Source organism: Pseudonaja textilis, chromosome 7, assembly GCF_049901715.1.
Source record: "Pseudonaja textilis isolate UNSWEBS1 chromosome 7, rPseTex1.2, whole genome shotgun sequence".
NCBI lineage: Eukaryota > Metazoa > Chordata > Lepidosauria > Squamata > Elapidae > Pseudonaja > Pseudonaja textilis.
Window position 1 is genome coordinate 19,646,798 of NC_141996.1, and position 144,179 is coordinate 19,790,976.

The 144,179-nt window shown below is 38.1% G+C and overlaps 1 long non-coding RNA gene across 1 annotated transcript; it reads right to left on the minus strand.

Annotated features, from left to right (window-relative positions):
• Positions 1-29,355: 29,355 nt before the first annotated feature.
• LOC148125255 (uncharacterized) lies at positions 29,356-75,459 on the minus strand. Its single transcript, XR_015744405.1, has 3 exons — positions 75,144-75,459; positions 54,062-54,198; positions 29,356-29,560 (listed from the first exon to the last, which is right to left on the minus strand). It is a non-coding gene; the product is annotated as an uncharacterized LOC148125255 (long non-coding RNA).
• Between the last annotated feature and the right edge of the window lie 68,720 nt (positions 75,460-144,179).

Below are 144,179 nucleotides of genomic sequence, written 5' to 3' on the forward strand. Positions count from 1 at the left end.
AAATATTGCTTTTCCATACCAAACTGACATTATTTAGTACTTTGGCAGTTGTTTTTTCTTTAAATTGCTTAGATGTTCTTCATCATCGATTATGGTTTTCTTTTCATATATGGTATTAAAGATTTACTTATTTTTGCATACATATTCCAGATGTAGCAACAGTGTCCAGATCTTTAGAAGGGAATGTGAAAAATAATTTCAAAGTTTTGGAACCATTACATTTTGCCAGAAGTAAAGAGCAATTGAGGCATCTGGAACCTATTCTGAGCCTATTGCCTCTTAGCCTATCTTTCATTCAGACTTGTTAATCTATTCTACTGCCATAAATTGCCCATGCATACATTGCATCTTATATATTTTCTCTTGGCAACCTAAGAGGCACTGAAGGCTGAACAAGACAAGATTCAACCAGTAATTCTTAGAAAGACTTGGATAGGTCCTGACCTTGTGACAGTATGTTAACATCTACTTTTAACATTTCAAAATAATGCTCAGTGGTAATGGTAAAACTTTTTGATGTGTCAAAGTTCTCTGGGTGTTCAAAATAGATCAAAGGTTATATTATATTATGTATCTACTTCTTCTAGAATTGCTTTGTCCTGAAAAGAAGTTCAAGCTCTACTTCTAATATGGGTCCATCCTTTAACTCTAGAATTAAATATAGCTTTCTTTTATGTATAAATCCTAGTCAATAATCTAAACAGAAAAGCACAATAATCACATAGTTTGAGAAAATTGAATTTAAGATAAAGTTCCTTTTCTGTCAAGTTTGGATTCTGGTGACAGAATACACTAGTACATTAGAAGACACTATTTAGGTCATGGCTGAACTGCAGAGTCCTTGGTGCCCTCTGAGTTTGGTTGTTTGTTTGCAGGTGTTCCATTATCCTACTAGATAACTAACATCATCAATGCAGAAGCTACCTAGTTGTATAATGAAATGTCTGCAAGCAAACAAGTAAGTTTAGTGAGTACCAAGTTCTTTACTGTATATTTGGTTTGTCTGTTACTGCCCAGAATCACTCTGTAAGTGAGTGAGATGGGTAATTTCTAAATGTAATGAATACGAATTAACTCCTGGGATTTTTTTTCAACTTCTAACCTACCATACTAGGATTTCCTTCTTTCCTCCAAATACTAAATAGGCTGGACCTTGTTTAGTTTTTTAAGATCATCCAAGGTTGGCTAGGTAATGCTATCTAATGTGACAAAAACTTAAATGTTCCTATGCCTAAGGTTGCATGGGTGATTATTGTAGGTTAATCAAATGGTTTCATCCATCAGGATTCTTATAATTGAAAATATATGATCAAAATATAAACTGACACTTCATTGTTTGAGCCTTCCTGAATTCCTTTCTCTTCTACATTGAGCAGTTCATATCTTAAATTCAGATCTGTAGAATGCATTGAAAAATTAAAATCTTTAGTCCATAGATTATTAAAGTGTTAAGAAGTTAGACTGGCAGGAATTGTGGAGCCTGGGAGAATTTATATGAATTTATTTAAAACATAGCTATAAATGTCAATATATAAGACCATCTTAAAATCAAATCCGAGTGGATGATTTAAACGGAATTTAAAATGATAAATAATCAAGGAACTGTCAATGAAACTTAATTTCCACTAAAACTGTCAGGGTAAGTACTATATACTGTATAAAAAGCAGCAAACTCCACCTGCACTTGCACTGATGAGGTTACCTAGCTAGGTCATGAAATGTATGCAAGCAAGATCTCCACAGATCAACCATGAGCTACATATTTTTTTCCTATTGGGATTTTAAATGAATATCTTCAAAACCCAGAGATTCAGGCAATCTCGTTTACTTTAGGCTCCATATCCTGTCAAAGGTATATAAATTCTTTAAGTGATAACCTGTCATGAGGGGAGCATTGTGGTGATACTCAGATGCTTTCTGCCTGATAAAATATGATTGAATTATTTGTCAGATGAGTTGCTCAGCAAGCATCCTCAGATTCTTGGTTTTAGATGTTCAGGCTACAGTAATTACACTGAGCATCTTGAGATCTGGAACTTGGTTGTCTTCTTCATCTCTTTTGTGCCATAAACTAGTTCCTTTTTGTACCGATGAATGCATTGTTGTTTATGGTGAAGCCATGACACCCAACTTTTATGAATTCCTCCATTTCTTTTAACACCATTACCCGTTGTGACATTAAACCAAATCTAACCTTCAAGATTTCAATGCAAAATCTACCCCTGCTAAAACATTAGTGAAGGCTCACCCCAATTCATCTAATGCAAATCTAACATGTGCTCATAAATAGATGCAATAAATATGAAAAATGGCTCCACTTTCAATGTGTGCTTCTGTATTACTACAGCAGGAATAGAAATATGTTTTATTATGTTACCATAGGTTATATCAACATAAAATTGTTAAAACAATTAACATAAAACAAATGTAGAAAATAATTTATATTAGAGAAAGAAACCAATATTAAATTTGTATGATGCCATAGATCAAAGCCATTTAATGTAACTCTTCAAAGACTGGGGGAAAATAGTGAACTTTCAATTTACTTTAAAATACAGGGAATTTATAAAATACAACCCCCCCCAAAGAAAATCAGTTAGAGAAAAAGGAGAAAGGGATAGAAAAAACAACCCCCCCATTTCCCTAACCCATTTTCTTTCCTTTTTTTGGTATTTTATACTTTTTTTGTAATGTTAAAAAATTTTGAAAAAAAAATCCTCAGGGAATTTATTAATAAAGACAAGGTAGGTACAGATTGTTCTTTTACAAAAACTAAAGTGAGGAATTCTAACATGGTGGGGAAAATGCCACCCCCAAATTGTTGAACTATCACTTGATGATAGCAAAATACATTGGACATTGTAGTTTGGAAACTTTGACAGTGGTGTTTCTCAATCTTAACAACTTTAAGATGTGTGGACTTCAACTCCCAGAATTTTCCAGCCACCAAGTTGGCTGGGAAATTCTGGGCATTCCACACTTCTTAAAATTTCCCAAGGTTGAGAAACACTGTTTTAGCGGATTCCCCTATTTCTGAGCTGCATATTATTTTCTTATGTGGATATGAATTCTCTATATGAATTCTGGGGACTCACAGCATCATTATTCAGTCTTGTTCCAAATGTAGCTGTTTGAGAGAAATATGGAGGGTGAGCTAGTTGTTAAAATATTTGTTAAAAGGTGACATTTTTGTCACTCCTGTTTTATTGGCATCTTCCTCTGCTTTCAGCACCTCCTCTCTTTCTCCCCCAGTATTGCTAAAATTAAAAAAAAAATCTAACTATGAGGTCATTAAGAGTAAAAAACAATTTGATAGCACCTAAATAATCAATTGCTAAAAAATAATCCTCTCACATGATCATGCTACAGGAATATGGTGTCATTGGCAGTGATCCTTGAATAACTTGGTAATACACGCTATGCCTAGAACAATGCTTGGCTCCCCTCAGTCCTCAGTTCCCTACTAAGTTCTGAATTTCTGTTGTCCATCTGGAATATGGGTTCTTTGAGAATAATAACTATCAGCTCTCAGGAAAATGCTATAGAGAGGAAGGGAAACCATGATGCACTGTAATTCAGATCTACAAAACAAAAAAAAAGAGAGAGAGAAAAGCTTGTTTAATGGGTTCTTGGTGTGATTACTTACACATAACTTTACTCACCGCTGCTCTCTAAAAATAGATAATTGCCATGGCAACTCTTGTATTTCAAGACTCTTCCATTTTTCAGGCTTTCAGCAGCCGGCCAATATTTATGGCCATTTACAGCATCCTGCAGTCCTGTGACTGCATTCTACAGCAGTTTTGTGAGAGATCAGCATTTTCGGCAATACTGGCCCATAGCAAACCATGGGTTTGCTCAATGATCATGGTTTTCACTTAACAGCCACCACAAAAAAAGTTGCCAAAAGGTTGTTATGGCTATCACAAGTTGCGACTGTTATGGGCAGGCTCCATTAAAGTTGTAACCCAAAGACTGTCTGTAGTATATACAAGATCTAAATCACCATTGGCTGTAGCCCTTCCAACTTGTTCTCTGGCATCACCAGAGTTCTCTGGTCAAAGAGGGCATTGCTAGCTTGCCCTATTATGATGCTCAAAACGAGGACATTTAGAGTGAATAAGTGTTGCAGGCTGCCTAATTTTTTACAAGAATATGCTTCTGTTATGTTATTTATATTCCAAGATGTACTGGATCTGATTGTTGAGGAATTTGCTGAAAATGATATTAGAAATGATTGCATTCCTTCTAATGATAGTAACTTGCATTAGCTTCAAATGTAGCTCCCCGTCTCTTTTTAGTGTCAAACTACAATGCATGCAGATGTTTGCGGATGTTACAACAAAGTTCATCACTGTAATTTAAATGCAGGATGCAGGAACTAAAGAAAAAATATCTCCCCCCACTCCACCTCTTTCTTCTAAACAGAGAATAGTTGGTTATACATGTCAGAAAATGAAGAGGAAAAATAAGGCAGACAAAAGAAATGGATTTGTGTCTTGGATAAAAAATGCTTATGTTTTCCTTCAGATTAGAGATTTTAATCTCTTTGTTTACAGTTCAGAAATCTTTCTCCAATTTATTCTTGCAGCTTCAGTGATATATTATCAAAGATCTGAGAACTTTTAAGGCAAGATGGCAGGGCAGAATTACTCAAGAATAAATATATCCCCTCTTATTAAGTTGAAATCTATGATCTATGAGGGTGATCCACGTGTTTCATATATTCTGTTTTAGTAATTAATACAGCACTTCCAAATTAATATAAGCAATATATTTTATTGAATTAAGATAGATTCTTTCAGAGCATATACAGACATTCCTTTCTTTGTCTCCCAAAATCCACACTGGCAGAGTTTATCACATAAAACTGGTTTGTTTAAATATAGCTTGTTGAACAAGCCATAGTGACCTCATTCACATTTCAAACTAAGCTGTAAACTACAGCTTACAAATTGCACTCCCACCATGACTTCAAGCATCTTGCTAAGACAAAATTGAAATCACATTATTGGTTAGCATGATATGATATGGAGAACCAGTAGCGGAAATTTTGAGTAGTTCGGAGAACCAGCAAATACCACCTCTGACTGGCCCCACCCCCATCTATTCTCTGTCTCCCAAGTCCCAGCTGATCGGCTGGATCTTCTTTTGTTGCCCTGCACAGGAGAACAGAGCTGGAAAGCAGGTTAGTGGGGTGTGGAGGGAATGGGATTTTGCAGTAACCTTGCCCTGCCACGCCCACCAAGCCATGCCCACAGAACCAGTAGTAAATTTTTTTGAATCCCACCACTGCAAAAGGCTGTGTGTGTCTGATTGGGTACAGACAAATTCAAACCTGCATCTTTTAGTTCCCACATAAAATTTTGGGACCATAAGGTCCAGTATTTTCCTGGACATTAGATGTTCTCAGCATATTACTTTCTAATTTATGGTAGCTAGCGCAGCTAGTATAAATTAATTTTGTCCATTTCTTTGGCTTTAGCATCTGAAAAATTGTCCATCCGTCCCCCCCAAATAAAATCAAAATGAAAACAAAGTAAGGCTAGGATGACATTACTTGATTATTTGGAGACTCCAAAGTTGTGGATTCCCATGGAAAGGAATGGGCTACTCTGCCCCTGTATCTTACAACACTGAAGGAGCGGATATCAGTGGGCAATTATTTGGACTTCTATAATTTGGAATGCTTCAGTTGCTACTTATCAGATATGATGCAAGACAACAACTAACTTTAGTTTCACCTCTAAATCCTGGATCCCATAAAGGTGAGTCAGTAAGACACGAGGTTTGGTTTGGGTGATATATTATAAGTAAGTTGCATGACGTGGGTCTAGCTATGAATATCCTTCTACATTAAGTCTCACTTAAGCCATTGTTCTACCACTTAGCACCTTGCCTTACTGCTTCTATATCCATCTGGATTAGCTCCTTAGTCCTCCTTCTCTCCAACCGAAACATCAGCGAAGGACTTGAAGCTATATTTTCTCTCATTTCGTCTCTAATTCTGTTTTTTATGACCCTCACCACTCCCTCCCTTGTTCCTTTATCTCCTCCACTGCTGAAATATTGATTGTAAATTCCTTGGGGAAAGGAATTCCTATCTTTCCTTATCGTGTTATTCTGTAAAGCAGGAGTGGACAATTGTTTTGAGATTGGAAGTCCATACTGAAAGCTGCATAAATGAATATGAATAATAATCATAACAAAGTTGAATAAATGAATGAGGTCACAAATTACTTGTTCCTAGTGTGAATTTTTGAACAGTGGAAAATATTAATATTGGTAGAACCAGGGATCCATTTTCCTAGAGTAAAAATGGCCAGAATTTCATTTGGCCTGCATCTTTTAAACAAATTGATGAAATAGAACTTTCTAAATGAACATGCAGACCAAACAATTTTCTTTCAGATTGTGTATGTCTCTAAATTGTTTTTGAAAGAGTTCTCTACCCCCCAATAATTACAAAATGTGTATGTTTTGAAGATGAACATGAAAATATAAAAGTAAATTTTCATATCTTTTCCTTTAATTTCCATATGAACTAAAAATGGGTTGGATAAGATTTAGGATTAATTGGAAATAGATCAGGAGTAAGCACAATTGAACACAATGGGGCATTTAATTGACCATGCAACAGTGGCATATGTAGTGAAATATTTTCACATGGCTAACTATCATATATTATGATTACTGCAATCAGCTTTCTGGAATCTGGATTGATCCATTTTTTCTTGAATAGTTTTGGTTTATTTTTATGTTAAATATGAATCACTTTATAGGGGAGGTAGGTGACATAAAAATTAAACAAACAAGCAAACAAATACTAGCAGTAGCACTTAGACTTATATACCACTTCATGGTGCTATTGCCTCCAACAATTTGATCCTCATTTTACCAACCTCGGAAGGATGGAAGGCTGAGTTAACTTTGAGTTGGTTAGGATCAAACTCCTCACAATGAGCAGAGTTAGCCTGCAATACTGCATTCTAATTGTTCTATTGCCAGAACAAAGTAGACTCGAGACCGGAGTTGAGTTCAGCTCTTTATTTAACTGTCAGTAACTTCAACTAAAGTCGAGCCGTGGCAGGCCCCTTTATAGCGGCTGCTCGCGGCTCGCAACCAATGGCATTTATTTAAAACTCCTGCCGCTTAGGTGGCCAATCAGAACTGTTGTTATCTACCAATTGCTAGGTGGCAGTATCTGTCCAATAGGAATGCAGTATTACGAGTATGCAAAACAAATATACAACACTAATCACTGCGGCACCACGGATCTTAAATAAAGATGTTTCCAAATCTATCTGAAGTACATCTATTAATCTATTAATCCTAAATAATGAGGAATCAGCTGAAAGAAGCAAAGAAATTTCCCGCCCCTATATGTATGCCTGGATTTTTTAAATCAGGTTTTAACTGGCTAGCACCAGCAAGATAATCTTCCTAGTGGTAGTTCCTAGTTTTGAAATGTTCTCTCCAGTGGGATTCACTTGTGTGCCATGTAATATGCTTTTGGTGCCAAAAGAAGACTTCCCTGCAGGCTGTTAGCCTTAGAAATATTTTTTTAATCATGTGCAAATCCTAATTTATTTATATTCTTTTCACCTTGGTTTATGCTGTTGTTAATATAGAGATTTTTATCATCTTGATTTTTATCGTAAGCTGTTCAGAGAGCTGAGGTTATTGCTCAGTATGAATGTTGCAAAACAAATACCATATGTTGTGTCACAAATGTACAGTTACAGTGCTTAGTCAGTTGCTCTCACAAATTCATGAGACATCTCTGTTTACCTTCTGTAGTTTTGGTTAGACAGAGGAAATTGCTAACGATAAACTGATGAAGCCATATTAACTTTCCAATTATTTAAATGTCTGCTATCTTTCCTCTGTATTCTCCTTTGGATCGGGAAATTCTATTTCACAAAACCTAGCAAATAATCTCTGGATTATTATTTTTCTTTTGTTTTTACAAGCAGAATTTCCCTTCCCCTGCAAGTACTAAAAAAAGATTTATCCATGCCTTTGACGGCTGGTACAGATTTATCCACTGGAAGCCACCCACAGTCATTATGTGAGATGTATGGCTAATTCACAATGAATCTATAAATACATTTCATGCTGTTAGTAGCCTGGGGAACCACTATATTTGGCCTGTATTTAAGCTCTCTTTCTGGACTTTACTGGCTTTTTAATTTTTCCTGATGGATGATATTGGACTTGGAAACTATCATTGCACCAGGTGGAGTTTTCTAATTCTGGATTTCCACAATTAGACCTTCTCCCTGATCAAAAAGGAAGAGATATGATGCCTCCTATGCAGCAGTGGGCTGCAACCGGTTTAGTAACTGGTTTTGTGAGTGCGTGCAGTGTTCAAAAACACCAATCTGAACCTTACTTACTTTCTAGGGAAGCCTTGGTAATAGAATAGCTGAGGCACGGAAATCCACTGTGCTGCACTGTGCCGAGCTGAAAAAGATGGAAATATAGTACAGAATAGGGTGGGGCCATCTGATTGGGTGGGCGGGGCCAGATGATTGTTGGAACTACCGGTTCATTAGAACTGGTCCGAGCTGGCAACAGCCCACTACTGCTGCTCCTATGGTTCTTGAGATACTTTCAAGAATTTCTGCTCCTATGGTTCTTGGGATACTTTCAAGAATTTCTGCTCCTATGGTTCTTGAGATACTTTCAAGAATTTCTGCTCCTATGGTTCTTGAGATACTTTCAAGAATTTCTGCTCCTATGGTTCTTGAGATACTTTCAAGAATTTCAGTTTAAGTCATCAAAAGGAAACTACTTTATCAATTTTGAAATACTGCATAATTTTATAAGAGATTTTATAGCCTTCTCTGAACATATCTTTATAATTTCCTCAGAACCTATTTTCTAGTTTTCTTTCAATGATACAATATCTACCTGCTTTTAGTTTTTTAGTTTACTTTATTGTCATTGCACCTCGTACAACGAAATCGAACACCATCTTCAGTGCACATCATGGCCATGAAAATAAACACAAACACACATCCTTCACCCTTCACACATTGAACCGGAAACCTCCGACACCACACCAACACTGCACTATACAGCAGAATTCAAAAGAGCTACTGCCCTGGGATAGAAGCTGTTTTTCAGCCTATTTGTCCTTGTTTTTATTATTCTCTACCGTCTGCCAGCTGGTAATAGTTCAAAAAAAGGGTGCCCAGGATGAAATGGATCTTTGAGAATGTTTTGAACTTTCTTAAGGCAGCGGGAGCTATAAAGTTCTTCCAAAGAGGGGAGAGGGCAACCCATGATCTTCTGGGCAATGATGTTAACCCTCTGGAGTGCTTTCCTATCTGCCACTGTGCAATTGGCAAACCATACACAGGTGCAGTATGTTAAAATGCTCTCTATGGTGCAGCGGTAGAAGATCACCAGCAGTTTCTCATTCAGTTGTTGTTTTCTGAGAAACCTCAGGTAGTATAATCTCTGCTGAGCCCTTTTGACCAGGGCTGCAATATGGGCACCCCAGGTCAGGTCCTCTTTTAGGGTAACACCCAGAAACTTAAAACTGGCCTTTTGTTCCACTCGGTCTTCATTGATAAGCAAGGGCTGGATGTCTGATCTGTTCCTTCTATAATCCACTATAAGCTCCTTGGTCTTATTGGTATTGAGGACCAAATTATTGTCTCCACACCACAAAAGCAACCGGTCCACCTCATCTTGGTAGGCAGACTCTTCCCATCCCAGAGATAAGTCCCACCACTGTTGTATCATCTGCAAATTTAGTAGTAGTATTACTAACATGAATGGGAATGCAGTCATGCACATAAAGAGTAAGGGACTCAACACGCAACCCTGTGGTGTACCAGTGTTAAGAATAAGGGTTGAAGAGGTATGATTACCTAATCTGACCCTCTGTGAGCGTCCAGACAGGAAATCCATAATCCAAAGGCAGATTTAATTAGAAAGCTCAAGGTCCAGAAGTTTAGACACTAGTCTATGTGGAAGAATTGTGTTAAACGCAAAACTAAAATCCACAAAAAACATCCTCACATAGCCCTCCCGCTGTTCTAGATGAGTCAGAGCAGTGTGAAGAGTGATGGCTATAACGTCCTCTGCAGATCTATTCTTTCTGTATGCAAACTGGTGTTTATCAAATGTATGTGGAAGACCAGAAATGATGTGCTGGCAGACCAATTTCTCAAAGCACTTCATGATGATAGGAGTGAGTGCCACTGGTCTGTAATCATTGAGGTTATTGATAGGAAACTTCTTTGGCAGCAGAACAATGGTGGAAGCCTTCAAACAAGATGGAATAGTGGGCTGGGATAAAGACCGATTGAAGACCCTGGTAAAGATTCCAGCCAACTGATCAGCACAGTCTTTAAGCACTTGGCCAGAGATACCATCAGGACCGGCAGCCTTTCTAGGGTCCACAGCCCTCAGAATGCTCCTCACCTCCTATTCCTCCACAATGAGGTTGGGGCTACAATTGGCTGGTGGTTGTATTTTATCTGCCTCTGATGTCTCCACTTCAAAGCGAGCAAAGAAATGATTCAGTTCCTCTGCAAATGAAGTATCCCTCTCAGCAGGGATGACATTGGTTGGTTGATGGTTTCTAATTTGTTGAATTCCTCACCACACCTGCCTCATGTTATTGCTATAAACATTATCCTCAATCTTCCTCTTATAACCAGTCTTGGCCTTCCAAATAGCTTTCTTCAGATTAGCTCTGGCAACACTGTATCTTGCCCCATCACCGGACCTAAAGGCCTTGGTCCTGTCATGCAAGAGGCGCTGGACTTCCTTGGTCATCTGGGGTTTCTGATTGGGATAGATCCTAATACATTTATCCACAGTGATAGTATCTGTGTAGTGTTTGATATAGCACAGAACAGTTGCAGTGTACAACTCTAGGTCAGGGTGGTAAAAGATGTCCCAGTTTGTGTTCTCAAAACAATCCTGAAGTTGTTGGGAAGCATCTTCTGGCCAAGATTTCACTGTCTTTATTATAGGCAGAGCCCATCTCCTAAGAGGGATGTAAGCTAGTGCTAAAAGCAGTGACATATGGTCTGATTGTCCCAACTGTGGTAATTGTATAACCTTATAGCCATGTATGTAACTCAGTTGTTTACTCGCATTGGAGTATACAATATGAATAATAGCTGAGACACATGCAGAGGCATCAAAACAGATTAGATGCTTATATGGAAGTTTCTATAGAAATATGTCATTAGGACAGAAATGGTACAATAGACTATTGGTATTTTGCTCCAACCAATTATTCTTTTTCATTGTGTATTGATTGAGTTATCAAGCTGTTTAGTGATATGTAGGAACTTTCTCCATTTTAGTATAGTCACAACTAACGTATCAACCTAAACTGAGAAAAGGAAGTTTGAGTTGTGAAGATCACATAAGCCTATTAAAGTGCTACTCATCCACCAGCATAGATAGATGGATAGAACAATGAAACTAAAAGCAAACTTTGTCAAAGTAGAATATCCCCATTTAGAGTTCTAGGCATCAATGAATGAAGTGCCCTTTCTATGTCACTTAAGTTTTAATTATTTGGTGAGAGATAGAGATGTAGTACACAAGAGACACTATTTTAATGTTTTGAAATTTAATTCAGTGATGGTCAACATGTAGCCCTACACTAAGTCGTCAGATAGTTCCGTAGTAGGAGAGACAATCCCTCAGATAGTCAGGCTGAAAGCTATTGGAGTCTTTAAAGATTGGTACCACAGCATTTGTAATTGGCAGTCACCATAGATTTTTCAGTGTAGATATATGAACTTCGTTCAAGCAATAGTCAATAGCTTAATTGCTACCCTTTCTGAATATTTTGGCTGGATGGTCTGGTTGCAATAACCATGAAGCCGAATGTGCAGGAAGGAAAGGGCTAGCAAGGAATTATCTTCATTCCCTTTAGGCAAGTGTCCCTGGCTTGGCATATCCTTGGTGTTGTATGATTCTAAGTCAGAGCACTTATATAGGAGTCAGACCATGTGAGGATATGTTTTCCATTCTTAGATCACTGTAGGCAGAATGCACAGTTCAGCTTCTGGCTATACAGAACTTACATTTTGTTGTATTTAGTAAAAATGCAAATTGGAATTTAAAGAATTAAAAGATTAAAAAGCCGTACCTGCCTGTATACTCATTTTCAAGAAATCTATGGCAGACTTTCTATTTTTAAAGTGGGTTATCTGAGAAACAAGCCATTCATTCAGGAAAATGCAGTTTTCCTAACCAAAGTAAATAGCAAGAAGCAAGGATGCAAGAGTAGATTCGCAACAGGTTTTGTTTTAAGCAAATCATGTTTGGAAAGTATGTTGAAGAGACGATAGAACTTTTTATAAGCTGTTTGTAAAACATAAGTGATAAAAGTAGGAGGAAGAAGCACCCACAGACAGGGCTCTTGCAATGTACCAGGTACTATATCTTTTGATACAGCAAAAAAGCATCTTTGCAGGCAGATGACTGGGGATGTGAACATAAGGTTAATGCTTCTGAACACGCAGCTGATAAGACTTCAAAACATTGCATGGATTTTCCTCTCCGATAGAAAACTATTCCAGAAATTTAGAAGATCAGGAGTAAGAGGTAACTTGTTTAAAGTGAGATTTGACAGCCTCTGTTATCATGACTGTTTCCTGAGAGACAGTTTATGGAAGGTGGTTTTATGATGCATTCCTGAAACACCTCCAGATTTCAAATATGCAATATAAACCGCCTTATGAAAACTTCAGAACCAGCCTTGATTTATAAATAGTTCCACACCTACTTTAGATGTAGGGGAATTTTTGAGATCAAGTGGCCACTTAAAGAAACAAATATACAGATTAACACAGAAGGACTTGTTTAAGGACTTGAAACTTCTAGACTCAAGAGACCACCTCAAAGATTAAAGCATGAGTTTTTGGTAAGAGCGTGTAGAACAATAATTGACTTGAAGCAAAAAATATCTCATATCCTTATGTGGTCTCTCTCTCTCTCTCTCTCTCTCTCTCTCTCTCTCTCTCTCCCTCCCTCCCTCCCTCCCTCCCTCTGCGTATACAAACAAATATTCCCCATGGCATGGCTGTCTATACTGAGTTGACCTTCTGCCAACTCTTCTAGTAGGCATGTGGTTCAACATCAATCCTTCTGTCAAATTCATTTCTTAATATTCTATTTTTAGTCTAAAGGAGATAGAAACTAAGATACAACATGGGCACAGAAGGCTTCAGTGTCAAAGATGTACAAAGTGTCAATGTAAGATGGTAAGGCTAGAATGCTCTTACAAAGACCTATCCTATTTATTTCTTACTCCTCAACTTTAAATATGGGAATATGGTTATGAAACAGGCCTCTGGAAAGGTCTGTGTTCTCACATAAAAAAGTAAACAAGTGTAATCTTCATAGCAGATTTTGTAGCCCTTTTCTATCCCTCATGAATGAAATAGGAAATGCATACAAAAGTGAAATGCATACATTTCACTCCTTAGTCTATTTATTCCAACATGGCTTTTTCCAATTGGCAACGGATATTCAGTAATATTGACCAGAAAGAGAGTTAGCTAATTTAGCATGATTTGGGTTTTTCCTGTGAAACAGAACTTCCTTGAAGTAGTTTGAAGTGAATAAGCCACAGGCTTATTTTGGAACACTGATAGCATTGGAATAAAAATGATTGCTCTATTAAAAATGGTTACACAACATGTCATTTAAAATAGGAAGAGGAGAGATCTAGCTTTTGACAAAGTACAGTAATGAATTTAACAGAGACTTGGAAAAGACAGTTGGTTGGGGTGAATTAAACCGACAAATTGAAATGGACAAAAATGCAGTGCAATTAAAACAAATCAGAATACAAGTTAGAAGTATTTTATTTGAACTCCGCAGCCTTAATCCTTTTCCTTCTGAAATGTTGTAGGTTATTTACAAAGGGGTATATTTACAATGCTTGTTATTTGTACAAACCTTTGGCTATTATACTATTGTTTGGCTATTAAGTTTTACAAGGTACTAGATCAAGAAATGATAGTGAAAATCAAAAATGTGTGACATGTTGTACCTTTGACAGATAGGAAAAATATGTATATATTTTTAATAATGTGTTTGGTATACATAATATATTGTTAAGAGCTCTAGTGGCAAAGTGGTTAGAATGTAGTATTGCACTGCAGCTAACTCAGCCCACAGTTTGAGATTTAATCCTCATGGACTTGAGGTTGACTCAGCATTCCATCCTTCTGAGATCGATAAAAAGAGGACCCAAATTGTTGAGGGCAATATGCTGACTTTGTAAACTGCTCAGAAAGTGCTGAAAAGCACTACGGAGTGGTATACAAGTCTAAGTGCTATAGCTATGTGGGAGAGAATAGATTTTGTATAGTACATTTCAATTCCAAAAGACAAAGATGAATGTTTATTTTTTTTCTTTCTATTTACTGCAGTTATTTCTCACGTTGTCTCTAAGAACTCAAGCAAGCAAGGTGGTCTCTCATAATTTAAATCCCATAATAACTGTTTAGGAAGTGTAGGACAGTATATTTAAATAAACCAATTGGCCCAAAGAAGATCTCTGATCACACGAGAATTTGAGTTTGGATCTTCTGGCCCAAGTCCAACGATGCTACACTACAGCATTCAGTATTCTTGTTAAATTCTTAGGTATTTAATCTTCAATTTTTTTAAAATTTTTATACATGAAAAATACATATACATGTACAAAAAGGGCATTTATAGCAGTATTGCTTGAAGTGATATTTCTCAACTTACTTGTCAAGTTTTGGTGTAAATGAGAGAGTGAAAATTTTTTCCAGGAGACTGAACTGCTTATGTTTTGAGGTGATTCATTTGTTATGAAAGTGATACCAAAGAAATTATTTTAACAAAAGTTCCTCCATTATGCAGTGTACTGTAAATGACCGTCTCTTACTATTAATAGTAATACTGAACTGTTTTAATCTTTCAAAGTAATAAAGAAGATCAAATAGAACAGGCGTGTCAAACTCAAGGCCATGGCCCGAATGCGGCCCGCTGAGAAATAGCAAAGGACCAGCCCCTGGTGCCTCTGCCAGTAAAAATGGAGCTCAGGAGGGCCACATGTGGTCCTCCCAGGCTCCATTTTCAGCTGCAACGGCCTCCTGAAGCTCTCTGCCAGTGAAAACTTGGCAGGGCCACGCACGACACAAGCTGGCCATGCCCACCCTGGCCACGCCTACCTTGGCCATGCCTACCCCAGCCACACCTATCCCAGCCCCCCCCATGTCAAACACAACCCTGATGTAGTCCTCAATGAAATTGAATTTGGCACCCCTGAATAGAACGATCTCCCAATCAATTTCATAGCAACGTGAACATATTTATCAATGTTCTCATTCATAATTCCTCTGAAGTATATGAAAAAAGTTTTATTTTTGTACTTACAAATGTATTTGATAGATATTCCAGATTTTGTTATGTCCATTTTTTATGATCTGGAAAGGCATCCTTATGTTGATATATATAAAAATGTTCACCTGTCTTCAATAAGCGTATGCAAGTGATGTATGCCAAATTTGACTTGTAAAGTATATGCAAAAAAGGCATAGGCAAGTTGCTGAAAAAATTAGCTACTTTTTTAAAAATACAAAGAATAAATTGTTTGTGAATGTTTCTGAAAAATGAAGTATGATCATCACTGTCATCATAAAACCCCTTTTCTAGTATTTTAAGGATTTTTTTAAAAAAATCGTGATTAAAAATAATTTTAAGCTGATTTCAACTGAGAAAGTGATATAACAGGCTTCATTCCACTGAAATTGCATTTGAAAAGGCTTTTTCAGCCCCAAGTTCAAAGACAACACAGTGAAATCAGCTTGACATCACTCATGTTGGAGGTACTTGTGGTGACTCAAGCGCTGTGCCAATAAAAATGAGCTCCCGATCTCCGTTTTTTGCTGCGTCGGCCTCCTACAACCCTCTACCAGCAAAAACAGAGCTTGGGAGGGCTGCTGGCAGAGGCACCATGAGCCAGTCCTTTGCTGTTTCCAGGACAGCCCTGTGGGCCAAATCTAAGCACCCTGTGGGACAAATCTGGCCTGCGGGCCTTGAACTTGATACCTCTGACCAGGGGTGAGATTCAAATTTTTTTACGACTGGTTCTGTGGGCGTGGGCTTGTTGGGCATGGCAGGGGAAGGATACTGTAAAATCTCTAGTCAGAGGTGGTATTTGACGATTCTTCAAACTACTCAAAATTTCTGCTACCGGTTCTCCAGAACTGGTCAGAACCTTCTGAATACCACCCCTACCTCTGACATATATCATATGGATAAAAGAAATGTTAAATTTCTTCCTCCTTTGCTGTCCCAACTGAGAAAATTCATATTGTAAATATGTGTGCATTACCCCAGTTAACCAACGTCAAAGTGATATGTGACTGAAACTGAAATTATGATGGGCTGCTATGACCGCCCCTCCAAGTAGCTTCAATTACTCAAATGATCTCTTCAGAAGGGAATGAGGGCAAATGTTGAAATTATTCCAAATTGCTAGTTGAACTTACGATCTGGCTCCATGTGGGTAGCGTGGGCAGCCCAACACATTTTCTTGCAGGTATACAAGGCCATTTTACTGATAGCTCTGACTAATTTTAGCTTGGGAAAACAAACAACTGTGGTTTTATTCAAAAAACTGCAGTCATAACTATGTCTTGAGTGACCTCTTAAGTAATTTTGATTCTGACCTCTTTCCCCCGATCACCTTCCACAGTACAAAAATGGACTGAAGTGCCCTTTCTCAATTCAAGTGGTGGGGAAGAAGTAAATATCTTATATAGACACTACAAGACTAAACAAGTAAATTTTGTTACAGATTATCCCTTAACATAAGAACGATTCAATTTATAATATTAATAAATCTTAATTATAGCAATAATTAATTTCATATCCATTTATGCTATTCTACAATATGTCTCATGCAATAATAATTTACAGGTTATCTGGATAATGGAGGAGAAAAAGAACCTTGGGCTAGAATTGTAATATGCAAATTAATAATTAAAATAGGTACATCACTTCTTGCATCTTCTAGCAACAAAAGTGTTCTTTCCAGGTAATATCTTTTCAAGCCTGTCTAAAACACATAGCACTGGAATCTCTTTAAAAATATTTATCAGATATCAGATTAAAAATATTTCATTCTTGCCTATTCTGACAAAGTGGATCTGTATCTGTGTTACAAAATAGAATGTGACTTTCATTTTTGAAAAAGGGGCCTGTTAACGGATGTTTTCAATGGGGTAAATAGAGGTTGTGGATAATCCCATAATAGTTCTTGCTACTCATTAGCCTTTGATCTGCGCCTCCACTTAACTCTCATGGTGAATTTTGATCCTGCCTATGTGAATTCTATAGTGGCTTTGGTGCAAAAAATGTGCAAAAATCTGCAAGGAATAAAACATTTTAGTAAGGAAAAAGGCATATAGTAGAGCAATCACATATATAATATTTACTGTCTATGTAGTGCACTTCATATAAGAATGATACAAATATAATCAACTCCTTATTTCAAATAAAATATTAATTTTGCTTGCAAAACTTGGTACATCCAATCTAACCTTTTTTTTTTAGATTGGCCAACTGCCAGAGTTAGAGGGAGTTGAATGCATATAATTTAATAATAATAGTCCCACAGTGAGGCACTACCTTGATGTGATTGTGGGACTTGCAATAAGCTCTGAGGAGGATGAGAGCTGTGGCAGAGGCTCAACCATACTGGACAGGTCACATCAGAGGAGCCAGAAAAAGAGTGCCTTTTTCATAAACAATATGGTGAGACATACAGAAACCCAGGGTTGTTGCTTAAGTCAGTAAGAGCTACCCTAGATGTTTTATGTTGGAATTCCTGGACATCTGGTGACAAATGGGCTACAGGATTCAGGACTGTTGGCTGAGCAACCAGGGCCAGCAGTTGAAGGACTATTGGAAGAAAAGTTGTTTACTCTTCATAAATATACAAAAACTGAAAAGGAAAAAAGTAATACTCTGCTATTACAAATCAAGTCCTGCAAGAATAGGCTATCTAAAAAGAACGCACAAATCTGGAAAGAACAGAATCAGAACTAACAAAACAGAGGATGGCAGTTTGGCATTGATTTATAATTCAAAATAGATATACCCTAATATCAAATATGAGCATCAGATCACTGAAAGAAAGAAATAAGTAATGCACAGCATGACTGCAGTTATACTTGAATACCTTGGCTGCAATCTCAACAAACATGAAAACAAGCAAACAGTGCACCACCAAGATCAACTTGGAAAATAAGATCAGCAAACTGAGAACAGATGCAAGCAATCTAGAACAGGTGGAAGAAGAGAAGCTGAAGAACAAGAAGACCAAAGAATACCTGATCACAAACAAGGGAGTTTGTGACATACAACAAACAAGGAAAATTAAAGAGGCACTGGAAATAATAAAGCAGCAAACAACAGCTACGGCTAAAGAGTTCAGCAGTTACAAAGTTTGAATTGCACAGCCTAACAGAATCTCCAATTTCAACTGAATCAGAAATGGTTCTATCAATCCCTTAACGGAGAGACTGCAACGAACCAGTCGACACCTGACAAAGTTCTGGGCAGGACCCAAAGAAATACAAGAATGCAGCTTGGATAAAGGAGATGGATAAGAATAAAAAAGAAGCTATAATGAAAGAGCCTGAATTATGGTGAAGTGTTTCTGTCTGGCCACACTCTGAAGATCATGAGCATGATTATTCAAGAAAGCTTCTCATAGCCTTCTGCCCACTTAGTTCAAAGAAATTACTGTTCAAGGTATGATTTAATATGCCCAGGAACATTTAATATGCTTTACCTAGTTGACACATTTCTCCTTAGAAATTACTCATCTGTTTACAACAGTTGGTTGTAATGTTTTATCTCTTCCACATACAGTTGGAAATGAAGTGGACCCATGACTCCAAAAAAGGTGAGATAGAAGTTAAATAGAAGTCTCCAGAAAGAGGGATATAACAGCAGAAGCTATTTATATAAAAGGTTACAGCTTTGATTGTCTGTTCAGATGCTTTTCCTGTTAAGCTTGGATGAAGGCCTTTCACTGTATTGACCTTGTCTCAAACCTAGAAAATGCCAAGTCATGTCCATGATAGAATCAAGTAATAGTAAAAATGAAGACATGGCTTTAGCTGTTTTGTAAACTTCTGGAGCCCAAACCTAATGCAAAAATGCTTGGCTTTTTAAAGAACTTCTTGGGTTTTTCCCCCCTATCACACTGAATCAGCACTATATATATATAACAGTGAGCAAACAAAAATGTTTTATTTGCATAAGCCTTAGCTGAGGCAGAAAGTTGCTTTCTTTTAAGAATTTACTGCTGGATATACTTATATATTGCATCTGCTTGTTTAGATAACCTAGTCCTAGTGAGGGGAACAAGAAAATAATAAAAAAAAGTATTTCTGAACTTGTTATCCTGACTTTCCATTGAGCATTTTTTTTAAAGGTAAGAAGGATTTTGAAGACTTTGAAAATGAGCAAAGGAGCATAAGATTGTTGATCTCCTTCTCTCTCAGTCCGAGCTCTGAAGAAACCCTGCACGCTACCTAAAATTCCTGCACTGATAATGCTACCCCACCCCTACCCTATAATGTGAAGCCCCTAAGGGAATTGCAGCCAAGTCTTATGTCCAGGTCTTTGAAGGAATGTATGTGACAGAAACAACTTTATTGACCATCGAGAGTGGAAAATAACTGTTCTACGTCATATCTCTATTGCTTTGCTTTACCCTGGATTATGAGGCTGCCTCTACAGCAACTAAAAACGAGGACGAAATTTGTCTAGCTTGCCTTTAAATTCAAAATTTCAAAATCTTTGCTCCCTAAGCCAATCTGCAAACTAAAACAGTGTCTCCTTGTGTGTATTTGTTTGTAAAGGTGGGGGAGTTGATAATGCAGTTGCAATCTTCCAGATTGTTTTTTTTTAATATCTACTTTCAGCAGATGCCCTGCCCATAGGCATAGGAAGAAGGCAAGAGAGTAGAGAAATGACAAACTCCACTATAACATACTGGTAAGTATTGTGGTGATACAAATATAAAAGAATATTGGCTTGCACCATACCACCACAATGTATATTTTGTTATCTGGGTGTCACTGTGATTAGCATCAGTTGGCTCTAGTAGAGACAATACTGCTATTTCATAATGGTATTGTTACATATCCCCAAAATGCTTGTTTTTCCTTGAATTCCTTGCAGTCATCTGATCATTGGCACTCTTTCAGAAATGGTGCAAACAGAAGACTGCTAATGATCAGAAGACTACAAGGAATATAAACCTTCCATCCTCCACCGTTCAGTCAGAACTGAAGAAGCTTCTTGGATGAGAAGCAAAACGTCTTCAAGGAAAACAAGTTCAGTTGCCTTTTGAAAAAGCATCTTTAGGACAACCATGATCTGGATGACTGAGAATCTCCATAAACATATTGTTACATAAATGTAATAATCCTAACGAGATAATGTGTTACCTGCTTTGCGTTGTCTAAATTACATTAATCCTGCAGACATTCTGGAGAGCACTGGGGAAATAGCTCCTACTGGTGAAAAACGGCATTGCTGTGAAGACTAGTGCTGTGCAATGCATTACCGAGCCGCAGTGGTGCAGTGGTTAGAATGCAGTACTGCAGGCTACTTCTGCTGACTGCCGGCTGCCTGCAATTTGGCTGTTCGAATCTCACCAAGGTCAAGGTGGACTCAGCCTTCCATCCTTCCGAGGTGGGTAAAATGAGGATCCAGATTATTGGGGACAATTTGCTGACTCTGTAAACTGCTTAGAGAGGGTTGTAAAGCACTGTAAAGCAGTATATAAGTCTAAGTGCCATTGCTATTAGAGGAAGTGTTTTGCAGAGCATGTCAGTCAGCCTAAGCATGCTCTGCAAAATACCTCCTCTGCTGCATTGCATACTACTGTATGAATATCAAAATTCAAGTACTATCCTGTTTCTTTAAAGTCCAACTTTCACTTCCATAGAGTGCCACCTGGAACTCATGGCTTGCATGATCCTGATCTTTGGAGGCTTAGACATATCATCCTAATCCAGGTAACAGAAATTGTTTGTCAAGGGAAAAAAATGTATGGAGAACAGGAAAACATGAGATGGGAAGCAAAAAAATCAAACGTAAGGAGAAAAAAAATAGAACAAGCAACCGTTTTTTTTTTTTTGCAAGCAAAGGTGATTTGAAGTTTTAATTATTAGCAAAGGGTGATTTTATTGGAGAGGACTGGAAAGAAATTAGCACAGTGATCAAAAAGTGTAACATGTTTTTTTATGACTAAAAGGCAGGTGTGGGCAAAGCAATCGTTTGCAAAGTTCATCTTCTGGTGGAGATAAGGGAAAGGGAAGGATAAGAGTGAAAAACAAAGTATTTCTTAATATGTAACTCTTTCCTGTGCTTCAGTGGCACACAAAAAAGAAAAAGGAGAGAGAGATTAATGCAGCCGTGTCTACTTCCTTCATTGGCTCCACCCATTTTTCACAGAGGGCTCCATCTACTGTGGACCTGCAGATTGTGACATCAGGCATAATATTAAAGATGGCTCTTGGCTGAAAAAAAAAAGAACATTCACTTATGCATTATTCTTATTATAAAAAGAAACAGTTCTCCCTTTTTTTGGCAAACTACTTTTGTATGTCTTAGTCAAATGTAATATCTGGTCTTCTCTCACTGAGGTTTCCATAATGCATATCAGGCTAATACTTTCATCTGAAATGCAGTACTTTGTTCTTTAGCCATCAAGTTATGCCCAATCCCCTGGACCAGGGATCCCCAACCACCGGTCCCCGGACCGGTACCGGTCCCTGGAACAATTTCTACCGGGCCGCCGGTTTGCTGGGCGCTGCCATCTTGTTTTGATGAAAAAGTGCTTCTGATGAGCTTTTCCGGGTAGAAAGCAGCATTTGGGTGCTGAAAGAATCCTTGCGCCTTAGTTTCATCGAGGGGGGGGGGCGGCTTCGAACAAAACTAAGGCGCGAGGATTCTTTCAGCACGCATGGCAAGGCGAGCCAAGCGACCGTCCTGAAGCCGTCACAAAGCCCATCGACACAGGTACAAAGGAGGAGTTGAAGGTGGCGGGGAGAAGCGGGGGACAGCTGGCTGGCCGGTCGCTCGGCTCGCCTTGCCATGCATGTTGATGCCGGTACCGGGCCGTGGATGATTTTGTGATGCCGGTACCGGGCCACGGCACAAAAAAGGTTGGGGACCACTGCCCTGGACCACAGTATGCCACTGAGCCCTGTCCTCTGCTGTCTCCCAGAGCCCGCCCAAACCTATATTCACTGCATTAATCATCTCATCCTCTGCTGTCCCTTTTTGCCTTCAATCTTTCTCTATATCAGAGTCTTTTCTAAGGAATGCAGAATATGTGCAGTTTAATCCTTATTAGGATTGATCAGACAAACATAGCCAGATATTTTCTATTGACTACAGATAGTCCTCAACTTTCCACCACAATGGAGCCCAACATTTCTGTTGTTAAGTGAAACATTTGTTAATTGAGTTTTGCCTCATTGTAAGACCTTTCTTGCCTCAGTTGTTAAGTGAATCATTGCAGTTGGTAAGTTAGTAACCCGGTTGTTAAGTGAAACTGGCTTCCCCGTTGACTTTGTTCATCAGAAGGTTGCAAAAGGGAATCACATGATCTTGGGACAGTGCAACTGTCATAAATATGAACCAGTTGCCAAACATCCAACTTTTGATCACGTGATCATGGGGATGCTGCAAAGGTTGTAACTGTGAAAAATGGTTATGTCATTTTTTTCAGTCCCATTGTATCTTTGAACAATCACTAAATGAACTGTTGTAAGTCGAGGACTACCTGTATTTGTAATCAAGGGATGCATATGGACATTTCAGTACCTTCATTATCAATTCTAGGGCTGTTCGCTTAATCTGGTTTCAGTACAGTGGTGGGATCAGGGGTGGGGTTTTACCAGGTCGCACCTATTCTCTAGAACTGGTTGTTAACATTCTAAGCAGTTCAGAGAACCGGTAGTTAGAAGAAATTACTGGCCTATTCCTGTAAGGAAGGCAGGAAGGAAACATTCTGATGTTGCTTATAGAAACTGCCTCTCCGTTAACCCTTGTTACATTCTTGGCAGGACTAGACTTCCTGCCTCTGGAACTTTTCTGGAGTTTTTTTCCCCTCCTTTGCTGGTACTTTGCTTGTGTGGAGTGACCATTCAAAGTTACAATGGCACTGAAAAAAGTGACTTATGACCATTTTTCATACTTACGACTGTTGCAGCATCCCCGCAGTCATGAGAGGCTAGGCGAGGAGATGCGTGCCTCGATGTGAATGATATTGAGTTGGCCACACCCACCCATTCACATGACCACCAAGCCACGCCCACCCATCCCCACACGCCCACCAAGCCACGCCCACCACCTAAGCCATGCCCACAGAACCTGGGTGGGATTCAAATATTTTTACCGCCAGTTCAGTGGGCATGGCGTGGTAGGCGTGCTTTGCACGCATGCACACACTTTGCATGCACATGTGCACCAAACACGCACTTTGCACAGGCGCAGAGGCATTCTAACTCGCCTCCTGCAAGCCTGCACGATCCCGGTCGCTTCAGCAGCTGCACTTCAAATTCAGTGGATAAAGGTGAGTATGGGAGCCTGGGTAGGCAGGTGGGCCCAAGAGCAGAGCAGTGGAGAGAACTGATTCAGTCTCTGCTACTTATCGCTGCTACCAGCTCGGCCAAACCGGGCCGAACTGGTAGAATACCACTGCTGTTTCAGTAGTTTGGTTGTCTTTATATTTCATTGCAATCCCATTTATTTTACTGCAGTTCTTGATTTTTATTATTAGATCTTGCAATTCAGTTATTAAAGTAGTATGATCAGCATAGCATAGATGACTGACATATAGAATACCAGAGTTGGAAGGGACCTTGGAGCTCTTCTAGTTCAACTCCTACTCAAGCAGGTGATCCTACAACATTCCAGACAAATGGCTATCCAATCTCTTCTTAAAACCCCCCATTGATGGAGCACCCACACTTCTGGAGGAAAGCTGTTCTACTGATTAATAGAAAATTTGTTCGTAGTTCTAGGTTGGGTCTCTTTTTGTTAAGCTTTTCCATCCACTATTTTTTGTCTTGCCGTCAGGTGTGTTGGAGAAGCCATACGCATCTTCCAATCCAAGCTCCTTCGATATATATTTAGAATATAGGTTGAATAAATAATGACCAAGTGTACAGCCTTGTCTCATTCCTTTGTTGACATGGCTCTATGCCGATTCTCACCTGTTTCTTCATTTGTCTAGATTGTGGTTCCTGACCTGTGTATAGATTTCACATGATGACTAGGAGATACTCTGGGATTTCCATTTTCCTATGAACATTCCACAACTTAAATTGTTGATACGTTCAAAGGCCTTTTCATAGTTAATGAAGTACGTACGTACTTTCTTTGAAGTTCTTTGGATTTCCTAATTATTCACTGCGCATTAGCAACAATATCTATTGTTCCTCAGCCTTTTTAATAACCAGATTGAACACCTGACCTCTTCTTTTGCAAATAGTCTGCATTGGACAATGACCTTACTATCATGTGAATTAAAGATACCATGCAATAGTCTGCATACTCTATTAAACTTCTTTTCTTTGATATTGGTATGTCAATTGATCTCTTCCAATTTCTTGGCCACTTAGACGTTCCCCATAAATTTGCTGTTATAGATTGATTAGAATTGTGACTGATTATCTTTCTGTTGCTTGCCAAGTTTCTGAGTTTATCAGTTCCTGTGGCTTTTCAATTTGGTAATTACTGAAGTGCTGATCTAACTTCATCCTTTAGTACCAGGGCTACTTGTAAATAGAGAACATCTTCTAAGGTGAAAATAATGAGATTCTTAAATTCTTTCTTGAGGTCCTTGCTTTTCTTGGCTTTGGCTTGTGTCTTCTTGGCAATTTCTATTGTCCTGACATTCAGTTTGCCTTCTTCTGTTTCTTGGTCTCTGAAAGACTTTCTTCACCATTCATCTTTTTAAATTTCCTTGATTGTATTCCACAGGTCTTCTGGTTTCCTATTAATGAGATTTAGTTTTTTAAAATGATTCCTGATGTTCCCCTTGAAAGTAGTGGATATATGCTGAAGACATTATCACGGAAACAGACTGACTGTTTCCTTCCATTTTAGCTTGCCTTGAAATTTGTACATGAACAGTATGTGATCTTTTCCATAGTCAGCTCCTGGGCATGTCTTTGCTATTATACCTGAGCTATCCTACTTTCTTATGCCAACAAGATAATCAATTCGATTTCTGTATGCTTTTTTGTTGTTGACATTCATGTATATAGGCATCATTAGCAATGAAGAAATTACTGGATTGGCAGAAACAGATTAAATTGTTCTCCTGTTCGTTTGTTTTTCTGTTTCTTAGGCTGGGCTGTCAACTACATTTTCCTTCTTACTAATTCCATCCTTGGCATTCTGCTTTTGTTTTCCTGAGTTTGTGCATTTTTGTGCACATTAAATAAAACACACTCCTTATAATTCTCGGTAATAAATGGAGACCAAGTGCAGTTAAAAGATTTAGACCAGTAACTCTGTGGTTCATTGTTCAGTCTCTTAGCTATTTTGTGGATTCTTATGGGTTGAGTCTTGGAAACAACTTAAAAAAAATCTGCATAGGACAAGAATATACTCCCCCCCCCCCCTTAAACAAAGCACGAGTACTTTTGCATATAATTGATATATTCTCTCACAGCACTCATGTTAGCAGCCATGGGAAGTTATCAATGTGTTAGGTGACTGTGGTAGCACTTTCTTTAACACAGAGCTAAAAATAAAACAAGTTTTCCCTTAGGGATCAACACTGTTTTTCCCCACTTTCCCTAGAAATATTTTACAATGCTAATGCTTTTCTTCCCTTCCTTTTTAAATACCATGCCTTTGTTCCTTATCCTGGTCTCTTGTCAGAAGAAAGACTCAGCTTTTGAATATACAATAATAACCTCTTGACTGGGTGAAATTTAGTTCAGATCTCTGTGCAGAGCTTTCTCCCTGCCCCCTCTGTTACACCTTGCAATTTATCATTTTCTTAGGATGGAATGACATTTTAACTCTGCCAATGCGCATTTCTGAAACTCTGTTTGCTGACTAAGTACTAGGGAGGGGGTAGGGGGGTAGGGATTGCAATTTGGTAGGACCAAGCTGGTAAAATGCTCTCCTCTTAATGCCTTTCCTCCCCTTTTCTCCAACTTGGACTTTTCTCCAGCCCAGACCTGTGAAAATATAACCAGTACAGCAGAGGTGGTATTCAGCAGAAATTTTGAGTAGTTTGGAGAACCAGCAAATACCACCTCTGAATAGCCTCACCCACATCTATTCTCTGCCTTCCAAGTCCCAGATGATCAGAGTTCCAGCTGATCGGCTGGGTCTTCTTTTGTTGCCCTGCACAGGAGAATGGAGCTGGAAAGCAGGTTAGTGGGGTGGGGAGGGAATGGAATTTTGCAGTAACCTTCCCTCAGGAGTGGGGAGGGAATGGAGATTTTACAGTATCCTTCTCCTGCCATGCCCATCAAGCTAAGCCCACCAAGCCATGCTCACAGAACCGATAGTAAAAAAATAATAATGAATCCCACCACTGCAGTACAGCTTCAATTTTCTCTGGGAAAAGAGAACACATCAAGGAATAATTTTAATGAATAATTAAATAAATTTGTATGCCACCTGACTCTCAGTGAGTGGCCCACAACAATAAAAGAAATACAGTAAAACATGAAAATATGAATCTCTTGCACCCAAGGCCTGTGTATAAATAAAGCCTTTATGGGTCTTCTAAAGAACAATAGACTTGGGGCTGTCCATCTACTCATCTTTCATCTCTATCCTGGCAATATATGCCTAAGTCGCCAAGCTCATTTAAGGGAAGTTTTATTCATTTTCAGGATAAAAGTACTGCAATAAATGAGTTACCAATTGTCTACTGTTGGACCTATTTGTGGCTCTGTTTTAATTATAGACTTTATAGATTATTCAGACCAGAGTTTTTCAAACTTGGCAACTTTAAGGTTGGGGATTTCAAACTCCTAGAAGAATCCTCCAGCCAGCATGCTGAAGGTTGAAAAACACTGATCTAGAATTTATGGCCTTTCCCACTTCTCCCTCTTCCTCCCATGCAGATACTTCTGCTCTGGGTAGCTTAGTTTTATCTGCCTTTAAGTAAGATTACTTAAAAAATAATATGCTGCATTTATTAACAGAAAATTAATATAACCAATAACTAATAAAATTATAGTTTATTAATCATCAGACTTGAAAAACAAAAAAGATCTTGCAATTCTTCTAAGCAGATTTCTATATTGTTCCTCAACTATAGCTAGAAATCTTGCCCAACTACTTGTACTATAAAACATATATTCTGGGATCTATTAGGGAGGAACTGTCTTCACCTTTATTCTCTCACCAACTATCTAAACTGGGTTGCCTCTTTCTCCTCTGGAATGCACTCCCACTCTTCTGGGAATTCAGAAGACATTCCATCACATCAACTCACATTAAAGACTAGTATATAAATATCGATTTCTGGCTGCTGACGTTCTTGAGTGAAAATTGTCTCCATCCCAGACACAGTAATACCATTGAAGCACTTCAAGTGCATGGGGGAATTTGGGCCAATGCTTTGGTGAGGGAATAGAGTTTTCATGGTTTCTGGAAAGGAAAGAACAGATTGTTCTGCTGTCACCTTTTGCTTGTGCTCTTTCTATCAATGGCAAGCTTCAATTCAATGTTGTAGGAAGATTAATAGCTTCTTCTTCCCATCTTCTCCTGCTGCTGTAACTTTATCATGTTGCTCTGTATTCTTCCTCACCTGATCCTGGCAAATAAATTTAATTCTTTCAAACAAAGGCAAATTAATAAAAGAGAGAAGGAGCTTATTGCACACAGCCTATTTTCCCCTCGGTTATGTTTCACAGATGGGCACAAGTTTTGTTTCAGTGTCAATTTAATCTGGTTTCTCAATGCTACTGAAGAGTTTCTGAGATGGAAAGAGTTTTAGACCATTTACTTAAAAAAGTGTTATTGTTCTGAATTTCTCTGTATGGGTGAGGAGAACAGAGATTTTACTTACTATTGCTTAATCAATTTATGTAATAAAGATAATTTAAGATGCAGTGCTTAACATCCAATGAGATAATAGTCCACTGGAAACTGGAAAGTCTTTCTTTTGAGTGAGCATGTTTAGGGTTAGGGACATTACTTCTCTCCAGAAATGTAGTATAGAGATTTCCCATTCAAACACTAAGAAGGCCAATCTGTATTCACAGGAATTGATACTTTTACTTTAAAATGAATAGGAAACCTAAAACTATACTAGCTCTTTGTTGTACTGAACAGAGTCTATGCGAGCATAAGATTCATTGCAGAGGTGGTATTCAGCAGATTCTGACCAGTTCTGGAGAACTGGTGGCAGAGATTTTGAGTACTTCGGAGAACTGGCAAATCCCACCTCTGACTGGCCCCGCCCCCATCTATTCTCTGCCTCCCAAGTCCCAGCTGATCAGCTGGGTCTTCTTTTGTTGCCCTGCACAGGAGAACGGAGCTGGAAAGCTGGTTAGTGGGATGGGATGGGGAATGGGATTTTGCAGTTACCTTCCCCCAGGAATGCGGAGGGAATGGAGATTTTACAGTATCCTTCCCCTGGAGTGGGATGGGAATGGAGATTTTACAGTATCCTTTCCCTACCACGCCCACCAAGCAACATCACACCCACCAAGCCACGCCCACAGAACCGGTAGTATTTTTTTTTTAATTCCACCACTGATTCATTGTATGTGATATGATTTCTGAATCATTGGTGCAACTCTAATAACTGTCAGTTTGGACATCAAACACGGCAGTAAATATTGGCCTCCAAGGAATTCAACCATCCATTCAGTAGATAGCTAGCAATGGAAGTTATATTGACTTGAAATAAATATTGCTTTATAGAAATAAGAAATAAATAAGGTGTGTGTGTAAAATCTACAGGTTAGTTAATGGGATTTTATAGTGTTAATTAAGCATCAAGAATGTGTGTATTCTGCTTAAATTTGGAATCTGTCAAGGTTTATATATTGGTAGAAGAATAAATACATTTAAACAAGAATTGCTTATATTTGTCAACATTTGAATTAAAGTTTTATTAATTAAGCACCAAGGAAAAGGGTTTTTCAACAATTCAGGCTTGACTTTTTCAAAAAGAAAAGTGATTGATTTCTAGCTCCTTTTTCTTTTAGTATTAATGCTGCATCACATTGTTAATAAAACAGAATGGATATCTGCAAATCCCTTTCCCTCAACTATTAAATACAATTTGCAGCACAATGAAAAATTGGACTAAGATTAAATACAAAGCATTTTTTTTAATTCTCACTGTGTACACCACCCAAATTCATTGTACAAAAAGGCAGCCTTAAACTTTAAAAATAAATATACATGAATAGGTTTTGTATGCGGCTCCTTAGCAGGGTTATAAATACAGGCAAGCTGTGGGATTTTGAGGCCGATGGAAAGGACCATAGTGGAGCAAACAAACCTAGAAAACAAAATGGAGGATGCACCCTTTTCCTCTTTTTCCTCTAGATATGATCAGAGTCAAACTCAGTTCATGTCTTCACTTAATTGTATCAGACCCAAACCCCCAGACAACAACCCCTGCAATCCCATCTAACCCCCCAAATAGAAGCCTCCTCACCAGCTCACAGTGCAGCCCAAAGGCATCTTTTACAAGCATTTTGCAACCCAGAGAAATCCTGACTTTCCATCCTCCATCAGCTGATGGCCTCAACATTCAATCTCCTTTAACAATGGACTTTGCTATGCTCCTGAAGGAGCCATCTTGCTTAAAAATAGACCTTATCCCAGGTACATAGATAAGGACCTGTTTAGCTTCCCCAAATTGTCCAACTGATTTTTCACCTTGTAGCCTTCAACTTCTATAAAGCAAACTGTTTTCCCATGATTCAGGGTCCTTCTTCTTATAAAACAGACACCTAATAGATGCTGTAATAATAACAGTTTTTTTTCCTCAGTGTTGTGTTCCTTCATCAGACTAAATATATAATAGAGGAAGTCTGAGTTATACAGTAATTAAGGGAACTGCACATATTGTTATGTATTTCTTGTTCTTGAATGCCTCATATCTCCACATGACTCATATGAGATTATACTTTATTTCACAAGCCAGCTACAAACAATGCCATGGGTTTTAGTAGAGTTGCTAGCCTTATTCGATCACGTTTCTCACTAACAATCAATAATAATATCATGACGTGAGCAGAATCACTGTTGTCTTTAGTTTTATGTATATGGTTGTGCTTATGGAAATTGGAAGTAGTTAGGCGCGAACGAAACAGTGCACACTGTTAGATTAGAATGTAAAATTCAACACACCTTTCACAACTGTTAATTTGACAATTCTGGGTTAATTCATATCGATTGTAGGACAGTTCTGTTGCCTCCATTAAGGCCACATACATTGTATCAACCTTCTTAAGGACTTCCAATCTGGCAGCTTTATATTGGAGCCTTTTTTGAAATGCCTTTGTTATCAAAGACCCATGTTAGAAAATAGTGACTGGTTTTGAAAATGATTTCTGCTGCTTGTGTATGTACCGTAAATAGGTTGGATATTAGGAAACGATTCTTCAAACACCTCTAATAAGGATCTGGAGAATTCTATGGGAGATTAGGGAAATCTAGAATCTGTAGTGCAAATCATACTACAGACAGAGATTCTAAACACCAAAATGGATATCTCCTGATACTTCTTTTTCAGCTTTCTGTTAAGCTCAAACTTTCTCTCTCATGCTTTCAAGACATCTGAAAATTGTCACAAGCCTATTACAGATTTTTTTCAAATCGTGTTGGCAAATTATGAACCTGACTCATTTTCTTTCAGTGGTTTTTGCAGCTGTTCTAACTATAATTACTGTCAAAATAGGGTAGCAGACCTTGTAATTTCTCTTTTTCAGTTGTTCACAGTTTTGCTGGAAAGAAAAAGGAATGAATGTGTTGAAGATATCGCTGATATTTTCAATAAATGCAAATTCACATGGTTAGCTTACACGGTAATCCCCACAAAGCAAGCTTTTTCCTTTGAACTTTCTTAAAACAACAACAAGTCATACCAAAGTGAAAACACAATTTTGCTAAAAGCTTATACCCAGACATGCATAATATTGAAACAACGATTGCAAAACGTGTTTATCTGTAAAGGGGACACACACACAATCAGAAACACATTGATGCTTTAAAGACCACTCACATCTGCCATGCTGGCAGGGAATTCCGGGGGTTTAGTTCAACAACACCAATAGGCTGCCAAACTGAGAAGGGCTGTTCTTACTTCTGAACTTATTCTCTATTCTGGACACAGTATAAGAAGCAGGTGATAAATCATGCAACTTTACAGAGCATGGTCCAAATATTCCAATAGGATCTCTGCAAACCACATTCTAAATCACAAATGGAAATTGATTTAACCTTTCAGTGGAGCTTGTTCTGCAGTCAGTGAGAGACAGTAATACAACATGCATGGAATTGCAAAATGGCCTTTTAGAGATGGGAGGTGGGCATCCTGGGGGCAGGGGCATGGAAAATTTTCAACATTTTTCTGGGTTTGGGGAGAGACAGTTTTTTTTTAAAAAAAAACTTTATGTTAAATCTTTCTTAACAGTTTTCTCTATTTTTCAAAAAAGATATGGCAGAAAATAAAGGTGTGATCCTGAGTTGCATTAACAGAGGGATACAATCAAGATCAAGTGAGGTACTAATACTATAAAGCCTTAGTAACACCACACCTAGAATACTGCATCCAGTTTTGGTCACCACACTATAAAAAGATGTTGAGACTCTAGAAAAAGTGCAGAGAAGAGCAACCAGGATGATTAGGGGATTGGTGGCTAAAATGTACGATGAACAATTGCAAGTACTCGGCGTGGCTAGTCTAGCGAAGAGAAGGACCAGGGAAGACATGATATCAGTGTTCCAATATTTGAGGGGCTGCCACAGAGAGGAAGGGGTCAAGCTATTTTCCAAAGCACCCAAAGGCCATACAAGAAATAATGGATGGAAATTGATCAAGGAAAGATTCAATGTAGAAATTTTGTGACAGTGAGATCAATCAACTAAAGGAACAGTTTGCCTTCAGAAGTTGTGGGAGCTTCATCACTGGAAGCTTTCAAGAAAAGATTGGACTGCCTTTTGTCAGAAATGGTGTAGGGTCTCCAGTTTGAGCCGGGGGTTGGACTAGATGACCTACAAGGTCCCTTCCAACTCTGTTAATCTGTTAAATGTCAAATGTGGCTTTTAGTTGGAGAAAATTCTAGGGGCCACAAAAAGAGGATTGAGATTTGGCACAAGTCCCTGGCTAAACTGGGTTATCCAATGGGGACCATGGGCACCAAGAGCAAACTGTAATTACAGCAAAATAATGACATTTATGCAGTGATATTCATGATGGAAATCCTGCCTTGTGTACAGGTGGTCTTCAACTTATGAAAGTTTGTTTAGTGACTGTTCAAAGTCACAACAGCACTGAAAAATATGACTTATGACTATTTTTCACTGTTAGGATCTTCAAAGCATCCCTATGATCATGTGATCAACATTGGCAACTGGTTCCTATTTATGACCGTTGCTATCTCCCAAGGTCACGTGGTCTCCTTTTGCGACCTTCTGAGAACAAAAGTCAATGGGGAAGCCAAATTTACTTAACAACTGGATTACTAATTTATCAGTTACATTGATTCACATAAAAGCTGTTGCAAGAAGGGTTGTAAAATGGGACAAAACTCATTTAACAGCTGTCTCACTTAACAACAGAAATTTGGACCTCAGTTGTGATTTAAAGTCGAGGACTGCCGTACTTGGGTCCTAATGTCTGATGCAAGGACAGATGTTTTAACATCACAATGTCTTGTTGATTGTTTTATCATTTGCTTCTTCTTGTAGATACTCATAATACGCACATTATACATAGTTGACAAAACTCTCATGGCTGTATAAAAATTTTTTAATCTCTTCCAAATTTCTAAGCTTTAAGTGTATTATATTGAGTATGGGCTTATGATTAATATGATTATTAAGAGTGGCCAGGATCTACAAAGACTATAATCCAGATATGACCTATTGTAAATGCTTTGTGGGTCAGGTTCAGTCAACATGGCAAGAACGAGGGCTATTTTAGTACATGCATCCCAATTGCTAGGATGTGATAGAACACCTTTCCACTTCAGGCTTACACACAATCTGAGCTGCTTTCAAAAGCATTGTAAGACTTGTTTGGGCTGGTCCTTAGGGAAGGGTGTGGAATTTTAATTGAGTGAGATGAATCTAATCTGCTTTGCTATTTATGCTCATAATATAGTCAGTATTTATCTATTGAAATTCCCACCAATGCATTCGACTTGAAAAAGTTCATAGAAGAGATAATTTAAGTATAATAGTGTTAAAAAAAAACCCTTATGAATATTTCAACAACTAAAACCTCTTTGCAGCTAGCGTACATATCAAAAAATAAAATGGATGGAAAACTACTGTACAGTACAATGAAAAATACCTAGGACCAATAAAATCAATGAGATACTCAAATATAACAATTTAGCCAATAATTCATTTTAATAAGTAGATGATATCCCAGCCACAGATAGCTGGCAGTAAGAGACGAAACAGGGAATTAATAAATTATATGTAACAGCAGTTTCCAGTCTGGAAACTTGGAATTGCAGTAATTTACTAGCTTCTCCAAGATCACGTTCTCCAAAGGAATAGGACTCTGACATTCACAATACCTTACCAACAGGCAGTTGAAATCCAATTTTCTGGAAGTCCTAAGAATTGGAGAAGTTGCCATGTGTCAATAGAACCCAGATACCTAAGTAAATTTTCACTTTAATTCATGCAAGAAAAGTCTGATAACCAGATAGTACTTCAACAGCCAAACAGGAGTTCTCTTCTTACCATGTTTCTGTATTTGAGCCAAAAAAGAGATTCCCCGTCTTCATGGGAGCTCCATCAATGGGACTTCTAGGCCAAAAGGTCAACCTACACAACCTAGCCACTTTTGAGTTGCTTTTGGACAAACAAGTATGTGAGTGAAATAAAGCAACCTGCTCTCTAAACATATCTCCTTATTAAAGGAGCCATGAGTATCATCAGTTTGCAGACCTCTTGTTTATGTCTTCCTGTACCTTCCTCTTCTAAACATTTTGTATCTTCCCCTTGACAAAATGATAAAACAGTACAACTGGCTCTTATTCTCTGTGGTCAGAGGGGGAAGATTTGGTTCAACATTTTTTTGTCCAAGATACAGGGTTTGTCCCAGTTGTTTGATAACAACTTGAGATACAACTAATGCTTCCCAGCTTTTAAAGAGAACTTTAAAAGATTCTTTGCTGCTGTTATATAAATAGTGCTACATAAAATGCGCAGGCAAACAAAACTCACCCCATGACTTGTGGCATTAATCCCAGGATCCCCGAAGGCAGAAGTCCAATCATATTTTTGGTATCCATTCCTTTTGAATAGGTTTAGGGCTGGAAGTGGATGGAAGGTATATTTAGCTTTTGCTCTGTCATTTGCTGAGCTTTCCAGAAGTGAGTGAGTCACATAAATCCATATACAAAACACATACAAAAGGAGTGGGGTTTTGATCACACAGCCACAAGCACCATTTTGCTTTTTTGACACATATCTCCCAGCAGACACAAGAGCAAAAACTCTTGTAGAATAACGGTTTCTGACAGAGCCTTCCAGCTAAGTTGCCTAGTGGATCATAAGCATCAAATATTTCTTTAAAAGAAACTACTATGCTAGAATTCACATATCACACTCAATTATATTTTGTTTGGAATTTAGTGTGATTCAGCCACCATGGCTTGTAAGCCATGGTTTATGCTTAATGTGTGTGAATCTGGCTAATTATGAAGTATTCAATGTGCCATAATTAAACAGTTTCTTATTGTGAAATGCAAAAACATCCACAGTAAAATTTCTAGTCTCTTAGTGATACATGGCTATCAGGCAATAGAAGGCTTATTCCTTGCCAGCTCCAGATTTTCATGGAAAAGATCCTTGTCTGAATGAAGCCATTTAAGCACCGATAATACTAAAGAAAACATATTTTTTAAAAAACTGATTTTCTATGTCCTTGTTGTTCTGTCCATGCAGAAGTCATCCCCACCATGTCCAGTGGTCCCAGATATATTGGGTTTAGCCTGCATTATTTATAGATTTAGAATTAGCAAAGAAATCACATGCTCCTCATAAGCTTGTATTCCAAGAATAATTCTGGAAAATGCTCCACTCCATTCTACTTTCTACTACTGAAGTATTTAATGAAAGAAACACAAGTCACAAAAGAACACAAAAAGAAATTTTTCACTTTGCTCAGGGTTAAGCCCAAAAACTTTGGAGCAACCAAAGCAGTTCAGGTAGTCCTCGACTTACAGCTGTAATTGACCACAGAATTGCAGTCATAAGTCATTGTATTCATTAAATGGGATGCCATTAGGTTTGTGTCAAGAAAGACCACAACTTAGGCTATGGAAGTAATTGTCACCCAACTGTTAAGTCTGCACATTGTGCTAAATCATGACATTTTGTGTTTGGTCTCAATTTAATGTGTGTTGTGAAGCCAACAGTTGTAATTTACAAATTCCATGGTTTATTTAACAAACCTTGGCTAAAATTGTGCTGTAGCATCATGTGCAAATTCAGCCGTGTATTTGTTCATACGACTAAATCAGAGTTAGATACATTCCTCCAGGTATCTGAGTTGGTGTTAATCTGCTTTCACAGGGAACCAATGATTACATGTGAAATAGGACATGTCACTTGAGTAAGAAAATCTCCTTGAATCTCTTCTGCTAGGATGAGTTGGTTGCTTGCTTCAGGAGGCAAAAAATCCTTTGCAAGGAGGAACTTATGCATTTTCATGATTATGCCCCAGGTGACTTCTCACTTCCCCCACCCCCTTTTTTTTGAAGGGAAAAGGTTGACATTTTACAAGGAAGTGGCATTTGCCTCTTGTGAAATCTGCTTTTTATTGCTATGGAAACAACAGGAAAGAAGTCCTGAAGATACCTTGGCCATCAAGATTTCTTTCTCTTGAGCTGGGCCAGAGGATTTAAAAATAAGTACAGGAAATGTAAAATGAATAATAATTAAAATATGAATAGAATAGAATAGAATAGAATAGAATAGAATAGAATAGAATAGAATTCTTTATTGGCCAACTGTGATTGGACACACAAGGAATTTGACTTGGTGCAAATGCTCTCAGTGTACATAAAAGAAAAGGTACATTCGTTAAGAATCAAGAATCATAACGTACAACACTTAATGATAGTCATAGGGTACAATCAGCAATCAAATCATACTAGGGAACAGTCAATATAAACCATAAGGATACAAGCGACAAAGTTACAGTCCTACAATCACAAATGAGAGGGGAGCGGTGATAAGGAGTGATGAGAAGATTAACAGTAATAGTAGTGCAGACTACGATTAAAATATTAAAATATTCTCACAATGTTCTCCACTCTGCTTACCATTGGCATGGCAAATGGCAGGACAAACCAATTTTTGGGTGGGACAGAGCTTGTTAAATGGTGGGATCACATCACGTGAGGGGAGAGTTTTGGAGAAAATTGGTTTTGTTTGGGGGTTGTTTCTCCCAGGTATTGCACTTATTCTTTTCAAATAGGCAGGAAGCAATTCCATCAAATTTTGAACATCTCACAAAGGGGACTCAAACAGTGGTGGGATTCAAATTTTTTTACTACCAGTTCTGTGGGCATGGCTTGGTGGGTATAGCAGGAAAAGGTTATTGCAAAATCCCATTCCCTCCTCACCCCACTAACCTGCTTTCCAGCTCTGTTCTCCTGTGCAGGGCAACAAAAGAAGATCCAGCCGATCAGCTGGGACTCGGGAGGCAGAGAATAGTTGGGGGCAGGGCCAGTCAGAGGTGGTATTTGCAAGTTCTCTGAACTACTCAAATTTTCCACTACCGTTTCTCCAGAACTGGTCAGAACCTGGTGAATAGCATCTCTGGTCTCAAAGCGCTTGGGATATGATTAGCCACACTGGCCCATGGCATAGTATTTGGAATTGGATTGCTGCCATTTTATTAGCCCAATCACCTTGGGTTCCTTAGAATAGAAATATCAGCAATGAAGCTAAACTTTTCATGGACAAATTTGCCCTAGAATACTGAGACATGCTTTAGCCAATGCTGAAGGCATCTTTACAGGTACATGTGGTCCTCATTTATGAACACAATTGACCCCAAAATTTCTGTTGCTAAGTGAGACAGTTATTAGGTGAGTTTTGCCCCATTTTACAACCTTTCTTTCCATAGCTGCTAAGTGAATCACTGCAGTTATTAATAACATGGTTGGGGTTATGTTTCTTCTAATGGAGATAGTGTGTGATGACCCGGAGTGTAACACAAATTTAACAAAATCCAAAACATAAATAAATGTCCTTTAATGCCTCCAACTTGGCCCCACTGTTCAATAATTCTCAGTTGGAGATTAAACTTATTCAAAAATAGTCTTCAAAAGAAAGCAATACAGTCCGAACATAATGAGCAGATAAAGGTGAAATAAAAAACCAAAACAAACTACAATGAAGGAATTTCCACAACGAACCAGGATAAGTAATTACCAACTTCAGGGAGATAACAAGGCACAGTCTGTTGGAAGGACACCAACCAAGATAACTTCAGCCCAAAAGAAAACATGCTTTGCTTCTAGCAATGCTCTATTTTAACCATCTTTCTTATATATTATTCTCCCCAGCTGCAACCATAGTGGGGGATCATGGCCGCTTCCTCTCATAAGCCAAGTTGTTTCCTTCTCCGTTCATCCCTGCATGTACTAGGATGCAAAGAGGATGGGCCTGGTTCTTCCACTGACTGCCCAGCTGGCCTCTGCCCTTCCCCAGCCTCCTCCACAACCTCTGGAGCCACACCTCCACTCCCTGTCAGCTATTCCCCTCTCCCTCAGAGTCCGACTCTAACAAAGCCATGACATAGTGTATTTTTTGGAGTCTATTACAAACATGATAGAAAATCCTTTGCACTGGGGCCTGAATCAATTGATTTTAGAGTGTTCGACATTTTTCTGATTAATGCTGCTTTTTTGCACAACCTTTAATTGCATTTTCTTTGGAGAGGAAAGTGTTGAAATTACTGTTAAACTTGTGGCTACACAAGCCACGCACATAAGGGTGGTAAGAAGCAGAGGTTTGAAAGCAATGACTGCCATTCACATCGCTGAAAGAGAATCCCATTAACGAAGACTCAATTACAACTGCATCGTCAGTTTTTCTCCCCACCAATGCTGCTGAGTGAAAAGCTGCAGTGCAGCCCATAATTCTAGACAATCACAGCTAAAAATAAACTTTCATCCCACTAGGCAAACCCTGGGATTTATGCTGCAAGGCAGTGCTTATACCACAACTGCTTTTCATGCATGGCAGAGGGACCTGTATGGAAAATAAGGACCCCCCACCCCCACCCCCCCAAAGTGGGTAAACATCGCTGCAAGATGAGACCCCACAAGATCTTGAACATGCAGCTTATTGTCATAAAGAGCATAGAGAATGGGATGATGCATATCATTGAAGAGACAGAGATTGATTCTAGGTAGCTAATAGAAACAGAATTTGGGTAAGAAAGGCATTACAGCAATGCAGTTAAGTAATGAGCAGGACTGAGGCTATCAGATCAATAAGGCAGGATAACAGGCAACAGCAGAGGTCTGAAGGCTTGTGTGTGTCTTGTGTGTCATGAATAATTAGGACTGCAGAAAAAACAATTACTACCAACCTGCCTTCAATTGAGGACCTGCATACTGCATGAGTCAAAAAGAGGGCTGTGAAAATATTTACAGACCCCCCTCCCCCACATCCTGGACATAAGCTGTTTCAACTCCAACCCTCAAAACGACGCCGTAGAGCACTGCACACCAGAACAACTACACACAAGAGCAGTTTTTCCCCAAACGCCATCACTCTGCTAAACAAATAATTCCCTCAACACTGTCCAACTATTTACAAAGTCTGCATTACTATTACTATTAACCTTCTCGTCATTCCTTATCACCCATCCCTTCCCACTTGTGACTATATGACTGTAACTTTGTCGCTTGTGTCCTTACAATTTATATTGACTGTTTCCTAGTATGACTTGATTGCTTATTGTACCCTATGACTATTACTAAGTGTTGTACCTGATAATTCTTTATTCTTGCTGAATGTATCTTTTCTTTTATGTACACTGAGAGCATATGCACCAAGACAAATTCCTTGTGTGTCCAATTGCACTTGGCCAATAAAGAATTCTATTCTATTATGTTCTGTTCTGTTCCGTTCCATTCTGTTCCATTCCATTCCATTCCATTCCATTCCATTCCATTCCATTCCATTCCATTCCATTCCATTCTATTCTATTCTATGTGTGTGGGAGTAAGCTAGTCAAGAAGACTTTGGGGAAGCTTAGAGTCTTCTGGATGGACAACTTCCACCTGGTGGAAGGGGTAATTTGCTTCTTTGGTCAGTGGTGCTAGAAATGTTGACATGAATAGGAATTGGCAAGCTTGGGTATCGTAAGCGGAATCCACTCATCTATGGCAGGAATTAGTTATATTAGGCTTGGAGCTTGCTGGTATTTAATTAGCAAGGGTGACCAAATCAGGCTGCACAGTGAAATACAATGCCAAATGGAGAGGCAAGCCTCAGAGAAAGAGGTGGGTGCAGAACCAGTGTTGAAGCCTTGCCAACCCCCTCTACTCTTAAAAGCAGCTAATATTTAATTCCATGTTTGTGAAGTATTAGCTTGGTACATGGTCACTTATTGTCAAGAGACTAAAAGCTGTCCCAGTTTTGGACAATTTCAAGTGAAGTTTTTCTCCAGGAGTAAGTACTAAAATGGTCGACCTGGATCAATCCGGTATGTTGAGAGCTGAGAGGAACTCCTCAGCGTGTTAGAAGAATCCAAACAAAAGTATAATATTCCACTAGTGCAAGCAAGAGCAGAAGTTAAGGCTTGTGGCTAGCCACATTCAAGAAGCCGGGAGCTGAGGAAGTGTGCTAACCTCAGAGCAAAAGCTGAGGTTAGTCCTGCCACCCAGAAAGTCTTCCAATAGGCTGAGGTTAATGAAGTGTTAAGAAGTCACAAGGAAAACTCATCTCCATTGAATTCTTGTAAGGGGAAAAAAGAAAGAATGAATGAATGAACTTATAACAGATTGAGTGGTTGATCCCCAAAAAATTAATTGTGCAGGAATTATTGAATTACAGATCCCAAAAGGATGTTGGAGCAATATGGACCAGTCAACTGTTCCATGTAGGATACAAGAGCATCCTTCTCATATGACCACCCAGATTTTGCTTAAATATTTTCCAGTACAGAAGCCATCTCTTTCGTTTCAATCTATTTTAAGAAGTTTCTTGTAATGTTTAGCTGAAAGTGGCTTACCTGAAATTCCCACACATTGGCCTTTGCGGACAACACTGTCTTCCATCTTCTGAATAAAAACCTTCTACAGATTCAAAAAATGCTCTCATTTTTTTTGAAAAAAATCTTTTCCCCAAGCTAACATACCTCTGTAGCTTTTGTTTTTCTCATCCCCTGTCACATCACAATATTTAAATATTGGTGATTATTCTCCAGAGGTTGATCTGGTGAACAGAGCCATCTTAATCTGCAACTTGTGTTGCATTTTGAGGGCTGAGAGAAGGGTGGTTTGCCTCAAGTTACCAAAGAATAAATAAGACATTTAAAGAAATTGCTGCTTGGTTTATGCAAGAAATCACTGCCTTGGTTCAGAAGATGTCATACTCTCACTTTCTAGATGCTTATTAATTAAAAATGAGATCTTAAAAGTTGCTGACAGTCCAGCTCACAAATCCTGCTATGGAGAAAAGAAATCAATTTATAAATGTAATAATCAACAGCATTTCTCGGGTATTCCTCCCCTATAGCTTTATCCTGTCCACCTTTCCTCCCAAAACACAGATTGAAATAATAGCATGGATGCTGTGCTGGGATTGTAGCTTGTTTTTTATTTATTTATTTGTTTTTACAGAAGGAGACAAGGTTTAGATCTGACAGACTCAGAATTTTGACCACATGATTGCAGCCACCATCTTGACTTTTCTTGACTCCTATAAAGATATTCAGGGACAAATTGATAAAGGCACTCCATTCAATTAAGAGGATTGTTTTCCAGACTAGTGAATTCAGAACAGATGGCACTTTCCTGTTTATTCCCTCCTATTTCCTTTGGCAAATTCCCAGTGAAAAATAACTGGAGCTTGACCAAAACCAAACAGAAACACAAACAAAAGCCAATGCTTTCACTTATTTATTATTTTTGGAAACAATGGCAATGATTGGTAAAGGAACATGACTGAGTGGTTCTGTCTCTATGGAGGAAGGGCATGAACTATTGCCCTAGACAGGAATGTGATATTTCTTTCTTATTCCTTTTCCTATACTTTATGAGGCTCATCACTTTCACAAAACCTTTTAAAGTTTGCAGAGGACGGTGTCTACATTCAGCAAGTGTACTTGGGAAAGGACATTCAAATACAAGCCTCATGCAATTGTTGGATGCTTTTGAGTCCTCTAGGCAAGATTTTGGAAGTGTTTTGCCATTGCCTGCTTCCTGGGGTCGACAGGGAGTGACTGGCTTAAGGTCACTTAACTGGCTTTCTACTTAAGGTGGGACTAGAACTTAGTTTTCAGTTCCTACCCTGATGCCTTAACTTCTACACTAGAGTGTCAAACTTGATTTCATTGAGAGCTGCATCAGGGTTGTGTTTGACCTTGGGGAGCTGGGGAGGGCGTGGTCAGGGTGCGCATGGCCAGCTTGATGTCACTTGTGTCGAGGGTGCCTGTGTTAGCCCGAGCGCTCTGCCAGCAAAAATGGGCTCCTTGAGTTTGACACCCCTGCTCTACACCAACTGGCTTTTTCATGCAAACTAAAAAAAGTGCAATCCAATTACAGTTACACTGCCTGATTTCCTCTGCCAGTGTGCTTTAGTTTCAAAATGCAACATCTCTATATTTCATGGATGAACACAGGAAGGTCTAAACTGCCATTTTTTAACAAGGAGGAAAGAGAGGAGTGCAGAGATTGTGGGCCTGATCTCTATTTATACAGTTTTGTGTTTTGTTTTGTTTTCTAAAATATGTCCCTGAGTGACTTGTCCAAGATCACACAAGAAGCATTTGGCAGAAAACTGAAATAAAATTGGTATTCTTTACCACTTAATCACTGACTTTCATGCTCTGCTTTACACATCATATTTGCAGCCATTGCAATAATGTACCCCATTTGGCTTCTATCTCTGTCTTTAATGTTTGGCTTTCCAAAGGTCTGGTATTTTTGTTTTATTGGGGGTAAAGAAATGGAATTTATGAAAAACGAAAAAGAAACACACGTACGCACATATACACATACACTCCGAGGCTGATGGAAGAGAAAGTTTTGGGTTGTGTCCCAAAAAATGAGAAATATTAAAAATTCTTTAGGAGTCACATGCTGAAAATGACTTAGACCTGGAGCACCATTTTCCAGATGAGGATTCTCAAGTTGACTTTGAAAGAATTTGGAATTGTGGAAAGACAGCAGCCTAGGGAAAACTTTTACGAGACAAGAAAGCTTTCCTCATTGACTTATTTCATGTCATATAAACTCTGTGTTGTGTGAATCTGTCACAGATAGAAACAAATGTGCCTTCACATTGATTTGTGTAGGATTCCTTCTTAATACTTTACTAATTTTAACACTGAGTATCTAGAATTAAAGAGAAATTTTCTGACAGGGAGAATCAGTACAACTTGCTTCTAGGTGCTTCGGTCATAGGTGCTTCAGCATTGGAAGTTTTTAAGAAGAAATTGGACAACTGTTTTTCTATAAGGCAGGGATCTGCAACCTGCAGCTCTGGAGCCACATGTGACTCTGTGGCTTCCAGTTGGCTGATCCCACCACTGGCTGGCCCCTCCCCTCCCCATCATTCCTTGCCTGGCCTGAGAAGGAACGGGGGATGGCAGGGGATGGAGACTCACTCTATAGCTGACTGGGTGGGACTGAGTGATGTCGAGTTGGCCACGCCCACCCAGTCACACCGGTTGTTAAATTATTGGTTCCCAGAGTTTTCTTTTCTGTGGGAAATGGATCCAAATGGCTCTTTGAGTGTTTAAGGTTGCAGACCCCTGGTATAAGGTCTCCTGCCTTGAGCAGGGACTAGAGCCCTATGATTGTATTTCTATTTCTAAATGGCTTCCTCAGTTTGAAGATGTTTTAGAAACATGAAGGGTATTCTGGCTGGGAACTCTGGAAATTGAAATTCTGATGCTTGTGGAAAACACAATTTTGGCAAAAACTCACAGTACATTTCTGGAAGTATATTAAGAGAAGACATGAAAAAATAAAATAATTTTATGTTTTATTTGTGTGCCATCAAAGCCTTCTCAACTTGTGTGCAGAGCCTTGTTTTTAGAGATAACAGAGAAATGTTGCTCAATGCCCAGAATGGATTTTGAAGTTTCTAATTCAATTACATTTCAGATGATTAACCTGAGAAACATTTAAGCGCCTTGGACTAAAATTAAGCATAAAAGTCATGTTGGCCTAGTGCAGGGGTCTTCAAACTTGACAACTTTAAGACTTGTGGACTTCAACTCCCAGAATTCCCCCTCCAGTCATGTTAGCTCAGGAATTCTGGGAGTTGAAGTCCATAAGTCTTAAACTTGCTAAGTTTGGATGCCCTTGGCCTAGTGCAATCTCCTCCTCAGCCAATTAACTCATCTCTGCTTTTAGGGATGATTTATGACAGTGAACTCTTGGGCATTTTTAATTCTTCCAGCAAGTGGGTTAAGGAGTGTTCATTCCCTACTTTTTAATATGGCCTGTAAAATCTTGGGATGACTGAGATCACCATCACAATGAGCAAATTGTGAGCATACCTGCCTTCTACCCATTTCACTTTCCTTTTTGCCTCCCATTTAGCCTGAGAACTGAAATGGTCCAAGGGATTGGTGGGCTGTCTAGGATGTCATTTCTGCTACAGACAGAAAAAGGATTAGTTAATTCCCTGGGTATAACTTGCAGTTACAATTTAACTCTGATTGGATCTGGGAATGTTTGAAGCTTAATCTAATCTCTGAAGAAGCTTCTTGGGTGAGAAACGAAACGTCTTCAAATTAAAACCAGAAAGTCCAGTTGCCTCTTAAAAAAGCACCTTTGGGACAACCATGAGCTGGAAGACTGAGAATCTCCATAGACACTAATCTGATGTAACAGAATAGAATAGAATTCTTTATTAGCCAAGCGTGATTAGACACAAAAGGAATTTGTTTCCAGTATGTAAACTCTCAATGTACATACAACAAATTGATAAGCAACAAAGTTATAGTCATAAGAAGATAAGGAGATAGGTAATAGGGAAGATGAGAATAATGATGGTAATACTGCCTTTTTAAATAGTTTAACAGTGTTGTGGGAATTAGTTGTTGAGCAGAGTGATGGCATGGGGAAAAACTATTCTTGTGCCTAGTTGTTTTGATGTGCATTGCTCTATATCATTGTTTTGAGGGTAGAAGTTGAAACAATTTATGTCCAGGATGTGAGGGGTCTGTAGATATTTTCACAGAATTCTTTTTGACTTGTGCAGTATGCAGGTCTTCAGTGGAAGGCAGGCTAGTAGCAATTGTTTTTTCTGCAGTTCTACTTATCCGTTGAAGTCTGTGTCTGTCTTGTTTGGTTGCAGAGCCAAATCAGATAGTTATAGAAGTGCAGATGATAGACCCAATAATTCCTCTGTAGAATGTGTCAGCAGCTCCTTGGGCATCCTGAGCTTTCTGAGTTGGCTCAGGAAGAACATTCTTTGTTGTGCTTTTTTGATGATATTAGGTGTCCATTTTAAGTCTTGAGACATAATAGAACCTAGAAACTTGAAGGTATCTACTGTTGCCACTGTGTTGTCTAATAGGGTTAATTTGTGGGGCTAGTGGACTCAATATTCTTGTTCATGTTATGCACTTACCCATTAGGGTGCTTTATATGAACAGAACTAAAGAAAACATGCTTACTGTACAAGCTATATTCTCTAATTCTGAACTGAAATGTAAATTCCACGTACATCCATGTTGCAGCAGATTCTTGACAGGCAACTTTCATATTATCCAAGTCCCACTGAAGTAAACTGACTGTGAAAGTAAATGTTTATTTATTTATTTACTTCTTAATCAGATTTGTATGGCTGCCCATCTACATTATGTATCTGATATTAACACAGTTGAGAAAGTCCAGAAATATTTCACAAGAAGAGTTCTCCACTCCTCTACTCGTTGCAGAATACCTTATGCCACCAGACTTGAAATTCTAGACCTAGACAACCTAGAAATATGATGCCTTTGGTCCAATCTAAGTATAGTACATAAAATTATACATTGCATTGTCCTACCTGTCAATGAATACTTCAGCTTCAGCCATAACAATACAAGAGCACACAATAGATACAAACTCAAACCGCACCAAACTTGATTGCAGGAAATACAACTTCAGCAACAGAGTGATCAATGTCTGGAATACTCTACTTGACCGTGTGGTTTCTTCCCCAAACCCCCAAAACTTTAACCTTAGACTGTCTACTATTGACCTCACCTCTTTCTTAAGAGGTCTGTAGGGGGCGTGCATAAGTGCACCAAGTACCTACCATTCCTGTCCTTTTGTTTCTTTTTATTTTTCTTATATGTATCCATTTCATGTATTCATAACTATGTTTATACTTATACCTATTATCTTCTAAGTGATTGGCAAATCAAATCAATCAATCAATCAATCAATCAATCAATCAATCAATCTAACAGAAAAGGGGGACATTGGCTAGCCAGACAAAATATTACTTTTGGTCTGAAAGGAAATGAAAAATACTTAACAAACAGCTAAATACACATCCTCAGTGCCTCCATCCTTGTCTTGCACTGATGAAAATAACTATCTGGGTGAGGGAACTGGGAGATAAATTACCGCAGGTTAAACATGAAATTAGTATGTTAATTGGAAGCAAATGTGCTACTGAAAAGAAAATAGATGAGGTGTGTATGCAGGTGTGCAGGTGAAGGCACAGGCAGTAAGTGAATTCTGCCTAAGAGGAATCGGAAGTACTTGTTTCAGAGAAGGAGAAAGAAATAGTTTAGTAAATGAAATCCTTATCTCTATATAGCTGCTAAAAGGTGGAGGAAACAAGAGTGTCATTGGTTTATCCAAGGTTCCTGCCCAGGTGGATACTACTGATGTCTATGCAATCTACACAGATACTGCTAAATTACTAGTTGATCATAGTAATATCTTCAGTTACTGATCATGGGAAAGATGCTGCTTGTATACACAAACTAAAGGACTGAGTTGAACTAAGGGACTATGAGCTTCTATTTTTTTCTCCTCAATCCCAGCCTAATTTACTGTATATTCTCAGTCATCTAGGTCATGGTTATCCCAAAGATTCTTTTTTTAAAGGCAACTGGACCTTGTTTTTTTTCCTTGAAGACATTTCATTTCTCATCCAAGAAGCTTCTTCAGTTCTGACTGAAGAACTGAAGAAACTTCTTGGATGAGAAGCAAAATGTCTTCCAGGAAAGACGAGGATGAGAAGCAAAATATCTTCAAGGAAACTGCAAAGTCCAGTTGCCTTTTGAAAAAGCACATTTGGGACAACCATGACCTGGATGACTGAGAAGCTCCATAGATAGTTATTCCAGCTCCCACAGCATCCTAGGTTGCTTGATTTTCTTTGATGGGGAAGACAGCAATAGACATTATACGCTCTGAACTGAATATGGCTTTATGAGATGACATCTTTCACACACAACCACACATTTAAAACAATAATCCATATAATGAATTAGTTAACACATCAGGTAAGATGTTTAACAGAAAAGACTTGTAAAGGTTGAAACCAATGAGAATATTGCTTTGGGGATTATTTATTTATAAAACTCCCATCATTCTGGCATGTGGAAGAAGGCCTCTTCTATCTTGCTTAAAGGGTTTCCTCAGGGATCGTAGTTACCCTCAGGGCTTAGAAAATCTATCAAAATATATCTTGTTAAATTATTTTAATTTATATTTCATTGTTGATTTTAATCTGTTTCATTTTTAAATTTTGTAAGCTGCCTTGAGTATTTGCTAGACTATAAAGGTGATCAAAAAAGGGAACTCTCATATATATGTACATCTGTGTTTGTGTAGGTGGTTATGCAGATTGCTCATGTACACATGTAAGCAATGTAGGCAACATACACCAATAACACTTCCTGCCTTATTTTAATAGTTCTTTTATCTTTCTCCCTTAAGACTATATTGTCATCTTTTGTGGCAATTGCCACTTTCTGGAGACACACACTAACCATTGGGGTTTAAAATAATAAATTGTTTTGAGAACCTTCCTTCCTGCCCACTCCAAAAGATCAGTTTCAGATCCTGGAGGTGTATCCCTCCTCCATATTTAAAAAAGACTGTTCCTGGCTCATAGGCCTTTATACCCAATTCAAAGGTTGTTCATATGATGAATCTCATAGTTTCCTATCTGAAATCTTCCAGATGTGTTAGACTTCAAATTCCAGGATTCCTAGCCAGCATGGAGAATTCTGGAAATTATAGTCTATCCTGAAATCGAGAGGTCAACACACACACACACATGACAATCCCCAAACACCTCCCCACCCACCAAAATTCGCCGCCTCCTAAAAACATACAAGCATCCACACAACAAAGTAATACTGTCCAACAGCTCATTGATGGTGTCTTTAAGTTCAAATCCCAGGATTCCCAGCCAGCATGGAGAATTCTGGGAGTTATAGTCTATCCTGAAATTGAGAGGCCCATGAAGTTGTCTTGGTCCATCTTTTAGAGATATTTTGAATGTCAGACCTTGAATAAACGAGTTATAATGCACACAAATGGAAAGCAAACTGTTTTCATCTGTCCCAAACATATCAGGGATATGTTTTTCTTGCTTAAGTTCTCTTCTGCAATACAAGACCAAGAAATAAAGAAATGTTTATTTTTCTCTCCCTTCTTTGCTTCTTTCTGACGTGCAACCAAAATATTATGAACTTACCCAAACAATGCTTTCCCTCCCTTCTAGTCAAACATACTTCTGCTATCTTTGAATAACACTACAAGTTTCTCATTTAGGGCTGTGTCTATTCATTCTCTTTATAAACATGCACTAAGGAGAAAACTATTTTCTGAACATATGGCTGTTGTCTCTGTTTTGGATGGAAAAATGTCTGGCATTTTGCTGACATCACTGCATTGTGAGTCATTAGGAAGCTCTGTATAAACAGCAGGATATTTTAATCAATCAGAAATATCTGAAATATTTTTTGTGCAGCCTATTATAATGGTAGAGTTATTTATTATTGTTATCATCCTTATTCTTTGTGGTCTTGGCATAATGTCCAAGTCTTGATATGTGGCCTGTGGAGCATGGTGGTAAGCCTGAGTCACTCCTATAGTTTGCAGAGTGAAATAATAATACCAGATGTTTTTCACATCTTAAGGGTATGGTGGAATCTACAAACCTGTCTAGATGTCCGTTTGTCATAGAATGCCACAGTTCTCTCACTCATTTGAACTGAATTGTTTATTGTCATTGTACATATATACACAGTATACATACAACGAAATTCATATAACACCCAGAGACCAGACTAAACATGCACACACACATGACAATCCCCAAATACCTCCCCAAAATTCCCCGCCTCCTAAAAACACACAAGCATCCACACAACAGACCAAGTAATACTGTCCAATAGCTCACTGATGGTGGTCCTTAAGTTCATTATTAAGTGCAATTATAGCTCTGGGATAAAAACTATTCAGAAAACGTGTGGTCCGAGTTTTAATTGTTCTGTATCTTCTGCCAGAAGGCAACAGGAATAAAGATTGTAAGCAGGATGGGAAGAGTCTCTGAGAATGTTGTGCAACTTCCTCAAACAGTGAGATGCGAAGATGTCATCCAGGGCTGGTAGCTGGAGCCCAATGATATTCTGGGCAGTTTTAATGATTCTCTGTAGAGCTTTTTGTTCTGCTACAGAGCTGATCCCATACCATAAAAGAATGCAGTATGACATTTTAATTTGTGTTAAAAACTATATATATGGGTTCACTGTTTTTGCTTGGAATGAATCCACTAAAGTTGTTCCAGAAATAAGATTGCACTATATTCAGAGGAACTATATATTCATTTATTTATTATTTATCTATTCATAGGCAAAAAATCCCTGCAGCAAGGTCTGAACAAAGGTAGGATTAGCTCTCAGCCACAATAGGAATTGCCCAACAATCCCCTTCATTGCATCAGCCAAACTCCAACCAAGCTTAGCTCAGACAAACTCCTAGGATTTGTACATGGCACCATGAGAGTCTGACAACAGCCAATAGAATATATGTTCTTGCATAGGAACAGGAAGCTCAAGTTCAAAGCCCAAGAGAAGGTATAAATACCCCTCATTCTCAACTCCATGTGGTCAGCTGCCCAGAACCCATGTGTTTGGTGGTTCTGCTTCACCATTAAACCATCTTTCCAATCAGCCTCCATGTTTCTAGTGTCTTTCTCCCGGCTTGGAACTGAATCAGATGCATATTTCTCCCAACAGCAGTAAATTTATATAGTACAATTTATTTATGAAATATTTAAATTCATAATCTGTTTTTCTACCCAGAGCTCTCCCTAGATATTTACCAGACTAAATCAAATACTAGGGGGGGAAATCCATTTTTTTATTAAATTAATTTGAAAGAGCTTGGTTTCCTATGAGGGCTCATTTAATTTTTTTTTCCTGCTGTACATGTTTAAAATGCCAGCAGAAAGAATAATAATCCATAATTAATTTTAAAAAATATTCATAGAGTAAACACAGATGAAAATAAATGAGTGACTGCATCAATGCTGGCAGTGTGTTTCACAATAGCAGTTTCTGGGTGGGTGGGGGACTTAAATGTTTTCTCCAAAAAAACCCCAAATTGTAGGATGCATTCTTTTTATGCTAATTGAGCATGACTTCACTCTCAGCACAATCAAGACTATTCACAGTCTCACAAAGACCCGTCAAAGGAGATGATGAGCAAAAAGCAATGTTGGTATTTGCTTTAAGAGCATCCTGGTTTGGTCCTCCACCCAACAATTTCATTTGATCCCTTGCATTGGCAGAAATGTTCTGTCATCATGAAAAGCATCTCAGTGATTACATTAAATACATTTGTTTTGGCTCAGTGTTTCTTGCTAAGTTGAAAAAGAACTAAAACATACACTTGCAAAGTTTTGTCTTAGAATTTTTTTTTTTTTAAAAGAAACATTACTATGGAAATATATTCTGGTGGAAAATGCAATGTAGATTCAGGATATGTTTTATTTGCAACAGATCATTTTGAGAATCAGGCACAATAACATACAATAACGTTAAGTTAGAAATAACCAAGATATTCACAGGTTTTAAACGATCAATCTGTATATATGTGGAGATCACACAAATATATACAGACCATACCAAACTAACATATAGCAATAGCAATACCACTTAGACTTATATACCGCTTCACAGTGCTTTACAGCTCTCTCTAAGCGGTTTACAGAGTCAGCATATTGCTCCCAAGAATCTGGGTCCTCATTTTACCAACATCAGAAGGATGGAAGGCCGAGTCAATCTTGAGTCGGTGAGGATTGAACCCCTGGCAATAGGCAGAGTCAGCCTGCAATACTACACCAACCATTGGGCCACCAAATATACATTTGAAATAAAAGGGATTTGGTTTAGCCTAGCTTGTACCAATGTATATGAAGGTTGGGACCTATTTGATAATATGGCCCATCAAATGATCTCCTTTAGGTTGAGCTACAATGACACTTCAGATGCTAAGACTGAAATCCAATAGGACAGAGGGTATATCAGTCAAACCCATGATCAGTGGTCAGGGATGATCAGAATTGTAAGCCAAAACATCTGGAGGGTACTATAATGTCTATTCTTGGCCAAATCAAAAAAGTACCCACTTGTACTACATACTATCAATCAATCAATCAACCAATCAATCAATCAGATGCAAGCTGGTCTTATTGCAAGGAGCATAGTACTTGATACTTTTTACTTTGTTCACTGATTAGTTTGAAACAAAACTTGACAAAAACCAGCATGCAGTTGTAACATATTGAAGTATAAATAAATAGAGTAGTTCCACTATTCTGTTAAGGCAATTAACTAAAACTAATACTTAATGTTAGAGAAGAAAAAAATGAACCAAAACATTAATTGTAAATGAATTCTGAAACTAAACAGTCTATATGCAATAAATTAATATAAAGGATAAATTATACAACAGAATCTAATAATATAAAATATTGAAATAAGATTACAATTACTAATTTATTCATATATGACAAAAGATTATTCATCTACACCAGAAGTCATTTATGTATGCACATTCTGCTGTACACAACTTTGCTACATTATGCATAATAATGTAATGCATTGAGCTGTGGTGGTGCAGTGGTTAGAATGCAATACTGCAGGCTACTTCTGCTGCCTGCTGGCTGCCTGCAATTTGGCAGTTCGAATCTCACTAGGCTCAAGATTGATGCAGCCTTCCATCTTTCCAAGGTCTGTAAAATGAGGACCCAGATTATTGGGGGCAATATGCTGATTGTGTAAATAATTTAGAAGGGTTGTAAAGCACTGTGAAGCGATATATAAATCTAAGTGCTATGCTACTGTTATTATTAGAATAAATGTAGACACAAAAATCAAAGGATATTCAAACCGCCATATCTTTAATGTTAATAAATTGTGCAAAATTAATAATGTTCCTGAAACACTGACTTAGATCCAAATGAAAATAGTCAGGCTTTAGTCTTAATGAAATCAAAAGGAATGAATGCAGTTATGTTGTCTCACTGTTGATTTGGATCCACCCTAATCTATATTTTCTTTTTAACCTGTTTGGTCAGTATTTGGGTATCATTTGATTACTTGTCAAGGCTGGGAACTTACAGCTCATGGTAGGAAATAGAAGCTCAAAATTGTTAATCCAGGACCTCAGATCTCCAGGAATGACCTTGGTATCCCTGGATAGTATAAACAAGCCCACAGTGGAGTTTGGCAAGACATCTGACAAAAAAGGTAGGACATGGAAAAACATGTTATTTCTGTAAAGTTCTTTTATATCCCCTTGATGCAGGCAGGCGATTGTGCTATTTAGCTCTGTCTGAAAGCAAAAATCTTAAACACTCCCAAGCAAGAATGCTAAAGAGCGTTTTGGGTTCCAGGAATAAGAAAAAACATGGTACTGAATTTGCTGCAAACTGTCGCTTCCCCAGAATCACTATGCATCAAGGTTTCAGTTTGTGCAGGACTGAGCTTGTAGTTCTTGTTGGAGGGTTTAGCAACATGTGCTCCTCAGAGAGAAGTTGATGCTGATTGCCACATATTTTATGAAGTGGATGTGACTTAGTGCAGAGGAAAATCTGATGTTTTAACTCTGGGAAAGGTAATGTTGGAAGAAATATCCATCTGGTTCAGTTCCAAGTGGGGAGAAAGACACTGGAAACATGGAGGTTGATTGGAAAAATGGTTTATTGATGAACAGTACCACATGGATTATGGGTCCACATGGTCCTGGGCACCTGACTACATGGAGTAGAGACTGAGGGTTATTTATACCCTCTCTTGGACCTTGCCTTTGATCTTTCTGTTCCTGTGCCAAGGGCATGTATTCTATTGGTTGCTGTCAGACTCCCATGGGGCTATGCAGGGGTCATAGCTGATTTTGTAGGTTATCTGAGTCAAACTTGGTTGAAGCTTGGGCTGATGCAATGAAGGGGCTTCGTTGTGCAGTTTCTATTGTGACTGAATGGCTTTGCCCTGAAGGGTAATCCCATCATCCTGAAGCTGAAGGTCTTTTGTTTTGTAGATAGGCTGGCCCAGTCCTTCTCAATGGGCACCAAATATCTGCTGGGGGAAGGGGGCCGAAGCTCTGAGTTTCTGTCTTTAGAAACTTGTTACTCCTTTAGGGAAAATATAATACTCTGCCTATTCAATATTTCCCAAAACATTCCATTCATCTAAGAGGGTGGGTGCTAACAAGGGGAACCCATATAAACAATTTCAGTTTTTTCAATATGATAATTTGCAGTGGTAAAGAGAATAATTTGCAGTGGTAAAGAGATCCTATTCAGCTCCAAATTATTAAGGAAGCAAAATATTAACACAGGCACACAATACTGGAAGCACAATTTTTGCCCCCTTTTGACTACTTATTGCCACCAGTGACCCAAAGCAGTTTTGTTGTGGTGATAGTTTTTGTATCGAGCACTTTAAAAATGTGCTTTTTTAAAATTGGGCGATCAGTTTGAACATGAGAGTATGAAATACTGTTGAAATTCTCAATAATGTGTTGAAAATTACAGCATTCAAATCATAAGTAGTCAAACGTTTCCATCCTGAGAACATCATGCATTCATTACTGGATCTCATAAGCACATACACCCAGGGGTGGGATTCTACCGGAGTCACGTCCCAACGGCATGCTGAAGCCGTGACACCAGCATCTGAGTGTTCTACCGCATTAGGAAATACCTGATAGCCAACCGATGTGGGGTTTGGATTGCCGATGACGATTGCCGATGAGTCCTGATGACGTCAGACACTGAACTGTCACAAGTTGTGGGCAACTATCAGCAGAGCGATTAACATGCTGGACGTTACATTAATGACTTCTGGAGGGATATTCACTAGGTGGACACAAGGGTGATGGTGGGATATGGGGATTAGGACGTTGCGAGGGTACGGTAATGGAGGGTGGACACTTAACGGGTGAATGCACGGTATCTGGGGTATCACATAGTAACCGGATATTTAGCGGTAGCTTCCACCAGATGGTGGGTAATCTCATACAGCTCTGGTTGCGGTGAGCGCCAGAGCTGACTTTAATATTATCTTGATCCTTGTTATTACCTGAATCTGGAGCAGTATATGGATGAATAAAGACTCATTTTGTAGAGCTTTGTCATGAGAGCTTTGTTTCCCTTTCTTCCTGGAATCTGGCTGAACAGCTGAGACCGGTTCTGTCCACTTCTGTAGAACCGGTTGCTCTGAAAAGCAGCAAACAGAGAGCATAGATAGAACTGTTTCTATGTCTGCTGCTGTTTTGGCTCACCCACCCACCCACCCGGCTCTTACCTGACCTTTATTTCCTGTGTTTTTAACTGCAATTGCTTTGCATGACACAGCTGCGGTTGAAAAAGCAGGAAAAAAGTGCTTTTTCAACTGCTGCGCACCCGCACACAGTACTGCTCAGCTGTCCAGGCAGCTAGATGATGACAATATACATGCGCACGCAGCAAAATGTAAAATCACTGAACTGGTAGTTACACCGGTTGGATCCCACCCCTGCATATACCCATATGCATATCTTTATACATCTTGTCCCCCTCTTTCCTTAGTCTTCCTTAATCCTTCCTTAGTCTTTTCCTTCTTCTTCCTTCTTCTCAGAAATACTGAACAATCATTGGGTTATTATCATCATTAAGAGAAGGAAATCATGATATCTTCTTCATCAGTTAGCTGATTAGGTGATAAGTTGTCTTATTTTGGCCAAGATTATCTGTTTTCTGCTATTAATAGAAGAGCACTGTGCTCTTCTACTAGCCAGGTGATTATGCTGACAACTGACAATGGTTGATGGGAAAATGATGTTATGCGCTGTTATTTGGTATGAATTAGAGAGACAGTTGATTTGATTTAGAATAAGGGAATATAATTGGCTTTGCTGAATTAGTAACAAGGTCTGATGTGTTAGGTCTTTTTCAGTGGAAATTAGTAACAGGTCAGGAAGACAATAGTATTATCAGCTTGCTCCAATATCATGAAACTAACTAGAAGTTATTTGTTTTTTTCAGAAAGTAAACTTGTATAAATTGTGATATTTTCCTTTTATTTATCTCATTAATTCATATGCTGCTCATCTCACTCTACAAAGGGATTCTGGATGGCTTTTCAGATACTCTTGGGCAAATTGTTAATTACTGTGGATAATTAATTGGATGTTCACATGAATATCTATGACATTCCCAATGGACTGCAATCCAGGAATATAATTTTGCCTCTTGATTTCAGCCAGAAAATTTCTTTCTTTATAAAAGGGCAGGAATTAAAATAGATTGCATGTTTAGTGACTATTTACAATTATTCAGGATACAGTGACATTCTCCATCCAATCTAGACAAGTTTTAAAAAATTCTTTAAGAGGCTGAATTTTTCTCATATGCGTCAACATGCATATCAGCCTAATCATAGACTTTTGTAGACATTGCAAAACATTCCTCATATTTTGGCAGACAAGTAGAACACAACAAACAGCTCAAACCATTTGTTCACAAGGTATGGGCTTTTAATGGACTTTTATAGCCAAAAAAGAAACATATACCTATTTTAGTAAATTAGTTTTTTTTCCTAGGACAGGAAAGTGCTTATTAGATGATACCTTATTGCCAACATCCTTCTTCCTTTCCTTCTTGTTTCTCCAATTAATTTAAGAGTGTAATTGGATTATTAAGGTTATATGCCGATATATACCTCTCTAGAAGTAAACTTCATAAACTGCTGTTATGATGAGTTCGCTGCAGTATTCACACAATCTAATTTGTCTGTTAGAGTTGCTTGATTAACCTCATGAAGTCTATTTGATAGGGCTACTAGATGACCATTTTGGAAACAAAATCTAGATGACCAACTAGACAGCAGCAAAGCCATACAGGAAACTTAGTTCAGTTGCCATTTAGCAGTCTGCATTAATTTTTTTGCAAATGGATATGGCAGCCCTCATTCATAACTTGTCTAGTGACATGATAGCAGCATTCCAATATTTCAGGGGTTGCCACAAAAAAGAGGGTGTCAAATTATTCTCCAAAGCGCCAGAGGGCAGGACAAGAAACAATGATTGGAAACTGATCAAAGAGAGAAGCAACTTGAAATTAAGGAGAAACTTCCTAACAGTGAGGACAATTAACCAGTGGAACAGCTTGCCACCAGAAGTTGTGGTTGCTTCATCACTGGAGGTTTTTAAGAAGAGACTGGACAGTCAGTTGTCTGAAATGGTATAGCTTCTCCTGCTTAAGCAGGAGGCTGGACTAGAAGACTTACAATGTCCTTTCCTGTTCTGTTCTGTTCTGTTCTGTTCTGTTCTGTTCTGTTCTGTTCTGTTCTGCTCTACTCTACTCTACTCTACTCTACTCTATTCTACTCTATTTATCCTGGACTAATTTGCAGATCAGAATTTACTGGTTCAAAATTCCATTTATATATATTTGGTAATGCAGGTTTTGCTAAAAACAGGCCAAAAACTACATAAATTAACCTACTTTAGGATTAATGGATTTGGATATGTATGTTTTGAAATATTCAGAAATATACCTTAGAAGCACTATATAAATACATAAGGAAATGGAACAGATTCAAAAATGTATATGTACAACTCAGAGTAGAAATAGATGAAATTATCTAGTAATCCTCCAAGATGAACCTGAATATTGTTAGTTTGGTGAAATAGTAATGATGATCCCAAGGTAGCAATGGTCCCACACACAATGCTTCTTTCTCTCTCTGATCTGCCTAACTATAACATTACAGCAAAGTGTAAGACAATAGAATGAGACAAGATTTCATTTTACTCATGCACCAAAATCTAGGCTCATCATTTAAGTAGATATTATCAGCTGCCAAGAAACCAAACTAACCCTTCAATTTTCTCCACTGCCAGGAAATCAACTGGAAGAGTCACACTTTATTAATACAAAAAAGAATGTATCAGCATTAATTATATTTATATAATGATATTTAATGTATAGAGGTTATTATATGCTGGCTCCTCTAATGGCACGCTTTCCCAGCCTGGCCACTCAAGATAATTATTTAATTGAAGTTGCAGGTTGAATATTGAAATTGTAGCCAGTGTGAATAGATCTAGCAGAACTAAACTCATAATGTGTTGAGAAAGGAGGGAATTATTTACTTAAAACCTGCAGTGTGCAAGTGATACTTAAATATGAATGTTTATTATATACGTTTGAGTTCATGTTTTTGCGTGAAAAAAATGACACTGGGGAATAATTTAAAACTAACAAAGAACAAGGATGACAACAGACTTAAAAAAAGCACTAAATGCCAAGAAAGGGCATGAAGGTAGATTGTGGTGTAGATGGAAACATTGAGTCACTAGATATAATTGTTTAATTATATATTGGTAGAATCAAAAGATCCCTATTATTGTCTTATTCTTTAATTGTGAAAGTAAACTTTTCCAGTAACTTTCAGGCCAGCATAGGCATGTGGTACAAGCCATGATGCATGTCATTATGTCATCATGCAAATGATGCAAACTATGGCATTTACATGACATCACTTGCTCCTCTGTCTGAACCCCTGTCTCCAGTGATGAATCCACACAAGATTCATAATGTTTTTGTGATGAAAATTATCTATATTTTTGTTATGATCAGATACCATTTCTTGCTACATCTAGAAACCTGAGAAACTCACAGTTCTGGAACAATAAGTGGATGGAACTGTGGGATGATCTTCACTGCATCAGGCCTAGCCTTTCTTTTGCTGGACAAAATGTTGACAGCTTAGTAGGAAAAAGCTGATAAGTGGGAAAGCCTCCAGTAATGTTGTTGATTGACCATCACAACATTAGGATTGATTGATTATGTGCCTTAAGTTGTTTTTGACTCCCAGCAACCATATAGGTAGATGTTCTGATGATGATCTATCTTTATATTTGTTCTTTCAAGTAGTGTACTCATTGCTATTATAACTGATTCCTCCATTTTGTTGCTCTTCTTTTCTTTCCTTCCACCTTTTCCAGTGTCAGCGTCTTTTCCAGAGAGTTGGGTTTTTGCATAATGTGTCTGGAATAAGATAATTTGAAACTAATCATTTGTGTTTTGAGGGAGAATCTTGGGTTGATTTGTTTGATGATCAATCAGTTTGTTTTCTTGGCTGTCTGTAGTATTCTCAGGACTCTTCTCCAATATCTGGTGATGAATGCCCTTTAAATAAAGCTCCTGATTTTTTTCCTTATTAACCAGGCAAACATATATTTTATTTATTTATTTAAGAAAATTTATATTGTTGCCCAACCCACTCTCAGTGACTTGGGGGACTTACAAAGATAAAAAACCAATATAAAACAATAAAAAAGCAATAACCCCTTTCCACTCCCAAAGTAATACAAAATGCCTGAATAGAACTGCATATTTAATTTGATAAACCCTTAAAATTATTTATTACCTAAATAAATCCCATTAATCTCAGATTTGCTATGAATTGTGAACTCATAATGATACATGAAGCCATCATGTGTGCATTTCCCAATAGAATCATGGTTATTAAAGAGGTTATTAAACCCTGCACTCTTCAGGGTTTACTACATCTTTTCTAATAGATGACTATCTAATAGATGGCTCTTTTCTAATAGATGACTCTGTTTGAAGACCTCGAAAAAAACACCATGTGGTAACCTATTCTATTGATGGAAAGATCTCATTGTCAAGATGTTTCTCCTAATGTCCAATCTGTATTGACATTTCACCCCATTAGTTCTAGTCTTATCCTGTGCATCAAGTGAGAATAAATCCAAACCGTCCACAATGTGACAACCCTCAATATTTGAAGACAGAAGGTGAATATATGTGTCCTAGGAGAATGTTGCCAGATCCAATCTGGGTCAGTCACCGCGACCAGAGGTTTTGTCTTCTGAGCTTTTGGACTTGTGCTGGAGCCCATCCTCAGGGAACTTCTCTCTAGAGAGAAGTTAGAGAGGCTAGAGAGAAGTTCCCTGAAGATAGGCTCAGATGAACCTGAAAGCTTGGAAGACAAATCTTTGGTCCCGGTGACCAGTCCAGATATATAGTCATTATATTATGGAAAAGGTTTTCCCCTTGGATGCCTAGTATGCCTTTGAATGCCTTCCCCAGTGGTATATTAACCATTAAGCAGACTAAGCATGCGCTTAGGGCACCAGGCCCCCAAAAATGAAAACTTTTTTGTAGCCTAAGCTTGGCTTCATTTGTACAGTATGTATAAAGGAGGAGGGCACCAAGATTTGTCAGTGTTTAGGGCACCAGTGAGCCTTAATCCTCCACTGATCTTCCCTTTGCTAACTGCAGATGGCCAAGGTCCCAGCTTTGTCTTCTTATGGCTCCTTGTTTTTAAAATGGCCCTGGTTTACACAGCTTTCAAATGGAATTCACTGTTACACAGTAGGGTGCAGCATGGGGAAATGGTTCTCTACCATGACAAGTTTAAGCATTTATAATAATTTATGCTAGCTGCAAAGGTAAAAACTAATATTGGATCTTCTGGAACATGAGAATTGTTAATATGTTTTGGGGGAACTGATGTAGTAGCAGCATACTGATGTAGTAGCAGTAATATGCAGGGTGGGATTCTACTGATTCTGTCCGGCTCTATAGAACCGGTAGCTCTGAAGAGCAGCAGACATAGAACCGGTTCTATGTCTGCTGCTGTTTTGGCCCAGCCGCCCACCTGGGCTCTTACCTGACCTTTATTTCCTACTTTTTCAACCTCAGCTGCTTTGTGTGGTACAGCTACGGTTGAAAAAGCAGGAAAAAAGTGCCTTTTCAAACGCTGCTTCCCTGCACACAGCGCTGCTCAGCCGTCCAAGCAGCAAGCTGATGAAGATTTACATGCACGCCCAGCGTGGAGGGAAGTACATCGTAAATCACCAAATCGGTAGTTAACCCTGTCGGATCCCACCTCTGTATGCATCCCTTTAACAGGATTTCAGAATCTAAGCAAGGTTCATCTTGGTTAAGATGGGACTAGAACTACCTGGGAGTTTCAGGAGTATTGGCTACACCGGAATTTTAGAAAACTCCTGGAAGAAGAGAGTAACAAATCAGTGCAATCACATTGCTAAAAACAGTTTGGTTTGAAAGCTGTTGAATAGGTTGTATCATAACATTTCTTGCTTTTCTTAACTTTAAATAATTCAAAGCCTTTCCCCACTTTGTGAAGTGTTGCCATGTTTCTAATTCACACCGACTTCTTTACAAATGTTCACACTATTCTTTTCTGTTATTCTGGCCTAATTAGCATTTTATCTCTGATTATTTCAAAGGCACTTGATTATCATTCTTTCCCTGCACAGCAAGAGCCTCCCTCTGTTCAAGAATTGTTCCTTTTAATATCCCAAAGGAGGGAGTGGCTGTCTACTGTATGCCGAAAGAAAGCCCTCTTTGTGGGAGGAAATCTCCATTATAACTGAAAATCTACCCCCACAATCTCATAAAAGCTGCCTGCTTTCTATGATATTATAATATTATTATGCATGTTCAGTATTTATGTTAAATTGGGAAACCTCTCATCAAACAGCATGAAATTTACCCAAGGCAAAGATTAGAAACACTGCCATTATTTCAGTAGAGTTTTGTCAAGAAGCCAGTGAAGGAAAAAAACACTTTATCCACATTTTATAATTATATTTTCTTCAGTGTTAGCTTGCTTTGTTTACTCAGGTGATACTTTTAATAGAAATGCAGCTACTGTGTTTGCTCTTCCTATCTTGCCTTTGTACTGAATCTGAAGACAGTTGCAGGGTGAAAAGAGGGAACATAAGTCCTTTAGAATCTGAAACGCTCCTAAAAGAGTTCCTGGAAGTTTCAGTTGGCTCAAAATGCAGTGGCCAACATATTAAAGATTTGTGTATGTATTACCTTCCTTTGTAGGAGTTGCATCGGTTACTGATTTGCTCCTGTGTCCAATTCAGGATGCTGGTTATCACTTTTAAAGCCCCGCATGGTTTGTGATCAGGTGATTTGAAGGACTGCTTCTCCCCAGTAACATCCACACAATCCATTGGCGTGGGAATGCAAGGTGTATTGTGAATCCCAAATATTAAGGAAGTATACCTAGTGGCACCAACGAAAAGGGCTTTCTTTGTGGTGGCTTCCTTCCTTTTGGAATATTATTCTCCTGGAGGTAAGATTGGCTCCACCCCAGTGGTGGTATTCAATTTTTTTTACTACCAGTTCTGTAGGCGTGGCTTGGTGGGTGGCATGGCTTGGTAGGCATGGCTTGGTGGGCATGGCAGGGGAAGGATACTGTAAAATCTCCATTCCCATCCCACTCCAGGGGAAGGATACTGTAAAATCTCCATTCCCTCCGCATTCCTGGGGGAAGGTAACTGCAAAATCCCATTCCCCATCCCATCCCACTAACCTACTTTCCAGCTCCGTTCTCCTGTGCAGGGCAACAAAAGAAGATCCAGCCGATCAGCTGGGACTCGGGAGGCAGAGAATAGATGGGGGCGGGGCCAGTCAGAGGTGGGATTTGCCAGTTCTCTGAACCACTCAAAATATCCACTACTGGTTCTCCAGAACTGGTCAGAACCTGCTGAATACCACCTCTGCTCCACCCTTATATTTTTCCAGAATTCCCTGAAGACATGGCTCCACCAGAAGGCCAGGAGGCACCAGGTTGATCTGGAGCTGCTGATCAAGTGGCTGTTTTGACTGTGCAGTTCCCACTCCATTAGGGTGGGTGGGGTTCTTTCATTGTGAAATTTTAATGTTGTACATTGCTCAGGGCCACAATGTGTGAGTTTGGGCAGCCATGTAAATTTGTGTCATTAAATAAAACAACTAAATGTACTTCCCAACTAGGGGTTTAATAAAAGCAGAAGTTTCAGAAAGGTCAGATTAAGCCAATAAGGATGTACTGGACTCTAATGTCCAATCTTGACATAGATCATCCATAAAAAGGAACAATTCTCATTCTGTGACTATACAGTGTATAAACAGATCAAAATGGATTTAGATAAACTGCTCATTCAAAAATGTCTGCAATGAAAATGTTTCTAGGCATTTGAACAACTTCCTAAGAATCAAGTAAAAATCATGGTTAGACCAGTGGTGGTATTCTACCGGTTTGGCCCCGTATGGCCAAACGGATAGCTCTGAGGATCATCTGTGAGCAAACCAATTCGCTCCGATGATCAGCTGCTGGGCCCTCCCAACCACCCTGGCTCTATATATCTCCGGCTTTGTTTCCTGCTTTTCAACCTCAGTTGCTTCGCGCGACACAACCAATTGCCACGCATCAGCTGTTTTACACACAGGGTTTGCAGCAGAAGGTGAGTTGCAAATGCTGCGTGCACGCAAAGCATGTGCTCACACCGAACCGGTAGGAAAACTTTTTGAAACCCACCACTGGGTTAGACATTATCAGTATAACTGGCCTTAAGTTCTTCTAAACAGATTTTTCATTATTATTATTTCTGGGCACAGTGGCATCTTTATTTCTTTGTCATCCATTTTTCCCACTGGTTTTACTTTCTGCATCTCTCTGCTCTTGGAGAGACTTTATCTTGTTACCTTGTAAAGATAAGCATGCAACTAGAATTTCTTGGGAACCACAAACCCAAGAATATACAAACTCAAGAACAAATCCAACAAACCCCCAAACACAAAATCAGTCTCCCCGCCCCCCAGACACTCACTTTTCCCAATCTTGAATTTTCTTATCCAAATTTACTTGTCATACACTGCTAGTTTCTTATAATCTTTAGTCTCCAGATAAAAGCTAAAGATTGATCACGCTTAATTCCCTTTTAGGTCCATTGCCTAGCTAATAAAACTCAATGCAGCATATCTTTGGTTTTTTTGACTGAACTTCATCCTTAAACCATGGTGCATACTGTGTTTCAAAACGCAACAATATGCCCTGTAACCAGTTGCCATATGATAAGCCTGAAACTACAGCTTTGTGAATTCTTGACATTTGTTTCCCGAATTTGGCTAGTTTCCGAAAATTAGAAATATTTGTCTTGTAAGAATTTTGTCACGTTCATGATGGTTAGTTCTGCACTGCATTTCAAAATGTTTTTGCTTCGCATACCACTGACACTAAGCCGTCTTTAATGATGATAAACAGGAAAGTGAAGACAAGAAGAAACATATTTAGTTTTACCCTTTCACTAGTTTTTGTAACGTAGCATGTTTTTAGCAGAACATTCCATCACATTAATGAGGCTTGCCTGGTATCCTAATCATCTGAAAGAGGCTTTCTATTTTTTCATTTTGAGGAAAGTTTGAAATACAATAGTTATTTTTCATGTTTGTAATTTTTTATATTTTTAACTGTTCCATTACAATTCTTGGATACTCTCATTACCAGAAATATGAGCTTTTATGTGACATCATTTCTTATTGGGTCGGTATATTGTTGGAAATAATATACTGACCCAATATTTACAAAATTAGAAAAAAATTCAACTTTTGTAATTCCCATTTGTGAATTTAATGTGAATTGTAGTTCCTTATACATTTGGAGGATGTCACATTGGGAAAGACTATGTTGGATCATCTGGGCCTATTTAACTTAAAGAAGATTGGTGTGCACAACTTTGTTTTACAAAATAATGTAAGCTTTCAATATAATTGACCAAGGGCTGCAGGTCATAGAGCAGCTGATAAAACACAACACTACAATTAATTCAGATAAAAAGGAAAATATAATAGTTCTAAAATATTTAAGAAGGATTAGAGTAAATGCTAAGGAATACTGTATATAAGCTATAGGAAAATACTTGGTTATAATCAAGGAAATAAAATCACATTGATCCAATTTTATTTATTAAAAAAACCCCCACTAGACATTCAGCTAAACTCCCAAAACTTTTTGAACTTTGCATGCTTGCCATGGGCCTTCTAAAAAAAAAAGACTTCTACAGAGGGATAGACTATGGAGTCAGCACAGAACAAATTGCTGGTCTTAAATGCAAGCTACTCAATGCAAGAAGCCTTGCGAAAAAAATACCTGAATTTCTCCTCTTACTAAATATGGCTAAATTCGACATCATATTTGTCTGTGAAACATGGCTCAACGCATCTCTCCCTAACCCCATTACCACAGTAAGAGACTATCATGTTTACTGATCAGATCGTGAAATTCGAAGAGGAGGTGGTGTTGCTATCTTCTATAAAAAGTCCTTACATCTAAAAAACATCCAAATTACCCAGGAGCTTGCTCTTCCTGAGACCATCACCTGTGAACTATCCTTAAATATCACATTTCGATTCTTACAGAGCACTTGATTATGACATCGAACATCTAAACAAACTAAATACACTACTAACATGGGCAGCATCCTGCCCACATGCTTTTATCTTTCTTGGTGATTTCAATTTACCTCATATTGACTGGACCCTAAATGAATGTACAACTGAACCCATACACACAACCTTCTACAATGCTGTTACAAAACTGGGACTGGAACAACTAGTAACCAACAACACTAGACTAAACAACTGCCTCGATCTCATCTTCTGCAATAGTTTGAATTTAATTTATGAAATACAAACTAAAGAACCCTTTTCCAGCAGTGACCACAATATGATTGACTTTTGTCTCAACATACGCCCACACAAAAATCATCACAATGACATAATCCCCAATTATAACTTCAAAAAAAGGCAACTATGATCTTATAGACAACGATTTCTCATCCCTTGATTGGCAATCTCTATTCACTGGATGCAATACTGTTGAAGACCATTACAACATATTTTTACTTGAAGTCAAAAGAGTCATCAAACTACTCCTAAAACTTAAATCTTATGGTATCTCTGGACAACTGCATAACTGGATAGAAGCATTCCTGTCAAACAGACAACAAATGGTCAAAATTGGGAGTGTCCTATCAAATTCTGTACCTGTCAATAGTAGTGTCCCCCAAGGCAGTGTTCTAGGACCAACTCTCTTCATACTCTACATAAATGACCTCTGTGATCATATTAAGAGCAACTGCATTCTTTTCGCTGATGTTGTAAAGCTGTTCAATACCACAGACAATACTGCTACCCTTCAAAAAGATCTTGACTATGTATCAGAATGGTCAAACAAATGGCAACAAATAAATGTTCTGTCTTACATATTGCCAAAAAAAATCAGAAAATAAAATACAAGCTGAATAGTCAAGATCTTATTGATGATCCAAGCTCTGTAAAGGACCTTGGAATACTCATCTCTAATGATCTGAGTGCTAGAGCCCACTTATAACTACATAACTGCCACCAGACTTGAAATTCTCGACCTAGAAAACCTTGCATTACGCTGTCTTTGGTCTGATCTAAGTATGGTATATAAAATCATACATTGGGATGACTTACCTATCAATGAATTCTTCAGCTTCGACCATAACAACATAAGAGCACACAATAGATACAAACTCAAGGTTAACCGCACCAAACTTGATTGCAGGAAATACTACTTCAGCAACAGAGTGGTCAGTGTCTGGAATACTCTACCTGACTCTGTAATTTCTTCCCCAAACCCCAAAAACTTTAACCTTAGACTGTCTACTATTGACCTCACCCCTTTCCTAAGAGGTCTGTAGGGGGCATGCATAAGCGCACCAACGTGCCTACTGTCCCTGTCCTATTGTTTCTTTTATTTTCTTATATGTACCCATTTCATGGATTCATAACTATGTATATATTTATACCTATTATCTTGTAAGCAATTGACAAATCAAATAAATAAATAAATAAATTGCTCTTCTCCTTGTTTTTGTCCTGGAGAAATGGGCACATTTGCAATGAAAGAATCTGCAGTCGCTTACACTTTTATTTTCCAAGCATATTAATGATGCCCATGAAAAGTCAGAGACCTTCTTAGGCAAGGGTCTTCAAACTTGGCAAGTTTAAGACTTGTGGACTTCAACTCCCAGAATTCCTGAGCTAACATGACTGGAGGAGGAATTCAGGGAGTTGAAGTCCACAAGTCTTAAAGCTGTTTAGTTTGAAGATCCCTGTTCTTAGAGAACTCCAGATAACATAGCAAGCTAAGCTCTGCAATAAGCCAGCTTTTCAATTTTGTTTTTTAAAAGCAGAACATTTTTTCTCCATTAGAAGAGTCGTGATGAGTACCATGAGAAGTGTCAGTGTCAGATATTGGCTCTTATTGGGACACCATACAGAGAACCTCCAAATTAAGGCCTGTTTTTAGTTGCCTGTTTTAAAATATTTAGACTCAAACAGCTCTTAGTTGGCCTTTTGCTCTACTTCCTAACTTTTGCTCTTTTAATTTATTTTCATAATCGTACTGCACGAGTCAAAGAGAGGGCTGTGAAAATATTTACAGACCCCTCACATCCTGGACATAAACTTTTTCAATTCCTACCCTCAAAACGACTTTATAGAGCGCTGCACACCTGAACATCTAGACACAAGGACAGTTTTTTCCGAAACGCCATCACTCTGCTAAACAAATAATTCCCTCAACCCTGTTGAACTATTTACAAAGTTTGCACTACAATTATTGTTAATCTTCTCATCACCCCTTATCACCCATCCTCTCTCACTTGTGACTGTAACTTTGTCGCTTGTATCCTTACGATTTATATTGACTGTTTCCTAGTATGATTTGATTGCTTATTGTACCCTGTGACTATTATTAAGTGTTGTACCTTATGATTCTTGTCTCTTGATGAATGTATCTTTTCCTTTATGTATACTGAGAGTATTTACACCAAGACAAATTCCTTGTGTGTCCAACCACACTTGGCCAATAAAGAATTCTATTCTATTCTATTCTATTCTATTCTATTCTATTCTATTCTATTCTATTCTATTCTATTCTATTCTATTCTATTATCTCAATCTCCCATTTTAAATTTGATTATTTTCCCCTTACATCAAATACAATCTAGGCAGATATGACCTTGTTGACAATCCTCACTCTGTCAAGGACCTTGGAGTACTCATATCAAATGACCTAAACACCAGAGCTCACTGTAACAGCATTGCCAAAAAGGCATTAAGAGTTGTAAATCTAATCTTATGAAGCTTCTCCTCCAGAAATATTGAATTGCTAACTAGAGCATACAAAACTTTTGTTAGACCAATACTTGAATACAGCTCATCAGTCTGGAATCTGCACTGTATATTGGACATTAATACAATTGAGTGAGTCCAGAAGTATTTCACAAGAAGAATACTACACTCCTCTGCTCGCAACAGAATACCTTGTATCACCAGGTTTGAGATTTTGGGCTTACGGTTGGACTTAAGCATAGCACATAAAATTATCTGCTACAATGTCCTACCAGTCAGTGACTACTTCAGCTTCAACCACAACAATACAAGAGCACACAACAGATACAAACTCAATGTAAACCGCTCCAAACCTGATTGCAGAAGTATGACTTCAGCAACAGAGTGATCAATGCCTGGAATGCACTACCTGACTTTGTTGTTACATCCTTTAACCCCCACTCCTTTAACCTCAAAGTATCCACTCTTGACCTCAACCCATTCCTAAGAGGGCATGCATAAGTGCACAATCATGCCTACTGTCCCTGTCCTATTGTCCCCATGTATTCGTACCTATTTCCTGTATTCTTACTCAAGTTTATACTTATACCTACTATCTTGTAAGCGATTGACAAATCAAATAAATAAATAAATAAAATAAAATATTTAGACTCAATCAGCTCTTAGTTGGCCTTTTGTTCTACTTCCTAACTTTGCTCTTTTAATTTATTTTCATAATCATACAGCTATCTCAATCTCCCATTTTAAATTTGATTTTTTCCCTTAAACATTTTTCCTTAAAAAAAAAATCTGTTTTCCTGATCCTGCGTTTCCCACATGCACTGAAGAAACTATTGTTCAAAAGAGTAATATTGTTTGATTTGTCCTTCTCAGGCAATCAGAAATTATAACCAACAGATTTCAATGTCACCAGGAAGCTAGGGGATCAAACTGAAGGCCATTACTCTGGGATTAAAGTCCCACTCATTTTAATGCATGTCGCAACATTCCAGATTGCCATTGTATCTAATCAGGAATTATGAAGTCAAAGGTCTGGTTTCTATATTTCTTTTTTTATAGGAAGCACTGACAAAACCTTGAAAAGTAAAGATGTTCGTGGAAAAAATGCTTAAGGAAAGTCTTTGAATTAGATTTAGAGTGCTTTTAGTTTGAAGCTATATTCAGTGGGAATTATCTGTAGATGAAGGGCAGTTATGGTTGATTATGAAATGTAATTTTATAATGTAACACAAATGCCATTATTAGGTGAAAAAAGGAGAACTTATATAGCATTGGCACATTTTATGTCTAGGATGAATATAAACAACTGATTTACTAACCCGCATGCAAAAACAAGGGATGACTCATAGATTTTCAGTACCTAACTACCTAGTCCAAATTACAGATTCATAAAATCCTCTTCATAACATGGTCTTGTAAAACCATCTATAATGCATTGGAGGAAATGTAGGACCATTGAATTATACCTTTGTTTTTAATAAGCAGTTTAGAATTCTCTTTGTTCTTGAACATATTTTTCCCCAGGCACTCAGGAGAAATACACAACACACACACATACACACATACTTTCTTAAAGGCAGAATATTGAACCCACTCACTTGATCAATCTTTTTTTGTGAATTACAAGATTTTTATAATTTCAAGAGGCCTTTTTTTCCAAGAGCAATTAGACTTTGGCTATCAAAAGGTCATTAGTGGCATCCTTCATAAACACAGCACAATGAAACACATTATAGAATATTTCTAGAAGACAATCTCTGTAGTATTTTTAAAAATTGCTATTAATTAGATTTGCTCAAGTAGGTGGCATATGAAAGCTGACAACAAATCAATCTTCAATCAATCAATCAATCAATCAATCAACTTCAACTCCTCTTAATCTTTAAAGTATTTTTTCCCAGACTGATAATTTTACTACAAGGCCTAGAATTTATAACTATCGGGAAAACTGAATAATTTGTCAATTTGTCCTTCTTTTACCTAGGCATTCATATCTAAAGCCAGTTTTCTGCTGCTTGTTCTTGCTTCTGTTGAAAATTTGGTTGATTCTATTGGCTCCTAAACAAGGAGAATATATAATATTCCAGGAGACTTCAATGATTTTGTTTAGGAAAACTAGCTAGCCAGAGTTTTTATTTTTTATTTATTTATCTATTTTGTCATGGTTATGAATACATGAAATGGATACGATAAGAAATGGATAAGAATAAGAAAAAAAAAGAAACAACAGGGCATGTAGGCACATTAGTGTGCTTATGCACAACCCCTACAGACCGCTTAGGAAAGGGGTGAGGTCAATAGTAGACAGTCTAAGGTTAAAGTTTTGTGGGTTTGGGGAAGAAACCACAGAGTCAAATAGAGTATTCCGGACATTGATCACTCTGTTGCTGAAGTCATATTTCCTGCAATCAAGTTTGCTGTGGTTTACCTTGAGGTTGTATCTATTGTTTGCTCTTGTATTGTTATGGTTGAAGCTGAAGTATTCATTGACAGGTAGGACATTGCAATGTATAATTTTATGTACTATACTTAGATCAGACTGAAGATGGCGTAATGCAAGGTTTTCTAGGTATAGAATTTCAAGTCTGGTGGCATAAGGTATTCTGCAACAAGTAGAAGAGTGGAGAACTCTTCTTGTGAAATATTTCTGGACTTTCTCAACTGTGTTAATATCAGAGACATAATGCAGGTTCCAGACTGTTGAGCTGTATTCAAGTATTGTTCTAGCAAATGTTTTGTATGCTCTAGTTAGTAGTGTGATATTACCAGAGAAAAAGCTACGCAGGATTAGGTTTACAACTCTTAATGCCTTTTTGGCTATGTAGTTACAGTGGGCTCTAGCACTTAGATCATTAGAGATGAGTACTCCAAGATCCTTTACAGAGTTTGGATCTTCAACAAGGACTTGACTATTCAGATTGTATTTTATTTTCTTATTTTTTTGCCAATATGTAAGAGTTCACCTTGATGGGGAGATTTGCAGCATAAAAATTAATTAATAAATAAAATGTATAAGTCTATCTGCAACAGTCATTGCTCACCAGTAAGATTTAGTAATCTTACTAAGAGGAGGCTTGATAGTAGTCTTTCAGTACTTAAGGAGCTACCACAGAGGAGAGAGTGTGAATTTGCTCAACATGGCTTCTGAAGATAAGATGGATCCAATAAGTGGAAATTGTTCAAAGATTTATCCACATTTGAAATAAGGAATTTTCCAATGATAAGAGCTATCAAAGCAGCAGAACATAGACCTCCTGAATTGCAGGTGGTTTATCCTGAGGTTTTCAAAGAAAGGTTGGACAACCATTTGTTTGGGATGGCCTGACAATTCCTGCCAAAATAGTTCTAGCCCGAGGAGAGCATCTTAAAATGGCATCTGACATTCTATAGTAAGCTCCCTAAAGCTTACTAATGCCTTCTATAGTAAGATTTAGGGAGATCCAGTAAGTAGAAACTAACTAATAAACAAAAGCATTTAATAACTTAGCAAATATTCCATAAAAACAATTCGCCAATCCATCAACCCAGTGTGGGTTTTCTTACAAGGAACAACACTACAGTTCATATCTCTATTCAAAGAATCAATAAATATGGGTAGAATCTGATAAGTGTTTATCAAAGAACAGTCAGCAAAACAATGGATTCCTGGTAGCATCCAGTTTTTAAAATCTCATCCTGAAAGAAATTGTGTTTTTAAGAGATAAAAATGACTGCACGATAAGGCCATAAATCATTAGAGAAAACATAAAAGCAGAACTTAATCGTCAAAAATAAAAGAAAAAGAATGGAATGTTCCATGGAAGAATGTAGTGAAAACTTTTAAAATGCCAAAATTGAAAAATTGATTCTGCTTCCTACATACTTACGTGCCAGTAGTAAAAGGGCATGTTTATATTATTGTTACCAATTGCATATACAGTCATAATAAGAATCACAGTACATGAGCCAATGAATAAATTGATACCCTATGTTCTTTATTCCTGATTTTGATTCCACGCCCCACTTTGTACATCAGCAAAAAGTAATGCTGTGTATTGACAATATAGCAGATCTTTTCACCTAATAAGGTCTAACTGGAGAATTCTGATTCCCTGATGTGTGGGAATAACTGAAAGTCTTGCAAGTAGCCCATGTTACTTTGGTGGAGCACTTCCAGCTTCAAAATTCAGAGTATTATGGTGCAGCTCCAGGTTGGATGAAATAGCAGTATCTGCCTGATTCCACCTCTTCCTTGCATTATTAAATGACTGATGGAGAGCTTGGTGTCTTGGACACCAGAAATAATCTACAGCCATCAAGATTCCTAGTCTTGATCTTAAAGTTGATGACCTTACACTACTAAACTTTCTAACCTCAACATAGAAATAGTTACATGCTGTATCCTACTCCAAGTGTGCATTTTCCCCATGTCCAATTTTTGAACAATTTGGCTAAGTTTTAAAGAATACAGCTAATAATGTTGCAAAACACTGCTCTTCCATCTGAAATGACACTATTTTATTTATTTAGCAGACAACTAATAAGATGCTGTTGTGACTTGCCACCCCTACTTCAATCATCTACACCTGAAGAGCCACATCGGCATGTCTTGGGACTAAATACACTGTATTTTCTCTAGTTTAATTATTTGGCTTTCTGAAAAAAAAAATCAGGGGTTGGAACAACCAAGTGCTGTCAAAAGAGTGCATGAGATTTAAACATACCTCCCTCTTTTCCTATCCCTCCCGAAGTTGAAAGATAATCAGTATAGTCACAGAAAGAAACAAAATGATTTTTTTATGGATGTGAAAAATGGAGAGAAGGATCTGAGAAGGAAGATCACACTTTATTGGAACGACACTCATTGGTTCTAGTTTACAAAGGAAGAGAAACAGAGAACAATACAAATCAGATCTTTTGGATTTTGAATTATGGGGTAAGAAATTATAGGATTCTGATTTGCTCTTAGGGTCTTGGGACAATACAGATAGCCTTCAACTTACAATAGTTCATTTAGTGACCAAACTTACAACAGTACTGAGAAAAAGTGACTTATAACAATTGTTCACACTTAATGACTGATATAATGTCCCCATGGTCATGTGATCAAAATTCAGATGCTTGGCAATTGACCCATATTTACGACATTTGCAGTGTCCTTGGGGTCGTGTGATCCCGTTTTGTGAACTTCTGTCAAACCAAGTCAGTGGGGAAGCCAGATTTACTTAATAACCATATTACTAACCTAACAACTGCATTGATTCACTTAACAACTGTGGCAGGAAAGGTCATAAAATGGGGCAAAACTCACTTAACAGCTGTCTTAATTAGCAACAGAAATTTTGAGCTCAATTTTTGTGGTCGTAAGTGAAAGACTAGCTGTACAGGGAAAATTGGTTCAACTTGATTGTGTAAAGAGAGCCATTTTCTTGTTAAGAAACACATAACCAGCTGGAAGTAACTATTGTTTCTTGTTAGCAAGAGAAGAAACATTGGTAGGACTAGACACCTATCATTCAATTACTTACTGCAATTTCCTTACTAGGTCTGCCTTAGTTGATTACATAGAGGGGAATCTTAGTTGCTTCTAGTCAATTTTAACTTGCCTTTGTTAATTTACAGGTGGTTCTCAACTTATGATCACAATTGAACTCAACATTTCTGTTGTTAAGTGAGCCATATGTTAAGTGAGTTTTGCCCCATATTATGACCTTTCTTGCCACAGTCCTTAAGTGACTCAATGCAGTTGATAAGTTAGTGTTAAATGAATCTGGTTTCCCCGTTGACTTTGCATGTCAGAAGGTCAAAAAAAGTTATCATATGACCTTGGGACACTGCAACGGTCATAAGCATAAATCAGTTGCCAAGCATCTGAATTTTGATCACATGATCATGGGGATGTCACAAAAGATCGTAACTGTGAAAACCAGTCATAAGACTTTTTTTTTTTCAGTAACTTTGAATAATCACTAAACGAACTGTTGTAAGTCAAGGACTACATGTACTTTAATTTTTTCAGCAAGGATGGGATTAGGGGCTTTGTATATAGACAGTAGTAGTTAATTTTTGGTCTGACAGATTATGCAAAGAGGACCCTGCCATTTGCCAGGTCAGGGAGAAGTGTTCTGAAAATAAGTTCTCATCTCATTTTAGCCACAATAACTGATTTCTGCCAAGAGTAGATTTGAGTCTGTAAACTCTCCGCAGATCAGAGGTGATATTCAGCAGGTTCTGACCAGTTCTGGAGAACCAGTAGCAGAAATGTTGAGTAGTTTGGGGAACTGGCAAATACCACCTCTGACTAGAGATTTTACAGTATCCTTCCCCTGCCACGCCCACCAAGCCACACCCACAGAAGCAGTAGTAAAAAAAAATGAATCCCACCACTGTCGCAGATCCATTATCAAGAAGGAAGTCCCAGTCATTCTATGTGTGTGTATGTGTGTGTGTGTGTAAATGTCACATTTTTGAAAGTGTCAAGAATTCTTGGCTTTCCCCCTCCTTCTTTTCTAGCAAAAGTGTTCCATATACATTTAGCAATATGGGCTTCTCTTCACCTTAGACTACCTAGATTGAGGAGGTTTCTGTTGGACCACTGACGCCTGCGTAAGGAGGCCTAGGCAGTTCCAGCTAGGACATTTGAGGTGAGAGGTTTAACATTATAAAGCGGTGAATGGTGAGAAAGAGGAGCCAAGAAAAACTTTTTACTCTCCCAGATAATATTGGAACTTGAGAGCCACCCAACAAATTGTCTAGACATTGCCTTAGGACTGACATACAGAAGAATTCCTTCAGATTCGAAATCGTGTTAAATGCCACTTGATGGGGAACTGCTATTAGAAAAATAGCAGCTTTGGGACCATTCTTTCTTTCCCCCTGTAATTTTAGGCAGCCTTATGTATTTTTAGGCATTTTAATGGTAAAAACTTTAGATGATCTAGACTGTTCAGTAAAAAATCATGGACAAGAACAACATGTTTGTCTCCCAGCCTGCCTGCCTGCCTTTTTACATTTGCAGTATTCAGTGCCTTAAAAGTACTAACATTATTTTTAAAATTAAATTTATTTTTAAAATTTTATTAAAAATTACTCATACAGCAATAAAAGACTAACAGAAACATAATAAAAATGGAAGGTACAGGAAAAGGAAATAGAAAAACTGGTAAAAAAAGAAAAGAAAATACATGAATATAGGAAAGGAAAGGAAAATAATATAAGGCAATTATTTTCCCTTTTATCACAACAAACATTATTAAACAATTTTAATAATTTATTGCCTTCTTTTAAAATACAAGAAATGATTATTTCTTCTCATATACTATCTTTTATCTATAAACAAAACCTTGTCATCCCTGATCAACAAAAATCCGTTAAGGATTACTGGAGATAACAATATATTTATTTTAATTTTCATCCAACAAGCCAATATTATTTTAACAATCTTTAAAATATCTTTAATTCCTCAGATAATATCATAAAACTTTATTTATTTTTATTTTTTCTTTGTTCATTGTCACAAAATTCTTCAAGGCTTTATCATGCCTCTTCTGTAAATCTAATATATAATTAATATAATTATCCTCATCACTCTAAAAATCCTTTTTAATTGTTAAGACATCAGCCAGGTTTTTTTGTATGTCCATTGTAGGATATTTTTCCATATCATTCTTAAAACCAATTTCAGATCAGTGTCAGTCTTGTCTAGTAAAATAGATTCCTATTCCATAATTTCTTTAAAACACAGTCTACCTATAGAGGCAAACAGTTTTAAAATTAACTTCTCAGTCAAAAGTATCTTTCAATATGTCCAGTATTAAAATATTTTGCTCCATTCTGTATTAATCTTTAGCTCCTTCTAGTTCCCTCTAGTGTCCAACCTTTAAAGCCCCATCACGTCATGTTTTTTAAGAAATCAAAACAAAAACATTTTTCCACAGGAAAGGGTTCTTAAAATTAATTCCATTGAATCTGGATCTTTACTCTATTTGTAAGTTTTTAGAATCATAGTTCTGTTTATTACTTTTTTGATCCTTAAACTTGTATTTAAAATTTATTTCGCTAATGATTGACAGAAACTCGCCCGGTGTTTTCAGATTTGTCAGTCTAAAAGTTCCCAACAGCTGAAAAACAATTAACAAGCAATTTCCAAAGTAATTAGAAATGGAAGCATGCAAAACTATTATTCCATTAAAGGCACAGACCTTGGTTTGAGCAAGATGGCTATTCCTTCTAAACCTGCCACACACTACTAACTTGTGGTCTCCTCAAAAGAATCAAACTGTCTGGAGTACTTGTGGGCAATCTCAAGTCCTTATCCAGAGAAGAATTCCAAAGAATCACTCTACCTGCCAACTCTTCATTCCACAGTAGTCATCTTCAGTTTAGCATTTCTTTCCTTGAAGTCTCTGCAACAAGTTTTAACATTAATTAAATGCAAAAAAGTAACAATTGAAAACAAAGAAATAATGACCCAACAAGAAGAGGATATTTTACAAAATACAAAGACATGCAAATAGAAATAGAGCAAACTTGGCAAAAGAAAGCAAGGGTAGTACCAATAGTAATAGGCACCTTGGATGCACTCTTAAAACAATTGGAGCACCATTAACTACTATTGGAAATGGCACTGACAAATTCGTTACCAGTCAATTAACTGCAAAAAGCAACTTGGAACAGCTTACTTACATCCTATATCTGTAACACCATCATTCACATCTGTCTATCACAGGAAAGGACTCAATAGGCAAACAAAAATGCCAAATCCAGCGTGAAAAAACCATAATAATAGGATAACAAGTAAAAATTAAAAAAAAAAACAGCAGCAGGCAATGCCAAGACTTGTGTGTATACCATACAGAAATTTCTCAATGTCCAGGCTGAACTGCTATGGGCAATTCTGATCACAATTCTAATCCTTTGTAGTGACTTTTGTTATTTATGCAATGACTTTCATGTAAATGGATTCAAGTGCTTCCTGCTGTAAGAATTTTACCTATGAGGCACAATGGCCCATGTTTTGACAATATGAGCTAAAACCAAGCAGAATCCAATGATGCATAATCGAGGATTACATTTATTACATGAGAAGAACATCTGCATTGATTTTACCATTTCAATGGTAATCATAAAATATTTATGCAGTATTATGTTCTGTGCTGCTTTTAGCAGAACCATCCGTGGGAGCCCTGTCATGCAAAGAGAATGCATTCTGGGTTTCAGATGACATTTATTCTGTATATGCAATGTATGCTAAAGCCATCTGTTGGTTAAATATACATACTTAGGAATCTCACAGGTCTATCTTTGTCCTGTAGGTAATGCAATGGAAAAGCAACAATGAAAGCAGCCCCAAGACAAATGTAGCATAATTGTAATAATAATTTTAGGTGGAATTTTTAATATTTGGTTAAATTTATTTCAAGTTAAGTCAAAATACATACATTATTATATTTTCTAAATCATCTTAAGTCAATTGCTGCAATTTTTAATGAAAAATAAAACAAAACACCAGATACTTGCATCAAAGTGGTAATAGAGATTTTGACATCACATGAGAACAGCTTTCCGGATGTCCAAAGGAACATATTGGAATTACTTTTAATGAAAAAATGAACCAATATTTAAATAAACAAATGAATAAGTGTTTTTAGAGAGACTTTGGCTGAGATACAGCTGAGTTAGATCCATACAGTACCTTATCACAAAATAGTAGTTTTTTTTCCTGATGCTAAGGGAAAAAAACTAGATGTAGCAGAAAACATGCATGCATGAAAATTAGTTTTAGTAATACATGGTGGGATACCCCCCCCCCGGAACTGTGTTGGCCCTTAGTGGCCATGGCGCTTCCTGCCCCACATGATTTAATTACACAAAATGAAAACTGGTTTGCTTCCAGCATCATCTTTATTTCCAAGAATGATTCTGGGCTGTAGACATATTTTCAGATATAGAGGCATAGCCCCTTACAAATTCAAAAATTGGGCAAGTCTGCCATGTCATCTGTTGTTCAGCAGAAGCAGAAACAATATCCCAGAACTGAGTCACTTCTTCCCCACAGGCTTGAATTTCAGAAGAGAATCTAGAGCAGGGGTGTCCAACTCGAGGCCTGCGGACTTCCACCCATGGGGTGCTTAGTTCTGGCCTGCAGGATCACCCTGGAAACAGTAAAACATCGGCCTGCCTCTGCCAGTGAAAACAGAGCTCGGGAGAGCTGTGGGTAGCCCTCCCGAGCTCTGTTTTCACTGGCAGAGGGTTGCAAGATGCTGCTGCAGCCAAAAATGGAACTCGGGAGTCCATTTACATTGGCAGAGTGCTTGGGCGGCCACAGGCACCCCCGCATGAGTGACATCGAGCTGGCCGTGCCCCTCTCCAGGTCAAACACAACCCTGATGTGGCCCTCAATGAAATTGAATTTGACACCCTGATCACCTTGCTTTTAGAGAAGATTGCCATAACTAAGTTACCATAGAAGATTGCCATAACTAAGTTACCATTGGAATTGCTTGCTCAAGGAATGCCCAAGTTCTTTTGAGAATTCACTGCCTTTCACAATCTATGGTTACAATAATAACATTAAATAAATCCATACATCTCAGATGAAGCTTGGTGTTTGCGTTCACACAAACCACCTTGAATAAATACTTTTAATGGTTCTATATGATCCTGATTGCAACCCATAAATCATATAAACCAGTAAGCCAACATGTAAGCTAATGAGAAGAAAAATAATTCATTGTCCTTATCAAATGATAGAAAGTTTGCAACAGTAAGTGTAACAGCAGCTCCCATCACCAGTGATTACAATATTTTTTGGGCTTCTGAGAATATATGTTGACCAAGTGTCAGAGTTTAACTAATTAAAAAGGGCATTTAGAAGTTCTTTTACAGGGTCAAAAGGAGTCAGAGATCAAACCAAGAGTGTTTCTGGTTCCATGCCAAAAATTAACTATACTGCATGGGGTTCCTATTCACACAGGGAAAATCATAGAGAACCTCATTTCGCATTGAAGAGTAGACAAATATTTTTTCTCCAAACCTAACTCAAACACTTGACATGTGTTCCGATAAGGTTCAGATGTTATTCAAATAGGAAAAACAAGGAAATGAAAGTTTTTAAGTGATGTGACTAGCTTCTTTAATTCCAAGAGGAAGTGGACAAAGAAGGCGAAAAGGGAGAGTGTATTTTTTTTTGGCAAGTGAAATGATCTTAATACTATTCTGACTAATGATAGGTTAATTCTACCTAGGAAATGGAACTATTGTTTCAAAGGTGTACCATGCTCCTTATTTCATAATTAAATGCACAAGTGCAGGACGGAGGACTGCTGACTTGATAAAAGTACTTGTGGCAGGGGAAGGTTACTGCAAAATCCCATTCCCTCCCTACCCCACTAACCTGCTTTCCAGCTCTGTTCTCCTGTGCAGGGCAACAAAAGAAGACCCAGCCGATCACAGTCAGAGGTAGTCAGGGGTAGCATTTGCCGGTTCTCCAAACTACTCAAAATTTCTGCTACCGGTTCTCCAGAACTGGTCAAAACCTGCTGAATACCACCTCTGTATCAAATGTATATAGAAGGGATTAGGCATTTTGTAACTGCTGAATTTATTCATCTAAGATGTTTAACAGTACATTTTAAAGGAAGGAATTATTGGTTCTTAAACCCTCTGAGGAAAAATGATTTTAAAAATAAGTGCGTTGGAGACAGAGATTGTATATCGGGAAATAGTGGCTGTGTTGGAGAGTCATGATTTATGTATGACACCACCAGGCTGATGAAAGATGCTTGACGGTCCCGTGGGGTCCTCTCCATGTCCTGGTTCTGAGACTGAGATGCATAGAGTGGCCTGATGCATCTGCTGCTGAACATGGGGAAAGAGAAGGGGGTGGAGGAAGCTAAGTAATAAAAGCAAAAGCTTATCCTTGGTTCATTGATCAATTTTCCTTGTTGCTCCACCCTTCACTGCCATCCATATTCACCAGAGAGGCTTTTTCTGATATCCAGAGAAATGTATATACCCTTATAGTATTCACTTTACTTCCCTGGACCAGCTGTCCTTTTTGTTGTCTCATTTGCTCTTTCACATGGTCTCTTTCATATTTTTCTCCATTTGTCTTCAGTCCACAATTCACTTAGCTCCTCAAAATTTCTCCTACAGCAAACAAGGTGTGAGTTTAAAAGGAGAAGGATACAGAAATTATTTGAAAATACTGATTCTGATACAGTTCTACAGAGGAATTATTGAGTCTATCATCTGTACCTCTACAACTGTCTGGTTTGGTGCTGCAATCCAACAGGACAGACACAGGCGTCAGAGAGTAATTAGGACTGCAGAAAAAATTACTACCAACCTGCCTTCAATTGAGGACCTGTATACTGCACGAGTCAAAAAGAGGGCTGTGAAAATATTTACAGACCCCTCACATCCTGGACACAAACTGTTTCAACTCTAACCCTCAAAACGATGCCATAGAGCACTGCACACTAAAACAACTAGACACAAGGACAGTTTTTTTTTCCAAACTCCATCACTCTGCTAAACAAATAATTCCCTCAACACTGTCCAAATATTTACAAAGTCTGCACTACTATTACTATTAATCTTCTCACTGCTCCTTATTACGCATGCCCTCCCACTTGTGACTGTATGACTGTAACTTTGTTGCTTGCATCCTTGACTGTTTCCTAGTACGATTTGATTGCTTATTGTAGCTATGACTATTATTAAGCATTGTACCTTATGATTCTTGACTCTTGATGAATGTATCTTTTCTTTTATGTACACTGACAGCATTTGCACAAAGACAAAAAACCTTGTGTGTCCAATCACACTTGGCCAATAAAGAATGCTCTTCTCTTCTCTTCTCTTCTCTTCTCTTCTCTTCTCTTCTATTCTATTCTATTTTATTCTATTCTATTCTCCTGGGATAATAATTTATGACAATCCTAGGCCATTTATGTGCTAAAAGAATGTAGAACTATTTATAGCTATAATCAGTTAAATCACAGCTTTACCCTAATTGTTAATAAACTATGAGAAATTATCAAACAACACAAAAATCAAAACACCTTCATCCATTTTGGAGCAATGATCAGAGTTTCTAATTCTGTTCAATAATAGAAATCAGAGAAATTAAAATTATCTTTGTTGTGACATAAAAGCAGTGGTCTGAAATTATTTGGGGAGTAAGCACTCCAGGATGAATGTGGAGCTACCGAAAGGAGGATAGTATTCTAGAATATAATGAACATAATGTTGTGAAAACTATTGCTCTCGGATTCCCTCATTAGATCTATTATCAACCTTAAATACTGAAAGAAAATGCTGAATTATGGTGTTTTCATTTCTTTGTTATCTCCTAAGACCAACAAACCATGATGGCTAAGGTCCATCGGAGTGATACCTGGGTAAGAAACACTGTTCTATTGAACCTATTAGAATTTCATCCTGCAAGACAATGCATCATCATCAATGCATCCAATATGCCTCCTTTTGCTAATTTGGAATGTCTCATATAAGTCTACTTAATGCATGCAAAATAATGTTTAGTCCAATGCTTTTCCTCAAGTAGAATAATATTCTTTTCTCCCTTTAAGATTATAGAGTCACTATCAACTGCAGGACCTGTGTGTCAAACCATGCAGTAAATAGACAAGTACATTTCTCTGTCAATCAATGCCAACTCATTGCCCAGGAGGACTTAGGCTTTAAGAAAAGTGTTGTGGCTCATCTCATCTCTTATTCTTTATTTGACAAGCAGAATAATTTTATCTTGTTCATGATTTTCAGAATGTCAGAATCTGAATATTGGCTTTATTTTCTAACATGAAACACTTCATTGTTTTAATGTTTTTTAAAACAATTTTTAATAGTAACTAATTGTAATCCAATTGTACAATTGTAAGTATTCAATTACAATACTTAATTGTAATTAAGTAATTCAAATTGTAGATAATTGATAAAAATGACTAAGTAAAAAATGAATCATCTTCAACATCATTGAACTTCTTATACAATAGATTTCTCCACAATCCACCATTTTGATAAGGATACTTTTTTAAAATTTCAGTTCTAAATGGGAAGCAGTGAAATCTTTGTTCTTCTACAAAAGTTAAATGAAGTGGTACAGTCCAACAGTAGCTAGTTGCACAAATATGCTGAGTATGTAGCTTGGCTGAAAAACTAAATAAGGAGTGCTTTATTTTATGTATTTAAAAGTGGAACACTATGCATAGCTGCTCAAAAATAAATTAGTAATTACAGGACAGTAACATAAATACTTTATATGCTTTCTTCTTGCCCCATATGGTGAGTAATAAGCAAAATGTTATGTCAATGAGAGTAATAAATACAATGTTAATTATTATTTATGGTAAACACATCAGGGAAAAAAAATAATATTGAGGAGAGACTGAAACGTCAGCGCTTTCTATCCTTGGCAATTTAAAGTTATGTGGAATTTCAGTTCCCAGAATTCCCCAGCCAGCCATGTTGGCTGGGGAATTCTGGGAGGAAGCCCACACACCTTAAAGTTGCCATAGTTAAAAACTATTGACAATGAGGACATGAAGGTACACAATATACAGAGGGCACCATGACTGAAAAGGCCCTATCCTTTCTATTCACCATCTTCAGGAATGTTCGCTATTTTAATATATGTTAAGTATGTTACTAGGTGGGGAAATTTAGATCCCTGGAAAAAGGGACTACAGGACACTAGTGATCTGATCAAAGGAATGCTTTTCTTGGGATAATCTCAATATTGCAAGGGCGACAAAGTCAGACCCAAATTTACAGATACTGTATCCCCTCACTTTGATCAGAAGTGAAAACACGAGTTGTGTGCTTCCCTAATGTCCTTTTTCAGTGGACTTGGGCAACAAAGAATCTTTGGTACCTGACAATTTCTTCTAAAGCTGCGAACGGCAGATGTTCATTCCTGAAAAAGCTTTGAAGCTAAAAATAAAATAGAAGAAAATTAAAATTAAAGGATATTTCCAGGTACATTGTAATCATCTTAATACTTACATTTCAGGTGGGGGGGGGAACTGTGTGCGAGTGTGTGTCTGAAATGCTGACAAAACTCCCAGCTCAAAAGGAATGCAGACAGAGAGGTAGAGTAAGCTTTGTAAGTTACTTGAGATCAATCAGCGAAGAATACCTTCGTCTCAGCCATGTCATTATCAGATTAATAGCTGAGTTCCAATTCAAACTGGAATTATTTGGATAATGAAATCAAAAGGGACGTTTTCACAAACAATTTGCCTTGGAGCAAAATTTTAAAAATGCTGGAGATAGAATTTTCCTGTCTCCCCCCCCCTTTGACCACCACACCCCTTCAGATTCCTTCCAGACTGGGTTGCTTTACACATAAGCCACATGGCCCTTCCCTTTGAATTCTTCATGGTTCCCCCTCCCCTTGCCTGGCACTTTAATGTAAGCTGAGACATCTGATCTTCTCTAAACATCCATTGGACAGTCCTTTATTCTGTAAGCAGATTACCTTGGGAAGCATCTATTTGATTAATCGAAATGGGATATTTGTATTACAGCAGAGTTGACTAAGGCTTCACCCCAGAGCATCAGAAGCATGAAGATATTATAGAGATGGCTAATATTTACTAAGAACATAAAAGTAAAAAATTGAGCCCATAATTCTATTTGTATTTTACTCTGCTGAAAAAATATGGAAGTCAATACTTCCTTTTCGTTTTTCCTCTTATCTCACACCTTTCTATTCCCTTTCTTTTCACTCCCCACTTCCTTAATTTCTTTATTTCCATTTGTATTTTATATTATGATAATCTCAATGAAATGGATATACACATTAAAAAGGAGGTGAATATGTATATTTAGTGGCATCTGCTAAGGTTTTTTTTCTCCCAAAACACACTTTGATGCTTTCTCATCCTATGACTTTATTTGTTGTTTATTCATTTACATTTCTATCTCATTTTTACCCCAAAGGGAGTCTACAGTTGCCATACATGGCATACTCAAGCAGCCCCTATTTATATAATCACTGCATTTATGTCTTTAGTTACAGTATTTAGTCCCCTAAAATGCTTTATATGTAGAACTTGGATCAAGTGGAGTTTATTGGGGCTTAAATTTACATAATATCACATTCAAAATATTAAAAAATAATTTTAATATACTGTATTTTTATTTGCAATGATGGATAAGTTGCTTACTATCCATTGGTGAAAATTTTCTTTATGTCTTTTGCAGAAATATGTTCAGGAGTTGGTCCATTTTTCAGCTATGTCTTTCTCTCTCTCCCTCTCGATATGGGGACTGCCTTACAAACCAGCAGTGAAATAAATTTCAATTATTGCAATATTTCTATTAGAGTATTGGGCAATATTCTTTCTGCTGTGGTTTTGGTAACATATAGATTCTTTAAAAATAGTGTAACAAAGGGGTACTTTCATCTGGATTAATAAATCAGAATAAATCTGATCCTCTTTCTTTCTCTCTCTTTCTTTCTCTCTCTTTCTTTCTCTCTCTCTCTCTCTCTCTCTCTTTTCCCCCGTCCTTCCTTCCTTTCTCCCAGTTTTATACTGTTGTTCATCCTATTTAAAATTATAAGTTTGAGAAGACTATATAAATTAGGTGGCATACTAATTTTAGAAGACAGGAAAGAGTCTAAATGATTGTGGTATTTAAGAATAACAAAATAAAATTTAATCTAGATCAATGCACTATTTTTCACTTGAGACAACAAAATGTATATACGGTGGAGAATAGTTGGCTTGGTATATAAGAAATTGATCTTATTATTTCAGTGGATTAAAAGATGAATATTAGCCAGCACTGCAGTGTGGCCACCTGCTGTTTAGGCTTAATGAATGGAATTATTGTTTCCAAATGTAATTATTTCATTCTGTTTTGCATAGCTGTGCAGGATTGGATCTGATGAGGACAAAAGTGCTTTGGAGGTGGCTTGGGCATCATTGCTGCAACTGATAGCATTCCCTTAGCCCCACATTGTTTCCCAGTCCTAAACATTAGTCACATGGGCTTAGGAAAGTTTATGTTTGAGGAAAGGGTCATTAAGGAAGTGGCAACAGGGGGTGACCACATTTTGCTACTTTGTCTGTAATGTATCCTGAATACACACAATATTTACCTGAGCTGTGGTCATCTAACAGGACAACTCAGATAATTTCAAATCAAGCTATATATTGCACTCTTCCTTACCAGTTGACATTATGCTAGGCTGTCAAACTCCTGGCCTACAGGCTGGATGCATCAGGTGCTGAGCACATCCATGCCAGGTTTAGCGAAGGGGAAAAAGTCCCGATACATCACATGACGCTGCCATGATGACATGGGTTTGACACCCCTGCTTTATGAGTATATCTCTTTATTTACACAGTTTTTTTTTCAGGAGTCTAGATTCCCAGTGCCCGATGATTCTGTTAACTAGGAATTATGAGAATTGTATAGTAATATAATTGTAAGGCACCAAATTGGAGAGGTACAGTTTTTCTTAATTCTTTGCACAAATTGAAATGTAATGTTCTCTGTTGTGATGAACAATATTAGAAGCCTAACCTCCTTTCTGAATCTGATGGAGAGCTATTCAAGGCAAAAACAAGGTTTTGGAAAATACTATTTGAATGAATAGGCTAAGATAGATGGGAGGAGAAATAAAACCAGCCACTTCAAAGATGATCCTGTAAGTAGAACACAGCAAAGACAAACCTACCATTAGCTATTTCTCATACCAGGAACCTCTGTGTAAAAGCAAAATTGTGTTTGCTTTTATACAGCCTGTGGATTGAAGCCATGGAGAACATCAAGGCTGAAATAGGCTCAGCTTCACATAAGAGTGTTAAAATGAGATTAAATAGCAATCCCTTCTTTCTGTGAAAAAAACCGCAATCCAATCTCTTCCACTAAAATAATTGGGGCTTGGTTGCATTGTGTCAACCCTTCCAAGTATACTGAACAGGAAACATGACTAGATGAGCTAATTCTACTTTATTGTAAGGCTACATTAACAGAATCCCGAGAGTCTGAAGGTGCCACTACTTTTAACCTAGGGTGGGTCCCATCTAAATTTTGTTCTCCGACTGTTAAGCCACTGGAAGCTCCTCCCTCTTGTTAAGTTCTGAGTGAGGAATGAAAGCGAAGCCAGAGTGATCTTCAACAGGACTTGTTTATTAGATTCCTACAGCTAAACTCCCTGGCTGACAGTGCTCCTTTTATAGAAAGCCGTCAGCCGGTCAACCAATCAGAATGAATTATTTTCCTGCTTCAACAGGGGACCTGAGTGAGAACTTCAACAACTCATTTCAATACATAATACCTTTCTTATTTGATTGTTTCCTGAACAGCATCTCTTCCCTCTTCCTCAAGGTCATTACAGATAGCAACTCTTTATAAGTGCAAAAGTTATCATCTCTTTAATTATATAAATAATTTATCTTCAGTGAGCAATAGGAGTATGCACTTCATAATTTCTTAGAAATTTAACATCTTAACATCAAGTTTCATCTATACCAACAATCCTTGCATGGTTATCAGGATTGGGCAGACATGTTGCGTTCTTTTCTCTAGTAAACTGCATTCTTGCTAAATACTAGGTATGGCCTAACCTGAGATCACCAAGGATTTTCTTTGGGAAGTTGGCTCCCAAAGCAATCATCAGAAATATGTAGCTGAGGGGAGCAAGACATACATTAAAAAAAAATGATAATCATCTTAAGGGTGTGCAAGCCTTTTATTAGTATGCAGTTAGTGTTACTCAACCTTAAAGCTGTACATTACGAGCCAGTCTTTTAAGCTGCTTAATTTCATTTTCTCGATACTTAGTAAGTGGAATCTGAGAGGTGGAATGGCACTTTACCAGCTGGATGCAGCTCCTGTTTAGGCAAGGTTTTTAGACTTGTAATATGAAGATGGAACTGGTGGAAACAGGCCAGGGGGAAACAGATGGAATTCCCATTGAGACATCACTTTTGAAAGAAACCATTCTTCAAGACTTTTCCCACACCTTTGATGACTTTCAAAAATAGCTGGGGCACTGAAAAAAATACATGGTCTCTGGCCATTCTTGACTTGGAAAGAATGGGAGGAAAGAAAGAGAGGGAAGGTGGACTATATTAAAAAAACACACCCTAGACCTTTGCCTACCTATACCACACTAGCACAATGAAGTTGGTCAGATAAAGGCAGTCCAAGGTAGTGATTGATGGGTTCTCTGCTATCCTTTCCCTCCCTTTTATTTCCACCTATCAATGTCAAGGCTCTGACTAATGAACTCAAGCAAATCAGAACCCAAGACTTGGTTCATTAGTCCAAGTTGACACTTGACAGAAAACCCAACCACTGATCACTCTCCTAGAGAACAGGGTTGCAATGCAGTTTCTTCTGTATCCTTCTTTTGCTCTATCAGCCACTCCAGCTGAAGAATTTCCTTCCTTCCTTCCTCCCTCCCTCCCTCCCAACCTTTCTTGAACAGCTGATGTACCCATCACCAAAATAGCTTGTATTTCCAAAGCTCTTGCACTGGAATCCCCTGCCAAGCTGTCATGACATCTTTCTTGTTCCTTCTAACTTGCTATAGACTTTAGCTCTTCCTACTCTGCACCAGCTATCTGCTCTATCATTGCTCAGTTTCTTCTTTATCACCCTTGTGATCTCCCACCAGACTCTCATCCAGAGCATTGATGTTGATAGTTTCTCACCACTAAATGGCAGCAAAGAGTTGCAAACTTTTCTCCACAACACCTCCACAAGGTAGGTTGAGTTGAAAAAGTGCCTTTTCCTCCCATTCTGTCTCTCCAGGCACCAGATCAAGACTCTACAAGCCAGGGTATGGAATTGCAATCTATATATGAGTATTATCACCATGTTAATAAAATCTCAATCTCAACTTCTTCATGACCTCTCCTAGTGGTTTCAACTTGATGTTTAAAAGCATAAATTAGAGAAATCAACCTTATTGTGTGAAACTTCCTTTATACACAACTGAAAGCAATCACTTAGGAAAAAACAGAATAATTGAAGATTGATGTCCCCAATTTCACCCGCAGTCCATATTGTTACCATGGTCAATAACAGCAAAGGTCACCGAAAGGCATAGAAGAACTAGTTCAGGCAAACACTTCCTATCCAGGAGTGAATGAAGAAAATAAATCAGAGTAGTCAATATTGTTTCCATCTCATGGCCAGGTCTGAACTTGAACAGAAAGGGAGAAGGGTAATTCATTTCAAGAAGTGTACTCCTAATTGGGGCCACACCTTTTCAAAGGGAAATTTAGAAGCTTTATAGTTGTAGTCAAAATACATCTCTAAGGAGGGCTTTTCAAGACACAGCTTGCTTTACCTCTCCTTCAGCACAATATTGATAGTTTCCCAGGTTAAGTCAGATTGGACAGGAATTAAGCCCACAAGAGGTAGTCCAAAGAGCAACATGTCCATTTCCTGAGGCAGTTCCAAAGATCACCTTATCCTCTTCCTCAAAACCCATAGGGAAAAGCCAAGAAGAGCATAAAACAGGTCCACATGTTTCTGGGGACATACTATCACCTACCCATTTTAGGATGGAAGGAATTAACATAGCAAGATATTCCCATTAATGAGTTTTGCTGACTAACAGTCAAGTCTTTGGTGAGTTTCAGCAATTTTGTTCGGAAAATGTTTTGCGAACAATCAGAGCTGCCAGATCTGAGGACAAATCTCTACTCCACAGGGAGTCTGTCATCCTGGACAAGACAGCCAACTGACAGCCTGCTGACAGTAAGGTAGGAGAAGCCCCCAACCCCCTCTCTTGCTATTATTTAGAAAGCCATACTTTAAGTCACATAGGATTTTCAGTCAAAAATTCTCTTTGATATAAGAACTTCAGTTACACTGAGAAAAAAAAGGGTTTTTAATTTAAATTTTTCTTCAAACATTCTTAGTTTATGTTAGTCTAAAGAAGACCAAACTCTAAAACAGAATAATATCAAAATATGAAAGATAGCAAGTGAAAGGTAATGAAACAGCAATGAGTGCTAAAAACAGCTAAGTTGCAACTTGTACATAATTTCAATTTCATACTTCCTTGAGTTTTCCTTGTTCTCTATCATTTTCTCATTTAGACATCATATCCTGAAGAGGTAGAAGAATTTTCTCCTAGATTTCACCAATAATTGAAGCTAAATAGTGCCAGGATCAGACTTAACACATAAAGGTGTGCTGTGTGTCAGATCCAAAGTAGGAAAAGTACCTCAGATCTACAACAAACATGCTTTTGGTGTCTCCTGGTGGGCAATTAAAGAGCCAAGTGGTCTCAGGAAAATATAATTAAGGAAGGTGAGACTATATTTTATACTGAATTTCTTCTAAGAAGGCCAGGCAATATGTGTGATACAAACCTGAGCTAAGAGTGGTCTTGTGTAGGAAGAAAGGCATTTCAAGCCTCTGAAGTTATGTAGCAACTTGCTGCTCTCCAGATGTAAAAATGTGATTTTCATTTTCATTTGTTAACGATTTCACAAATGATTACAAACCAAGGGTATGCTAAACTAAAACCAGAGTTTAGAGTCCCTCTTTTACACTACAGAGGAGGGCAGGCCCTATATTGGAGCAAGATGAAACAGGCTGCTTCAATCAAGAGACGTTATGATTGAATACTGGCAATAGAATTCTTCAGTGCTGCTTGTCTGGTATCGGATTGGCTCTGCTATGGATTCTTGCATCTTATACTGTGGGCCTCCCTATATAGTGTAGGGCAGCTTTAACTCACTTGTAAAAACACACCGTGATGCTCACCTTATGTGAGAGCAAGTTCTCAGCCCAATACCAGTTCCCCCCCGAAAAACAACTTTCTAGTCCAATTTGCTGGGAGAAGTTTGTTGTGTATGATGTCATTCAGAGCATATCTCAAGCTGTTGTTGTTGTTAAAGAAGTTTCATAAAGTTTTTTTGCCACATTTTATGAGATGCACCCTTTTGCTATGTTTGATGCAAATTACTGAGAAGTAACAAAGGGAACTATGGGAATATTCAAGCAGCTTTGCTTTTTACTCTTCAGTTGTGAGTTCTGGCATTCTTTATGCAGTTCATACTTAGTTGCAAGCTTTTGTGTTTTTAGAGGACACAGTAATAAATAACTTTACAGCATAAGAAATATTCTTGGATTCAGTGACCTATGGTTTTCTTATTTGTTTAAAAGACAAGTGTCTGTGCACTTGTGTGGCCTTGTGTATATGTGGATGCATATATGCATGAGTTTGCAAAGAATTGTATAAAGCTGAAGGACTGAAGAATTAATACTTAAAGTTTTGGAAGCTGAATACATGAATTTAAATTATATAATTTAAGGAGAAAATCTAAAAAATTGAAAAAAAGAGGAAAAAATAACTATAGTATTCCCATCTTTAATATATGGTTCCTCTAAGAATTAGCATTTCATAAAGTGCTATTTGTAAAGCATTAGATAGCAGGCAACCATGATCATCAAACAAATTGAAGAATAAATATTTCGGTTTATAAAATGTTAAGCCAGAATTTACTCCATTGTAGAGGCATTGGAAAAGCAGCCATTGCACCAATGTTGCAAAAGCAACTTCACAACCTTGAACCTTCACAACCTCCACAACAATCACACCCATGTCATCATCTCTAGCCGTCTTTTCTGAGCTCAGAAAAGGCCTGAGGTTTGGGGACCTAAATTTTATATCTTGAAGAAACTAAACAGATATTTTGCAACTGTGATTTCTTGCCACTCGAGTGTCATTTATTGCTTCAGCAACCTTTATTCCTGTATATTTTTAGAAGAATCACCTGCAAATATAAGCAAGTGAAAACTTTTCATATCCAAGCAGTGAGAAATTATATGTTCAAGTTTAAAAATCTAGGGGCTGTTTTTCCCCCCGAACAGTTGGTAACCCCCTGTAGGAACCCCACCCCCCAGATTAAAATATTAGTTATTCTTAATATTAAAAAGAGGCAGGATATAATATTTCCTCTAAAGGAGAGATGAAGAAAAATCTTAACAAAGATAGAAAGAAGTCCAGTCTTCCTGTCACAGGAAAATAGCCTGAAGCAGAAGCTTGAAGAGGGTTTAGGAACAGAGAATTTTTACCCATTCAGAAAGACTGGGCCAATCTACTCATAAGCAAAGAGACTCCAAAAAAGCAACGTAATAGGCAAGCCAAAGCTGACCAGATTAGCTCAGACAAACACCTGCGATTTGCATTTGCCCTTTTGCCTATAGAGCCAGCCATGACCCCATAGGAAGGGGTCAGCCATTAAAATATTGAAGGACATATTCTTGCACAGGAACAGGCATCTCAATCACAAAGCCCTAAAGAATATATAAAAGTCCATTCTCAACCCCTTTTTGTCAGCCACCACAGAAACATGCTGCTATTGCTACCGGTAGTTTCTGGTTGCCAATTTTTATTTATTTATTTATTGGAACTTATCAAACAAAAATGAGAACAAGAATAAGAAAATTAAAATACAATGACAGGGACAATAGGCATGTTAGTGCACTTATGCATGCTGCTTCTACTGACCACTTCAGTATGAAGTAAGGTCCACGGAAATCAATTTGTGACTGAAACTGTGAAAATTTGTATCTGAGACAACTGAATCAGGTAGGGCATTCCAGACATTGACAATTCTATTACAGAAATCATATTGTTTACAGTCAAGTTTAGAACAATTTACATTGAGTTTAAAGCGGTTGTTCGTGCACATATTATTGCGATTAAAACAGAAAAAGTCATTTACAGGTAAAACGTTACTAGGTATAATTTTGTATGCAATACCTAGGTCTGACTGCCTAGGCATTGGAGATCTTCTTTCCTGCAGCCTGCCTTCATTTTATTTCCAGTGGCTTTCTCCCTGTTTGAAATCAGACTGGATTTTTTTTCCCAACACCCCTTTCTCAGAGTTCAGAAATGTTAGTAAAAATTCATTTTTTAGCTTTTTAAAATTCTATTTCTCAGCTTTGTTGACCTGCAGTAAATATGCAGTGAGTGTGAGCAATTTTTCATTTTCCTCAAGAAATAAATGAACAAGTCACTTTGGAAATAATAATATTATTCTATTTATATTATTTAAATAATGTTTAAAAAATATTTGATTCATTTATTCATTCAGGTTCTTGTTATCTAGGTTTAGTGTCTGTGTGGAGAACAGACATTTACATCATACAATATTTATGCAGAATACTGTAAATTGAAAAGGGTTCACAAATCTTTAAGCAATGCTGTATCCATTTACAAGGGTTTACTATTTGCTTTTGATCTAGTTCCACCTCATGGATTGAAATTAGGTCCTTAGTTTTCAACAGTCATGGTTATAAGAGCCACAGAGAGCCTCGGAAATGGAATTTGTGGCCATAGATTGACTACCTCAGAAGTTGTGAAAGCACCATCACTTGAGACTTTCAAGAAGAGATTGGACTGCCATCTGTCAGAAATGGTGTAGGATCTCCCGCTTGGGTGGGGGGTTGGACTAGATGACCTACAAAGTCCCTTCCAACTCTGATTATCTGTTATCTGTTACCTCATTCTACAAGTCTTCTTATATAATATAACCAATTACAATAATCAATTTAAATGATAGTAAGGAATAGTTCAAATTGGCAAATCAAAAGACAAAATAAATGTACTAAGGAAAACAGCTAAACAACAAAGAACAGATATTAATTTACTAATTCTAAGTAATCCACATGACACATAATTTAGTACATATTCTAATAAAAATACTTGCCTTCAAAGGATATATTTCTAGATGCATTTTATTCTAAGCATACAATCTATTATGTTATTTTAAACTGAAAACTGGATTGCAAAATCCAAAATAAAGTGGTATTCTGGATTTGCAGACAGAAGGCTAACTAGCAGATAACAATTCTTTACATTAAGATCTGACCTGAACAACATTTAATCACACATTACTATTCTTTATGAATTCTAATTTTCACTTTCTGGTAAAGTTCTGGAGGTAGGCTTCATAACCTCATAATTCTGAAGAGTAGCTGTATTTGATGTACACTTATTTCAATTTAGGGAATTTATTGTTCTACCAATGAAAGATGCAAAAGGGAGTCACATAATGGAACTAGAGACAATCCTTCTACAAACCTCTGGAAAACTTCACTAAGGAATTTTCATAGATTAAAAATACAGGTAGTCCTTGATTTACAGCCATTCATTTAGTCACCATTCAAAGTTGCAACAGCACTGAAAAAAGTGACTTATGACCATTGCAGTATCCCCATGGTTACGTGACCAAAATTCAAATGCTCATCAATTGAGCTATATTTATGTTGTTTACCGTGTCCTGAGATTATGTGATCCCCTTTTGCAGCCTTCTAGTCAACGGGGAAGCCAGATTCACTTAGCAACGATGTTATTAACGTAACAATTTCAAATGATTCACTTAACAACTGTGGCAAGAAAGGTTGTAAAACTCATGTAACAAATGTTTCACTTAGCAACAGAAATTTTGGGCTCAATTGTGGTCGTAAGCAGGGGTGGGATTCTACCAGTTCTCACCTATTCTCTAGAACCGGTTGTTAACTTTCTAAGCAGTTTGGAGAACCGGTTGTTGGAAGAAATGTCCTTTTGTTTTTTTCCACCCTTCTTACATTCTTGGCAGTATGCCTAGATTTACTGTCTCCAAAGGAGTTTTTATTTTTTTTCTTTCCTGGTACTTTCTTAAAGGGGAAGGTTTGTTTTAAGCTTTTTACACTGCTGTTGGGAAGAAATACTCCCCTGTTGGAGTTAGCACTTTGAAGAAATAATTGGATAACGAAGCAGAGCTGCCAGAAAGAAACTTTTAATGACAAGGAACCAAGATGAGTGACATTCAGCAAGGCTTCTTGGCTAGCTAGAAAGATTGACATTCAAACATGAGTTTACATACCCTTTTTGAGTTTTGGTCTAAAACTGGTGACCATTTGAACTTACAACGGCACTGAAAAAAGTGACTTATGACCGTTTTTCACACTTACGACTGTTGCAGCATCCCCGCTGTCATGAGAGGCCAGGCGAGGAGAAGCACCCCTTGACATGAGTGATGTCAAGTTGACCACACCCACCCAGTCACATGACCACCAAGCTACGCCCACCAACTAAACCACACCCACAGAACTGGTTGTTAAAAAAAAATTGAATCCCACCACTGGTCGTAAGTCCGTAAATTCTTGGTTCTTGATGAAGGAATCACTATGGAAGTTTATTTGAACAGAAATCTTGTCATGCTACTGCCAAATAGCATCAACAATTTTGAAAGAGATGGTATGGTACGCTGATTCAGCAAACTCACTTGTTTATTAGAGGATGGATCCAAACTAGAACTTCTGATTACAGGATGTAGTTTAATCAAGTTAAGTAGTATTGATTTTACAGGATATTCTCTAACTACAATAAAGTAAGTGTCTGCCCTAAACATTTTAGCACAGTACCTTATTTCAAGGGACAGAGCAAATAAAGACCTTGTATTTCAGCAATAAGTTGATATATACTTATTACACATTTCATTAAGAATGATAATGTCAGTGTAATGTGAATCACAGAAATAGTAGATGTGGTCTTTTATCACAAAAGCAGAGAAAAATAACATATCAAAAGGCTGCTTGAGCAGTTCAGACCAGAAAACGTATTAATTCGTGGTGCTCTATCTCAAGAAACAGATGTGTCTTATTCCCAGCTGAAACCTGAGAGACCTCAGTCTGTGAGCCATCACTGAGTTGGAAGTCAATACAAATTCTTAGACAGTCTCTTAAAAGTCTCACAGTGTTCACATCTTACAAAGGTTCACGTCTTACAAAGTTCTTTTCCAGGATTACAAAAGATGAATAGTTTTACCCTTTCATTTTTTTTAAAAAAAAATTGCAATGCTTGGGTGGTGGTGGTAAACTGCATACAAATTTTGCAAAGAGCAAAGGGGGAAAATAAAGGCTTTGTGACATTAGTTCAATTTGCCTTAATTTACCCTTTTTTTTAAAAAAAAAAGATGATATTGCTGAAGAGATTGGATAGGTTCTCCAAATGGAAAACTTAGCTGGGCAGTGATTTAAAAGTTATTATTCATCGCATTTGGAGAATTTGAGGGGAAACTGCACTATAAGCTCACCTTGATGTCGATATTTCTGAATAAACATGACTGTGTTGTACACATATTTGAATTTCATCAATAGTCAGAGATGTTCTCTCCCTTTCATAACTTACATGAAGAATATAGGGACAATACTGTGCTGCTCGTTGTATGTTTAATATGTTTGAAAATGACTCTTTTTGAGGTGTCCCTGGGATGTTAGCAAACGAACATCTTTGTTGTAATCTAATTTAAGAATTAGAATAGGTGCATGGGGAATTAAATTTTTCAATTAACTGAAATTAAACTCATTGTCATGGACCTGCCTCCAGATTCATCTCTGGGTGTGAGTTCAGAGGAGGAGGAGGAGGGCGATGAGCTGAGTCCTGCTACTCCTGTTACCTCTAGAGAAGAGCATATGGGAGACCAGGGAGCAGAGGGCTCTGGCTCAACAGAACAGCCACAACTGGAACAACCAGACAGGCGGCAGGGTTGTTGGAAAAACTTGGGCATGCTTTGAAGGTACAGTTATTTAGCCTATTCAATAGAGACAAACATGCATCCTTCCTCTCTCCCACAATTAAGCCATCTCTACAGAATATATTTCCCATAGAATGCAATGTTTAAATATGGTTCAACGTAGGCCAAAAGACCAAAATCATATTTTCAGTCATCAGATTTGCTCACCCCTCTCACCCTCATTTTATGACACCCTACTCCAGGCTAACATAACATGATTGAAGAAAAAAATGATGTCAAAGATAACTTGATCCATTGAGGTTGTTACATAACCCTTGAGAAGTGGCCATCTCTGTTATTGAAAACTTCTAGCAAAGGAAAAGACTCTAATTTCTGGGATATTCCACTGCAAGTTTGATTGCGAAAATCCCTTTTATTTTAATTGAAATTTATTGCTATAAGTTCATCAGATACTAGATGCTTTCAAGTAGTGGGGATATTGTTAGGAGAACATATGCATTCTTAAGGTAGGCTATTGGTTTAAAATAGCAATAGCTATACCAGTGGTGGGATTCAAAAAATTTTACTACCAGTTTTGTGGGTGTGGCTTGGTGGGTGGGCAGGGGAAGGATGCTTTAAAATCTCCAGTCAGGGGTGATATTTGCCGATTCTCTGGACTACTCAAAATTTCTGCTACCGGTTCTCCAGAACTGGTCAGAACCTGCTGAATCCTACCTCTGGCTATAGCTATTCCACTTAGACTTATATACTGCACTATAGTGCATTATTGCACTTTCTGGGTAATGTAGAATGGCAGCATATTGCTCCCAGGTCCTCATTTTACTGATCTTGGAAGGATGGAAAGCTGAGTCAACCTTGAGCCTCATCAGGATCAAACTCCAAGCTATGTGCAGAGTTTGCCTGCAATAATACATTCTAACTACTGCACCACCATGGCTCCTTATTCCAATATGGAATGTGGAATTAAGCTCCACTTTTAGCAATTATAGAACAAATCCAAACCAAGTGAATTAAAAGAACCAAAATGATGGCAAACACCCTTTATAAAACATTCTTAAAGGTATCTGTTACCAGGGCTATCTGATTTGGGCTTTAAAAATCTGGTCAATCACCAAGTAGCTGAAAAAAAAAAAGATTTTTCTTTTTATTTCTTTTTTCCCATCTAACTGTCATCCAGCTTTTCGCAGTCCAGATCCAGTTGCCCTTTCCATATGGAGAAAATGAAAAATTCTGTTGTATCAAATTTTAAAAATAATCTTCTACTGATATACAATAATAGGTCATTCAAGCTAGTTATTCTAAAGGTTGAATAAATAAATATCAATTTCATTTTCCCCAACTCCTTAAAAAAATGGATTACTGGGTTGGAAGCCTCATGGATCTTCATGAGGCAATAGTATCAATAGTATCAATATCAAACAACCCAAACCATCCAAATAGCCCAAATTAAATAAACTTCTAAGAATCAACTGTGGTCAATCAACACCAATTCCAGTTCTACCAAACTATTAAAAACTTTTCAGCTGGTCAAATTCAAATTTTGTTATTCAGATCAAAGATCACAATTAGTATTTGAATTTCAATTGGTTAAAAATAGTATGACAGACTACTATGCATCCATGCTCGCGCACGCACACACACCCCAACTGTTTGGTGGTGTAGTGGTTAGAATGCAATATTGCAGGCTAACTCTGCCGCCTGCCAGGAGTTCGATCCTGATATTGACTCAGCCTTCCATACTTCCGAGGTTAGTAAAATAAGGACCCCAATTGTTGGGGGCAATATGCTGACTCTGTAAACTGCTTAGAGAGGACTGTAAAAGCATTGTGAAGCAGTATATAAGTCTAAGTGCTATTGCTATTTACCTTTGTTTTAAAACTTGGATGAGCCCATAATGTGAATTTTTCACTGGTAAAAAGTCAAAAGAATATTTAAGTACACTATTTATACTTATATAAAGTACAAATATTTTATATTGGCATTTAGTAGCAGCTATTCATCCCTGAACTAACAAAAATTGCAATATTTCCAAAGGTTTTTACAGACTCAAATAAAAAATTTAAGCTGGAACGCCACAGAATATAACTTCTGAAAATACTTATTCCAATCAATGAGCAAAGTTAAAATAAATGCCCAAGAATAAAACTGAAATTCTGGAAAGCTATTTCCACCTTTATCAGCAGGCAATTATATTGTACTTTATGTATTGAAAATCTTCAAGGATATCCCTGTTGGAGAAAAATTTTTTTTTACATAACACATATATTCTCTTAAAATAATGTGAATGAATGAAATAAGAAAAATGATTCAAATGTAAAAATGATTCAAATATAAATCAGCCTCAGGATAAAGTATAGGTTTAAGTCAAATATTAAAATACTTGCTCTCATTTAGCTTAACCTTCAGCATGTAGACTCCCTGAGAAGCATTAACGTTTCCCAGACAGAGGGATATTCTTTCTATGCAGACCATCCTAAATTTAATTCCTGAATTCTCTAAATAGGTCAATGAAGGAAGTGAAAATCTTGAGATGGTCACCAGCCAAACACTAACTGTCTGGAGGGAGGAATGCTAATCAACATGGCTTGCTATATTTCCATTTAGTGAGCTGCTTGTATTGTACTATTTGCTAATTGTGCAGCAACCTTCTTTCTTTGATTTCTTTTAAAGGACTTTTATTATTGTAGCAGAAGTATTCATAAAGTTGTTCTTTAACTGCCACTGCAGTAACCAAAAGATCTGTATCTCTTCAATTTCTGCTTACTGTGTGAAATCTCTACCTTTTTGAAAAAGAAGGAAGCTGAAATGATTGCTTTTATTGGCAATTTCTGCTTAAGTGTGATAGATTTAATAAAGAAAACAGGTTAGCAAAATCACTTGTTGACTTTTCACATCAGCTATTGCAACTCTTGTTTTTGCTGGTTTGTTATCCAAATTCAGCATCTTATTTTCATTTGCTGTAAACATCTGGACTTAGTTTTCTTGTGCCTTCTTAGCCTCCCACGTGTGGCTTTAAACACTAGGTCCAAGCTGAACTGTAGGTTACAGACGTACTATTTGGGGGCTTTCTTGGTGCTAGGTGTATGGCTTTCCAAGATCTCTATTTCTTTTGTGATATTTGAGATGGTGTGGCATGCATATAAATACCAGTTTCCTTCCTACATATTCAGTTCAAAATTCAGTTCTTTTCAGGTTTTGGATATATTTGTTTTAGGTATATCTGTTGTGGGAGAAGAGAAAAATAAAAGGCCCAGACAGGGTGTTAATTCTGGAGAGAGTGCTCAGAAAAAGGTGACAGGAAGTCAAAAAAGAGAGTTGAAGGAGTTTCCTTATATACAGGCCAACATAAGAAATCTATGACTACAGACTCAGACTGAAGACAGCTAGATTTCTTGTTTAAGACATCAGCCTTTCATGACATGCTGTTCTCTTGACATGTTGAAGTAATTCTCAGAAGTTTATAGCATATATACAAACACTGTAGTTGATTAGTCATTATGTAGAAAGAACTGAGGTTTTGTAACCTTTGGAGGGGACAAAGTTATGATGGAACAGCCCTAGAAGCCCTTGTCTAGAGATGACAAAGAGCTTCCAATCATCCTACTGGAAGCCCAGTGTAGCAGAATTTGGTGGGAAACAGAAGGGCAAGTGTGATTTGAACTGGCCTTAGCATAGCCAGGCAATAATCTTATGCAAGAAACATTCAAAAGTAATAGAATCTTGGTAACATTCACAACAAAGAGCTTTGGGAAACTTTAAAGAATTAAGAGATTTCTTGTGATGTAGATTTTCATGATCTAGAAATAGAAGGATGTTTATGCAACAATAAATCTATTAGCCTCTTTAAGGTATTTGTTACTTTTATGGCAAAGAAGTAACACATAAGACTTTTGGATCTGAAGCCCAATTCTCTTTATTTTGATCATAACATCTCTGATTTATTCATTACATAAATAGTTAGGAATGTTATATTTAAAAAATCTGTTAGATCACTCAAATGCCATTGGATTACACTATGGGATTTAAATGTGCTTTGATGCAGCTGTGTTATTTCCAGGCCTTGTTCTGGTACCGGTATTTAAAATTATATCAAAACAATTTGGCAAGCTCATATGAAACAGTATTTGATATATGTGATAAACTAGGCTTTGTAGATTGAGATTTTCAGTGATTGGAGATAAATTGTAATTACCTCTTAATTAAAATAGGTGGACCACTTTTAAATCTTATTTCTATGGAAAAATATTTCCCTGATGTCAAGAAAATCTAAGAACAGATTGGGTCAATGCTACACTATCTCATCTTTTCTTAATCTGGTGTCATCTATAGCAGTGGTGGTTAACTTTTATGGCACTGAGTGCCAAAACGGGAGTGTGTGCGTGCCGAAAAGGTACAGAGTGCCAAAACACATGCGCTGGAAACTGGAAGAGCAGTTCCCAGTGCGCACAGGTGTGCTGGCCACCCGTTCTTCTGGTTTCTAACACACATGTGTGTGAGAAGACCAGCTGGCCAGTGCACGCATGTGTGCTGGGGAGCTGCTCTTCCGATTTCCGGTGCTTCCGTGCACGCAAAGACCAGCATGTGCGTCAAGACCCAGAAGAGCAATGGGTGATGGCGTGCCCAGAGAGATGGGTCTGCATGCCACCTCTGGCATGTGTGCCATAGATTCGCTATCACAGATCTATGGATCTGTGGAGAGCACAATTTGAATAACTTTGACAGGAAATTAAAGGTAGGAAATTAAAGTAAAGGCTTACTGTACACATAATTGATACAATCTTCCTGGTCAGAAAGGAATAGTTCAGAGGTGTTAAGAAAATTCCCTTGTTACCTGATATCCTTTAAATTAACATTGTCATCCTGGAACCATCTTCTTGCAAAATAAATACATGTTCAAACACAAAGTCAGTTCTGCTATTTTTTTTTTTCCTGAGAAAAAAATATTGATGTAATCTGAGAAACTGTTCAGATCTGTAAATATCTTCCATCTGTGGGGGTGTTTAGCTATAAAAATAAAACATTAGGCTTTTTAAAAATCATTGGACCTTTAAATCAGGGGAAAAAAAATCTCAGGTAACAAGTTCTTGAAAGTTGTCTGTATGAGACCTTATGAAAGATTTTCATTGCAGAGTTGCCAGTGTTAAGTTCTACTCAGAATAAATACATTTCTAATGTTGTCTCATAGAGCCCAAATTCAGATTTCCTTGTTTTTGTATCTTGCCTCATCTTTCTTTCAAATCATATTCCAGTTTAATTTTATACCGAGCTACCTGGTTTTCTTAGAAGTGAGAAAAGCTAGATAAATTTTACCCTCGTTACCATAGCCTGGTATCCAAAGACACATCACTAGAATATAACAGGCCTTTAACACTTCTTAATTGATTTCAAGCATCACCTCAGAGCAACTCATATAGACAATTACTGTGTATACCAATGTGCCTTTGACTTAATCTTAACTCTTGGTGACAGCTTACGCAAGTCCCTGCTGTTTTCTTGGCAGCATTTTCATAAGTGTTTTGCCACTGCCTTCTTCCTTGGACTGTGAGGAAAACATCCAGCTGGCTTTGTGCCTAAGGCAAGACTCATTGTTTCCTGGTTTCCAGCTTGAACCACTAGACCTGGGTGTCAAACTGGCGGCCTGAGGGCCAGATGTTTCCCATGCAGACCACATCCACCCCAGCTCCATGAATGGGAAAAACATTGTGAAACATCACGTGATGGTAATGTGATGCCTTGAGTTTGACACCCATGCGCCAGATCAAACTAACTCTCATGAACAGATTTGTTTGCAGAAATTTAGCAGGAAATTCATACGGATATATATATATATATATGTTAAGGGTAAAGGTTTCCCCTGTACAGTCATGTCTGAGTCTAAGGGGCAGTACTCATCTCTGTTTCCTAGCCAAAGGAACTAGCATTCTCCAAAGACAATGGGTATATGCTAAGGTGCATGGAAGGGTGTTACCTTCCCACCAAAGTGTTACTTGCATTTACATGCTTTCGAACTGCTAGGTTAGCAGGAGTTGGGATAAGAACTAGAGCTCACCCCATCATGCACAGTGTTGGGGCTCAAAGTGCCAGCCTTCTAGTCGATAGCACAGCATCTTAATTGTTATACCATCCCCCCTATATGGATAGTTAGTTGATTTGAATTTGGTATGGTTGGTTATGTCATTTAATTTGCCAGCATTTCCATGCAAGTCTCTTGAAATGGAATTGATCTGTTGTCTTAACTCTTTCTTGTAAAATGCTTGTATGTCAGAAGAGAAAATAGGCAAGAATAATTTCTACTTTGCTGATGGAATGAACAGCTTGAAAGGGTCGCAAATCTCTAATTTGGCCTGAGAAACAAGCCAACTCTATATGCAATTATTTTGTTGACTAACTGTAGGGTTAGGGGATTGTGAACTTCTAGTGATATACCAATAACTCTGAAAAATCAAAGATCATGAGTAAGCACTTCATCAAGTAATTTATATAATGAATTCCAGACAACTCATTCTGGGCTTTTAGAATGCAAGTTCAAAAGCTGCAGACAGAAAGTTTCTTCAATGAATATTTTTAATCAGGCTGATTTTCTTAATAACACAGGTTTGATAGATAATATGGTAAGTGAAGCAATATATTTGTTCCTTTTTACCTTTGCCTTGTCTTCAAAAACATATTATTAGAATTTAATAAAACATTAACACTTCTTAATTAAGTTCCGACATCACCCCAGAGCAACTCTTATAGACTGTCTTCATGTGTGCCCACCCCCCTTTAATCTCACTTTGATCCCATATATTGCCCACCCCCCTTTAATCTCACTTTGGATAATGAGATGGACAGCATAGATATTTAGTAAATAAATACATAATAAAGATATTGCATGCTAGGTTTCCAATATATATATATATTGGAAACCTAGCATGCAATATCTTTATTATATGGAACAATGATTTTGATCAGATGAGAAAACAAATAGCAGGGGCAAAAAGCTAGAGTATATATATAATGGCACCTTTGCTTAATTATTCAACTTCAATAGTTCTATTTATTCATTTCACTGAAGTTCGTGCTTATGACTGATGCAGGTGATCACTTTAAACATATCATCTTTGCATTCTCATTACTACTGAGACAAGCTAGGAAGAGGGGTCATAGCAGATAAATTCTCACACCAGTTGTCAATTATTGGTGCTAGCTGAGACAAAAGTAGGTATGTTGTGCTCATAGGGTAGTACAAGTATACAATGTACAATGTAAGATAGTTTGCAGAAAATAGCTGGTACATTGAAGAATATTATTTGATCACATAATTCCTTAGATTGAATGAGTGTCAGATTAACACAAGACCAACGGGAACTACAAGTTTCCATTGAAAAGAATTGTGTATGAGTTGATACTGGGTGACCAAAAAAAATGCATTCTACATTTAAGAGTCTCTGACTTTTCCATTCTAGCAAATGATTTCATACATATTGATGAAGAATGTGAATCAACTTTAATGTCATAAAATGTAAATTTCATATTTTCAGGTTTGCGTTGTATAATATTTAGGAGAAGTATTTCTTTCTATGTTCAATCTTTGAGTATTGTTGCCAGCTACAATAAGATTCTATTGTTGTTAGTTCCCCAATTTATGAGAAATGTTATTAGATTGATGTTTTTACCCCCTTCTTTCCTGGCTTCATTATTACCTTTATGAGGGGGGAATCTCAGAATGTCAAATAACAACAGAAGAGTAGTTGTCAATATATAAAACTATATTTTTAAAACATATTTTAAAATATGACTTTAAACATACATTTTATATATGTTAAAGTGGTATTTTAAAGTAAGCTATTCTAAAAAATATGAATAATTTAATCAATCTAGCATGATGTCTCCCAAAGACATTTCTATCAAGAAGGATATTATTGTTACTGTTGTAATTGTTGTTCTTATTATTTAATTCTACAGTGTATATATATATGTGTGTGTGTGTGTGTATGTATGTGTATAATGGTGTATGATAGCAAAAACTTCTGATTCAGTTGAACTAATATCATGGTACTGATAAACTCCTAGGGCAACAAAGGGCTTTTTCATTTTGAAAAAATATTCAGACTCATGGAATCCAAATAGTTAACAGCTGAAAACAAACTGGATTTGAACTTTAGCACCAACAGTTGTATAAATAATGTGTGTTTAGATGTAAAAATCATTTCCATTATGACCACACTTTTAGTACCCATTCAAAGTTACCGTGGTGCTGAACAAGGAAACTTACAATTCTCCTCATGGATCCCCCACAGTCACATCAGAGATGATATTCAGCAGTTCTGACCAGTTCTGTAGAACTGGTAGCGGAAATTTTGAGTGGTTTAGAGAACCGGCAAATACTACCTCTTGCTGGAGATTTTACAGTATCCTTCCCCTGCAATGCCCATCAAGCCACACCCACAGAATCATAGCAAATTTTTTTGAATCCCACCACTGAGTCACATTTTTTATCTTCATGGCTAACTCATGACAAACAAAGTCAGTGAAGAATCCGGAAGTAGGTCACAAATGGCATTTATGTGACATTGTGCCTAAAAACACCACAAGAGTCACTTAATGTTTACAAGCACCATCACAACTGTGTGTCGCCAGTCTCAAGGTTGACTAAGCCTTCCATCCTTCTGAAGTCGGTAAAATGAGGACCCAGATTATTGGGGACAACATGCTCACACTGTTTACAAAGGGCTGAAAAGCACTATGAAGTGGTATATAAGTCTAAATGTCAACTCATAAAACATTTTGTACGCACGTTTTATAGTTGACAACAGAAAGATGGGGGGGGGAGTTTCAAAGAGCAGGCAACAGTGTGAAATCGAAAGTACATTCCATTCATTTTCTTCAAAGACTGATTAGATGGCTGAAGCTTCTGCCATGAAAAAATCTAATTGGAGAGCATGATTGAAGACTCTTGGCTATGGAAGTTTTTCATTGGATCATACACCCAGAGGGGTGGGGTGGAAGCAGGATCAAGGGTAACAGTGAATTACGTATCTCAGAGTTGGCTACGCTCAGGTTAGTGCCCGCGTAGAATATTACCTTCAAATAAATCCTCTTTAGTTTTGGGAGTGTGGCTTGAGGCTCATGATTTAATTGGAGTAACTGCCGGAACCCTGACACTAAGTCTATCATAATTTGACATGGTAACCTGGCATCGTGCTTTACAACATGTCATTTCATGACAGCATTGTTAATCCCAATGATATTTGTTAACTGAGGACTGCCTGTATGATGGTTCTGGAATCAGCAGAAACAAGCTGATCTTCAGAAGGAGTCTTCTTCCCCTTCCCTTTGAGAATTACATCCCAGGGGGATCATGAGACAATTATGTAGCATCCACATTTCCCTTAAAAAGGCCCATGGAAGTGTTGCATACGGTTTTTTTATTGTACAAAATGGTAAAGAAACGATTTGGCTGAAAGGGTGTAGGGTTTCCTGCTTGATCAGGGGTTTGGACTAGAAGACCTCCAACGTCCCTTCCAACTTGTCATTCTGTTATTCTGAAATACTTCTTTACTAGTTAAGGAGGTGTTGGAAGAAATACCCATCTGGTTCAGTTCCAAATGGAGAGAAAAACATTAGAAACATGGAGGCTGATTGGAAAGATGGTTTATTGATGAACAGGACCACATCGGTTTTAGGTCCTCGGCAGCTGACCACATGGAGTGGAGAGTGAGGGTTATTTATACCCTCTCTCGGGCCTTGCCATTGAGCTTCCTGTTTCTTTGGAAGGGCATGTATTCTACTGGTTGCTCTCAGACTTCCATGGGGCCATGTTGGGTCATGTTTGTCTGAATCAAGTTTGGTTGGAGCCTGGGCTGATGTAATGCCCTTAGGAGGTTTTGCAATGCAGTGAGCCCTGCTGCTAGATTAATCCCATTATATCCAGGATATAATCCCATCACTCTGGAGCTGAAGATCTTTTGTTTTGTAGATAGGCTGGCCCAGTCCTTCTCAATGGGCACCAAATATCTACTGGCTACAGGGAGCTGAAGATCTGAATTTCTGTCTTTAGAAACATGTTTCTCCTTTGGGAAGATATAATATTATGCCTTTTTAATATTTCCTAAAATATTTCATTCTTCTAAGAGGGGTGGGTGCTAACTTTCCACAGAGGTAAAGTTCTTTCTTTTCTCCAGAGAGGCATCTTCCGGGCTTAGTACCGGCCATACGATCCAGAAAGCATCTGGCTGTTAATGGCTCAGTAAATGAAAACTCACATCACTCAGTCTCATTTCATGGCTAAGTTCATGGGCAATATTTTCACTTGACTGTGCTTCTTGCCACCCAGAGATCACAAGGACTGTTAAATGGTTGAGGTTTGTCATACAAACGCAACCTTTAAGCTTCTTGTAAATTCCAATTTAAAAAAAGCTGTCTCTAGACTATAGGAATGCAGCCTTTTAATCCCCTTTCTCTAGATCTATCTTTCTCAAGGATTGCACGTAGATGCAAAATACATTAGTGCTAATGTCAGAACTCATACAATCCACCTGGCTTTAAAAAGCTGTAAAATGCTGCCATGTGGACTTTCTGGACAATATCATTTTAGAAGCAGCATGTGCTATGGAATTAATTAACCAGGATAAGATGTATAAAGTATGGCTATTTATTGTTTCTTATGCACTATAAAATTTGTAAGAAACATTAACCTGGGAAAGCCATGCAGTCTTGCAAGGCATTGTATTCAAAAGGACAGCAGAAAAGCAGATGGAAAGTCTTGACAATAAAAAAAAGAGAGGAACAGATGGGAAAGTGCCTGGTGAAATTCAAACAAGGGTGATTTGGGATTTATATTGTGGACTGCAGAAGTTCTGAAAATGAAATAGAATACAACCAACTACTATACCCCTACTATCAAATAATCATCCCCACCCCCCCACCCCAGCTAAGCGGGAATAAAAATTATTTGGGAGGAGGAAACTTTTATAAGCACAGCAAAGATTTTGATCTACATCAAGAGCTGGCCACTTTTTAAGACAAAGATAAATTGCCTCTCCATCAGAAAAAAGTGCCAAAAACTAACAAGTTTTTCACCATTGTGATTTTTTGTTTGATATACCCTGTTTTCCCATCCTCAATGAAATGGGAGGCAAGGTTAAAATGCGAAGGTTGCAGTGAATGATTCTCTTGAGATTGTAATATGGGTGTGTTTCTTTTTTTTAAGTTTATTTTCTTTTTAACATGCTCCTGCACCTGCTGGCAGTATCACAAGGACATTCCTTTTTGATCTTCCTCATTTGAAATGAAGCTGTAAACTTGCATGGTCAGGTGCTTGGTGTGACAAGAAAGTACCCGGAGGAGGAAAGATGCAATAGACTTTAAAAATAGATTCCTCCATTGATAAGGTGACCTTCCCTTCCCCTCACTCTCCAAATCTTTATATAAGAATTTACAAGAAAAAAAAGAGGAAGTAGGGAAAACAATGATTCAACTGAAAATGCCTTTTTCAACCTCAGGCATGTATCTTAGTACCCGAAGGACAGAATCATTATTCACCTTCAATAATATATAAATAATTATAATGTTACTAGTGCAGTGAAAGAGGTACCTTACAGAGCAGGTTAGTGAAAAGTTAGTACATGAAAAAAACACAAAGTTAGTGCAAGCAAGGAATCTCTCCTGAAAGCATTATAGCAGCCATGTCCTTTACAAAGTTCATTGGGCTGCTTGAAGACTTTGCTGTTTCTGTATGTTCACACCCCAACAATAGTTCTATTGTGAAGGGAATAAGATATTTCAACTGAATTGAGCTGATTCTGTTTTTTATGCTGCTCAATTCCATTAATTCTAAATAGCCCACAAAGTGGTAAAACATGGGGTTAAAAACATCAGTCACATAAAATATATCTAACCATGTATTACAACAATACAAACAAGGGTAGGCCAAATTCTGCTCTCCAAATAAAGGGCCAAGTTTCAAGGTATTTCAGGAAGTCCAGGTTGGTGGGTTAACATTTCCTGATAAGATTTTTGTCCTGGGATTCCTGCAAAGGCAACATCATAAATAAGGGATCTCAGCAAATCCCATCTTCCTGGTCTTGGTAGCTAAGCAGGTGCTGTCCAGAGAAGGCCATTGCCAGGTCCTGAATCAGATTCTACTTTCTCTTAGTTGCTTTGCTTTCTGCCTGGCTATCCATGACTTCTAACCTTTTACCCCCTCATTCTTATCAAATCTCAAAACAAGAAACAAATTATAGACTCAAATGGTTGGAAGAGACATTAGGGCTTTCCAGTTCAAGTTGATGCCCATGGTAGAAATCTTCAAATATTTCTGTTTGAAAACCTCCAATAATGGAGCACCCATGACTCCAAGAGGAGTCCATTTTTAAAGTATGGTCAGAAATTCCTTCTTATTTTGAATATGGACCTCTCTTTGTAAAATTTCAACCCACTGCTTCTTGTCCTACCCTCAGGTGCCCTGGAAAATAAATCTACACTCTCTGCCATGCTCTTCAGATATCAAGATCCTTCAGCTATCAAAACCCTTTAGCTTTCTCTTTCTTCAGCTAAATCTGAATCATTCCTTCTAAATGCATAAGAAAACATTTGCTAATATGATATAGCCAGACCTCAGGGGTACTTGTCCCATGTGGCCTTCCTCTGGAAAAGGACCTTCCAATATGGAGACTTGGGCCTGTTGTGTGCTCTGGAAAGTTCTAATGTCTGTTTTCCTTCAGTAAGAAAGTGACCATCTATCAGAAGTTTTCAAGTCTTCACTCTACCAGAAGTGTCCCTTTGGAGAGTTACACCAGCAATGAGAATGTGGCCCCTGAAGTCCTCTGAGCTTTGAGAAAACCTCCAAAACTGGGTCTTCTGAGAACTGAAGCCATATTCTAACAACACCATTCACCTCAACAGGGCACCCAGAATCTTAATACCCAAGTTTCTTCCAAGACATTTTGTTGCAAGAAGAAAATTGTCCGATCTAAGTATAGTATATAAAATCATACATTGCAATGTCCTACCTGTCAATGAATACTTCAGCTTCAACCATAACAACACAAGAGCAAACAATAGATACAAACTCAAGGTTAATTTCACCAAACCTGATTGCAGGAAATACAACTTCAGCAACGGAGTGGTCAATGTCTGGAATACTCCGCCTGACTCTGTGCTTTCTTCCCCAAGGCCCAAAAACTTTAACCTTTCGACTGTCTACTATTGACCTCACCCCTTTCCTAAGAGGTCTGTAGGGGGCATGCATAAGCGCACCAACGTGCCTACCGTCCCTGTCCTATTGTTTCTTTTATTTTTTATTTTTCTATATATATCCATGTATTCATAACAATGTTTTTACTTACACCTATTATCTTGGAAGCAATTGACAAAAATAAATAAAAAATAAATTAAGATGCATACTACCTAAGGTTTGACCAGTTATAAGGCAGAAAATTCTGCAATCATTCTTCCTTGGAAATACTAGTAATAATGACATTAAGTAATGAATTCTTAGCTGCTGATGAATCAGTCACCTCAATTCATGACGTGGTTAAAATTTTATGGACTATTTAGTCAACCTTTTCCTTGATGTAGGAAAACACAGGTTCAATGTGCACCATGCCTATTTCCCAAGCTGCTGATGGAAAAGTCACACGGCTGTTTCTTCTGCACTGGGTCAGTCAAATCTGCACAAAAGAATGATGCAACCAGAATACTAAAGTGGTGTAAAGATCGCTTTAGAAAGGATGCAGAGTCATTCCTATCAGAAATAGATTCCTTTTCACACTTTGGCTTTGATCCAGCAAACCTGATAAAAAAGTAAAGCAAACACGGGGGAAACTGCAGTTCAGGCTTGTAATTATCCTCAGCACTTGAACAGAATCCTATACAGCATACAGGCTTTCTCTTCCTTTCTATAATGAAGAATTTATGGCAATATAAAGATGCAAAGGTAACTTTATAACATGTTTAGTATCACAGTGGGCCAAGAAGGACAAAGAATTTGACTGCCTTCAATAAAACCTATGGCAGCAGACATGAATAGTTCTTTTCTTTCATTTTGGAGAAATGTAATAAGGCTGAGATTTGTTAAAAAGAAAAAGAAAAGAAAAAGAAAAGCTAAGTTAATAGCATTGTGGTGACGACAGATGGCAGCTGGTAGGGTTCCCTGGAAGAAAAGTAATGCACCCTGACACAGATCTGATGCAGCCCCAGAAGAATTTATCCCAGAAATATTGGGACCACACATATGCTATGATTACACTGAAGTTAAATTCCTTTCTCTGTCTGCCTGTTTCAAATGCCGTTGTGTTTCCATTTCATTCCCTCTAAGACATTCTTTCCCTTTTTATACCTGTCTGATCTCCCTAGAATTGCCAGTTATTGAAGGCAGTAAATCTATACTCTCACGAGATTGGTCTGAAGTTGGACACAGCTTAGGGATTTGCAAGACACTTTTCAAGGCTCACAAAGATTCAGCAGCCACCACCTCTTGGATGAGATTGACTCTAAGATCGGATGCCGTATGGCTTTGGATTGACTGAGTTCTAGCCAAAAAAACCTGAACTTTCAGGTAACACTCTTGAGAACTCAGACAATCCAAAGCTACACCAAACAAATCCACCCAATAGGTTGAAAATATAAGAATGAGCTATGTCCCCAGAATGTTTCTGAGCCTTGAAAAGTGTCCAGTAAATCCTTGAACTGTAATTCTTATATAGCAGACATCCTCCCTTGATGGAAGGGAGATAACCCCAGTATAGAATAGAATTATTTATTGGCCGAGTGTGATTGGACACACAAGGTGTTTGTCTTGGTGCTAATGCTCTCAGTGTACATAAAAAAAAGATACATTCATCAAGAGTCAAGAATCATAAGGTACAATGCTTAATAATAGTCATAGGGTACAATAAGCAATCAAATCATACTAGGAAACAGTCAATATAAATCGTAAGGATATAAGTGTCAAAGTTACAGTCATACAGTCACAAGTGGGAGGGGATGGGTGATAGGAGTGATGAGAAGATTAATAATAATAGTAATGCAGACTTAGTAAATAGTTGGACAGTGTTGAGTGAATTATTTGTTTAGCAGAGTGATGGCGTTCAGGGAAAAACTGACCTTGTGTCTAGTTGTTCTGGTGTGCAGTGCTCTATAGCATCATTTTGAGGGTAGGAGTTGAAACAGTTTATGTCTGGGATGTGAGGGGTCTGTAAATATTTTCACAGCCCTCTTTTTTACTTGTGCAGTATACAGGTCCTCAATGGAAGGCAGGTTGTAGTAATCGTTTTTTTCTGCAGTCCCAATTACTGTCTGAAGTCTGTGCCTGTCTTGTTGGGTTGCAGAACCAAACCAGAGTTATAGAGGTGTAGATGACAGACTCAATAATTCCTCTGTAGAACTGGATCTGCAGCTCCTGTATCAATACAAACAAGATAAAGCAGTATTGCCAGTAGGAGTTCCATGATATAGGTGAGATGGTTTTACGAGGGAATTTACTGTAGAAGAGGCAAGCAGAAAATATTTTCTATACTTTTTTCCATGTCTGTTATTATGCATTCTGGGGAAGGAGAACTCGCCTCATTTCTTCAAAGAGAAAAAGTTATGTTTTATATCAGGGGTCCCTAACCCCTGGACCGTGACCCACTACTGGGCTGGCCACTCAACTTGTGTGAGGGTCTGGCCAGTGGGCACTCATGTGCATGTGCTGCTCACACAAGGGCTACATATGCAGCCCGGTTCCCTTCTCTCCCCCAACTCCAGCCAGGTCGCCAAGCTGTAAAGGTTGGGGACTGCTGTCCTATATAGGTAATCCTCAATTTACAACAGTTCATTTAGTGACCATTTGAAGTTACAATGGCAATGAAAAAGTGACATGACCATTTTTCACACTTATGACCATCACAGTATCCCCAAGGCCACAGGATCAGAATTTGGATGCTTGGCAATTGACTCATATTTAGGACTGTTGCAGTTTCCTGGGGGTCATGTGATCATCTTTTGTGACCTTCTGACAAGCAAAGTCAATGGGAAAGGCAGATTCACTTAACAACCGTGTTACTAATTTAACACCTTAACAACTGTGGGAAGAGTGTAATATGGGACAAAACTCACTTAACAAATGTCTCAGTTAACAACAGAAATTTTGGTCTTAATTGTGGTCATAAGTCAAGGACTACCTGTAATTCTTTGTTCAATCCTGCCTTGGTCATGTGCAGACTCCTTGACTTCCCACACTTCAGTTCAATCAAGAAATAGCACCATGAAAGAAATCTCATGATTTCAGTTGATATTTTCAATAGCATTCTGTCTTTGAAACTTCCAAACATTGTTGGAGAATTTCTCCTTCAGAGAACATGGCCACCCAACTTCACAGTCTCATAAATATCACAGAGAAGCTCACAGGGTTTTGGGTCTTCTTGAAGACGATTCCAGAAACTTGTTGGTCCAGAGCTACAGATTTCTCACTGCTGGTGAAGAAGAAAAGATTTTCAAAGTAGAGATGTGGAGGCATTTGCCTTTTACACAGCTGTTTCTGATGGGGGAGTCATGTCCTCTTTTACATCTGATCATAGGAGACAGTATGAATAATTCAGTGGTTTTTTAAAAAAAACGATGATTGCTATTGGAATGTTGTCACAAGGGATGTTCAGATACAAATCTAGGCTTTTCCAAGTTGGTACCCTCAAGCTCTGACCAGCCCTGGCTTTCCTCCATCTCTTGTAAAGTCTGCAGTGGTTTTTCAAACTAGGCCATTATTGCTAGTGAAACATGATCCTAGTTCCTAGGATATGTGCAAGCTGCTGATCTGAATGTGTGAACTTGAGGGAAAGGACTTGGCCTCTCCTAACCCCAAAGTAACCTTGGATGGTACTCATTCCACCACCACATTAACTAGAACTGAGGTTTTATATTGTCATATGTTAGATTGAAAAAAATTTGGTGTGTATGTGGGGGGAACACCAACACACAGTATGATTTATAAGCCAGACACAAATATTTGGAAAGCTTTTAGCACAAGCATCTGTTTTGCTTCATAAGAGAAGTATATTGGAGCTGACAGAGGGGGGGAAGCACATTCTTTAATAATTTGTATTCTCATGCACTATCTAGCTTTAATACAACCTTGAAATGTATCTCCAGCTTGTGGAACGTTAGATTTGTGAGAGCAGTTTTTTGGCTGAACTGGAACAGGTGTGAGCAAACTTTTCTCTCTCTCTTTTCCTTTTCTGCATCGTTGGCAACGTACAGAATGTGAGTGCCAATAACTCAAATGCGTCTTTCAGTACCTTTGACTCACAGTTTTCCATACGGAGGAGTAATATCTCATTGGAGACGTTCATTCTGTATAGCAGAATTGGGCATTGAGTGTCTATCAGCAGAACCTGCTACTATGGCTCATGTTGGGGGATGATGGGAAGTATAATTCAGAAATATCTGGAGGACCAGTCTAGTTTTCTTCTTAGTGGTACCTTACAGATGCATTTGGACTACAATCTCAACATTGCCAGCCATCTCACCTTTGCTAGATACTTTTTCATATATTGCACTGTTAGTCTCTCAAGGATTGCTACTTTTGAAACATTTTCAGAAAGTCCGTCTCCTTTGGAATGTAGTAATCCATGAAAACTTGATAGAATTTTGTGGGAGACTAAGGACAATATTAAAGCATATAAAGAAACTAAGTTCACTTTAGCCTCTTTTCTACCATTAGAACTTTATCTCTTGATCAAAAATTCTGGGACTTAAAAAAAACTAATTTGTTCCATGGCCTGAAAAAGATTAAAAACACTTAGTCTAGGATATTTGATGGTAGACTATCTTAAAACAAGAAAGCTCTTTTCTCTGTCCTATCCCTTGGAGAAACCCAACTCGAAATGATAGGAGCTGGTACAATCCTTTGCTGCATTGCTTCCAACCAGTCCTAAAAGGTTATAAATATTTTATCTCAACAGTATGAACAGTATTTATTTTGCTAAAATATCAGCAGGATTTATGCCCATATTCAATTGCTCATATAAGGACAAATCCATAAAGCAATACCTTTTCAGTCCTGATGTCAGCAGAAAGTCCATAAAAGATTGCCAGAAGTAGCAACGTATTTTGTTTTAACCTTGATTAAATGAGCCAACTTTATATTCCTTCCTCTTACTTCTAATTGTTTAAATATTTTTTGCCAGATTTGATTTCTCTTCATTTCTTCTTTGTCCCATCACACAGTGTTCTTCAAGAGCTTAGCGAGCTCTTTTGTAAACCCAATGAGGAAAAAAAAATATCCTGGTCATTCTCTTGGTTTATTATTTCTGTTTCCCTTTTGAACTTTAAAGATTCAGCCAATTTCTTTGGTAGATCCAGTGAAACAATCCCTTTCCAAGTCATTTTTTCTTGGCCTGTTAGTTGTGAATCTACTCTGTCTGGACAATAAAATGTGTCCTACATCTATCATTTCTTCAATAATATCATTTGGAAGCAGACATCATTACTGATATTGTATCTACTAATTTCTGGCTTTGTCATGTGGCAAATAAGCATGAAGATGTATTGATTTCAAAATACAGAAGAGCTTCATTATTTCTACCCATACAGAAGAATGTAATCAACTAACAATCAAAACTGGCTCTAGAAAAGTGTCAATGGAATTCACATGAATTTGGGTCTCTTGTGGCCATTCAGTAATTCCAAATTGATGAGATGTTTAACTCCTCCTTCCAGCTCAGTCTGCTCTTCTCCTATAGACACCGTTCCTGAAAAAGTCTCCTTGAATAGTATTTTCATTGTTAAAATGCATTGCATTTTATAAACTTGTACTTTTCCTCTCTACATGAAATATTTAGTGACCTCTACTTTCCAATTTTTAAATCATAAAATTATTTACCTGTTATGGCTTCCAAAAAGCAAAGGAGATCTATTTTTTCACAAGAAGCTTTTTATTTTTATAATTAATTCCAAAGTCTTATTCTAAAAGTTTTAATATTCCAAATTTATCTGGACCCTTAGTTTGTTTATAACTTTTAAAGTTCAAAATCTTATTTGGCTTTTTTATTGATCATTTCAGATTCTTTAAGTTCAATTTCTGAACCTGATTAAAAAGCAAGATTTTTTAACATAATAACTTATAAAAGGCTCTGTTGTGATGGTGAACCAAATGGTTAATCCCTTTGTCTCCTGACTTTTAAATCTGTGGAAAACCATAATCCTGCAGCCTCCTCCTGAGGAGCAACTTTCCAGAGCACATGTGGGTGATCTTCTGTTTTCTGCTTATCTGAAGTGGTTCCAAAGAACTGATCTATTCACTGGTTCCATGGTCTTTGCTACAATAATCAGTTCTGCTTTTGTAGAGTCATCTTCAGTTTGCCATACCACTCGAGGAAATTAGTTATTGCAAACTATAAAGTGGGATAAAAAAAATCAGAATAAATGAATGAATGTACCTGGTGTCAAATAAAATTCAATAAATTCAGTTTGATAAATAGAATAGAATAACAGAGTTGGAAGGGACCTTGGAAGTCTTCTAGTCCAACCCCTTGCTTAAGCGGGAAACTCTACACCATTTCAGACAAATGGTTATCCAATCTCTTCTTAAAAACTTCCAGTGTTGGAGCATTTACAACTTTTGGAGGCAAGTTGTCCCACTGATTAATTGTCTGTCAGGAAATTTCTCCTTAGAACTGCTTCTCTCCTTGATTAGTTTCCACCCATTACATTTTGTTCTGCCCTCAAGTGCTTTGGAGAAGAGCTTGACTCCCTCTGGTTTGTGGCAGCCTCTGAGATATTGAACACTGCAATCATGCTCCCCTAGTCCTCCTTTTCATTAATCTAGACATACCCAGTTCCTGCAACCATTCTTCATATGTTTTAGCCTCCAGTCCCCTAATCATCTTCATTGCTCTTCTCTGTACTCTTTCTAGGGTCTCAACATCTTTTTTACATCATGGCAACCAAATTGGACACAAGGCTCCAGATATTCCATTAATAATTTCACTAAAATAGTGATTCAAATGGAAATGGCAACTATGCATTGAAGTCATCTCCTACCAAAGGCATGTGTGGGAGGAGTGGCAGAGCCTGGAGGTGGAGTCACAAGGGGAATCAGCCTAGAGTGTCTATATAGCCACAAAGTCCAACCCCTCTTGAATTCCATTGATCTTTATATAACGTAAGATCGTGCTAATCTTTAGTCGAATAGATTCTTGTGCTCAGGCATGACTATTAATAAATTAATTTCAATTCCAAAATTTCCAATTAATTGGGTTTTTACTTGTCCTGATCTTTCATGCCTGACCACATGTTCGGTCTGAACTTCTGCTGAGTTTTGTGAAATTTACTTATGAAGAAATATAAATGAATTCCGCATAGCAGTTTTTGTTCTTGCTTTGTAAGATACAGTAGCCTTACTTGTAAGTGTGACCTACATTTTCATTATATAATGGGATAAAATCAAGGGTAATTGAGGTTGATCATCAGACTGAAAACATTTAAAACTACTTGAATTATGGAATAATCTCTTTGGAGAAGGCAACAAAATGCTAATTACCTGAGTATTTATAAAAATTGTTCTTGGTAAATCACATAAAGGGGAAATGCTCTGGTGTTGGCTGGGATGTGGAGTAAATGACATTGCTGTTGTTGTTTTACATAAGTACATAAAGCCCTTTAAAACCTTTCTGCAACCTCTGAAAGTTTAAGAACTTTCTGAACATTTTTTTTAACAGCCTCTGCCAAGCTGATGAGAGACTGTAATTAAATATTGTTAAGTATTGGCGATCATTAGCATTCCTGGGGTTTTCCTGCATGCTTTGTTTATGCAATGTGGAATTGAGAAATGTTTCTTTCAGCCTTTATGAAATATTGGCAGTGTCAGCTCTCATAAGCATCAGGCTGCCAATTACTCGGCAAAATGTGCTGATTATTGTAGCTGTGCTGCAAGCAGTTCTGATGCCAGAATGCTATTTGCATAGAGCCCCTTTTCTGTTAAGAAAACCAAAAAACTTCTAAGACCCTGGGAGATTTGAGGAGATTTTTGCTACATGTTGTACTCTAAAGTTGCTAGATTGCATGAATCCGATTAATGCAGATTGCTCGAATATTCCCAGGTAGGATTGACAAAGTGTAATTGACAAGGCCAACTTGCAGTTGTGGTCAAACTATTTGCAGGGTTGTGAGCTTGTTCAAGAGTAACAAAAAGAAGTCAGTATGTGTTCCACTGATTTTAGAAAGGTCTTCAATTGCAAGAAGCCACAGGACAAGAAGCCACAGTTCAGGCAAAACATGACGAAAGAAACTGGCTCCCATTATTTGTTGAATTTATATGCTGGATATATATTAAGGGAAACTGAATTGGAAGAAGATGGGTATGGATTTAAACCTGGAGGAAGAAATATGAATAACCTGTGTTATACTGGTGATGCTACCTTGAAAGCTGAGAATGCTCCATCTGCAAGGTCCAGTAATAAAAATCAATGAGCACAGTGAAAAAAATTAAAAATAAAGAAACCAATGAGAACAAGTAGAACAAATAGCCTTAGAATTGACAATGAAAGATCAAAGTATTTGATAGCTTCTGCTTTTTAGGATCAACTATCAATTCAGGTACTCCTTGACTTACGACCGCAATAGTTTCCAAAATTTCTATTGCTGAGACATTTAAGTGAGTTTTATCCCATTTTATCACCTTTCTTGCCACAGTTTTAAGTGAAGGACTACAATTGTTAAGTTAGTAACACGGTTGTTAAATAAATCTGGTTCCTCATTGACTTTGCTTGTCAGAAGGTTATAAAAGGTGATCATATGACCTCAGGATCCTGCAACTATCATTAATATGAACCAGCTGCCAAGCATCTGAATTTTGATCACATGACCAAGGGGATGCCATGAAAAACAGTCATAAGTCACTTTTTTCAGTGCTGTTGTAACTTTGAACGGTCACCAAATGAATGTTATAAGTCAAGTAAACTGCCTGTAGTAAAGAAATAAGGAGTCAAGAAATATAATACAGTATAGAGTTGAGCAGCCATGAGATCTGCTGTCATGGCTCTGTATCTCCAAAAATTAGAATTGTGCAAGCCCTGGTATTCTTTGAGAGATGCTAAAAGGTGGACTTGAAGAAGAATATTGACACTTTTGAAAATCAGTGTTGAAGAAGACTTTTGAGAATGCTGTGGAAAGTTTAAAAAAAAAGAATAATCAAAGAAATTACCTCAGAGTCCTCACTCAAGACACAAATGTTCAGGCTCAAATTATTCCTACTTTGGACACATAGCATTAGCAGTAAGATTTATATATGATTTCATAGTGCTTTACAGCCCTCTATAAGCGGTTTACAGAGTCAGTATATTGCCCCCAACAATTTTGGCTCCTCATTTTACCCACCCCAGAAGGATGAAAGGCTGAGTCAACCTTGAGCCTGGTGGGATTTGAACTTCCAAATTGCAGGCAGCAGAGGTAGCCTGCAGAACAGCACTCTAAGCACTGTACCACTGAGACTCAGACCCACGGTGCAATGGTTAGAGGTAAGACTCAAGTCTCTAGAGAAGACTGTCATGCTGAGAAAAGTGGAATGAAGGAAGGAGAAGAATACAACTAGTAATAAGGAGTAGTTGGATAGAATGGTGATGGGTATACTGTTGGAAGTGCCAAAAGGCTTCTAGGTTAGAGAAAGATTTTTTTTAATAGAGAAAATCTCTTTGGTTTGGTAAGGGTTGACACAGGTTGTTTGTGTCTACCAATATTTTATGATTTTCTTGTTTGGGATCAGTATTATAATTTTAACTATATATTTTTGCCTGAAAAATTCTTAGCTGGTATTAATATTATTTTCACACAAAAAAATAAAAATAAGTATGTGTTACTCTATTTTTTTCATGCTTCTGAATTAATTGTTTCACCTGTCTCATCCAAGAAAAGATCATATAATGAAGAGAGTAACATCATTGTGAGAATATCTCACCATGTTGTAAATAAAATTATATGTGTTAACAGATGTCAAATCTGGCTACCAGAATCTTATTGGAATGATCCAAAGCACTAGCCTCCTAGGAGGATGGATGCATAGCAAGGTTCCTCAGGGCAGCTTAGTGAGACATGTCGCGCCGAGCGACCGGTCTGCTGTTCCGTCAGCGTCCTTCCGCTGCCTATGGAATTCCCCGCAGGGAAGAAGTTTAGCGGGACCCTCGCAAGGGTGAATACCAATAACAGACACCAGACATCCGATTGCTTCAAAGGAGGGAGCACATCGCGCCCGGGGCAGATGGAATAGTCCCGGCAGCCGCCCCGGTTGCTTTGCACAAACCTCTTTTATTGTTTTCTTTCAAGCGGGCGGGGGAGCACAAAGGAGGTAGCAAAATTTTACCTTATATGGAAGAAATCATAAACAAAGAACAAAGTATGTGATAGTTTGAAAGTTTGCAAGTATGCTTATCATATTTAGCTGGCGTGTCCTGGGACGGAAAGTAACAACAGTCAGTGTTTCGCGATCATACTGAAACATTTTGCAGTTGGCTAAAACAAGGTCATCAGATATGTGCAAATATCCTTGTGTCCGTGTTTGGCAATGTCTGCTTAATGGTGGAATAGCTACAGAGACAAGCCAAGGAAACTCAAGGCAAGACAAGGTGTAGCAGCTGAATGGATCAAATTGTTTAACAGGGGTGTCAAACTCGAGGCCCACGGGCTGCAGGGTGTCCTGCTGGGTGCTTAGATCTGGCCCATGGATCTGCCCTGAAGGACCAGCCCTTGGTGCCTCTGCCAGTAAAAACAGAGCTTGGGTGGACTGCCTGTGCTCTGTTTTCGGCCATGACAGCCACCTGCAGCCCTCTGCCAGTTAAAATGGCGCTCGGGAAGGCTGAGTGCTGCCTCCCAGAGCTTCATTTTTGCTGGCAGAGGGCTGCAGGATGCTGTCACAACTGAAAATGGAGTCTCAATGAGTGATGTCAAGCTGCTACGCCGCCCCCCCGCCCCCCAGGTCAAACACAACCCTGGTCTGGGCTTCAATGAAATTGAACTTGACACCTCTGCTGTACTACATGAACCAACTCTCCAAGTAGGCAACAGATTTCTCTGATGAAGCTTCTTTTCCTGCATAGTTTTTGGTGCAGTTAGATCATTTCCAATTTTGCCATTTTAGAAATAAAGCCATATTCTTAAACTAAGCTGGGAACCATCACTGACATGGACTTTAAAAACAGAATGCTGAAGTTTCAAAGCCAGATAAATTGTAATACTTAATTACATTCAGACTCATATTATCCTACTTAATTACTATTGGTCTAATGAATATAATGAACCATTGTCTCTCATCCTCTCATCATAATTACTTCTTTATTCATACATTGCTCATTCGCACCCCTTTTCTTCTGTCTTAAAGACAACTGACATGCTTTACCTGATATTGTTTCATTTCTGGTACAAACAAGCATATTGTTAGATGGGTGCACTTTAGTTTTGTAATTAAATATGAATAATTCCCCCGTGCTCCATATCCACTAATGATTTGGCAAGCTTTTCTCCAGTTCCTTTAGTTCTTTAATTCCAGTTTTAAATGCCCATTTTGTTATTTCTTATGCAATGCAAAGCAATCATCACTGAGCAGAAAATATATTTGAAGCTGAGTTTATGGAAGGAAATGCAGTGCACCCTTACAACAGAAACAGTGAAAATGGGAAGCATTGCTGTACAAAAAGAGAAGTACGGTTCACTTGGGAACAATCATTTGGGCAAGTGTTAAATTTTCTCCTGATGATAGAAGATGCCAATCATCTTTTATCTGCACTGATAGTAAAGCCACATTTCATCTGAGTTCTTTTTCTCAGTCACACCAGAGATTGGCCTAAACAGATCAGTAGATTTGTGTCAAAATAAGTGCTGACAAGTTCCTCTTTCTTTAGACAGTTTCGCATTTACAGTTAGCAGCTTCGTATCTCTCCTCTCTTCAGAGAACAGAATTGCAAATATGTCAATAACAGGTCTGATAAATTGCAAAGCGAACAGTCATTTTTCAGACTAGTGGCCTTCTCATCTCCAGAGAGGAATGCCTCTCCAATAAACCATGAAGCAAAATGCAAGGAAGCATCAACATTTAGTGTTTGCGATTACTTTGTGATGGAACATGATACTCCATTTTCCTGGGCATTTAACCTTTTACTTTTGATTAACTGTATCACTATAAAGGAACAAGCCACTCTGTAATGAAAGCCCCCTGCCATAATAGTCAAACCAATTAAGTAAATGGATTGCTGCCCTATGAACTTCTTTTGAAGAAAGTAAATTGCACATTAGGAAGAATAGCGGATTTCTGAATTGGATTGGAAGAGGTCATTATTATTCCAGAGCACATTAATTGAAAGAGGCTGAAAATGGCCTTTTAGATGCCCTCCTACTGTATATGAGTGGTTTTTACTTGATTATCGGAGTCAGCTACAGAAGACACAGCCAGACGAATCAGGACAAATACGACGAGCTTTGCTCAGTGTTGGGCTAAATTTAGCAACAAATTCTGCTAGCAGTCAGGGGCAGCAATAGGTGCAGCTTTGTATGCCAGGATCTATCAGCACAATGACTTTACAGGACTCCAAGGACAATCATGTGGTGGCGGCTGGAGGTGACAAAGAGCTGTGCTTGTTTTCCTGTTCTCCCAGCAGATGCATACCTGAAGAGTATACAGAATGACTTTGGAGATGGGGTTGGTGGAATGATGAGGAAGAAATGGATGTACTAAATATAGAACTAGATAGCAGTTTTGTCACACTGCGATCCCACCCCGCCTTGCTCTGACTGACCAGCAAATTCTGCAAGGAAAACAGGCACTGGGCCAAATATTACCAGTATGTAAAAACTGTCTGGGTGGCAGGAGGGAGGAAGAGGACAAGAAAGAGTTAACCAACCTTGCTGTTTTTCTTCTGGGATATTTAGATATGCTTCTTTGTTTTGGGGTGTCTTTCATACACACCCCTTTGCCAAAGCTGATGCCTTTCAGATATGTTTGGGATTGTGATCATCCTGCTGGGATTGTGGGAGATGTGATCCAAAGAGGTCTCGGCAGCATCAGATAGGGAGAGGTTGTTCAGTGAGAGGGTTAGCCTTGATGCTGAAATGTCCTTTGCTGTGCAAATTTGCTGGGGATGTCCTTTGCTGTGCAAATTTCTGAATGTGAGTCGAAACCTGTACATCTGCATTGCAGCTCTTTAATCATGGCTTCTGGAGATGTTTCAGCAGCAGTCAGAGCTCAGATGCCCTCTCTTCTTATTGCAGTTTCTTCACATCATTGCGAGACCAGATAGAAGTGGGAGAGTGCATTTAAGTAAAGATCCCGCCACCTCTGCTTTGCCTTATAAAACAACCCCCATATTCAGGAGTGGGCTTCAAAAATTTTAGCAACGGGTTCTCTGCCCAGTTGCTGGGTGGGTATGGTGGGCGTGGCCTAGTTGGCCTCCTGCACGATGGCGGGAGGGTCATTTTTGTCCTTCCCGGGTTCCGGAGGCTTTCCTTGAGCCTCCGTGAGGGTGCAAAACGGCCTCCCTGGGCTCTGGAGGCTCTCTGGAAGCTGGAAACGGGCCCATTTCCAGCCTTCCCGAACTTCTGGGAGGCTCGTTTTTCACACTCCCCGAGCCTCCCTGCATCCAAAAACGGGCTGCACGGAGACTCCTGGGAGGGGAGGGGCAGGGTGGGCAGGGCCAGCCAGGAGTGGGATTTGGGAGTTCTCTGAACTATACAGAATCTTAGCTGGGGGCTCTCCCAAACCCCTGCAAACCCCCAGTAACCTACCCTTGCCCATATTAGCAGAGCATGGAAAGATTTGTTTAAGCTTAATACAAAATTTCTCCCCATTTCTCTCAGGTCCTCCTAAGTGCTTACATAAATTAGAAAAGAAAAAATACTCCGCCAGGTCTCCATCTGTTAGCAATACAGCTCTGGCCACAAAGACAACTGTTGTGACAACCACATGGAGTTAGTCTTGCCAATAAAAGTTGTGAAAAGCTTCTGCCCTCCAGCCTCCACTCTCTGGAGTTAACAGCATTAAATAGCACCCTAACTAGTATTTATTTTCTTAGGCGTTCCTCACTTGCACAGCTGCTGGAACATTGGCCTTTGATTTAAAATAAGCCCAACAGCACGAGACCTTAGAATCCTAAAGGTCATGGAGTGTGTGTATAGGATGGCATAACATTTGCTGAGATAGAAATATTGATTGATTGATGAAATTTGGAGACTGCAGAGCAATTCTGGGCAATGTACAATTAAAGCAGATGATAGAGATGATAGAAACAATAGAGACGATAGAGAGAGAGAGAGAGTTGATAGTGATAATAGACACAGAGATAGAAGTAGAGATATGCCTCCCAGCCCAATCAGAACAAGCTAATAATATTACAAGCTCATATTATCTTAGATGTCCACTGCTTTAAGCTATTTTACATGCTTTCCCTGGACTCTCACAAGATTCTTTTTCCAGATGCTAACTAACTTTGTGGTTCCAAACTAACCACAAAGTTGCTACTATAAATGTTTTGAAGAAAACGTTCTGGCGTTAAAAGCTGGTAGCAGTCCACTCTAGAGGTTTTCTGTTTCTACTTTTCTTCCTTTCCACAACTTGTTATGTATATTTGTATAAATACAGAGGGCAAAGGTTATAAGAGAGTTCCATCCGCTGATTTTTAACGATACATTTACATGGCTTGGTTAATTCTATAAGTATCTAAGGCAAACCAAGTGAAGACAAGAAAAAGCTGCAAAAAGATTTTCCTGCATTTCCCCCTGCTAATTCTCATTCCATTTGAAGACATTCATTTCAAGGGAGAAAAAAAACATTGGGGTAGTGCTTTTTGCACTTAGTTACAAGATGGCCAAGGAGTCTATGTGCATGCTTTTGTTTCATTATACTGTCATTTGCCCAGTGATTTACAGCCTTTCTGATTTCCCATATTTCAATTAAATCTCAAATGAAGGTATAATGAAGGACAACTTCTGTTGGTCCTTTTCAGACTAGAAAGTGTAGGCAGTTTCCAGTCTGAGACTTCAGAATAATAGAAAACAGAAAATTGAAGCACTAATATCTTCCACCAGCTCTAACGATAATGGGTAAAGTCTTCAGGCTGATACTGACTCTTGACAGTTTTAAGGATATGTTCATGGAGGGTCACAAAGATGCTTTTTCAGGAGGCAACTGGACTTTCTGGTTTTTCTTTGAAGAGGTTGCTCCAACTCAGAAAGCTCAAACTGCCCAAGAAGCTGCTGATGCAGTTCTACAGAGGAATTATTGAGTCTATCATCTGCACCTCTATAACTGTCTGGTTTGGTTCTGCAATCCAACAGGACAGACACAGACTTCAGAGGATAATTAGGACTGCAGAAAAAACAATTACTACCAACCTGCCTTCAACTGAGGACCTGTATACTGCACGAGTCAAAAAGAGGGCTGTGAAAATATTTACAGACCCCTCACATCCCAGACACAAACTGTTTCAACTCCTTTCCTTAAATGATGGCATAGAGCACTGCACACTAGAACAACTAGACACAAGAACAGATTTTTCCCTGAATGCCATCACTCTGCTAAACAAATAATTCCCTCAACACTGTCCAAATATTTACAAAGTCTGCACTACTATTACTGTTAATCTTCTCATCACTCTTTATCACCCATCCCCTCCCACTCGTGATTGTATGCCTGTAACTTTGTCACTTGTATCCTTACGATCTATATTGACTGTTTCCTAGAATGATGTTATTGCTTATTGTACTCTATGACTTTCATTAAGCATTGTACCTTATGATTTCTGACTCTTGCTGAATGTATCTTGTTTTTTACGTACACTGAGAGTATTTGCACCAAGACAAATTTCTTGTGCGTCCAACCACACTTGGCCAATAAAGAATTCTATTCTATTCTAGAATGTTTTACAGGTGGCATTTTCCCCCAACAAGAATTGCAAGAATGTTCAAGAATAAATCCGAAAAATGTTGGAAATGTCATCAGATACCTGGCTCATATTACCATATGTGATGGACTTGTGAGGAAGCTAGAAAATACTGGACTAAAATCTGCATGTGGTTGGAAAAAATGACAAGGAAACATATAAACTTGAAACCAGAGATATATTTATTGGGAATTTTACCTGATATATACAGTAAAGATTTAAAATATTTGATTGCAAATGTATTAACAGCGGCTTGGATTGTATTTGCTAAAATTTGGAAAAATGAGAAAATACCACTACAGGAGGAAATTATTAAGAAAATATTGGAATGTGCTGAAATGAGTAGATTGACATTTGAAATTAGAGAACAAGAGGACAAACAATTTTATAAAATTTGGGACCTTTTCTATCAATGGTTAGATAATAAAATAAAATAATAGAATACTTAGAATATTAGAAAATAATGAATATATAAAGATGTATTTCTTTTTTTTGTTATCATATCTATAAAATGTTTTTAGGATAGATTTGGGAGGATTATATGAATTGTGATAAAATAAACTAAATAAATTATAGTTATCTCACAAAGTATGAATGAACAAAATTATAGTCAAATGATTGATTAATAGTGATACTAGGGTACTCAATTTTTGTTTGATAATATGAGTTATTATGCAATGTGACTGTAATTGGGACTATGAAATGGATGCACAAAAAATCTGTAAACCAACCAACACACTGCTTGTACATTTATGAAAGAAAGTTGGATGTTTTTATGTTTTGTTTGCTTTTGTTTGTCTTTAAAAACCAATAAAACTTGTTTTTTTTTAAAAAAAAGAATTCTATTCTATTCTATTCTATTCTCATCCAAGAAGCTTCTTCAGCTCTGACTGGATGCTGGGGAATGGAAGGGTTTATACTCCTTGCAGACAGGTCATTTGAATTCTTTTAGCAAGTTGTTAAGGCCACGTTAAGGCCACCTGGAGGTTTATCTGACCAGCTGTCTTCAAGGAATATAAATCCTTCTATTCGCCACCATCCAGCCAGAGCTAAAGAAGTTTCTTAGATGAGAATTGTCTGCTACAACGTCCTACCTGTCAATGATTACTTCAGCTTCAATCACAATAACACACGGGAAAACAATACCGTGTTTCTCACAAAATAAGGCCGGGCCTTTTTTTTTTTTTTTGACCCCCGCAAAAACGGCTAGGCCGTCTTTTGGGGGGTGACTTAATTTCCTCCCCCACCTAGAGCTGCCCATACGCACGTACCTTGCCGCGTGGCCGCTTCTATCGGCTGACAAAAGCTCCCCAAAGGCAGAGTCCCCAGCCGCTTTAGGGTGTGGCGTGGCTACCCATGTCCCCTTACCTTTAGGGCAGTCTCTTTTGGATGATGGAAGCTCCCCAAGTGCAGTCACCAGCCACTTCAATTGGCCGGTAGAAGTGGCCTCGGGGCGAGCGTGCACATACACTCCCCTTGCCACAAGGCCGCTTCTATTGGCAGACGAAAGCTCCCTTGAAGGCAGAGTCCCCAGCTGCTTCAGGGAAAGGCATGGCTGCCCATGTCCCCTCGCCTTTAGGCAGTCTCTTTCGGGCAATGGAAGCTCCCCAAATGCAGTCACCAGCCACTTCAGTCAGCCGGTAGAAACGGCCTCATGGCGATGAGAGAGTGTGTGTGTGCAGAACGCTGACACAAACAGAAAAATATCTACCATCCTAAGAGACCCTAAAGACAAAATCGAGTTAGAAAACCAAGGAGTATACGAAATCCCTTGCACCGCCTGTCCCACCACATACATCGGACAAACTAACAGAAGAATAAGTGCACGCATTGAAGAACACAAGAACTCAATCAAAAAAGAAGAAACGACCTCTTCCCTGGTCCAACACCTCAAAGCCACAGGACATGAGATTGACTTTAAAAATACCAGAACTATCGCCAAAACCGAACACTTCAACAACAGAATAATCAGAGAAGCCACAGAGATAGAAAAACGCCCACACAGCATGAACAAACGAGATGACACCTCCCGCCTACCAGCCATTTGGAAAACCGCCCTCATGAACAGACAAGTACCTAACATGAAGAATGACACCAGACCCACACCCACGAGGGCCACACAAGATGCCACCACCACACTTCCACGTAAAAAGCAGACTCACACCCACACAGAAGATGAGACACGACCACGGACCAGAAGCCTCACCGCAGCTGCATCACTACCTGCTTCAAATCCCTCTGACCCATACATAAAGTGAACTGCCGCCCACCACGAAGATGCAGCACGACCACGAACGCGAAACCAAACAGCAGGATCACAGCTCACCAGCTCAAATCCCCCAGCAACTAAGACTAACCTGAGCACAACCAAGCCCCCACCTGAACAGAACACATCCCCAGCCAATCAGAACACAGCAAACTCCCCAGCCAATCAGAACACAGCCAAGCCCCTCAACCAATGAGAACACACCCCCAGCCAATCAGAACACAGCCAAGCCCCCACCCAATCAAGTCACACCCCCACTAGCAGTTAAAAGGAAGAAGCAGCTGCAAGCTCACATTACTCTGAGAAGCACAAAGCTGAAGACACAAGCCTGAAGATGATGAATGAGACTTCATCGAAATGTCGCCTAGATACTTCCAAACCCGAATAACCAAAGATCCATATATGTATATGTATATGTATATGTATATGTATATGTATATGTATATGTATATGTATATGTATGGCATTCAGCTTTGTTCAGGTATTTTCCCGACATTGTAGTTGTGCTTTTAAAGTTGTAGAGCGTTTGGCAGAATCTCATCTGCCATCATCAGGCTTCTGTATAGTGTTCATCTGATGAACACTATACAGATGAACACTATACAGAAGCCTGATGATGGCAGATGAGATTCTGCCGAAACATTGCTACAACTTTAAAAGCACAACTACAATGACGTGGGAAAATACCCGAACAAAGCTGAATGCCATACATGTAAGTACCCGCGAAAACTTAAGAAAACATACACACACACACACACACACACACACACACACACACACATGCCATGGTGCAGGAGGCTGACCGGGCCACGCCTACCATGGCCACTCCTACTCAGCAACTGGGCAGAGAACCCTTTGCTAACATTTTATATGTATATTGCACGAGAGAGAGAGGAGAGAGAAAGAGAGAGAGAGCACACTGGCTCAGAAAGTTACCTATCTCTGAATTAACCTTTCAAACAACTTGCAGATTTATTCTATTTATAAAGCACTTACCATTTCACATGTCCTTTGGCTAATAAGACCCCGGAAAGCCTTGATATAGATCCCTATCAGTGCATGACCTCTTAATAATGACCAGACCATCTGATATCACTTAACCTCACTCACTGTACTTTCCTTTCACATCTTATTGGCCTTTCCTGAAATGTTCCCTGTGCTAAGAGAAGCTTTTGAGTGAATATAAAGTTGCACTGTGATAAAGAGCTTCAAGAATGCTCCTTGGTCACAACAGCATTGATTATGACCATCACATGACATAATGACAACAAAACCAGCAAAAATAGTGTGCATTTATATCTTTCACTGTCAAAGACTCAATATGCCTCACAGACAGTAATGCTATGTCAACATATTTCCATACACTATGTTAAACTTGAAAGTCTTGAGGAAGAACTCCAAATTTTAATATTATCTCAGAAACTCATTTGACAAAGAAATACCATGGAATTTTCAAGGAGCCTTTGTGGCAATTTGCTATTTAGGCCAGCATTAATTGTGATTGATTCTTCTCCCTTTCGTCTCCCTCTCCTCGCCCTTTTAAAACATCTTGTATAATGTGTTTCCCCAAATCTCAGTGATTCATTTTAATTATAATGAGCTTATCTGCCTAATAATGCAGGTACTGATTTGGAAACACTGGTTTAATAAAATTGTAATTTTAGAAGCCATCATATAATTTCTTCACCTTCACTAGGGATGAGCATTGATGTGTGCTGGGAGGAAAGAATTTTATAACTTGTTGATAGTGTTACAAAGGGTAAATGCCCTGTGATAAAATTGTCTGTGGAATTCTAGCTTCTTTCAGAGAAACAGCACCTGTGTTAGGTGTGAGTTTGCATAGGATGAGTGCAAAAATTGGTGATAGCTGGTTAGATAGCAAGGAGCTTCACAACTTGCTAATCTTTGAGACAAATTCAATTGAGAAGCCAGGCATGGTTACAGTTGTGTTGCATAGAGGGATTTATGAAGAAATATGATGGATCAAAATAAGTTATATCTGATCTAGCAATCTGTCTCCCACAGGAGCTAACTAGGGGTCCCTAAGAATTCTGAAAAGGACACAATAGGATAATGCTACTGAATATCAGATCTGGCTGCAACAAAACTAAAATGATCCATGATTTGGATGAAATAATAGATCTGATGTGTATCCCTGAGAGCTGGCTGGTAGGGAATCCCTCTTGTGGTGATCTGTTCAGCTGTTCAGCTATATCAGTTTCAACCCTGGGGCAGGAGAGGTGGTGTGTCAATTGTTTATAAAAAGTTGATAGCTTCTTCACCATGCAACTACAGACTTGTTCCATGTTCCAAGTCCCATGACTAGCTGTGCTTTGGATCTGCCTTTAACCCTAGAACAGTTGTCTCAAAGGAGCTTTTTCAAAAGGCAGCTGGACTGTTTTGTCCTTGAGAAAGAAGAAAAAGATATTTCTCTTCTTAGTCAAGAACCGATGAAACTTCTTGGATGAAAAATGAAATGTCTTCTTATTCTTCTTCCTCAAGGGAAAAAAGCAGTCCAGTTGCCTTTTGAAAAAACATCTTTGAGACAACTATGACCTGGATGACTGAGACTCTCCATAGACCCTGGAGCAGTTGTTTTGTAATCTGGTTCTGAGGATTTTTTTCACCAGTCTGTCATCATGGAAAGATCATTTTATAATGACCACGGGGTTAGTCAGAGCTACCAACCTCTGTTGGTTAGAAGGGGTCAGTAAGATGGCCTGTCCCAGGTGTTTGTGGGATCCAGCAGGCTTCTTGACAGCACTTGGAGAATTTCCCAGCAATCTGGAAGGAGATTCTGTTGGGCACTTTATTTTGACCTCTGGAATATGGAGACAAGAAAGGTAATAAAAGGTGGCCTTTCCCTGCTCATCAATCCCATTTATCTCTATGGTTTACTCAGAATTTCTAGGAAATGAAGCAGAAATGAAGAAGTAATTAGAGCAACATTGGTAGAAAAACAAGAAGCAAAATTGACCAGATATGAATAAGAGCCCAGATTCCAGCTTATTCTAAACAACAAAAGTGACACAGTGCAGTTATTCTTCTGTTGGTCTTCTCTTCTTAATCTTCAACAATCGTTGATATTGTCAGCCATGTTACTCTTCTGAGAGAAGGGAATTGGAAGTATGGTGCTGCAATGGTTCTGTTTTCCCCTGAATGGATAAGTCCAAATTGAGAGTGGAGGAGAGAAATCAGACCCACAGGGACTTTGTCATGAGGTACCTCAAGATTCAGTCCTTTACCACTTCCTGTTCAATATATATAAGAAGTCACTGATTTAATTACTTCTGCAGTTTAGGGTGAGGTAGTATTAATTACCAGTTATAGATCTTTACCCTGAGCCTGTTAGAAGATGTGGTGAAAGTCAAAATCCAGTGTTTGAAGAAGGTCAAATGGGAGGGGAACAAAGAGGCTCAAGCATGATGGATTGGTTGTTGATCTAAACCAGTGGTTCTCAACCTTTTTTTTGCCCTGCACCCCTGAAGAAATTTCACTCAAACCTCGCACCCCCTGAAATAAATAATAAATAAAAATGCCAACATATAGCCAATATCCTATTATTTACCTGGACTTTTCTCGCACCCCCTGGAATATCGTCTCGCACCCCCAGGGGTGCGAGCACCTCAGGTTGGGAACCCCTGATCTAAACCAAGGGTCTTCAAACTTGCCAAATTTAAGACTTGTGGACTTCAATCCCAGAATTCCTGAGCTAACATGACTGGAGGAGGAATTCTGGGAATTGAAGTCCACAAGTCTTAAAGCTGCCAAGTTTGAAGACCCCTGATCTAAAGTCTGTCTAACTCCAGAATTGCACCACTTGGATGGGAGGGGGTTGGCCTTCTTAGGTCAGGATCAGAATCTGGAACAGCAGGAGGAGATTATGGCAGAATAGTTTTTGCACAGCTTCAGCTAGTGAACAAATTGTCTAGAATAGGATACATCATAGATGTATTTATGGTACCTTGCTGTACAGGGGGCATTGAAGATACATCTGGAAATTTCAACTGATCCAAAATACAAGAATACATGTGCTCAGAGGTCAGTTATGATGTTGGTGTGTTAGCTCTGTAGGACTCCACTGGTTGATTTCTGAGTACCTCTTATGATCTGATCATACCTAACACTCTAGGTATCTGAGGGCCTTCCTAACAGCTTTTGCCTACTGTACCTGAACAACTAGGGAGTATTTGGTAAGAGTCCCCAGTTAATAGATGGTATGATAGGATGGACCCCAATTATGGTTTTCTCAAGAATATTTGCTTTCCTTTGAAATAGCTTGCCTCTTGGCAAGTTGTGGGCGCCATCTTCATGGCATTCTGGAAGCAAGTGACAGCATGGCTCTTCAGAACACCTTCAGGGATGAATTATGTCAGCAGTACCATATTCAATAAAGTAATGTTTAATATTTCAATTGAGGTTAAAAGTAATAAAGTTTAGATTGAATTGGAATACTGTTTTAATTAATATAGAATCCTGCTTTCAGGCAGTAGATAAATCTCACAAAGAAAGCAATTCTTTCCTGTTGCGGTTTTCAAACTATCTGTCATTTGAGATGAGTTGCTCCTTCAGCTTTGAGAGTCAAGATTGTGTAGGTTTTTGGAATACCCTTTCTACTTCATCCACAATCAATGAAAAAGGAGTTATTATCAGGAGTTATTGCTGAACCTTGTATTCTCTTACGCTGATATATAGCTTTCGTCCTTTGCCCTCCTGGTGTCTACCTGCTGTCATCAGCCAGTTTAGATTACACAGAGAGAAAGATAAACAATAGCAAATGGCTGCAGGATAACAAAGACACTCTCTGCCTTTCTATCTTCAATTTCAGCAGCCTCCTGATCGACTTAAGGGGGAGTTTTGCTTTTCCAAGTGTACTCAGTGTCACCAGCTTCAGAGCGCCAGTATCGGAGTTCAGAAAAACATCTGCTGAGGAGATTTGGGTTACAGCGATGCTGGTGGCATTGTAGCAGAAATGGCTTGAAAGACACTTTGAAGTACTATTCAGATGTGAGTTGGGTAGGAAATGATTTTGCTAACTGCATGTACTCTATCTTCAGTGTCTCCCTGTTTTACAAATACTGTAGTTCTTTTTGATCATCCATGATATATCATCTATGCTATCAATATATTTACTAAACATTCAGCCACATTGAGTAAAGAGAAGGGATAATGAATTTTCTTATCAATCTGGTACCTTGTAGATGTGCTAAATTCAACTCTCACAATTTCTAGCCAGTATTTAAATGTGTTCTTAGTGTTAACAGGATATTCAGCCTAAAATCTTCTATGCCCCATTCCAAAGAACCAGCAAAATAAAATTTATTGTTATTATTCTTAATAATATTTTATTTATTTATTTATTTGTCAAGCAAGTATTAGATAACAGGTTTAAGTATAAACATGGTTATGAATACATGAAATGGATATGAATAAAAAAAGAAACAATAGGGCAGGGACTGTAGTAGGCACGTTGGTGAGCTTATGCCCGCCTCCTACAGACCTCTTAGAAAAGAGGTGAGGTCAATAGTAGACAGTCTACAGTTAAAGGTTTTGGGGTTTGGGGAAGAAACCACAGAGTCAGGTAGAATATTTCTGACATTGACCAGTCTGTTGCTGAAGTCGTATTTCCTGCAATCAAGTTTGGTGCAGTTTAGCTTGAGTTTGTATCTATTGTGTGCTCTTGTATTGTTGTCCTACCTGTCAATGAAGTATTTATTGACAGGTAGGACATTGCAGTAGATAATTTTATGTACTATATGTAGATTGGCCCAAAGGCGGCGTAGTTCTAGGTTGTCTAGGTCTAAAATTTCAAATCTGGTAGCATAAGGTATTCTGCTACGAGTAGAGGAGTGGAGAACTCTTCTAGTGAAATATTTCTGGACATTTTTAAATATCTGATATGTAATGTGGGTTCCAGACTGATGAGCTGTATTCAAGTATTGGTCTGGTAAATGTTTTGTATGCTCTAGTTAGTAGTATGATATTACTGGAGAAAAAGCTATGCAGGATTAGGTTAACAACTCTTAATGTCTTTTAGACTATGTAGTTACAGTGGGCTCTAGCACTTAGATCATTAGAGATGAGTACTCCAAAGTCCTTGACATAGTTGGGGTCATCTACAAGGTCTTGACTGTTCAGCTTGTATTTTATTTTCTGATTTTTTTTTTGCTAATATGTAAGACAGAGCATTTGTTTATTGAAATTTGAAGTTGCCATTTGTTTGACCATTCTGACACATAGTCAAGGTCATTTTGAAGGGTAGCAGTATTGTCAGTGGTGTTGAATAGCTTTGCATCATCACCAAAAAGAACACAGTTTCTCTTAATATGATCACAGAGGTCATTTATGTAGAGTATTAAGAGAGTTGGTCCTAGAACGCTGCCTTGGGGGACACCACTGTTGAAAGGTACAGGATTTGATAGGGCGCTCCCTATTTTGACCATTTGTTGCCTGTTTGACAGAAATGTATCTATCCAGTTATGCAAGTGTCCATAAGATTTACCATAAGATTCCATAAGATTTTAGTTTTAGGAGTAGGATTTTAGTTTTAGGGGTAGTTTGTCATGTACCACTGAATCAAAGGCTTTACGGAAGTTTATGTAAATAGCGTTGCCCCATAGCTTTGCCCTGATCGAGTTGTATAGTCCATGTTCTTGCAATGTAAGAGTTGCAGATTACAGGATAGTTTTTTTCTGAAACCAAATTGTTTGTTAGAGAGTAGGTTGTTTGTCTCTAAGTGATGCATAATGGATTGGTTAATAATTGATTCCATGACTTTACAGGTGATGCAACATAAAGAGATAATGAATAATAAATTAATAATAATAAATAATAAACCTAACCTTGCTATCAAGAATGGAGAAACTAATTAAAATGTCCTTGCTTCTCCCCATTTCCTTAATATCCCATTTAATAAGATTTTACAAACTATCACAACTGATTTTAACCAGAATAAGTATAATTTTATATTCTTTTTACTTGACCCTTTAAAAATATTTAGTTTTTCACGATTGCTACAGTGATCCTTTTCACATTCTACATTCTACTAGAATGTCCCACAGGGTGAGGACAATGGCACACAAGGCTCTCTTTCTGATCCTACTAGTGAAAATTCTAATGAAACATTTTGCACACCCTTTGTCATTATTTTGGTTGACCCTAAAAAAATGTGAAGGATAAAGGGTTACCCCCTTTCCTCTGTGTTACAGTATGGGGGTGGGGGGGAAGAGTCATATATACTTTGATCATTGTTCAAGTTATTGGGACAAGTTGTCCAAGGCAGTCTTACTTAAAAGATTTCAAAATCCATATGAATAATGCAACATAAAGTACATTCTTGCCTTTGAGGTCCTTTTTTTCAACAAGAATAAAAGAAAAAAAAAAGATACAGGATATTAGGTTGACTGGTTGACTAATCATTGGACAGATTGATTGATTGAGTCTGAAGGATAAGTAAAAAAAAAACTTGAGCTGAAGCAAGGCTGTCTGTGGGAGTATTTTGACATTAGGTCTTTAAGAAAAGGGAGAAGATGATTTTGGGTGGTGTGTCCCTTCCAGCCTCACAGCCTGGTAAACAATCTTTGCATCGGAGGTCACAAACCAGCTGTCTTGCTTGCTGTTTTCATTTACCATGGATATGAATTATATTCTTGTTTCCAGTAACTATCTTGGGTGGCTCAGGGTGCTTAAATGCTTTCGTTTCTTAAATTAACATCAGACAAGGGTTTTGAATTAAAAACACAATGTTGGTGGATAAGATTTCATGCTGAAACCACACAGTTCAACTGGAGTAGGTTACTGTTACGGGCAGGACTCCTTAGGTATCATATTTTGGGTAGCTTCCTAATTACCATTGACACGGGAGATCACTTTGATCTTGACCATGTTCTGCTAATTATTTAATCTTTAACAACATAATAACATGGTTCAGCACATACCTTGAATAAGTATAGAGCACTTGCCCAAGGCCTAGTTTATATATGCTAACCTGTTCAGAAGACTCTGTACCAAAAAAACCTTCTGTTCCACAAGTTACATAAATGACACATGAGTTTGGAAAAGTTTTAGAAAGAAATTGAGTGTAACAAGCAATCCTCGGAGGCAAAGGCATTCTTAAAGCTTTACATTCATTTTTGTGCCTCTCAGTTTCATTTTTTTTCAATAGCTGTGATTTATAAAAAATCTTATCAAAATTAAATATTGAGAACATTATTTCATTATTTGTGGAACAGGAAATGCAAATTATGATATGAGTTACGGAAGTGCAACAAATATATAGTTTTGAAAAAAATGTCTATGGAGATTCTCAGTCATGGTTGTCCCAAAGATGCTTTATTAAAAGGCAACTGGACTTTGTTTTTCCTTGAAGATGTTTTGCTTCTCATCCTAGAAGCTTCTTCAGTTCTAAAGAAGAACTGATGACTTCTTGGATGAGATGTGAAACATCTTCAAGGAAAAACAAAGTCCACTAAAAGCACCTTTGGGACATAAAGCAGGCCAATCTGTTAGAAATTGCCACTACTCTGTACATTAGGCCATTCTTAAATTAGGCTGTGCATTCTGTTTCTTGATAATGTAAAGATTATTTTTTAATTGGAACATCCACAATATGTCACAGACTTCAGTTGAAGTTCAGTAGTTCAGCTGTGTTTTGTCATTAAAGGACCTCAGGCCAGGAACATCTGCAGATGAGGGGTCCAAAAAGACAAGATAATGGTCATGTTGCACCAGTGGCAGGATTCATTTTTTTTTACTACTGGTTCTGTGGATATGGCTTGGTGGGTGTGGTTTGGTGGGTGTGGCAGAGGAAGGATACTGTAAAATCTCCATTCCCTCCCTGCTCCTGAGTGAAGGTTACTGCAAAATCCCATTCCCTCCGCACCTCACTAACCTGCTTTCCAGCTTCCTTCTCCTGTGCAGGGCAACAAAAGAAGACCCAGCCGATCAGCTGGGACTTAGGAGAATAGATGGGGGTGGGGCCAGTTAGAGGTGGCATTTGCCGGTTCTCCAGAACTGGTCAGAACCTGCTGAATACCACCTCTGTGTTGCACGTAAAAACGTAATAGGACTTTGATCATGCAGTCATGGCTGCCCACTTTATACCTTTTAGAACCCTTTTCTACAGATGCCCTTTGCCTTGGTCAAACAAGTAAAAAAGGCACCAAGCACCAACCAACATAGTAGAAAAACTTCAGTGCATGGCTTTATGTCAGAACTGTAGCAACAACATTCTTTATTTACCAGCTCTTGATCTTTTGACTTGACTAACCCTCCTTCTGCCATTCTTAATATTCTATTGTGAAATTCAGCACAGCATGGATGATATCTTGGGAATATTATTCATCACACTACCAGTGTTCCTTTTTGAGAGACCACCCCCAAGAGTGAGATAATAGTTTAGTTTCTAAAGACCTTCTTTATTTGGCCTTTGTATGAAAACAGTGAACAAGGGCTCTAATTAGTGCATAGCTGAGTATTCCAAACAAATGACAGGACAACAGAATAAAAGAAAATATGTGTCCACTACTGGAATTGTGTTTGGACATTTATTTTGGTCTTCATCAAGGCTATATTCTTTTGCGCTGCAGTAATTGAGGAAGAAAAAAACAAACAAATAGTCTCATTACTATCTGATCTGATGATGAGGGGAAATGGGCTGGAAAAAACAAACCTGGATCTTTGCTGAGCACTGCTCTACATTTAACAAAGGGTAAATGGGCATTCCTTTATGGCTGTGCTGCTATTACGTTGTACAATCTAATTAGAAGGGCTGTGTAGTAGGCCTCCATAATAAAAGCAAAGACAGCACCCATCCACAGAAGCAATTAGGGAACAGGAGCTTATGGAACTGGACTGCCCTCCAGCTAAATTTCTAATGAACCTCTCCAAGAGAGATCCTTGCTCTTTGGCAGGACAGGAACATGGTGACTCTAGTAGGGAGTCATTGTTTCAACAATCAAATGCAATTCTTTACTAATGAATGGCAGCAGATTTTACTTGTTTCTCTCACTAGGGAAAACTATGTATGAGTCCTCTCTGATTTATGTCATGGGACCATCTTTGAGTATTATATTGATGATCATGGAAGAATGAATGTTATCTCAAATGAAGTCCAATTAACATTCAGCCTTCTGAAAGGAGGAAAAGTAATGGGACATTTGTGGTTTTTCCTGCAGATAGCCTGTAAAATTTAAATCTCCTCCTCTTCCTCCTCCTCCTCCTCCATTGCAGATCTATTATCTTTTCTCTTATGCTTCCGCCTTATTCTCTTATTCTTCCACCATCCTTATCTAGAAATGATCCTTGCTGAAGCAAAATAATAACATCAAGAAGCTAATGGAGTTCAATGACATAAACCTCTCATTGCATCTATTCGAAGAGATCAAAATATGTTACAGGAGTAACAAAGGTAAAACAAATTAGATGCAGGAATATAACAACTTCAACAACTTCTTCTTCTTCTTCTTCTTCTTCTTCTTCTTCTTCTTCTTCTTCTTCTTCTTCTTCTTCTTCTTCTTCTTCTTCTTCTTCTTCTTCTTCTTCTTCTTATTCTTATTATTATTATTATTATTATTATTATTATTATTATTATTATTATTATTATTATTATTGCTGTTCCTTAATCCAAATGCTAAAAAAAAATGTAGACCCCCAAGAATGGTAACTTAATCCTTTCTCCCTTGAAATCAATATCGTGTGAACAGATGACAATACATAAGAAAAGGCTTTTTGCTTTCATTTTTTTTTAAAAATGTTACTTTTTGTACACCCGGGTCTCCTTTAATTTAAACCAGGACCAAAACTAGATGTTAAGCAAAATAATTGTCATGTATCTCCGCCTCTTTCCATCTGTCTCTTATATCCCATATGGGTTCAATTAAGGCAAACTGTACCAAGTGAATTGATTCAGTGAAAGTTTAGTCATCTGCTTAGCATTTTGGGTGTCCTACAAGGTAATTGTGGTTATTCACAAGTCTATTAATTAAAAGAAAACTTGTAAAGAAACAGCTCTGTGGGTAGGTAAACCATCCAACCATTTCAAAAATAAGGGAAACATGAAAAAAAATGGGGCTTCTTAAACCCACTAAATAAGCAATGTGATAGCAACAACTCTTACAGCATTTGTGAGCAAACTTATCTTACTGATGGGGTTAATAGAGTATTTGCTTTATGTGCATTTTAAAACATCTGGGCTATTTCATGCTTCTTAGCAAAATAGGTATATTGGAACACAGTTAAAATTGGTTCCAGACTGAATGTTTATTCCTTCCAACTTTTTTTTTGTCTGTAAAGAATCACCTGTGGATGTTTACAAGTAGTATGAAGACTGAGCTACTACTTTTCTTGGGACTTACAACTATCTGATTTCTGTACATTAGTTAGGTGATCATCACACCAGTGCCAGGCTGTGAGTTCAGCAAGTTAAAACTGAACCATACACATTTCCAAATTTTGCAGTGTACATTATTGCCTCAAAAATTATATACAAAGTTGTACGTTATATGAGACTGAAGTTGTATTTTAGAACTCCATTTAAAACATGGATATTTAAACATGTATATTAGAGAAACAAGCACACAAAATACATATCTGAGGAAATTTGCATAGAAAAATAAGTGCAAATCTCTTTTGTCAATATTGCAGAGTGAAGCAGAAATAGATGCCAAAATATTTGTAACTGAATACATGTAAAAGTGAAACAAATCAGTTCTGGCATATTACAAAGCTAGAAAGTGATTTATTTCATTTTGACATGGCAGCTTATGTGAATCTACTTTTGTGATTTATGTACCTTGAACTATGACTTACCATGTTATACTAACTCAGCTAATTGTGGTTCATTCAGTCAACCACAGTAAAGCAAACCAAGGTGTAGCACACTATATGAATGTGTTCAATATTTCTGAACAATTCGATTGTCATTACTCAATACCTGTACAAATACTAAGTACAATGTTAATATCAACCCAATTGAAATTATGATCTATTTCTCTCTCTCTCTCTCTCTCTCTCTCTCTCTCTTTTCATAGATTTTCACGAGTACAGGTATGTAGGTCTAGGTCTTTTCCCATGTAAGATTAAGAGTATCTTGGCGACGTTTGACAGGTCCCACCTGCCATCCTCAGGCTAGTGCTTTCGGCCGTGCTTGCACTGGCACGAAGCCGAAAGCACCAGCCTGAGGATGGCAAGTGGACCTCGCTGGCGTCAAGATCTCTTAATCTTACACGAGAAAAAAGACCAAACACCTAGACACACACACACATGTATGTATGTATGTATGTATGTATGTATGTATGTTTTCTGAGGTTCTCGTGGGTATTTGTATGTGGATCTTTGGTTATTCGGGTTTTCTCCCGCGTAAGATCAATCTTACCCGAAAACCGAATAACCAAAGATAGATAGATAGATAGATAGATATATATATATATATATATATATATATATATATATATATATATATATATATATATATATATATATATATATTTGTTTTCTGAGGTTCTCATGGTATTTGTATGTGGATCTTTGGTTGTTCGGGTTTTCTCCCGCGTAAGATTCGAAGTATCTAGGCAACGTTTCGATGAAGTCTCATTCATCATCTTCAGGCTTCTGTCTCCGGCTCTGTGCTTCTCAGAGTAATGTGAGATTGCAGCTGCTTCCTCCTTTTAACTGCCAGTGGGGTGGGACTTGATTGGGTGGGGGCTTGGCTGTGTTCTGATTGGGTGGGGGTGTGTTCTCATTGGTAGGGGTTTGGCTGTGTTCTGATTGGTTGGGGGTTAGCCGTGTTCTGATTGGTTGGGCGTGTTCTGTTCAGGTGGGGGCTTGGTTGTGCTCAGGTTAGTCTTAGTTTCTGGGGATTTGAGCTGGTGAGTTGTGATCTTGCTGTTTGGCTTCGAGTTCGTGGTCGTGCTGCATCTTCATAGTGGGTGTCGGTTTGCTTCATGTATGGCTCGGAGGGGTTTGAAGTGGGTAGTGATGCAGCTGCAGTGCAGCTTCTGGTCCATGGTGGTGTCTCATCTTCTGAGTGGGTGTGAGTCTGTTTTCTACATGGAAGTGTGGTGGTGGCATCTTGTGTGGCTCTCATGGGTGTGGGTCTGGTGTCCTTCTTCATGTTAGGTACTCGTCTGTTCATGAGGCGGGTTTCCAAATGGCTGGAAGGCGGGAGGTGTCATCTCGTTTGTTCATGCTGTGTGGGCGTTTTTCTATCTCTATGGCTTCTCTGATTATTCTGCTGTTGAAGTGTTCGGTTTTGGCGATGGTTCTGGTATTTTTAAAATCAATTTCATGTCCTGTGGCTTTGAGGTGTTGGACCAGGGAAGAGGTCGTTTCTTCTTTTTGATTGAGTTCTTATGTTCTTCAATGCGTGCACTTATTCTTCTGTTAGTTTGTCCAATGTATGTGGTAGGGCAGGCAGTGCAGGGGATTTCGTATACTCCTTGGTTTTCTAATTCGATTTTGTCTTTGGGGTTCCTTAGGATGGTGGATATTTTTCTGTTTGTGCAGAATGCTGTTTTGATGTTGTGTTTTTGGAGGATCTTGCTAATTTTGTCTGTAGTGCCTTTTATATATGGGAGGAGGGCTTTGCCGTTTTCTTGTTCTCTGTCTTGGATTTTGGTTGGGGTTTCTTTTTGGATTAGGTGGGTAATCTTCTTTCTTTGGAATCTATTGGCTGTAAGTACGTTAGTGAGAGTGTGTAGTTCGGTTTTTTGGTGTTGTTCATCGGCTAAGCATTTTGTTCTGGAGATGAGTGTCTTGGCTACGGAATTGATCTGTGCTGGGTGGTGGTGTGAGAGTGCATGTAGATAGCGGTTAGTATGTGTTTTCTTCTGGTAGATGGTGTGTCCTAGGGAGCCATTGGATCTTTTGTATACCAAGACAGCCTACACCCCAAAATACAATTCACCATGGAAACAGAAGCCAACAATCAACTTCCTTTCCTAGATGTCTTGGTATGAACAACACCAAAAAATCACTACCCACTTCAAACCCCTCCGAGCCATACATGAAGCAAACCGACACCCACTATGAAGATGCAGCACGACCACGAACTCGAAGCCAAACAGCAAGATCACAACTCACCAGCTCAAATCCCCCAGCAACTAAGACTAACCTGAGCACAACCAAGCCCCCACCTGAACAGAACACGCCTCCAACCAATCAGAACACGGCTAACCCCCAACCAATCAGAACACAGCCAAACCCCCTACCAATGAGAACACACCCCCACCCAATCAGAACACAGCCAAGCCCCCACCCAATCAAGTCCCACCCCACTGGCAGTTAAAAGGAGGAAGCAGCTGCAATCTCACATTACTCTGAGAAGCACAGAGCCGGAGACAGAAGCCTGAAGATGATGAATGAGACTTCATCGAAACGTTGCCTAGATACTTGAATCTTACGCGGGAGAAAACCGAACAACCAAAGCTCCATATATATATATATATATATATATATATATATATATATATATATATATATATATATATATATATATATATAATGATTTCTTAAGTTTTTGGGTACTTACATGTATGGTATTCAGCTTTGTTGGGTATTTTCCCGTCATTATAGTTGTGCTTTTAAAGTTGTAGCAACGTTTAGGCAGAATCTCATCTGCCATCATCAGGATTCTAGTCATGTCCGTCTGTCTACAGACGGACACAACCAAAGCCTGATGATGGCAGATGAGATTCTGCCGAAACGTTGCTACAACTTTAAAAGCACAACTACAATGATGTGGGAAAAAACCCGAACAAAGCTGAATGCCATATATATATATATATACACACACACACACACACACACACACACACACACACACACACATACATGTGCACATACACACACACACAAAAACCACTGCACATATATTATAAGGAGTCAATAATTGTAAAATACAACAATAGCACAACAACTTTAGATACAATGAAAATGATGCAACAGGAAGTGATTTTTTCAAATACAAATAAACACTTTCATCATATGCTAAAAGCATTATAGTTAGATGTTTGGGAATGTGTACTATTCCATCATCTGCCTTCAGCAACATAGTATATCACTTTGCCTAACAGTACTGTAGGCTGGCTCAGTCTAAAGCAGGGTCAAACTCAATTTCATTGAGGGCCGCATCTGACCGTTTGGCCTCGGGGCCTGGGGTGGGCAGAGCCAGAGTGGGCATGGCCACCTGACATCACTTGTGTCAGGGGCGCCTTTGGTGGCCCGACTGCTCTGCCAGTAAAAACAGGGTCCTGAGCTCTGTTTCCAACTGCGGTGGCCCCCTGCAATCCTCTGCCAGCAAAAACCGAGCCTAGGAGGACCGCACACAGCCCTCACGAGCTCCATTTTCAGCTGCAATGGCCTCCATTTTTGCTGGCAGAGGCACCACAGGTCAGTCCTTTGCTATTTCCAGAAAGGTCCCGTGGGCCAGTTCTAAGCACCCTGAGGGCTGGATCTGGCCCCTGGGCCTTGAGTTTGACACCCCTGATCTCGACTCAGTCTTATTATTATAATGGTCTTATTATTATTATTTATGTATCATTGCACAGTCTGCCAGATGTTCAGATGAGATTTGGCATTTTTGTCTACCTATTGAGTCCTTTCCAAGGACCTGGGATAGGCAGATGTGGATGCTTGATGGTGTTACAAATATCACTGCAGGTTGCAAGCTATTCCAAATAAAGCTTCCTTTTGTAATCGATGAATAAAGTCACCTATTGCAATTATTATTATTATTACAGATTTAATTTTCAATTCAATTCACAATATGGGACTGGTAAAAACTTAATAGTTCAAGTCCTAACTAAGGACCTAAGATCTGTCAAGGTAGTGTCTGGGTATATAGGCAGTTCCTGTATAGTATATAGGCAGGTTGTTTTTTTGCAAAGTCAGGATATTCAGATCTAATACATTCAAAATTTTCCTGTATCTAGGCAGCCCTTTGGATCAGTGGTGGGATTCAAAAATTTTTACTACCAGTTCTGTGGGCGTGGCTTGGTGGACGTGGCAGGGGAACGATACTGTAAAATCTCCAGTCAGAGGTGGTATTTGCGGGTTCTCCGAAATACTCAAAATTTCCGCTACCGGTTCTCTAGAACTGGTCAGAACCTGCTGAATACCACCTCTGCTTTGGTTATTGATCCAAGGGCTCCTATTACTATTGGTACAACCAATGATTTCTTCCTCCATAGTCGCTTAACTTCAATTTGCAAATCAATATATTTTGTTATTTTTTTTAGCTGTTTCTCATCAATTTGTGCATCACCTGATATTGTAATATCAATGAACCAGACATTTTTTTCTTTTCCACAATAGTGATGTCAGGCATAGGACAAGTGCAGATTTGTACCATTACATAGCATCGATTGGTGGTGAGTGCCATAATCTGTAAGATGACAGACAGGCATCACAATCAAAGCATTTCCTTTTCTATATGTGACAACATGCACTTATAAATGGGGTAGAGCTTCAATAGTAACGTCATTCCTACCATGAGATCCTTCATGGATACTTAAGATATCTTTTGTTTTTCTAAATGAGATATTGATTATGGAAGAAAGTCATAGTAATTGTAGATATATTCATCTACAAGCTTTATTATACCCGAAGAGAACTGGAAAAGGTGAACATTCTGTTTAAAGTTACATATCTACATATGCATTTTTCTGGCATTCAGGTCTACTTAACTGGCTGCCAATGCATATTCTTCAATAAATCTTTAGAATAATAAACAAAATGTGTGTGGAATTCCTACGAGGATTAGTAAGAAAGGGCAAATATACTATATGAAGGAATAATTCTTCTTAGTTAAAAAAAAAACGGAGGTTTCAGGTTACCAAAACTATCATATATCTTTTGTACTAAATGCAAACTGTTGTTTCAAAGAATGAGATGGTGAAACTGGATGGACAAGAGTAAAAACTTATTGAAGAAGTTCTCTTGCTTTTTTGTGCAACTGCCATGTTTAGTAAATGTTTATAGAATTGCTTAGAGGAAGCCAGTGGTAATAATTATATTCTTATATTTTTGTATTACCAGATTACCACATTCAGCACACCTTCATTTAAAAGTGTCAGAATTCTTGATCTGCAATTTTTCTTAACATGCAGAATATCATATCCAATTTCACCTGAAGTACATAGTTTCCCTAATATAATTTTTCTAATAAAGCTTATTTGAGACATTTTTCTTATTGCTTTTATTTGCTGTGCAAATATTCCTAGCATATGTTTTTAAAAGAAAAATGCTTGTGATTTTTTTGATCAAGAAACATCAGCAGATTCTTTTAAATGTTTCCATCTATGCTAAGGCAAGTGTGTTCTGGCAGATCTTCCAAATCAACTTAGTTAAAAGCAGTGAGAATTTCATATGCATCCAAGATTGTTCCCAATGTGGTTTCTGTAATAATACAATTGATGCTCCACCTGTTTCTTACATGCCTATAAATCCCTTCAGCCTTTATTCAATACTTATTTTCTTAATCATTAAATCCATAGAAATGCTTTAATTTATCTTTGAATTAAAGCATTTTGGGCTTCTGAATTTGATATTAGTTTTCATGTATTTAATTGCAGAACCGTCTACCTGTGTTAGAAATGATTATTTTATTAAACATGCTTTTAAGAAATATAGTATCTATAAAGCAAATCATATTCTTTCTGCAGACAGTATGGGTTTGAAAATCCTGATGCTGATGATTTAGATTTATACTTATTTATTATTTATATTTATATTCAGTCTTTACTGAAGCAGCTAAGAGTTCACTCAGTATTTCTATGACATAGGCTGTGACTAGGCCAAAGTCACCAAGCAAATTTCTGTGGTTAATAATCCATTGTACCAAACTGACTTTCAACAGTACAGTATTTCAAAATATGTACTTCAGTTATTTATGCTAGAGCACAAACTGCTTGGATATTTAAGCCATTTGGTCCCTGAGAAATTTTATACCAATCTTTCTGCAAGTAATTCATTGTAATTCACTAAACTCATTGTAGGCTTGGCTGGGGTGGGCTGGGGGCTATGTATGTTATGGAATAGAACAAGCCTAAATGTATCTACAAAGAAGGAAAATATATGATTATAGTTTAAGACAAAATCCGGCAAATGTGGATGAAGATGAATAATGAAGGCAAGGATCTACTTTGATGTTTCATGCTAAGCAGAAATATCAAAGAAATCCATCATGGATTTCTTTCAAGTGAAATGGTGTGATCCATCAAAACAAAATCTGTTGTGACATGAACAGGCAAGTAATTTATCAAGACCGTGGGTGTCTATCCTTCAATATTTCTTATATTCATAATTGTATTAAATGTGAAGATGTTATATACAAAATTGGGTATCTTTGGGGAAAGTTGCATTTCAAATATATATGGGAAAGGTTTGTATAAGATGTATGCAAAGGAGTTTGCTCTGGAAAGTGACATATGCATGTATTTTTTCTTTTCCTTCCTTAAATCTCTTATTTGCAGATGAATTGGAAGTAGAAGATTTGACTGTATTGATAACCAAATTTAAACTGATAAGTATGTCCCTGGTAATGCTGTAATCTCGATTTTA